The sequence below is a fragment of the Cannabis sativa genome, chromosome 8 (assembly GCF_029168945.1).
Source record: "Cannabis sativa cultivar Pink pepper isolate KNU-18-1 chromosome 8, ASM2916894v1, whole genome shotgun sequence".
Taxonomy (NCBI): Eukaryota; Viridiplantae; Streptophyta; class Magnoliopsida; order Rosales; family Cannabaceae; genus Cannabis; species Cannabis sativa.
In genome coordinates this window covers 45327573-45467565 of record NC_083608.1, presented here as the reverse complement: position 1 = coordinate 45467565, position 139993 = coordinate 45327573, and the positions used below count along the sequence as shown (strand labels likewise).

General features: G+C 34.6%; 15 protein-coding genes, 1 long non-coding RNA gene and 2 other non-coding genes across 26 annotated transcripts; 12 read left to right on the top strand and 6 right to left on the bottom strand.

Moving 5' to 3' along the window:
• Window positions 1–3298: 3298 nt before the first annotated feature.
• LOC133030701 (small nucleolar RNA R71) lies at window positions 3299–3405 on the bottom strand. The gene has a single exon (XR_009684250.1). It is a non-coding gene; the product is annotated as a small nucleolar RNA R71 (small nucleolar RNA).
• Window positions 3406–21425: 18020 nt separating this feature from the next.
• On the top strand, window positions 21426–25634 carry LOC115700829 (aspartokinase 2, chloroplastic). 2 transcript variants are annotated; one of them, XM_030628494.2, is made up of 14 exons: window positions 21426–21661; window positions 21896–22387; window positions 22492–22574; window positions 22687–22727; window positions 22809–22963; window positions 23258–23407; window positions 23499–23594; window positions 23797–23913; window positions 24292–24411; window positions 24511–24603; window positions 24690–24812; window positions 24925–25041; window positions 25147–25209; window positions 25294–25634. In XM_030628494.2, exons 2-14 carry the CDS (start codon window positions 21974–21976, stop codon window positions 25399–25401), a joined length of 1680 nt encoding a protein of 559 aa, XP_030484354.1. In that variant the 5' UTR covers window positions 21426–21661; window positions 21896–21973; the 3' UTR covers window positions 25402–25634. The 2 variants fall into 2 exon arrangements, with proteins under 2 accessions (XP_030484354.1, XP_030484355.1); XM_030628495.2 differs by having other exon boundaries at window positions 21427–21661; window positions 24690–24806.
• Window positions 25635–26745: 1111 nt separating this feature from the next.
• On the top strand, window positions 26746–27547 carry LOC115700967 (protein PXR1). Its single transcript, XM_030628649.2, has one exon. It carries the CDS (start codon window positions 26809–26811, stop codon window positions 27388–27390), a length of 582 nt encoding a protein of 193 aa, XP_030484509.1. The 5' UTR covers window positions 26746–26808; the 3' UTR covers window positions 27391–27547.
• Window positions 27548–33011: 5464 nt separating this feature from the next.
• On the top strand, window positions 33012–36286 carry LOC115699727 (sialyltransferase-like protein 1). Its single transcript, XM_030627263.2, has 11 exons — window positions 33012–33412; window positions 33499–33605; window positions 33695–33781; window positions 33894–33971; window positions 34068–34159; window positions 34268–34469; window positions 34565–34655; window positions 34801–34859; window positions 35107–35255; window positions 35361–35442; window positions 35552–36286. The coding sequence occupies exons 1-11, from the start codon at window positions 33295–33297 to the stop codon at window positions 35918–35920; spliced, it is 1434 nt and encodes a 477-aa protein (XP_030483123.2). The 5' UTR covers window positions 33012–33294; the 3' UTR covers window positions 35921–36286.
• A 1980-nt stretch (window positions 36287–38266) lies between these two features.
• Window positions 38267–40488, top strand: LOC115701498 (light-regulated protein 1, chloroplastic). The gene is made up of 3 exons (XM_030629311.2): window positions 38267–38542; window positions 38856–39020; window positions 39115–40488. The coding sequence occupies exons 1-3, from the start codon at window positions 38358–38360 to the stop codon at window positions 39188–39190; spliced, it is 426 nt and encodes a 141-aa protein (XP_030485171.2). The 5' UTR covers window positions 38267–38357; the 3' UTR covers window positions 39191–40488.
• A 301-nt stretch (window positions 40489–40789) lies between these two features.
• Window positions 40790–46429, bottom strand: LOC115701497 (uncharacterized). Its single transcript, XM_030629310.2, has 9 exons — window positions 46071–46429; window positions 45457–45503; window positions 43988–45271; window positions 43486–43574; window positions 43059–43161; window positions 42830–42934; window positions 42207–42324; window positions 41700–41873; window positions 40790–41340 (listed from the first exon to the last, which is right to left on the bottom strand). The coding sequence occupies exons 1-9, from the start codon at window positions 46300–46302 to the stop codon at window positions 41186–41188; spliced, it is 2307 nt and encodes a 768-aa protein (XP_030485170.2). The 5' UTR covers window positions 46303–46429; the 3' UTR covers window positions 40790–41185.
• A 3827-nt stretch (window positions 46430–50256) lies between these two features.
• On the top strand, window positions 50257–56115 carry LOC115700605 (uncharacterized). Its single transcript, XM_030628207.2, has 8 exons — window positions 50257–50589; window positions 50731–53392; window positions 53481–53639; window positions 53755–53934; window positions 54124–54318; window positions 54474–54572; window positions 54680–55306; window positions 55405–56115. Exons 2-8 carry the CDS (start codon window positions 50753–50755, stop codon window positions 55768–55770), a joined length of 4266 nt encoding a protein of 1421 aa, XP_030484067.2. The 5' UTR covers window positions 50257–50589; window positions 50731–50752; the 3' UTR covers window positions 55771–56115.
• Window positions 56116–56219: 104 nt separating this feature from the next.
• LOC115700606 (probable alpha-mannosidase At5g13980) lies at window positions 56220–64504 on the bottom strand. Its single transcript, XM_030628208.2, has 29 exons — window positions 63978–64504; window positions 63770–63853; window positions 63566–63654; window positions 62924–63098; window positions 62711–62830; window positions 62493–62576; window positions 62311–62382; window positions 62073–62186; window positions 61834–61934; window positions 61655–61748; window positions 61391–61555; window positions 61231–61314; window positions 61052–61117; window positions 60863–60919; window positions 60135–60354; window positions 59905–60044; window positions 59758–59829; window positions 59604–59660; window positions 59452–59523; window positions 58827–58874; window positions 58620–58739; window positions 58471–58536; window positions 57950–58062; window positions 57715–57799; window positions 57310–57420; window positions 57073–57168; window positions 56886–56933; window positions 56687–56755; window positions 56220–56583 (listed from the first exon to the last, which is right to left on the bottom strand). The coding sequence occupies exons 1-29, from the start codon at window positions 64182–64184 to the stop codon at window positions 56356–56358; spliced, it is 3057 nt and encodes a 1018-aa protein (XP_030484068.2). The 5' UTR covers window positions 64185–64504; the 3' UTR covers window positions 56220–56355.
• Window positions 64505–65143: 639 nt separating this feature from the next.
• LOC115700601 (alpha-mannosidase At3g26720) lies at window positions 65144–73239 on the bottom strand. The gene is made up of 29 exons (XM_030628202.2): window positions 72969–73239; window positions 72799–72882; window positions 72601–72689; window positions 72327–72501; window positions 72122–72241; window positions 71934–72017; window positions 71779–71850; window positions 71417–71530; window positions 71155–71255; window positions 70984–71077; window positions 70710–70877; window positions 70546–70623; window positions 70095–70160; window positions 69942–69998; window positions 69436–69655; window positions 69207–69346; window positions 68870–68938; window positions 68698–68757; window positions 68527–68598; window positions 68308–68355; window positions 68086–68205; window positions 67748–67813; window positions 67238–67350; window positions 67035–67119; window positions 66484–66594; window positions 66310–66405; window positions 66164–66211; window positions 65752–65820; window positions 65144–65672 (listed from the first exon to the last, which is right to left on the bottom strand). The coding sequence occupies exons 1-29, from the start codon at window positions 73179–73181 to the stop codon at window positions 65451–65453; spliced, it is 3054 nt and encodes a 1017-aa protein (XP_030484062.2). The 5' UTR covers window positions 73182–73239; the 3' UTR covers window positions 65144–65450.
• Window positions 73240–75317: 2078 nt separating this feature from the next.
• LOC115700603 (midasin) lies at window positions 75318–77096 on the top strand. The gene is made up of 2 exons (XM_030628206.2): window positions 75318–75857; window positions 75945–77096. Exons 1-2 carry the CDS (start codon window positions 75459–75461, stop codon window positions 76770–76772), a joined length of 1227 nt encoding a protein of 408 aa, XP_030484066.2. The 5' UTR covers window positions 75318–75458; the 3' UTR covers window positions 76773–77096.
• On the bottom strand, window positions 77087–83314 carry LOC115700602 (histone-lysine N-methyltransferase, H3 lysine-9 specific SUVH4). 2 transcript variants are annotated; one of them, XM_030628204.2, is made up of 16 exons: window positions 82572–83314; window positions 82396–82461; window positions 81845–81907; window positions 81640–81717; window positions 81461–81515; window positions 81143–81252; window positions 80830–81006; window positions 79968–80066; window positions 79521–79619; window positions 79248–79297; window positions 79067–79155; window positions 78497–78656; window positions 78308–78413; window positions 78032–78214; window positions 77663–77893; window positions 77087–77415 (listed from the first exon to the last, which is right to left on the bottom strand). In XM_030628204.2, the coding sequence occupies exons 1-16, from the start codon at window positions 83106–83108 to the stop codon at window positions 77302–77304; spliced, it is 2217 nt and encodes a 738-aa protein (XP_030484064.2). In that variant the 5' UTR covers window positions 83109–83314; the 3' UTR covers window positions 77087–77301. The 2 variants fall into 2 exon arrangements, with proteins under 2 accessions (XP_030484064.2, XP_030484065.2); XM_030628205.2 differs by having other exon boundaries at window positions 81845–81904; window positions 82572–83245.
• Window positions 83315–85070: 1756 nt separating this feature from the next.
• Window positions 85071–85537, top strand: LOC133029972 (uncharacterized). The gene is made up of 2 exons (XR_009683902.1): window positions 85071–85383; window positions 85414–85537. It is a non-coding gene; the product is annotated as an uncharacterized LOC133029972 (long non-coding RNA).
• Window positions 85538–87617: 2080 nt separating this feature from the next.
• On the top strand, window positions 87618–87690 carry TRNAK-UUU (transfer RNA lysine (anticodon UUU)). Its single transcript has one exon. It is a non-coding gene; the product is annotated as a tRNA-Lys (tRNA).
• Window positions 87691–98582: 10892 nt separating this feature from the next.
• LOC115698952 (uncharacterized) lies at window positions 98583–105853 on the top strand. 5 transcript variants are annotated; one of them, XM_030626166.2, is made up of 11 exons: window positions 98690–99085; window positions 99923–100301; window positions 100393–100529; window positions 101351–101464; window positions 101547–101660; window positions 102209–102385; window positions 103004–103154; window positions 103675–103835; window positions 103943–104069; window positions 104190–104988; window positions 105111–105853. In XM_030626166.2, exons 2-11 carry the CDS (start codon window positions 99984–99986, stop codon window positions 105125–105127), a joined length of 2115 nt encoding a protein of 704 aa, XP_030482026.2. In that variant the 5' UTR covers window positions 98690–99085; window positions 99923–99983; the 3' UTR covers window positions 105128–105853. The 5 variants fall into 5 exon arrangements, with proteins under 5 accessions (XP_030482023.2, XP_030482026.2, XP_030482021.2 ...); XM_030626163.2 differs by having other exon boundaries at window positions 98583–99085; window positions 101577–101660; window positions 104190–105853; XM_030626161.2 differs by having other exon boundaries at window positions 98694–99085; window positions 104190–105853.
• A 1437-nt stretch (window positions 105854–107290) lies between these two features.
• Window positions 107291–112078, top strand: LOC115700753 (uncharacterized). Its single transcript, XM_030628394.2, has 15 exons — window positions 107291–107668; window positions 107774–107868; window positions 108015–108128; window positions 108231–108335; window positions 108450–108521; window positions 108772–108884; window positions 109368–109502; window positions 109677–109745; window positions 109990–110077; window positions 110214–110285; window positions 110392–110492; window positions 111066–111183; window positions 111374–111433; window positions 111522–111632; window positions 111751–112078. Exons 1-15 carry the CDS (start codon window positions 107527–107529, stop codon window positions 111856–111858), a joined length of 1503 nt encoding a protein of 500 aa, XP_030484254.2. The 5' UTR covers window positions 107291–107526; the 3' UTR covers window positions 111859–112078.
• A 615-nt stretch (window positions 112079–112693) lies between these two features.
• Window positions 112694–117578, top strand: LOC115701429 (uncharacterized). The gene is made up of 15 exons (XM_030629231.2): window positions 112694–113117; window positions 113279–113373; window positions 114039–114152; window positions 114249–114353; window positions 114444–114515; window positions 114630–114742; window positions 115119–115253; window positions 115376–115444; window positions 115754–115841; window positions 115937–116008; window positions 116302–116402; window positions 116502–116619; window positions 116930–116989; window positions 117080–117190; window positions 117275–117578. Exons 1-15 carry the CDS (start codon window positions 113012–113014, stop codon window positions 117380–117382), a joined length of 1467 nt encoding a protein of 488 aa, XP_030485091.2. The 5' UTR covers window positions 112694–113011; the 3' UTR covers window positions 117383–117578.
• On the bottom strand, window positions 116166–121363 carry LOC115701428 (LRR receptor-like serine/threonine-protein kinase RPK2). Of its 3 annotated transcripts, XM_030629230.2 has the most exons (4): window positions 117807–121363; window positions 117700–117722; window positions 117502–117608; window positions 117298–117359 (listed from the first exon to the last, which is right to left on the bottom strand). In XM_030629230.2, the coding sequence occupies exon 1, from the start codon at window positions 121048–121050 to the stop codon at window positions 117907–117909; it is 3144 nt and encodes a 1047-aa protein (XP_030485090.2). In that variant the 5' UTR covers window positions 121051–121363; the 3' UTR covers window positions 117298–117359; window positions 117502–117608; window positions 117700–117722; window positions 117807–117906. The 3 variants fall into 3 exon arrangements, with proteins under 3 accessions (XP_030485089.2, XP_030485090.2, XP_060958045.1); XM_030629229.2 differs by having other exon boundaries at window positions 116166–117608; XM_061102062.1 differs by lacking the exons at window positions 117298–117359; window positions 117700–117722 and having other exon boundaries at window positions 117420–117608; window positions 117791–121363.
• A 5581-nt stretch (window positions 121364–126944) lies between these two features.
• Window positions 126945–127570, top strand: LOC133030646 (uncharacterized). The gene is made up of 2 exons (XM_061103451.1): window positions 126945–127154; window positions 127262–127570. Exons 1-2 carry the CDS (start codon window positions 126945–126947, stop codon window positions 127568–127570), a joined length of 519 nt encoding a protein of 172 aa, XP_060959434.1.
• Window positions 127571–139993: the final 12423 nt, after the last annotated feature.

Sequence of the window (139993 nt, the reverse complement as noted above, 5' to 3'; positions counted from 1 at the left end):
AGAATTCAAATTTATAATCTTTGAGAGTTGGGGTATGATGAAATTTTCTTTTACTCCATTTCTTGGTCTCTTTCTCCTCTTATTTTTGCCAAATGAAATATTTTAATTCTTCCTCTCTTTCCACACTCCTTCCTATATTCCTGTATGATTTTGTTTTACTTAACAATATAGAAAGGAAAAAGAAAAAAGAAAAGAAAATGCCACATTTCCCACTAATGAATTTTGGAAGTCTAAGTAACAAAAATTTAGTAATGTAAATCTACATTGCCCACAAATGTCTTTACATAGTCTTGTCCATTGTGAAGATACAACTAGATTGGCATCTTCCAAATAGTTTTATATTATTTATTTTGTCATCTTCAAGACCCTACCATATTAGAAAATCAAGAAAACTATATAATCTAAAACACAATAATAATTATTCAATAATTAAGTATACATATTTTATTGATTTATAGTAATTATATCAATTTGATAGTGTAATACTATCAACTAACTCTTCCTTCTTAGATCTCTAAATCAGAAATATTTTTATTTTATCTAATTATCAAAAAATATACAATTGTGATGAGATAATATGTATGTATGTATGTATGTATGGTTTTGAATGTTTCTCTCTAAAAAAAATCTTTTGAAGTTTTTCTGCGTACGATTGGTTGCGTCTGGGTAGTTTCTTGTTTCCGATTGGTGCGGCTTCATCGGTGGAGCACGGCGGCGTTCTCTCTTCGTCTTCCAGAAGGTTCACGTTTGAGTTTGGTGTTGTTTTATCTGGGGTTTTCTGCGTGTGCAACTGGGTTCGACTGGGGTGTTCTGGTCCGTTTTTTGTTTGCGTTTTCACTGGCAAAGATTGGCGTCGACTGGTGGGTGTTATTTTCGTATCTTTCGTCGGTTTCTAGAGTCTCACGGTTGCGGTTTGGGATTGAATTCTCTCGGGTTCTGGTTTAGTTTTCTGGTTCTCTCAAGGTTGGATCGTCTTCTACAATTTGGTTTGGTACGGCTGTGTTTTTTTCTTTCTCTGTTTGGTGCGATTTTTCTGGTGGATTTCTTCAAGGTTGATCGTTCTTTTGGTGTTGTGTCTGGCTTGTTTGCGACTGACTTATTCTTTCTCTCTGTTCGCTGCGATTTTACCGATGGAGCATGGCGTCAAGCAGTCATGCCATGGAGGACATGGAGCAGAGCTACGGGAATATTGAGTTGGAGGATGAGGAGAGTTTTGGGATTGAGATCGATGATGATGTTGAGGAGATGGCACTGGTGGATGATCGGTGGTGCCTCGTGGGTAGATTTTTGAATGCTCGATCGTTAGACTTTGAAGCTATGAAGCACACTTTGGCTGGGCTGTGGAAGCCGGGGAAGGGTCTTTTTGTCAAGGAGTTGGGTTGTTAGGCTATTTTTAGCCTATGTTATGGATCCGATTTATGTGCATTCTTAGCTGTGTTGGGACGGAATTACGCTTGTTTTCTATGTTTTCAGGTTCTTTGGAGTAAAAGAGGTCTCGGGTGCATAAATTCACTGAAAAACGTGCTGAGCCGAAGAAAAACTTCATTTTATGAGTTTTTTGCATATCTGGCCGCGGCGATGAAGAGTCTCGCCGCGGCGAGATACGAGAAACAGAAAGTGCCTAATTTTGGCACATTCTCGCCGCGGCGAGAGGAAGTGTCGCCGCGGCGAGATCCCGTACGGACCGGGGGTAATTTCGTCCATCGAACCCTAAATTTCAAGTATAAATAGAAAACTGCGATTGGAAGTCAAAAGAAAAGAGCGATTTGGAACCCTAAAACACAGCTGAGAGCGGCAGGAAGAGCGTAGAGATTCAAGTGAAGATCCAGAATTCACCCTTAACAGTTCTTTTCTTTATTCCTCTTTAATTTATTAATGTTGAATATTGCTATAGGAATGGTTATGGATTTGTTTCTGAACTAAATTTCCCATTTAGGGAGGATGATGATTGTTGTTTAATGTTTTCCTAGTTAATGTTTAATTACCATTCCTCAATTCTTGTGTGTGTGAAATTATCTTAATTTGTGTTTAATTTCATGTTTAAGATTGATCACCTTGTGCATGCTCTATGATCTCAATTCAAAATCTGAAAAGTGAGAATTGAGAATGCTAAAATTAAGATAATCGATGTTCTATGTGAAACGAAAGTATTTACATGACTTATGTGACGAGTAGATTATTGCTTAATGCTGATTTCATGTTAGTTTAATTAAGGAATTAATTAGATAACATGTGATTTAGAATCTAGAAGATCTGAAAGGAGCTAGGTATTTTATAATCTGTCATTCACCCCAAGAATAGGATAGTAATTAATCATTAACAATTTGGGTAAACAACAACGGGATTCTCCTCCCTATTGTCTCATCTTGCTCAACTTTAAAGCTCGTGTTATTAAGTTTTACGAATTTCTTTCAAATTTTCTTGTTTTTAAACCATAATTACTTTTGATTTACCGAATAGAATCATAAGTATAATTTAGTGGTACTTAATCCAATTCCCGTGGGATCGACCTCACTGTGTGAGATTTTACTACTTGATTGCGTATACTTGCGTAGCGTTTATAAAATATAGCAACAAGTTTTTGGCGCCGTTCTTAGGAATTGTTTAAAGATTAAGATTACATAAAATTATACTAACTTCTACTTTGGTATATTTTCTCTTGCTGATTTTTCTAACCTTTTTCTTGCAATATTTTCTTTATTTATCTCAGGAATCCTAAGTGCATGCGCCGTCAAGGACAATCAGTCATATTACCAGTTGATCCTGAAATTGAGAAAACCTGCAGGAAGAATCGAAAGAACAAGAGGCAAGAAAGAGTTTCAGCAACTGCTGAAACATCAGAAATCATGGCTGCCAATGTGAACAATAATGTTGGGAACAATGGGCGTAATAATGGTAATAATGGAGGCGCTGTGGAAGATCAAGCTAATGGCCGAAGCTTGAGAGATTACATTCTCCCTACTCTGACGGGAGTGCAGTCATGTATTAGGCCACCGGCGATGGATGCAAACAACTTCGAGATCAAACCCGCCATCCTTCAAATGGTGCAGTCTTCAGTTCAGTTTGGTGGTCTCCCTTCTGAAGATCCTAATTTGCATCTCTCTAACTTCATGGAACTTTGTGAAACTTTTAAAGTTAATGGAGTTAGCGACGATGCCATTAGATTGAGGTTGTTTCCATTCTCTCTCAGAGAACGAGCCAAGAGTTGGTTGAATTCTTTGCCACCGAATTCTATTGCTACATGGAATGATCGGCAACAAAATTCTTGTCAAAGTTCTTTCCTCCGGCGAAGTACGCAAAGCCGAGAGGAGAAATTAATAATTTACGCCAACAAGATAATGAATCTCTCCATGAGGCACAGGAGAGGTTTAAAGATACGATCGGGAAGTGTCCCCATCATGGTATAGAGAAGTGGATCTTGGTTCACAACTTCTACAACGGGTTGGTTGGTAATACTAGAACTCTAATAGATGCGGCGGTGGCGGAGCTTTTATGAGAAAGAGTGCTAATGAGGCATATGATCTATTGGAGGAGATGGCTCTAAACAACCAGCGGTGGCCAGGCGAAAGGAGTCAATCCAAGAAAGTAGGCGGTGTGTTAGAAGTCGATGCCATCACAAAGTTAACGGCTCGAGTTGAGGCATTGACTAAAATCATTGCAGGGCAAGCTAAGCAAGCCCAAATTGTTTGTGAGTTATGTGGAGGAAGTCATCACTTTTCGGAGTGCCAAGCAGATGTGGATGATTTGCCAATGGATGAAGCTAAGGCCATTGGAAATTTTTCACAGAACAACAACAACAACAATTATGGGTTCAACCAGAATAACAACCGAAGAAATAGTGGGTTCTATCAACAAAGAAATCAGAACCAACGGTTTAATCGGCAACAATCCTGCGGTGGAAGTTCTAGTTTGCGAACGATTCTTGCTCCAATTCATGATGAAACTAGATCTTCAATTAAAGACCTGCAAACTCAGATGGGCCAGCTAGCAACTCAGGTAGCAACCCGCCCTCAAGGAAATTTGCCTAGCACCACTGAAGTTAATCCTAAAGAAAACTGCAAGGCAATTACCCTGAGGAGCGGTAAGAAGTATAATGGGCACGAGTTACCACAACCGGTTGAGGTAGATGTAGAAATAAATGCTCAACCGGTGCCAACACCAACACCGACAAGCGAGAGAAGGCTACTGATAGCCCAGCACCACCACAACAATCTCCACCGGTTAGTATTGATCATCATGTAAAGATACCATATCCTCAGAGGCTGAGAAAGTCAAGCTTAGACAAGCAGTTCACCAAGTTTCTAGAAGTCTTCAAAAGACTTCACATTAACATTCCTTTTTCTTTGAAGCTCTGAGCGAGATGCCAAGTTATGTGAAGTTTATGAAGGAAATTTTGTCAAAGAAGAGGAAGATGGAAGACTATGAGACGGTGGCTCTAGCGAAGAGTGTAGCGCTATTCTACGAAGAAACTCCCTCCAAAACTCGGAGATCCGGGGAGTTTCACTATTCCTTGTACTATTGGTAAAATTGAAGGGATAAATGCACTATGTGATTTGGGAGCCGATATTAACTTAATGCCCTTGTCGGTGTTCAAAAGATTGCGGCTAGGTGAAGCAAAGCCAACTACCGTAACTCTTCAATTGGCGAGATCGATCGCTAGCTCACCCTAGAGGAGTCATTGAGGATGTGTTAGTAAAGGTGGACAAGTTCATCTTCCCGAGATTTCATTGTTCTGGATATGGAAGAAGACGGAATGTTCCTATCATTCCGGGAGACCTTTCTTGGCAACAGGGAAAGCACTAATTGATGTTCAGAAAGGAGAGTTAAAGCTAAGGGACAAGGAGATGAAGTTGTATTTAATGTACTCAAAGCAAATGACTATCCTACAGCTAGTGACAAACTGTTTTGCAATTGATGTGGTGGATCGGTTGGTGGAGACAAAGACACATGCTTTGAAGATCCTCTTAATCTGACTTTGGTACAAGAAGAGGTGGTAGAACAAGATGGTAAGGAAGCTTTTGAATATGCTATGTGGCTCGATTCTTATGGACCGTGAATAGAAAGTATTACGAAGAGTTAGGAGTCATACCAACAAAGCCTACCCCATCTGCGAAAAGCCTCCTCAACTAGAGTTAAAAGTCCTACCGAGCATCTCGGTATGAATATTTGGGTGAAAATAAGACACTTCCGTTATTGTGGCTTCTTCCCTATCTTCCGTAGAGACGGATAAGCTATTACGGGTTTTAAGGAAGCATTCAAAAGCCATTGGATGGACTCTAGCGGATATTAAAGGGATCGGCCCTTCAAGCGTAATGCATAGAATCTTAATGGAGGAAGGAGTGAAACCAACCATTGATGCACAACGTAGATTGAATCCACCAATGAAGGAGGTTGTCGAAGAAGTTTTGAAGTGGTTAGATGCCGGGGTAGCGTATCCTATTTCAGACAGTAAATGGGTGAGTCCAGTTCAAGTTGTTCCAAAGAAAGGAGGGATGACGGTGGTGAAGAATGAGAAGAATGAACTCATCCCAACTAGAACTGTCACGGGATGGAGAATTTGCATTGACTACCGAAAACTCAACAAGGCCACAAGAAAAGATCACTTTCCACTCCCATTCATTGATCAGATGTTAGACAAGTTGGCAGGACAAGAGTACTATTGTTTCCTTGATGGATACTCAGGGTATCACCAAATAGCTATAGCACCGGAGGATCAAGAGAAAACAACATTCACATGTCCATATGGTACTTTTGCTTTTCGACGAATGCCATTTGGGCTATGTAATGCTCCAGCAACATTTCAGAGGTGTATGATGGCTATATTTTCAGATTTAATAGAAAAGTGCATCGAGGTGTTCATGGATGATTTTTCAGTGTTTGGCTCATCGTTTGACCAATGTCTGAGTAACTTGGAGTTGGTTTTAGCAAGATGTGAAGACTCTAATTTGGTCTTTGAATAGGGAAAAGTGCCATTTCATGGTTACGAAGGAATAGTGCTTTGGGACATAAAATCTCAAAAGAAGGTATTGAGGTTGACAGAGCCAAAGTATCTACAATTGAGAACTTGCCTCCTCCAATTTCAGTGAAGGGAGTTCGAAGCTTTTTAGGTCATGCCGGGTTTTATAGAAGATTTATCAAAGATTTCTCCAAAGTGGCCAAACCGCTATCCAATCTTCTTGCTAGTGGAGTTCCTTTTGAATTTGGGAAAGATTGTCTTGAAGCATTCCAAATTCTCAAGGAGAAGTTAATCTCAGCACGATTGTGACTACACCAAACTGGAACTACCTTTTGAAATCATGTGCGATGCAAGTGATTATGCTATTGGAGCAGTCTTGGGACAACGGGTTGACAAGGTATTCAGAACCATTTATTATGCAAGCAAAACCTTGAATGATGCCCAACTAAACTACGCTACTACGTAAAAAGAGATGCTTGGCCATAGTATTTGCTTGTGACAAATTTCGACCCTACTTAATTTGTAATAAAGTGATAGTGTATACAGATCATTCAGCAATCAAATACTTGATGACTAAGAAGGATGCCAAACCACGGCGATTCGATGGGTTCTTCTTTTGCAAGAATTTGATCTAGATATAAAAGACAAGAAGAAGTGCGAGAACTTGGTGGCGGATCACTTGTCAAGACTAGAGTGGAAGAAAGTCGAATACAAAAGAGGTACAAATAAATGAACAATTTCTAGATGAACAACTCTTTAGTGTGAGGGAAAGTCCGATGGTACCATGGTATGCGATTATGTTAACTTCTTGGCTGCCAATATCACTCCTCACGAGCTATCTCGTCAACAACTAAAGAAGTTCTTTTACGAGGTGAAACATTATTATTGGGAAGAGCCAATCCTCTACAAGCACTTTGTGCGGATCGGATAATAAGAAGGTGTGTGCACGAAGAGGAGATGTATTCTATTCTTAATCAACCGTCATGCTTTACCATGTGGGGGACACTTCGGTGGAACTAGAACAGTACCAAGGTGTTGCAAAGTGGATTCTTTTGGCCAACACTTTTCAAGGACGCTAGTACTTTTGTGAAGGCATGTGATCGTTGTCAGCGTACAGGAAACATCTCAAGGAGAAACGAAATGCCTTTGACAGGAATCTTGGAAGTTGAATTGTTTGATGTATGGGGGATAGATTTTATGGGTCCTTTTCCTTCATCGTTTAGCAATTTATACATCCTATTAGTGTGGATTATGTGTCAAAATGGGTGGAAGGCTGCGGCCACACCGGCTAATGATGGTAAAACGGTCCTTGTTCCTTCAAAAGAACATATTCACTCGGTTTGGAACTCCCCGAGCAATCATAAGCGATGAAGGGAGTCACTTTTGCAACAAACACTTCGAAGCACTCCTTTCGAGATAGGGTGTTCGTCATAGAACGACTCTACCTTATCATCCGCAAAGTAATGGCCAAGCCGAGATTTCTAACCGGAAATAAAGATGATTCGGAGAAAACGGTGCGAGAGATCAAGGAAAGATTGGTCAAGAAAGTTGGATGACGCATTGTGGGCTTATAGAACAGCGTTCAAGACACCAATCGGGATGTCACCATATCGGTTGGTGTTTGGAAAGGCTTGTCATCTACCGGTAGAGCTAGAACACAAAGCTTATTGGGCAATGAGAACTCTAAACATGGACTTAAAAGGCTGGCAGGCGAGAAAAGACTACTACGAGTTGGATGAGTTGGAAGAATTTCGAAATGAAGCATATGAGAACGCCAAGATTTACAAGGAAAGAACTAAGAGATGGCATGACGAAATCTAGTCGAAAAGAGTTTCAACACAGTCAACAAGTTCTACTCTTTAACTCGAGGCTAAAGTTGTTTCCTGGTAAATTAAAATCAAGGTGGTCAGGGCCATTTACGGTGATCAAAGTGTTTCCCTACGGAGCAGTGGAACTAAAAGGTGAAAGTCCTAATACTTTCAAAGTAAATGGACAACGATTAAAGCTCTACTTGGGAGGTCAATTTGATCAAACCAAGTCCGCCATGATTCTGGCGCCACTTTGAAGATCTCGATCAACGTCTAGCTGAGTGACGATAAAGTTAGCGCTAATTGGGAGGCAACCCAAGTTTTCTTTTGATTTAGTTGAACTCTCTTTTTAAGTTTACTGTTATTTTTCTTGATGTTCATTACATTTCGTTCTTGAAAAAAAAAAAAAAAAAAAAAAAAAAAAAAATTTTTTGGTTTTTGGTCGGTGGCGCGGCCATGAAATGTACGGCCGCGGCCGAATTGTTGGACGAAAGGAGCATATTTTCGACATTTCTCGCCGCGGCGAGGGTATAGGCCGCCGCGGCGAGAATGGACTTACAGAACCACCCAGTTTTTCACGAATTCTCGCCGCGGCGAGGGTATAGGCCGCCGCGGCGAGATTGCCAGATTTCCCTTTTTAAATCCCAAAAACCCTAACATTTCAAAATCACACCTCATTCAAACACTTTCTTCTCCCAGCCGAAAACCACCTCTTTTCACCCTAATTTCTTCATCTAATCCCATTCAAACCAATTTTCCTCAAAATCACCCATAAACTTTCATCCCAAATCATCATAATCTCTTATTTCTCTCATCTAACACTCTTTTCCTCTAAAAATCCATTCCAAAATCCCTAAACCTCACCCAAATTTCAGAAAAATCACTATTCATCTTCTTCTTCCCTAAAGCTTCAAGGTTCTCATCAATGGAGGTTGACTAAAGAGTGATTTTCATTGAGGTATTGATTCTAAGACTTCCATTCCAATTTTTATTGAAAAATTTCTGAATTTGTTGGATAGTTTTGAATTATTTGGTGGATATTTGGGATTTTTGCTATATACATTGTTGAAATTGATTGTGTGAATAGAATTGGGTTAAATTGAAAGGGATTTTAATCCCGGGAAGTCAATTTTTAAGGGGAAGTGCTGTCAAAATTTTGAAAAATCTTGAAAGTTAGAAAAAATTTGGGAGTTATGGGTCCAAAGAGGTCAAGGGTTAATGAAGAGGGAGCTTCATCATCCAACCCATCTAGGGGACGCCCTAACCTTGATAGAGTTAGGTTTGCCAACGTGGAGGCTCAAGAGAGGTTTTTAAAATTGAAAGATAGGGCGTTCATTGAAGATAGAGGGATAGACATAGTCAACCTAAGCCAAACTGCCAATATTCCCCCTGCTTTTGCATCTATTAGGGATCAAATCCTACAGAGGCAGTGGACTAAGTTCGTCGATGTCACTGAGCGTGGTAATCAAACTCTAGCTTTGGAGTTTTTAGCCAACTGGCCTGAAAGAGAAGAGGGCAAAGTTAGAGTTAGGGGGGTTAGAGTGCCTGCTACCGTAGAAGCTATTCATGCCCTTTATGATCTCCAAACTTTCACGTATGAAGAACAGCAATTGAAACAACAATTCTATAATAGAAGTACGAATTATGTGGATATGGCTGAGACTCTAGGGTATCCTGGCCTTAGGTTCCATGAGCTTAGTGGGGTACCATACCAATTGTACCGATGTGAACTCAATCCAGTGGCCAAGGCTTGGCTATACTTTGTTAGTGCACGGATGCTCCCCAACAAGCATTTTTCTGATGCTCAAATGGACAGACTTAAATGGGTTTACGGTATTATGAAAGGGTATAATCTGAATGTGGGGGATATTGTTCGAACAACCTTTGATATTATGGTTGAGGGATCTTCCGGTGGAGGACTGGGGTTGGCTGGAATAATCACTGACCTCTGTGAGAAACATGGAGTACCACAGTACTCATATGATACAAAGGTACCGCCCCAGCGTCCTATTACTTTGGCGACTGTTCTGCGCTTCAAACCTCCTCATCCTCATGGTCAACCGCCAGTTCAAGGAGGTCCTCCGGCAAGAGAAGAAGAGGAACGTGAGGAAATCGAACCACCACGTCTTGTCGGGCCTCTTGACCCTGCCATGCAATACACTCACAATCAATTTGAATTATCGATTCGGCGGAGAACATTCATATGCAAAATTACATGGCCCGAGAGGAGTATCTTCGATGAGCGACGGGTGGCTCAATTGAACACCCTTGTCACGAGGATGAACATCGGTGTGGATGATCCAAACTATTTTCCCATGCCACCCCGTTTCAACCCGTATGACCAGCCACCGCCGCCAAACCCCTTTTAAGGGGCTCAGGTAAGTTTCTCTCCTCCTGGTTTATTTTCACACATTGGGGACAATGTGCATTTTAGTTTGGGGGGGGAAACTTAATCTATTTTTTCGCGTTTATTTGTTTTAGTTTAGTTTGTTTTAGTTTTTTTTTAGTCTTGCGTGATAGCTAAATTGAAAAATGGATTGAATTGTTGTTATTCACTTGTGCAATGGATTGAAACATAACTGTGTGCTTGACTTGCAACTGTTTGAATTAAATTGGATGTGTGCTAGGAAGTGATTCATGTAGGTTTAAAACATTTGCTATTCTCACATATCACTTGTGTTCTATTTGGATTGTGGAATGATTGATTGAACATGGAATAGAATTTGTTTGACATACTCTCTTGAAGCGAAATCCTTGATGATTTTTGTTTGGAAAATGATTTAGGCAAATTTTCTTTGGATCGATTGAGCCTTTCAAGCCTACCTGAAAAAATTTTTCCTTAGTATACCCAAAGTTGAGCCTTAGCCTGTTTTAAAATTTTTCACCACTTCACGGAGCTGAATTCGTTATTCTAAACTCTTTTTCACCCTGAACATATTTTGTTATGCCATAAGCCTTGAAACAAGTTTGGGGGGGAATAAGTCTTGTAAGTGAAAAAAAAATATATAAAGTGTAGGAATGAGAGATTGAAAAAAAAATAATAAGAATATTGTGTGTTGTGCCTATGAAAAAAAAAAAGAAAAAAAAATGTGTCTTCTTGAAAAAAGTTAAGAAAATTATGAGGTGCACACACAAGAAAAAAATTGCAATCTCTTATTTCTGTTTTTGGGATATATGGAAAGAAAGCAAAATAAATGTCTAGGCTTGCTTGGTTAATAGTGCTTATGGTATAGTATAGTCTAAATGACTTCTCATCTACCCATGTACCTAAGCCATGTGATTTTAACCGAAAAAGACCTATTGATTCCGAATAGAAATTTGTCAACATTAGTGGAGAGAGGTATGTCATTCAAACTTATTGATCATGTGTTAGTGGGATGTTGGAAAGTTAGAACAGTTGTGATATTGATGGGAATTGCGATGCTTTATGTTTGTATGAATTACTTACTTGTAAACTGCACATTCAACTTAGTTCTTAGAGTTGGCAAGTTGAAATTCTGGTTATTGAAGGATTGAAGTTGTGCAGGTGGTGGTAACAATTTAATTGTTGGAAAGTTCAGCTATCATTTTTAGTTTTTTTTAGTTTAGTCTTAGTCTACTCGGGGACGAGTAAAGAGTCAGTTTGGGGGAGTTTGTTAGCTATTTTTTAGCTATGTTATGGATCCGATTTATGTGCATTCTTAGCTGTGTTTGGGACGAAATTACGCTTGTTTTCTATGTTTTCAGGTTCTTTGGAGTAAAAGAGGTCTCGGGTGCATAAATTCAACGAAAAACGTCTTTGGCCGAAGAAAAACTTCATTTTATGAGTTTTTTGCATATCTGGCCGCGGCGATGAAGAGTCTCGCCGCGGCGAGATACGAGAAACAGAAAGTGCCTAATTTTGGCACATTCTCGCCGCGGCGAGAGGAAGTGTCGCCGCGGCGAGATCCCGTACGGACCGGGGGTAATTTCGTCCATCGAACCCTAAATTTCAAGTATAAATAGAAAACTGCGATTGGAAGTCAAAAGAAAAGAGCGATTTGGAACCCTAAAACACAGCTGAGAGCGGCAGGAAGAGCGTAGAGATTCAAGTGAAGATCCAGAATTCACCCTTAACAGTTCTTTTCTTTATTCCTCTTTAATTTATTAATGTTGAATATTGCTATAGGAATGGTTATGGATTTGTTTCTGAACTAAATTTCCCATTTAGGGAGGATGATGATTGTTGTTTAATGTTTTCCTAGTTAATGTTTAATTACCATTCCTCAATTCTTGTGTGTGTGAAATTATCTTAATTTGTGTTTAATTTCATGTTTAAGATTGATCACCTTGTGCATGCTCTATGATCTCAATTCAAAATCTGAAAAGTGAGAATTGAGAATGCTAAAATTAAGATAATCGATGTTCTATGTGAAACGAAAGTATTTACATGACTTATGTGACGAGTAGATTATTGCTTAATGCTGATTTCATGTTAGTTTAATTAAGGAATTAATTAGATAACATGTGATTTAGAATCTAGAAGATCTGAAAGGAGCTAGGTTATTTTATAATTTGTCATTCACCCCAAGAATAGGATAGTAATTAATCATTAACAATTTGGGTAAACAACAACAGGATTCTCCTCCCTATTGTCTCATCTTGCTCAACTTTAAACTGTGTTATTAAGTTTTCTGAATTTCTTTCAAATTTTACTGTTTTTAAACCATAATTACTTTTGATTTACCGAATAGAATCATAAGTATAATTTAGTGGTACTTAATCCAATTCCCTGTGGGATCGACCTCACCTGTGTGAGATTTTACTACTTGATTGCGTATACTTGCGTAGCGTTTAAAAATATAGCAACATGGGTCCAAATTTATTTTTGTTTCAGTTTTACCATGAAATTGATATTAAGAGAGTCATCAATGGTAGTCCTTGGACTTTCAATAGGCTCCCTTTGATTTTCAGCAGAGTACCGAGGGGTGGTGATCCGAAAGCAGTCAGTCTAAATAAATTGGATATGTGGGTTCAGATTCATGGCCTTTCAACGGGATTTATGACAGAGAAAATTGTGTCTACAGCAGCAAATTACATTGGCATTCTAGTCGAATCGGATCCGAAAAATTATAATGGTCTTTGGAGGGAATATCTTCAAGTAAGGGTGACGGTGAACATAGATTTTCCTTTGAAAAGACGCGTGAAATTAAAGAAAACTGGTGGTGAGTGGTTCTATGCCAACTTTAAATATGAGTTTGTTCCAACATTTTGTTTTATCTGTGGTATTATTGGACACTCAGAAAATTTTTGCCATAAGCTTTTTGATACTCCTGAGGCGGAGCTTGTTAAACCGTATGGGAATTTTATGCGAGCGCCACCACGAAGAAAGAATTATTTGCTTGGTGCTCAATACCTGCGCTTGGGTACGGAGGCCGGTGAATAATTTGGCCATGAACAGTCACCGGTGCGGCAGCCAGAGGAGATGCCACAGATGCAATCACATCATTCAAACTTACCTCAGTTAGATTTTGGAGAAGATCAAGGGTCAAAGAATGGGAACAATATTCCTGTTTTACAGGATGAGGGGAATATTCCTAATAATGGACATAAAGCTACTACTGGGAAGCAAAATATTAGTGGTACCAAAGAAAGTGTTTCCAAGTTCAGTGCCAACGAAAGAGGGAAGTCTGTTGTGTTTGGAGATCATGTGCCAGGTCAACATTCCCTGTTTCTTCCTGGTCCATTAATGCCACGTGGTGGACAAGGGGGCCGTGGGTCTTCTCTAGAGACAAAGAGAAGGAGACAAAGTGAAGGGGTTGTTGGGATTGATTGTGTTGATATGGATGAGGATGATAGTGCTGATATGGTTGATAATGGACTCTCAAAAAATGAGTTCGAGGTGGGCTCTGGTCTCCAGGCCCACCGGGCATTATGAATACTCTAAGTTGGAATTGTCGTGGGATGGGCAACCCACGGGCAATACAATTCCTATATGACACTGTGGCCCAAAAGAAGCCTGATTTTATTTTCTTATGTGAAACTTTATGTCGTAAAGATGTGTTGGAACGGGTCCGACTGAAATTGAAATTTGATGGGGTGTTTGCGGTGGATGCTTGTGGTAGAAGTGGTGGGGTGGCTTTATTATGGCGGAATAAGGAGGATGTCAAGGTGCTGAATTTTGCTACAAACTTTGTTGATGTGGAAATTCTTTCTAGTGATATTGGGCCGTGGCGCCTAACTGGTTTCTATGGGGAATCAAAAAGAAGTCTTCGGTGGTCCTCTTGGGAACAACTTCGGACTTTAGCTAATGGTAATACTCTTCCTTGGTGTGTGATTGGTGATCTGAATAATGTTCTCTCTCAGGACGACAAACGAGGAGGACATCCTTATCCAAACTGGCTTCTTGATGGTTTTCGTGAGACTATCCGGGTGTGTGGGCTGATTGATTTAGATATTATTGGTCATCAGTTTACTTGGGAGAAGAGTCGTGGTACTGAAAATTGGATTGAGGTTCGGTTAGATCGTGCTCTAGTGACAGAAAGTTGGCTTCATCGTTTCCCTTCAGCTAAGCTTATTAATCTCGAGGTCTCTTCTTCTGATCATTGTCCTATTTTACTTGATATGGCTATTAAAAAGTTTGTTTCTCTCAACCGTAAATTTCGTTTTGAAAATTGTTGGCTCCGTGAACCACTTTGTTTTCAAGTTGTAAAGGAGTGTTGGGAGGAATATCCTTCGGTGGGAATTCAAGAGAAAATTCAGCGGTGTGGGGAGATTCTCTCGGAGTGGGGAAAATACTATTCCGGAAACTTTGCTTCTCGTATTAAACACTGGAAAAATGAGGTGAGACGTTGGAAGAATGGTCGTGACCCTGATGCCATTACTAAGTACAAAGAGGCCGAGACTGAGCTTTTTGAAGTTCTTACTCAAAAGGAGGTTTTTTGGCGCCAACGCTCAAAGCAACTATGGTTGCAAGAGGGAGATAAAAATAGCAAATTCTTTCATGCTACGGCCTCCTCTCGGTGGCGGTCGAATGCTATTGAGAAGCTTCAAAATGACGATGGAACTTGGGTCGACTGGGATTCGGGTTTATCTGAGGTTATGTGTTCTTATTTTCGAAACCTATTTACTAGCTCTACCTGTCATATGGATGATGTTCTTGATGGTATTTCACTCTCTATTTCTTCGGCTCAGAATGATTTTTTAATGCAACCTTTGACTGATGAAGAAGTGAAAGCAGCTCTTTTTCAGATGCACCCTGATAAGTCTCCGGGTCCTGACGGTATGACACCTGGGTTCTATCAAAAGTTTTGGGCTGTTGTGGGCGCTGATGTAATTAAACAGGTTCGTTCTTTTTTCTTAGTTGGTCATTTGCCAATTGGTCTTAATCATACTAATCTGGTGTTGATCCCTAAGAAGAAAAATGCCACTACTATGGGAGACCTGCGCCCTATTGCTCTCTGCAATGTTCTTTATAAGGTGTGTTCTAAAGTGCTTGCTAATCGGTTGAAGAGTGTTCTTCCCTCTGTGATTTCTGAAAACCAAAGTGCTTTTATCCCGGGGCGTCTTATCACTGATAATATTATGGTTTCGTTTGAGGTAATGCATTATCTTAAGCGGAAAAGGGTCGGAAAGGAAGGTTATATGGCTCTGAAGCTTGATATGAGCAAAGCGTATGATCGGGTTGAGTGGATTTTTCTTCGTCACATGATGCTTAAAATGGGCTTCCAAGTCCGAGTGGTGGATCTTATTATGCATTGTGTTTCTTCGGTTTCATACACAATTACTCATGGGGGTCGTGAGATGGGGCCGATTACACCGGGGAGGGGTCTTCGTCAAGGTGATCCCCTTTCTCCTTATTTGTTTCTGTTATGCGCCGAGGGTCTTTCTGCTCTTATAAAGAGATTTGAAGCCAGGGGTGTTCTTCATGGGTGTCGGGTGTGTAATGGTGCTCCTATTGTTTCTCATATGTTGTTTGCTGATGATTGCTACATTTATTGTAAAGCCATTAATAGGGAGGCTCATAGCGTTCTTCTTTTACTTCAACTTTTCGAACAAGCTTCAGGTCAGTGTGTTAACTATTAAAAATCAAATATCTTCTTTAGTTTAAACACTACCTCCACTGCTCGACAAGATATGTGTAATCTCCTCCGCATGCATGAAGCTCCTGACAATAGTATGTATCTCGGCCTCCCCTGTGTTATGGGTCGTAATAAGAATGCCATACTTGGTTTTTTGAAGGATAAGATGCAGAAAAGAATTTTGAGTTGGGAAGGTCGGTTGCTTTCTAAAGCAGGTAAAGAGGTGCTGATCAAAACTGTCGCCCAAGCTCTCCCTACTTATGCTATGTCTGTCTTCTTGTTGCCTGTGGAAACTTGTAATAAGTTAGAAGGAATGATGAGTAAATATTGGTGGAGTTCGGGCTCCCATCAAAAACGTGGGGTTAGTTGGTCTAGTTGGAAGCGTATGTGTCGGCATAAACATCATGGTGGGCTTGGTTTTCGTCACTTGCGGGATTTCAACTTAGCTATGCTCGGGAAACAAGCTTGGAGATTAGTCTCGAATGAGCATTCTTTGGTTAGTCGGGTCTACAAGGCTCGATATTACTCTCATGGTTCGTTTTTGACTGCTTCTCTTGGTCCGAATCCTAGTTTTATTTGGAAAAGCATTTTCGAAACACAAGAGCTGATCAAGAAGGGCGTTCGACGGGTTGTTGGCCCTGGTACAAGTATTAGTGTTCAGTTTGATCCGTGGTTAGAAGATACTTCTCATCCGTGGGTCACTACTATCGCTAATGGTATGGAGCAGTGGAAGGTTAACAATCTCATGGTGCCAGGAGAAAGATGTTGGGATTTGGAAGTGATCTCCGATATTTTCAATGATCGGGATAAGGAGTTAATTTTGAAGACCAACATTGTTCAGGAGTCTACAATTGATACGTGGTATTGGTCTCTGGATCTGCATGGTGTTTACACTGTAAGGGAGGCCTATCGCTTGCTACATCAGGCTGATGTCACTAACATTAGTGACTTTGAGATGAAAATTTGGAAGATCGCTTGGAAGCTTCAAGTCCCCCCGAAAGTTCACCAACTTATGTGGCGTGCTTTGACAGGTTGTTTGGCTACTAAAGTTCAACTCAATACCAAGCACATTCCTCTGGATCAACTATGTCCCATGTGTCACCAATCGTCTGAGACGATCATCCACTTATTGGTTCTGTGTCCCTTTGCAAGATCATGTTGGCAGAGGTCGAGTTTAAATATGGTCTCAGTGTCTTGGGCATCATTTTGGGATTGGTTTAGTCAGATGATACTTCAGCATTCTACTATGGCACAGGAGGAATTATTGATGGTGATTTGGGCAATTTGGCATGCCCGAAATGAGCTAGTTTGGCGGGAGAAATCACTGTCAGCAGCGGAGGTTATTCTATTGGCAAGAGTAGTCCTTAATCAATGGAGAAATGCTCAACAAAGGAGAATGGGGTCTTTTTGTTCCTTCGGGTTCGAACATAGACTTGGAGCATTGGGTGAAACCGGTTATGGGAAAGATTAAGGTAAATGTTGATGGCGCAATCTTTGCAAATGACGGAAAATTTGGAGCGGCTGGCGTGGCTCGAGACCATGATGGGCGGTTCATTTAAGCCTTCACGGTCCTCTTGGAGGGGTGCGTGGACCCGGTCATAGCTGAAGTTGTGGGGGTTAAGGAGGCTCTGAGTTGGATAAAGAGACACCAATGGGGTCGGGTTGATGTTGAAACGGATTCTTTGGTTGTTGTTCAAGCAGTTCGAGGTTCGGTATTCATTCCATCTCCTTTTGGTCAACATGTGTCTGTTTGTCGTACATTGTTGGCTTCCTTACCTTTAGTCACTATTAATTTTGTTAAACGTTCTGTAAACAAAGCTGCACACTGTCTTGCTCGTAGCTCTTGTTTGTATTCAGATCGTATTTTCAGTGAGAGTACTGCTCCTACTGATCTTTTATCTATTGTAATGGTTGAACGTTCATTCTAATAAAGTTTACCATTTTCTTTCAAAAAAAAAAAAAAACTAAAAAAATCCACACTTCTACTTTAACCAGACTTTACACACATAGATTTTAAGCTCATTAACTATTTCTCACTAAAAATATAGGCTAACACATTAGAGAACTATCCAATCAACCTATATTTCATTAAAACCTATAAAAATTAATGTAAGCTTAAACAAAAGGTCTAACATACGACTCTTTGTACAATATCTAATTCAATCTAATTCATACAATTAAATCTAATCAAATCTACAAACTGTGAATCCTCACTTGTACTGGTTGAATTAAATTGAAAAATATAAAATATACACTTGTGCAGTTGTGTTATATTATTTATAAATTAAATAAATAATATAATATTAAAATTAAATTGTGATATATAAATATATTATTAAGTAAAAAATATATATGATGTAAATTACACATTGATATAAAAAATGTTACATTATATATTATATATAGTGTAATAAATCACAAAAAGTTGTAACATAGAGGAGTTACATTCTGAAATAGACTTGTAACATGTGAATTAAATTTTGAAAGGGTTAATTGCGGCAAAACTCTCAATAGTTTCATTTTACTTGCAATTAAATCCCAAAATTTAAATTTTGGCGGTAAAACCCCCAAAACCAGCATTCTGTTAGCAAAAACACATTTTCGTTCCCTTGACTCCGTTATTTGCCAACGTGGCTCAGTTCAGTTCAGCCAACGTGGACTTAGTGTATACGTGATACAATATAACTGGTTCACGTAAATATTTTTTTTAAAAAAAAAAAAATTAAAAACCTAGCTGAGCACTCTAAGTTTTTACAAAAGAAACCCTTTCCTCACAAAGATGAAAATATGAAAAATAAACTAGAATAGGCGAGAAGCGTTTGGGTGCTCTTTAGGTAACATAAAAATCCTAGAGATAGCCACAAACACGCGTTCAAAGCTGTACAAGACTTTTTTAAAAAAATGTTTGATTTGCAGCATTAAGTTCAGATTATGCTGCAACAGATCGAGAAACTTTCCAAAAAGGACCAAGATCACAATTTAGTCTTCAATACTTGCCAAATAAAGATTATTTGATTTGCTAGATACATAGCAAAATCGAAATTAACATTTTTACTGTATGGGTTGCTCTGGTGTTTCTATGTGAGTTGCTATATGAATTTGAGTTGCGATTTAGGTTGCTCCGTTGGCTGTTATATGTGAACTTCCGTAAAAATGTAAAAAAAGACTGCACTTAGCGCGAATCATATACACTATAAAGTAAAATCAGGGCCGACCTTGAGTTGAAATAAGTCATAGGCAAAACAATTTTTTTGGGTCCTTACTATAAAGATAAATGATATTTTTAAAAATGATTAAATTAAAAATGATATTTTTAAAGATAAATAATTCTTTTTTGGGTCTAGCCCGCCTATGCCTAGGGTCGGCCTTAATCAGTAAAATAGTGTGAATTTGACTGGACGAATAACTTTTAAATATATATATCTAAATAGGGGCAATTTGTCTCATGTTGCTCGCTTACTTTAGCAGTTCATGGTTTGACAAGCACGTCCTTCGGTTAGACGATGAGCTGTCCTAGTTTGAGGAGGTTCCTGGGCAGTTTGCGGATATCTGCATCGAAAATTCATGAGTGATTCTAACCACTACGTAAAAAGAAAATATATATTTGTAATTTCTTGCAATTAAAAATAAAGTAAATATATATAACCAAATATCTTAGAATGGAAAAAATCATGCAATTTATGAGTTCACAAACTAGTTGGGATCTCTTTTTCAACAAAGGGTAAAAAAAATGTGGTACAAAAATTGTTGTGTTGTAATTGATGTAACATGAGTTCAATTTGGGATTAAGCAAATAATAATAATAATAATAATAATAATAATTAATATAAATAATAATAAATATTATTTTAGGATGGTTTGTAGAAATTACTAATTACATTTTTTATTTTGTTAAATAATAATTCAAATCACAAATTTTTCAAAATAAATTCTGAACTAAATTTTGTTATTTTTACTTAATATAACTAACATGAAACTAACTTCTAGCACGAATAAACGCAATAACTAGTATTGTCATGACACTTTTGGATTAGTTTATTGTTAAATTTTAATTTGACAAAAAATTAAATTTAAAATCTATTTTATACTATTTTAAAAAATATAAAATTTAAAATATTATTTAACAAAATAAAAAAAATTATTTAATAATTTTTACAAAATATAAAATTTAAAATAATATTTACTCTAAAAAAAAACAATCACAATTTAATGAAAGCAAAATCTTTGAGAACAACTTACTACAATATTTCATAAATGGATAAGTATATTCGAGTCAAGTGGAGACCACAAATTTTAAAGTGGGGATGGGTCCACTCGATTACTACTCTTCTTAACTAACAACGAACACACACTTGAAATGAGAAAAAACAAATGCGTATCTGTGGCTCTTCAGACCAAAAATTCCACGTCAGATTCAACCTTCCGAAAATAATAATCATAATAATTGAGCTAAGAAAAGCTAGAGTCACCGAGACCAAGTTCCGAAGTTGCTCACAGCACTCTTTGATTAATCTCCACCGTTAATTTACCTATAGGTCCTTTGAGACGTGGTTTGACCGAAATCCACCTGCACTTTGAACGTATGATTGAATCTCAGCCGTTGATTTGGCGCTAATATCGGGAGGGTTTACGAAAATTATAAAAAATAAGAAAAATCTATAAGATAGTGGAAGTATTTCGATAGACCCTTATTTTTTGGCACTCAAAAAGAAATTTTTTAAAAAAATTACTGTAAATTTTAAAAAAAAATCGAGTAGTTTATAATATTAAAAATAAAAATTTACATACTTTTTATACGGGTATATAAATTTTATTTTTAATATTGTAAATTATTTAAATTTTTTAAATATTTATAACTAATCCTTAATAATTACAATATTCACCATCATAAAAAATAAATTAAATTAAAAAAAAAAAATTGAATGTCAAAAAAATACAAAATCTGACCCTTTAAGTGATCTATTACATAATCTTCCAAATCTATACTAAAGATTATTTAAGTACACATATTTCTTTTTTCATAATCCTGTAATTCTAATTATTTTAAACCACTTATAAATTATACCATATATTTGTAATAGAGTGCTAAATAAATGGTATAATGCTATATTTTGATATTTTTATAAAATTTTCTTCTTCAATAATGTGCTAAAACTTATACTAAATTTAGCACATACTTAAATTATTAGATTAAATTTAACTCAAAGTATAGCTTTACGTAAAACACACACACAATTAATGCATATTTTTTATCTATATTATTACCATTTAACATTAATAAGTTACTCCGATATAATTTTTTAATCATAAAATTACTATTATTTTCAAAAAAATAAATTTAATTTATTAATTATCATTAATATGTTAATATTGCTAAATTTAACACATTTTTTAATCTATACATTGAAATTGTTACAACAAATATTTAAAATTTTAAATCTTATTTTCCTCATTATAAACCATTATAATTTTTCTTAGGACGCACACAATTATTATTTATTTTTTTTTAAAATACCAAAAACAACACTTGATGCACTACAAAACAAAATTCCCCAAACGAATATTATAAGATTAAGATGCACGTTGTTTCTATTTATTTTATTTTATTTTATTTTTTGAAAATTACATATATGATATAATATGTAAGTGAGAGTTAAACGAGAGAAAGAAACCAAGGGAAGGGAAGGGAGGCGGCGACTGGTTTTTTTGTACCATTTTCGTCTTTTCAAACTTTTGGACCTCGCGGTCTCACCTACACGCCGCCGTAGCTCTCTCTCTCTTCCTCTCTCAAGAAACCCTACACAGAGCTCGAAGCTCCAACCTCAAAGCTCAAAGCTCTGCACATTCATTCTTTGAAGGTGTGTCTCTCTAATATCTCTCTTTTTTGAATTTGTGCTATTGTTAAAGTGAACTTTGCAATGAATGAGGAAATGCATTTAGAATCATGAATTCGTGTTTTTCTTTTTGGTTCTTGAATGAGGGGATGAGTGTTGCTCAGTAAATGCAAGTGTTTTCTGGTTAAAGTTATTGAAATTTGAGTTTTTTTTTTTGGTTAATCTGATTTCGGGATCTTTGAATTTTTTTGTCATCAGAGAAAATTGGCACTTGACTGAATTTGTCGAAATAACTAGGCTTTTTCAGATACTAGATCCATTGAGATTATTTTAACAATGGAGATAGCATTGCAATATTGTGGAGCTAAAACTCCATGCTCAGTATCTTCGAGGAGGCTATTCCAAAATCAGCCTTCCTTGTCTCAGCGGCTTCGTTTTGCATCTTCTGTGTCTTCCAGCTCTAAGGGGTTGTATTCAAGTGTGAAAGTGAAACAATTATCTTGTGGAAGTAAAATTTTGAGCGTTAGTTGTGAAAGAAGTGTAGTTGATGTGCTTGAAAAAACTCAGTTAGGGAATCAGAGTCTTGACGAGAATGAAAAGCAATTGTCTTGTGTCATGAAGTTTGGTGGCTCATCTGTTGCCTCTGCTGAGAGGATGAGAGAGGTTGCTGATCTTATTCTTAGTTTTCCAGAGGAGAGACCTGTGATTGTTCTCTCTGCAATGGGGAAAACCACTAACAGGCTTTTACTGGTATGTATCAAACATCTGTAGTTCTATTATTGAGATTCTGTTTATTTTCCTACTTCATTGTTTACATAGTGATTCTTAACTTAATATGGTTTTTCATTTATTAGGCTGGAGAAAAAGCTGTCAGTTGCGGTGTTACTAACGTTTCGAGTCTTGAAGAGTTGAGTTTCATCCAAGAATTGCATCACAGGCAAGACAAAAATTTTCTGATTTGTAATTGTTCAGGTCATTTGTAAATACAAAGAGAACCAAAATAGTACTTTTGATTTTTCTCTCACATCATCTTAGTCTGCTCTACACAGGACTGTGGATGAGCTTGGTATAGATAGGTCTATCATAGCAAGTGAGTGTTCTCCCCACTTGAAGTTTGCTTTGTCTTTGTCTATTTTAGCTTTTTTGCTTATTGTGAATCAATTTTTTGCAGGTTTCCTGGAAGAATTGGAACAGCTACTGAAGGGGATTGCCATGATGAAGGAGTTAACGTTGCGGACAAAAGATTATTTGGTCTCATTTGGGGAGTGCATGTCAACAAGGATATTTGCAGCTTACTTAAATAAGATTGGTGTTAAGGCCCGCCAAGTAAGTGGTTTCCCATTTTCTTGAAAGCCTACTGTGGCTTAGGTTATGTTGCTATTAATCTATGAGGTCTTTGATGTTAACTAATTAGAATCATGGTGTCATATTATTTGAACTACAACCAATACCTTTATACGCTCTCGAAACCACCACTCACCCACCTTTGTGATTGCATTTGAACTAGTTTAAAGTGGCCCGGCCTGTTTTAGTTGTCAATTTCATTTCTTCTAGAGAAGTTTCGATTGGTTGGTCTGTTATAAGTGGTGACAAACTTTAACATTTTGCTCTGTTTTGCAGTATGATGCTTTTGAAATTGGTTTTATAACTACAGATGATTTCACAAATGCGGATATTATGGAGGCCACATATCCAGCCCTTAAACAAAGGTTATATAATGATTGGATAAGTGACCCGGCAATCCCAATTGTTACTGGCTTCCTTGGGAAGGTGTTCTTGCTGGCTAGTTACTTCATATGGATTCTTTTACATCACTGTAAATTATTGCAAATGCTAATAGCTCCTCCTCTTTGCCTTGTAGGGATGGAGGTCTTGTGCAGTGACTACATTGGGTAGAGGTGGTAGCGATTTAACAGCCACAACCATTGGCAAAGCATTAGGGTTGCGAGAAATTCAGGTGTAGGCCTTGTTTCTACAAACAAAACATAGTTTAATCTATTTACTTCACTGACAGCTAATGCTAGTTTTGTTTCAAACTTACAATTTTTTTTTTGGGTGTGGAGTAGGATTCTAGCGTTGCACTTTTACACTAAGTTACTGTCTTTGCTTTGGTCAAATAAGTTAACTATAGGAAGCTTATTATTTTTAATCTATTTCAGGTGTGGAAGGATGTTGATGGTGTTTTAACCTGTGATCCTAATATATACCCGCATGCAGAACCTGTCCCCTATTTAACATTTGATGAGGCTGCTGAACTTGCATATTTTGGTGCTCAGGTATCATCATATTTTGCTGGTGGTACTCTAGTGCTGTTTTTATACTTCTCTAGAAATGCCTTGCAAACTAGCCCTTATCAATTTTTTTTTTTCTTTCTAAACATAAGCTGAATGTTGTTGCCAAGTATTCAATTATGGGTTTTAAGAATGCATTGCTTTATTAGTCCAATTTCGGTGTTTTCAACTGGCATTACATATTGATGATGAAATTATTTTATGATGCATCTTTTGTTACAAGTAATTTAACCACATTAGGTTTTTATTCATGTTTGTTAGATTCAACTACATGGTGTCAATCTTGAAACCGAACAAGATACTTTTAAGACTTTTAGGGAGGAAATGAAGTTGAGTTTTGAGAGAAATTTGTTCCTTTTGCAGGTCTTGCATCCACAGTCCATGAGACCAGCCAGAGAGGGCGATGTTCCTGTTAGAGTTAAAAATTCTTATAACCCTAAAGCACCAGGCACTCTCATCACCCGGAATAGAGATATGACTAAGGTATAGTCAGAAGAATTGAATGCCCAAAACTCAACTGGCGCTGAAATCAGTATTTCACCATATATCTATGTTTTATTCTCGTATCCTTATGATTTGCAGGCTGTACTTACTAGCATTGTCTTGAAGCGGAACGTTACCATGTTGGATATTGCCAGCACTCGCATGCTTGGTCAATTCGGTTTCCTTGCTAAAGTGAGCATAATTATTTGCCACTTTTTCTGTTTTGACTCATTCATCTTGCTGTTATCTAATATCAAGAACTCTTTCTTCCATGCTAGGTGTTTTCGATATTTGAAGATATGGGCATATCTGTAGATGTTGTAGCTACTAGTGAAGTCAGTATATCTTTGACATTGGATCCTTCTAAGCTTTGGAGCAGAGAGCTAATTCAACAGGCATGCGTACGACACAACATCATCCTCATTACATGATTTTGTTACTAAATTCTGCTCTATGCTGAACACTAGAGTTCTTTTGTTCTGTTTGCAACTCATCTAATCTAATGTTCGGCAGGAACTTGACCACGTTGTAGAAGAGTTGGAGAAGATTGCTGTCGTCAAACTTCTTCAGCACAGATCAATCATATCACTCATCGGAAATGTCCAGAAATCATCGTTAATACTAGAAAAGGTACTGGATTATAAAAGCTAAAGCTACTTATAGCAATTACGAATTATCCAAAGCATATTTTTGTTCGCGAATCATAAAGAGTTTACTCGTTTTACTTTGTTACAGGCATTTCGTGTCCTTCGAACTAACGGGGTCAATGTTCAGATGATCTCTCAGGGTGCATCTAAGGTAACTATATTTCGACGAGTTGTAAAGAGTAGAACAAACATAGTTTCGGTTCACTGATTTCTTTCGGTTTTCGTATTGACATAGGTTAATATCTCATTGATCGTAAATGACGATGAAGCAGAGCAGTGTGTTAGAGCTCTTCACCAGGCATTCTTTGAGAGCAATTGCTCTGAAATGTCTGTTAAATCATAAAATTGTCACAAGTTGGCATTAAGCTATTTATTCACCCCATAAAACAATAATATATGTTGTCTTGAAACTAAATTGCTTCAAGATGCATAATTGTTGTTCATTATTATTGCTCCTTAGGTGTTGCAATGTTAGAACTTAGAATATTGTTTTTGATGATTAGAGACTAATATTTTTGTCTTCTATAACTAGGATTGTATGCTGTTGTACAATGTAATTTTTATTAGGTTCCCATATGCTTTATGCTTATTTATTTATGTTGGGAGTTGGGGGTGCTATAAAAAGGTGAGTAATAGATCAGTAGCTAGCAATGCTACAATATATTTTGGCAATTTCAGCACAAATTATATTTGAAATGGAGGCTTATTTGTTCACTTTTATTCCTACAATACATTTTAAATGTTAAAACCAAAATTTAATGTATAATACTATAATATTGAATTTTTGTGGTTGATAACAATTATAAATACGTTATAAATTATCTAATATAACATTGTGGAAGTAAATACTTGAATTTGGTATCAAGTCAACTATTTAATCTACCAACAATTATTAGAGCACTATGGACAAGTTAATTATTTTGAAGAATTTTTCAAATTTTAAACAATCAACCCTATAGTATTTATGATGTTACGAATCATCACATTATATAGTATACTAATCTTAATCGTACTTCTATTTAATTTAGACTAATTAGAATTTTTGCTTCTTAAATTTTGGCATGTATTAAATTATGCCCCTGAACTTTTTAGGTCGTTAAAAATGCCTCATGAATTATTGAGATTGTTAGATTTAAGGATTTTTTTTTTCAATTTTAATAAAAAAGTCTAATATAGATGAAAGTTCAAGGAACATGATTTAGTACATGTCAAAATTTGAGGGGTATAATTTGGTAGATATCAAAGTATAGGAAGCATAGTTTAGTACATAAACAATCACTTAAATAGTAAAATTGAATGAAATTAGACTAAAGTTCTTAAATCCAACAATCTCAATAGTTTAAGGGGTATTTTTAACGATTTTAAAAGTTCAAACATAATATGGTACATGTCAAATTTCAGGACAAAAATTCTATTTAGCCTTTAATTTAATGCATGTCAACTAGTAGGAGAACATATAACACCCAAATTAATAAAATTATAGTTATAAAATGTTATTCATGATATATATTAATTTCTTTTAATTCTTTTTTGTGAAAATGACCATAAGTAGAAGAAACGACAATATTCTTGGATAGTCTCAAGGAGCGACATCTTTTATTAAAAACGAAGCGAAACTATTGGGCCTGGACGCAGCCCATTGATGAAACGTAATTGAGGCCCAATTCAGCCCATGCTAGCACGAAGAGTATATATTGGCAGCTCTCCATTGAGCTAAGCCCTAGGGTTAGAGAAAATAACAGTCTCAGTCATGGCATGTACAATCGATTTCCGTTGCTTAGATGAAGGGTTTGGCGGCAAAACCTACAAACGTAAAAGACAAGAAGCCGAAAACAACATCGGCAACGGCGAAGATGTCGATGCAGCCATGGATGTCGATGACTCAGCTCCTCCCTCAGCAAAGAGATCAGCTATAGCTTCGTCGGAGAATCCTGACAAACCGATCTTCGGAAACGCGACTTACGACGGCGTCATAGCCGGAAGAGTCTCCGGTCGTAAGTGGAAGCAGCCGAGGAAGCATAGGGCTTCGGCGACTATGGTTAGAAAGGGAACGAACTTCGAAGAGAGAGCGAAGGAGAAGGAGATAAAAAAAGCTTACAGAGAGAGGAAAGAAGAGCTTAAGGAAGAGATTAGGAAGAATAAAGTTGATAAGAGGAAGCAAAGAGAAGAGAGGGAGAAGAGGAAGAAGGAGAACATATTGAGATCTGGTACTAAGCTTCAGAAGATTACTAATCCCAAAACGCTTAAGAAACTTGCTAAGTCTAAACAGAGGAAGTTACTCAAGGTTGTTCCTGATGATTTGCTAGCCAATAAGAACAAGAACAAGAACTAGTAATTTTCTTCATTCCTTACCTATTTTTCTTTTGTTTAGATTATGTAATTTTCAATTTTGTTTTCTCCATTTCTAGCTAGAGAAGCTTCTGTTTTTTGTTCCTTTAATGAATTTGCATTAACAAAAAAATTATATATACATAATGAAAGTTTTCATATGTGATGTCTATGAAATTATCCATTTGAACTCGTTTGATTGATATTTTCAGTTACTAAAATGAAAGTAGATAACTTGTTGAGTTGTTATATTTAATGGGAGCTTTAGAATGAGTTCTTCAAGCTTTCAATTGGTTTTTTTTAGCTTTTCAACATTGTTTTGTACAGAACATCAATCACTGGTTTTTACAAGATTTTCCCGTAGAGATTTCTGGGGGGTTCTTAGGGCACACGCCAAGATTCAATCTTTGCTGGAAGAACTGCATCTTATATATCTATAATAGTTATATATATACATTCAATGGACTCTGATTAGTGAACCAAATTTGCCTGTGTTTCATTGTTCTTATATTGCATTGTTGGGTTTTTAAATTTCTGGCTAGTAGAGAGCTTTTGCTTTCATATGATATCAGAAGTAAGCATTTGGTTAGAGAAATGACCAAAAGGGATCGTAAGGTTTATTTTCTTTATGCTAGTTTGTGAAGATTTAGCTCAATAAAAAAATGACAGAACTCAAGACTTGTGATTACACAAGGTTACATTACAATGGTAGAGTAGAGATTAGAGAAGATTTGGCATGTTCCCATTTTTAGACTATTTTTCCCTCAATCGTTCTAGGATGGAAAATTTGGTAACTAGGTACATTTATCAAAGCACATTTATATTTTGCTATTTGAATTTTGTAGCTATGCATATATACCTTCATGTTATTGGCTGACCATTTTTTAGTTATAAGCAACATAAGAATCATTTGACTAACAAAAATCGTTGAAACCGTGTGTCAAGGGCCTACAAATTCAATCGAGAATCAAGGTACTTAATTTTGGGTTATCATATTTCAATCACAAAATAGTTGTGTAAAAATATTATATTATACAAAGTACATAGCAAAACTAAATAAATTTAAGACTTTCACACTGAAATTTTTAATTTTTTTCTTTTTTTACTGTGAGGTGGATGTTTTTTAAAAAATTCTGTGTAAATTTTATAGTGTTTTGTTTTTGAAAAAAAATTATATTGTATACTAATTTTATTTTATTTTTAATTTTTATCTTTATTTTTATATTTTTTAAGATATACCCACTTTTATAGATGATATTCTTATTTTACCTTTTAGGTTGACATAAATTATGTGTTAGACTTAAGTGGAGAGTGAAGGTTGGGCAATCTACTAATAAAAGTGGGTACTTTTTAATGAAATATAATATAAAGGTATTTTTGATTAATATATAAAGAAGAGGTATTCTCAATTTATCCCGTTATTATTTCTTCTTTGAATGAAAATAATCTTTATTAAACAGAAACATCCGCTAAAACAATGAACTGAAGAGCAAGGGGAACATTGCTCTCAGTAAAACGACAACCTGACCAATAACAAGCACCACATGCCATACAGTGCGCGGTTTTGTTAGCAGACCGTTTAATATGACCAATAAAAGCATTACTTAAAGAAGATAAAATAAATTGACAATTTTGAACAAATAAACCAAAAATAGAAGGCATAGAGACCGAACTAAGAATAGTCTGAACAACTAAAATGCAATCCATCTCTAAAATGACATTTGACTTGTTATTCCTCTTTATCCAACTAATTGCCTCTTTGATATTTAGAATTTCTGCAATCTCGGGTTGGCAACTGACCGAAGAAATAGTTAAAAACGTCTCAATTATTCGACCATCACAACCACGTGCTACAAAACCAGAATCGATCTTATTGGTGTCTTCAAAAATCGTCCCATCAACATTAATTTTTAATTATCCAGCAGCCGGTTTGGACCAGTGTTTTCTTGTGTCAGTGCGATTGGAAGCTAAGGAAACCAAGTCGAGCCGCTTAGACTGAGCACACGTCCATTGTAAATTGTTGTGTTATATTATTTTACGGTTGTTTTATAAAAAAAAAAAAAAAAAAAACAATATTTTTGTAAAAAATTCTGCGACAGTAAAATTGTAAATTTATGTTCAAAATTTAGTATTTTAGTAAAAACCTAATAAAATTTAATAACACCAAATATGTACTTTTATAATTTTTATGAGCTGTCCTTTGAACAATTTTGGCAAGCTCTTACAATTTTTTCGATAAAGACTTGACCAATCACAAGTCCAAAAACGTTGGGTATAGATTTTGTGTGGTTGATAATCTTCTCTTTAAACACTTTGTGAAATCTCATCTATGATGGTAGAGACAACAATAACATGAATTTCATCTTTCATTAATCAATGGAAATTTTCTCAAATAAAGCATAATCTTCAACATGAGGACACATTTCAAATGAAGCAACAATTGCAAATGGTAGGTTCTTAATAGACTTGGTTTGAAAATAGTACTTCTCAAGAAGAAGCTTGGAACATAATAAGCCTCCTTAAATAGAAAGACACCATCGAAGCCAAGTCTAGTGATGGCCAAAGTACTCCATATTTTTAGAATGTAGTTCATGCTCTATTAAAAAGAGGTCCACCATTCAAATTGTTCCAAATAAATTTTGCAGGATTTTAGCTCGAAATTGAAAGAAGGAATTTAAGGGAATGAGTAATAAGGTGTATGGACAATATCATTTTAGTTCATTGTTTGTAGGATTTTGTACCATATATCTCACGTCTCATTTATTTAATTTTTCAAATTAAGGGAATGGGATCTATCAAAATAATTATTCTGTAATTGCTGCAACCATTTTTTTTTTTAATTGTAAGGACTATTCTACATGGGAAATTTGAATTTATATGCTTAAATAATTAAAAAATTTTATTATTATACCAAAAATTTACACTATAAAAAAACTATACTTTTTTTTTCAAAACCCCAAAAATACCCCCTCACAATTCTCTCTCTCTCTCTGCATCATCTCTCTCTCTCTTTATCTCTCTCAGCCAACTCTCTCTCTCTCTCTCTCAACTCACAGTCGACCCCAACGCCACCCGAACCCAAACCCCATCCCCATCGGACCCAAACGCCACCCACTCTCGGACCCAAACGCCACCCACGACACCCACTCTTTCTTCCTCTCTCTCTCTCAAATCGCAGAAAAAAAAAAAAAAAAGTTTCGGGCGATGGTCGGACCTTGGGGTCAGATGGGGTCCGACCAATCGGACCCATCGGACCCCAAGTCGGACCTTTCTCTTCCTCTCTCTCTCAAATCGCAGAAAGTAAAAAAAAAAAAAATTCACAGCCTGGTCGGACCTTTCTCTTCCTCTCTCTCTCAAATCGCGTAAAGAAAAAAAAAAAAAAAGTTTCACGGCTGGTCGGACCTTGGGGTCCGATGGGGTCCGACCAATCGGACCCATCGGACCCCGAGGTCCGACCATCGGACCTCTTTCTTCCTCTCTCTGAAATGCGAAGAAAAAAAAAAAAAAAAAAAAAAGAAAAGTCCCACAGCCGAAGGTTTCGTGGGTGGCGTTTGGGTCCGAGAGTGGGTGGCGTTTGGATCCGAGAGTGGGTGGCGTTTGGGTCCGATGGGGATGGGGTTTGGGTTCGGGTGGCGTTGGGGTCGACTGTGAGTTGAGAGAGAGAGAGAGTTGGCTGAGAGAGATAGAGAGAGAGAGAGAGATGATGTTTGTGAGGGGGGTATTTTTGGGGTTTTGAAAAAAAAAAGTATAGTTTTTTTATAGTGTAAATTTTTGGTATAATAATAAAATTTTTTAATTATTTAAGCATATAAATTCAAATTTCCCTTCTACATTTCCATCCAAAATGGAAAGAATTTGTGAAAACTATTCACCTTAAGGAGATCAATTACCTCAAAAAGTGATATTTGACTTTATTTTGGAAATTTTGATTAACTTAAAATAGAATTATATTGTGTTAGATTAGTAAATATTGTAAATATTAAAAGGATTGGAAATTTTATTGATAGTTAGAAAAAATATTTGAAAGAGATATTTGTGATATAAGTTGTAAGTAGGGAATGAATTTTTTAATCTAACTAATTTTTTGAATAGTTTATCGTGTTTAAAATAGGTTTAAAGTTTTTTAAATACGCGTAGTAAACTGAAATATCAAAAACTCTATTTTTGTATGGTAAATTTTTTAGAATTTTTCAAATATTTACAGATATGATATTGTAACTATAAAAAATACTACCACTATGAAAAAAATGGAGAAGTTGAAGAATACCCCTATTTTATACATTGACTACATTTACCTTCAAATAAAATTTAACTTATAAATACCTCTTTTTATGAGTATTATACCTAAATTATTCTCACGCACTCACATAATTAAGACATAATTTCAAACATAATAGATTTGTAAAATTTGTGGAAAAGTTGTGGTAAAATTTTGATTCGAGAAGAATAAAAAGTATCGTGAATTGATAGGGGTAAAATTAGTAAAATAATTGAAAAACGAAGCAAACATAATAAATTTTAAAAGAGAGGGTAAAAATTAAAGACATCAAGTTAAAAGAGGCATGTAATGTAATTTCCTGATATTATTGTAACTATTAAAAATACTACTAGTATGAAAAAAAAAATTGAAAGAAATATACCAACATATAATTTTAGGGGTGAAGGTTGAATAATAGGAGATTGTAATTAACACTTCTTTCTTAGAGGTATTTATTAGACCACATTTAATACTTTTAGGCATATCCAAATTATATATTAGATGTTAAATTTTAACATCGGATTCGATCCTATTAGTATTAGCCATCCAATCGAATTGAATCGATTCTATCCATTAAATATATAATCATGCATATAAGATTTATTTAAATTTATCCAATATTTTAGTTAGATCCAATATTCATTAATTACTCATCTAAACTAAATAAAAATACTAACAATTTTAATTAGATATTAAGTGTATTAAATTTTTAAACAACACATACAAATTCAAATCAATTTAATTGGATATTAAAAAATAAGATCTAATCAAATCACAATTAATTTACATAGGAGTTAACTAAAATATTTAAAAAAAAATCGGTCAAGGTGAATGTCGATGGTGCGACTTTTGAAGCTCATCATAAATTTGGTTTTGGTTGTGTTGCTCGTGATAGTCATGGTAAGCTTATTGAAGCTATCTCTGCGAGTAGATGGGATTGTGTGTCTGCAGAGATAGCCGAGGTGATTGGTATCAAGGAGGCACTTAGTTGGATAAAGCGCAAAGGGTGGGATGAGGTGGTTCTTGAGTCTAATGCTTTGGTTGTGGTTCAAGCGATTAACAGCTCAGTTCATATGCCATCCCAATTTGGTTTGTTAGTTGAGGACTGTCGTACTATTTTATCAAGTTTAAATAATGTCCTTGTCTCTTTTGTTAATCGATCTGCAAATAATGCTGCCCATTGTGTTGCTAGGGCCTCTTATTTATCGTCAGATGGTATGTTTAATGAGCTGAATGCTCCATCTTTCTTGTGTGACATTGTTCAGGCTGAGGCCTGATTTTGATGAAACCTTTGATTCAAAAAAAAAAAAAAATATTACTAAAATATTTTACATAGGAGTTAACTAACTAAAAAGTTTGGACATGATTATTGTTTTTGTTATTATTTTAATTTCTCCCTTTTCTTATTCTTTCCGTAAAATGGGCTTAATAGATATTCTTAACTCAGAAATTTGTGGGTTAGGAACCAAACCAGTGCGAACTCAGCTACATCGCCGGAGACCTACCAGACCAGAGCTCCGGTCAGGGATCGACGACGGGGTTCATCTACTCTAAGGCGAGATCTAGTTGGCCAGGGACGGTTGAAGACCGACCTTAAAGGTTTCGCAGATCTCCATTTCTGTATATGATTGCTTAGGCTATGAGCTTACAATGAGGTCTCTTCAGAAAGCTCATAGCCATGGAAAGCGCCCTACGGTTATATATTTGGTGTTTGCTGCTGCATTTTTCGCTCTTCTCGTTTTCGGAATCCAATTCTCTTTGTTCACAGGTTCTTACAGTTCCTACTACTACTCTGACTTGATTTTTCTCTAGGTGATCTCGATTCGATTTTAATGTTCATGTTTGCTATTACAGGTGCTCCTTCCAATTCAAATCAAAACAAATTTGAGAAGTTAGATCTGAAGACTCTTCAACATGTCCGAATTCTTGAGGAGTTTCAGTCCAATGTTCAACAATGCGTGGTTTGCCTCTTCTTTGTTCAATTCCAATGTTCATCAATTATATCAAAATTAGATCTTTTTTCACTTTATAACTTGGAATTTAATTGTAGGCAAACAGAGGCCTTGGACTCACTGCTCATATAACTGATCATTGTAACTTGGTCCTTAAGTTTCCACAAGGCACTAACAGCACCTGGGTTTGTTCTCTTTATTCCTTTTTTTCTCACACATTTACTTCATTAAGAAAGAAAAGTCAATTACTTTAAATTTAAACCACCCCTTCTTAGTGTTTTAAGTTTTTAATGGCAGTACAATGAGCAATTCAAAGTTTTTGAACCATTGGAGTACAAGTACAACATTTGTGAGACACTTCTACTTTGGGAACAGGTTACTAAACTGATTATCTTATAATCATTAGTTATTGTAGTTAGCTTATTATGAGGCCAATTACATTTGCTTACTTACATTTTTTTGATGGTGTAGTATCGTAACATGACTACTGTGCTCACTAGAGAGTATCTAGATGTTCGGCCGGATGGGTGGGAAGACTATGCAGCAAAAAGGATAGCACAGTTGTATGATTATGAAAGCCTTAGTTTCCTCATGAACCTCTTGTGATTAATGTAGATGAATGATTTAATTAGTTGTAAGTGAATCTGATTATTTCATTGTCTTGGTTATAGGGGAGCTGATAAATGCTACAACCGGACACTATGTGAGGAACATCTCAATTTGATTTTACCAGCAAAACCCCCTTTCCATCCTAGACAGTTCCGCACCTGTGCAGTTGTTGGAAATTCAGGAGATCTTTTAAAGACTGAGTTTGGAGAAGAGATTGATGGTCATGATGTTGTAATACGTGACAATGAGGCTCCTGTTAATAAGGTAGAAAGCTTTAGAGATATTTCCTATCACTAACAAAGTCTTTGTCTACAAAAGTAGTTAATGAAATGTATTTTGCCTTTCCATGTCCTTTGTAGAAATATGCCAAGTATGTTGGGCTGAAGAGGGATTTTCGACTTGTGGTTAGGGGTGCTGCTCGTAACATGGTTGCCATTCTAAATGGGTCGGGTGAGTTATGAAACACATGTTATTTACCTCATTCTTGTTAATTGTTTACTAGTTTTATATTTTTGGGAAAATCATTGAAGAAAGTTATTGATGCATAATTTGACATTACCGTAGTAGGGTTTTTTACAATTTTCTTTTGTTGCAGATACTGAAGTACTCATAATCAAAAGTGTGATACATAGAGACTTCAATACAATGATCAAGGTGATGTTTCAATCTGAGTTTTTTCCTATCTATATTCATCATTGTAGATTACTGTGTTAGTGAGATTTTACATTTATTTATTGGATTGGTATTAGAAGTTACTGCTGCCAAGGATTTTTTTTTTCCTTTGGGTGTGGTCATGATCTCTTGATCAGGAGTTACTCTTGTTTAACTTAATTACTACACAACACTTTTCTATTCACTGATGTAATAGTCCATTAATATTTGAAATTATATCGTGTTGCAGAAAATTCCAAATCCAGTTTATCTTTTTCAAGGAATTGTGCTACGTCGTGGTGCGAAAGGAACTGGAATGAAATCCATAGAACTAGCACTCTCCATGTGTGACATTGTTGACATTTATGGTTTCACAGTTGACCCTGGCTATACTGAATGGTCAGTTAACTCCTGTTATACATATATAGTTTATTGTTGTGTGTTCGTTTTGGAAAGACATTCTTCAGCAACTTCCATTGCTAATAATTTAGTCTCACCTTGTAGGACAAGATACTTCTCTACACCCAGGAAAGGGCACAACCCCCTGCAAGGAAGAGCATATTACCAGCTCCTAGAATGCCTCGGTGTAAGAATACATATTTGAAAATTCTATGTTGTTGGAATCTATGGAAAAGTTGTCTTAACACAGATGCAATCTTGATGACATAATCTAATTCGAGGTTGTATTTTCCCAGGTTATTAGGATCCATTCACCCATGAGATCCAAGAGGAAACAGGATTGGGCAGATGTGCCGACTAGAGAAATGATACAACAAGCTCATGCAGCGGCCTTGTATTTGAAGAGGGGTGAAACTGGCGATTTGGGTCAGTTTGGTAGTTGTAAGGTGTGGGGGAATGTGAGCCCTGAAAGCGATGGACCTGTGTCGGGGTCTCCAGATATGAGCAGTGTAAGAAAGTCATCAAATTACAGTAAATGGGAAGTTATGCCTTTTGAGAGTTTGAGAGAAGCAGCACAGGAACACTATCATCAAATGGAGGGAGTGTCTCTATACAAAATGGATGGAAACAAATTGGATGATTTAGTATGCGTGAGACACTCGTAAAAAGATGGCATTCTAACCATGGCGGCCGCGCCTAACAAGGTACTCCCATTTTTGTTTTCTGGAATTTCAAGTGAAAGGGCATGTGAATTGAGCTTTTGTGCTGCTGCTACTCTGCATGTTCGGCTATTTTCGGATAAACTAGCACGAGTAGCAGCAGCAGTGGCGGTCATCGAAACCTATAATCATTTTAGTGAGGATTTCAGGGAAGGGATATAGTGTGTTACATGGAAAATACAATAAACTTTTGTCTGTAATTTTCTTCTTAGTTTTGGTGATGGGGTCATATCTAGGTTTGATATTGTACTAAGTAATGTAGCAATTGAATTCAATGAAAGTATATTAATTATATTACTATGATCTTAAAAATGGCTTACCGTGTACATATTATATCTTTTATCTTTTCTATATTATTATCTATACAACAGAATTGAATATCATAATCATATGCATGTAAATCCTTCATTTTCTTTTGATAATATTTAGGGTTTGTGCTTTAAATTCACCTGTTAAATTTTTTACCAAAATATCTACAATGCTGAAATAGTGTAATTTAAAATTTTATTTTCATATTAATGGTATTAATAAAAAATATTTTCGTTTTAAAATTTTAAATTTCATGTTGGAAAATTAACAGATGTCCTATATTTCTGTTTAGAAAAAAAAAATTAACACAATATAATTTGATAATGATAGTATTTTGGAGTAAATATTCTAAATAATCTAAAGAATAATGTTAAATACATACTCTAATTGCACAAAATAATATGCATTAAATAACTATTTATATTTTTAGGTAGGGATCAAGTTACTTTTAATTATATAGTCAAAAAAATTATTTATTTTATTTTATTTTATTTTTGTAAGAGTAACTTTTTTATTTGTTTTTTTTAGATAAGAGTAACATTTTTAGGTTGAATAAAAAATATCATGCAAAGGTGCAAAGGTTCTTCCATCTATTAAAGTTTATTGTCTGTTCTAAGTATGTTTAGCCAATTCATATGCTACAATATTAATTTTGCGACTTACATAAGAGAAAAAATACTCTCGAAAAGCTAAACAATAAGACTTCAATATCATAAAGGATACCCCATCTCAATCTAGCATACTGTGGACAACTCCAAAACCAATATTAAAGACAACGAATATGACACGATTCACGTGATAGGTAGTCCAACATCTTGGGCCCATCTCGATCCTACCTTTCTACTTGGAAGATTGTCAATAAACCTTTAACACAAAATCAACCATTATAAAACAATCATCAGTTCAGAATCCTTCTAATAAAGTTCATGATATAATAATTTTAAAAAAAAGTATTGTAATAGTAACATATCCCATTGAAGTTCTAGGATCCTTAAATAACTAAGTGAGTGAAGTAAAATACACCTGAAAAATAAATAGGTAAAATTCAATTAACACACTGATAAGTTAAAAGTAAGGATTTTAATTTTATTGTAGAAACACATTCATTAATCTCTTAATGAAGAAATAACTTATGATCTTGGAGCTGAGAGTATTACTGCTACCTTACACTATTTGTAGGATGAACCCACAAAAAGATTTAAACAAACAACCATACATATATGGCACCAAAACAAACCACACTAGGCACATAACAAATTACCATATATGGTAACAAAACAAGCCATGACGAACATAGAAACAAATACCATATCCACAAAATGAGAAATTGCACATTTATAAAATAAAATATTTTTTAAGTTAAATGTAATTAGTCCAAAAATTTAAACCTAAAAAATATGGTCTTAAAAACAGTTATCTTATAATTAGATATCTCTAAATGTAATTAAAAAAAATATATTAAAATAAGAGACAATTAAAAATTTTATAATGATAATCCAACTTAAAAGTATTATGACAAAATTAGTTAAACTTTTTGTATTTGTTCGTATCAGAAATTGTCTTTAAGTTAGTTATATTAAAAAAAAAAAAAATTGTCGAAAATTGAGCTCATGGTCCTATTTGTACAATTTTAAAAAATACAGGATTCATTTTGTTATTTAACGAAACAGAGAGTCTAATCTATAACTTTTACAAAATACAAGGTGTAAAATAATATTTACTTAATAAAAATTCCATAAAAATTAAAAAGTAAAATACTTACGTGGCAATTCATAATTAACTTAGTATTTATCAACTTTTTTTCCATCCTAGAATAATAATTGAGAGAAAACAGTCCAAATAAAATGCTTATAAATATCTCATCCATGATGATAGGAACATGCCAAAGCTTCTCTATCATTGTATTTGTAACCTTATCTAAATGCACAAATATCTTGCTTCTTCCATCACTAAATTTATCCTATAAATTTGAGCTTTACTTGATATGATCATTCACTCCAATTCCAAACCCCAAACACAAACTAAAAAGCTTCATCTTCACAAAATTACCATTTAAAAATTAAAAAAGAAAAAAATGCAGGCAAGTTTGAGTATTATTTCTCCTACTCTTATCCCTTTGAAACCCTCCAAAAAACCTTCTCAATTGACCCTTTTTCCTTCTAAATTAAGTACTTCTTTCACTTCCCGTAATTCTAGTGTCAAAGCAAATGTTGTGACAACCAATGATACGAATACAGTTAATTATAACTCTCAATTCTCGTAAGTATTTTAATTACTTCAAATATGAAATACTTTATTTAAAAAAATAAAAAAAAACTCCCGAAAATAATTATTACAGAGACAAAGTTAGAATTTTTATTCTAGAGATTCATGATAGAATTTTATTTTTTCTTCAATAAAATTAGAGTAACTTATCACAAAATAATATTCGTTTAATAATTTTTGTATCTAAATATATTTTGAATGTGCATATCATTACTAAAAACAACTGAGGAGAGCGTACTCTCCCCGAGCACAAGCTGTCTCCAAATGTGCCTTCATTTTGGCTTTTAATGGATTTTGTTTTGTTCAGTGTGTTCCCTGCAGAAGCCTGTGAAACAATAGGTGGAGAGGCATGTTGGGAAGGCATGTTTCCTGAAGCAAAGCTTCAACAAAAGCAGACTGACTCAACATCAACTTCAACATCATCTTCAGAGACCTTTGAAAGAGAATATTTTGAGTACAATGATCCAAAAACGTAAGCATGCATATATATACTTTAATCAATATATTTTCTTTGGCTAAATATTTTTAATAATAATAGTTAAAAATGTTGTATTGAATTGGTGCAGAGTTTTTCGAAGAGAGGCTTGTGATGATCTTGGTGGAGAGTTCTGTGAGCATGACTATCAGAAGAGTGTGTACTAGAGAGAACATGACTTGGTTTTTAGTGTACACAACACTCTTTTATTATGTTATTATTTAGTCTTGAATGTGTATAAATAATATGATGATCCGAATGAAAAAAAATATATATATTTAAGTAGAACATGATTGCTATATTTAACTTGGAAAGGATTTAAGGGTATTAACCAAAGGGAAATTTGATTTTCTATACTTAGAAAATCAAAAAAAAATTTCCCTAAACCAAAAATTTAAAACCTAAAAAAACTATTCCTTTTTTTTCAAAACCCCAAAAATACCCCCCTCACAATATTCTCTCTCTCTCTGCATCATCTCTCTCTCCCTCTATCTCACCCCAACCGCCCACCCTCACCCGAACCACCCTCACCCACCCACGTCAACCCCAACGCCGATCACCACCCTCACCCCCGTCGACCACGACCCCAACCCCTCCGACCCCAACCCCAACCCGAAAGAGCAACCCCAATCCGACCCCAACCCATCCGACCTCTATCTCTGAAACTTTTTTTTTTTCCTGCGATTTGAGAGAGGGAAGAAGACAGAGGTCCGATGGTCGGACCTTGGGGTCCGATGGGTCCGATTGGTCGGACCCCATCGGACCCCAAGGTCCGACCGTCTTTTAAATTTTATTTTTTTTTTCTGCGATTTGAGAGAGAGAGGAAGAAAGAGGTCCGACCGTCTTTTAAAATTTTTTTTTTCCTGCGATTTGAGAGAGAGAGGGGAAGAGAGAGGTCTGATGGTCGGACCTTGGGGTCCGATGGGTCCGATTGGTCGGACCCCATCGGACCCCATGGTCCGACCATCGGACCTGGGGTGTGGGATTCTTGGGACCGGCCGAAATAGAGAGAGAAAGAGAGATGCTGTGAGAGTTTGGGGGTATTTTTGGGGTTTTGAAAAAAAAGTATAGTTTTTTTAGGGTTTAAATTATTGGTTTAGAAATCAAATTTTTTGATTTTCTAAGTATAGAAAATCAAATTTCCCTAACCAAAAGGTCAAAATAATAATTGGTTGGGTATTCCTAATTACAACATGGTGAATTGGAGCCCAAGTGACCTTCTCCATCGTAGCAAATAAGGTCTTGGTGAACATTTCTTAGATGGGGTTGAAACTCTCTTGAACCACATAGGTAGCTCTTCTCCTTTTCAGGACCATAATAATCAGAGACATAATTAAAGAAAGTAATGATTATCCATCAGTTGGTTAAGTGAGCTCAGAGTAAAGGAAATAAAGGAGCTCCCATGTTTTTCCTCTAAAAGATATTATTTGCATTAATATTATTGTTATTGTGATTTTGATGTGTACTACTGATTGAGAAGTAGATAAAAAGCTTATCCATTCTCTATGTTCTTCACTCCAATCCACATTAAGGTAGGGCCAATATATACATTTATATCTTCAAGGAGACAAAACCATCACAATCAAGTGAAATATATCTGATCTTTATAGATTATTTCAGCCAAATTTCCAATCAGATATAAAAAAAAAATTACATGGTAGGTCATTCTTAGCTTAAGTAAAAACAAAATGTGCAATTCATTACTAATTCTTCAATGAGCTGAATTATCTACTTATTTTACTAATTAAAACAACTTGAATAAGGTATTTCAAGCAGGCAAACTTAGAATGCCACTGAAATTGGATTGTAATATTGCTCCAACCCAAGTACATGAACATGACTTTGCAATAGAAACATATTACTAAAATCCACAATAAAAATTTCTAATTTTTCTCATAAGAAGCTCGAAACATAAACACATTAATTAAATTTCTTACATATTTGTATTTATGATGAACCTTCGTTGGTAAGAACACAATGTGGAAAGTGTGGTAAAAACCCCACAATATTTGCAGGAAGAAAAAGAAGCCGCCAAGGCCAATACACGGACAGTCTCAGAAGTAGATGCACTTTGTACAGCTAAAAGAGGACAGGAACCCTAGAATTATTCTTTTATAATGAACTAGAGATGCCTTGTAATTTTGCCATTACTGTGATGAAAGTTAATAGCGCCGACCACCTGCTGTAGACAAAAGGACGCGGCTTGGTTTCTTGCCTTTCTTTCCCAATTCGTTCATCTTCGGTGCCTCTAAGCTTTTAACGGCTTTGTCTCTAGATATTACATTAGCGAATGACAGTACACCGGTGTTTCTTGAACCTGCAGATAGCAAAAAGGTTTACGAAAACAGCTTTACTACTTGAAACAATGTATTTCAATTGATTCATAATCCAAGAGCAAAACAGTTTAATATGGGACAGTGACAATGAAAGTTAATGGTACGTGCATATAATTTTAACCTTTTTGAAAAAGAGCATTAAGCTCCCAACCTAACCCTACAATATTTCGGAACTATAAAACTATAGCAGGTTGAGAGACTCGAACTGTTTGTGGGCAACCCTTAATGAGTCATGCACATAGTTGCAACTCAATGACAATCGTAAAGTATATATAGAATAGGCAGCCATGATTCAAAAGCCAAAAGTATTGTTCCATAGAAAAGTGGCTCTTAAACTAACCAGCAGAAGAAGACTCGGTTGTCGCAAGGTTTTCAAGCTGAGAACTAATTTCCTCAATTTTTAGAGATGGAGAATCATGCCCAGCAGCAAAACCAAGCTTCGTAACATTTGAAAAGAGCCTCCGTTCCCCAACAACTGAAGTGCTTGATGATGCCACAGGTGAAGTTCCTAGAGCTGATCGTAACCATGGCAAAACATATAAAGCTCAGATGAGATTAATAGAAAAAAGAACCGAAAATGAACATGCAAATCAAAATGAAAGGGAAAAATTAACTGTACATTAGGACAGTCAAGAACATTTTAAAAGTCTCACACATCTCATAAACCGTAGCAGACAACATAATAATGTACAAGGCAAACTAATACTGATCTTTCTCTGGCTCTTTTGAGCCTCCTCTTATCAAAAAATACTGATCTTTCTCTTTCGCAATAATATTTTCTTAAGACATCAAGAAATCCTATAATTCCTACATCTCTGGGTAGACCGAATAGTGATGATAAGATTACCTTCAAAGTCATCCATGGAGAAAATAGGGGATTCATCACGAGATGACTGCACAAAACTAGAATATATAGGCATTGGGCCCTCTACAGCAGCTTCAGCCTTGATTTTCTCTTTCCGCTCCTAGAAATAAACAATAGCATATTAGCAAATAATTCTAGAAGTACATCCAAACTCATGTTTGATGCATATATTAAGTACCAGAGAACAACTACAACACAGTTTTTTTTTTCTCTGTTAATAAAATGAACAATACAAGAATGTGGATGGGTACAAACCCAATAATATGTCACTACAAACCTACCATGTACTGTACATGATCAATCATGTCAACCGAAACAGTACAAAGAAATACATTTTAATGGTAAACCATAATAGAATATTCTAACGTGCTCAATGTGCTGGCCTCCCTAGAGGTTTTGAAAGTTTAACAGTATCCAGTGTATGTTTCAGTTATGCATGCAATTATGCTTTCTTCCAGAGAAAAAACATGCTGACGCACGCAATAAGAGGCGAAAATTGCTTCTATTGTCAACAGAAAGCAATATCAATTAGTTCAGCAAAGATGAAAACAAATCTTAGTTTAGACTACGTTTATAGAAAATATAGTACACAAGTGTAATGATACCTTGCGAGCAACTTGCTTCCTTTGCTTTGCACGTTTCTTAATTTCCTCAATAAAGGGAAGCAAGGAATCAGGGGGTAAAAGCTCGCTCAAATCGATTTCACATAGCTGAACAAAACTTAGTCATTAGAAACCTAATTTCAGATTATATATATATATATATATATATGAATAAGCATGAGAAACAATGAAAAATTAAAACTATATTATATAATAACTAGTGCCAAGGTACCTGAAAAGTTGTTGTTAAAGAAAAATGGCTCAAGAAGCGAAAGCGCCTCCTTATGGCTTCTGACTGAGTCACTGTCTCTAATTGCAAAATCTTCCCAGAAATTCTACAATGAAGGAAATTGAAGATCATAAAATTAACACAGAAATAACACCATCGCTAATTACAAAATCTTTCCAAAGATTCTGCAAAATAAAAAAAACATATATAGTTCATGATTAGGCATGTACTAACACATGTTAACAAAGGAAAAGCTACACTTTCAATTGATCATTTGAATTACACTACACAGTAGGCCCATTCTAGTAAAGCCTTTGGATAAGATGACAAGAACTATCAGTCATATTGCAAAAACAGAAATCAACGGGCACAATATGAATTTCAAGGGGCTATATTGCAGAAAACAAGAAAATTTGTAAAGCAACAAAACCTGTCAGGCAGCAAATCGGCGCTCCCAAAATGATGTAGAAGACACTTCATATTTATTGGGTGGAGAATGATGTGCTGACCATCAGCTGCCTAACACAGACAGCACCAGAGTATGAATATCAATATTACACTTAACAGTGACCAAAGAATATTGAAACCAATATATCTTGAAAAAGTAAAAAACAGCAATATTGAAGCTATCTGGGAATACTACATTAATAAATGGACTACTTCAAAATCTCTCTTTTTTCTTTCTTTCCTTTTTCTTTTCCTTTTTGAGAAATCAAAATCTAGTTAAAAGAAAATATGGAGGACGAACACTTGTTAGCCATTATTAAATGTTAAAAAAAAAAATACAAAATTGCACATTGTATAGCTAATATTACCATCTTATTAATCAGTCTAAGATTTAGAACCTTTATTTTCTATCATATTTTGCAAAATTCAAAATGTAGAGACACAAACATGATGAAAAATGAGAGAAACATCTATCATTCAGTCACCTGGTAAAAATTGTAAGAATCCTTCTCCTTCACATCTCCAAAGACTTTCGAGTTCCTGTCATTGCTTTCATCGTACGAAGAAGATAACACAACTTCTTGGGGCCCTAATGATTCAGAGGCATCAGCAGGGTGATCAGAACAGATCTGTGCATCTAAACAAACCTCTCCTATATTGTCAAAATTCTTATTTTTATCAGAGACCTCAGTAGACAAAGTATCAGAGACTACTAAATCACTGTTATTTTGAGTAGCATTTGCAACTGGCTGTGTAACATATGAACCAGTATTCCGACCGAATTCAGAAGATTTAACATTATCAGATGCTCGGTGCTCATCCCAATATTTCTTTCTCTGTTCTAAATGTTCCATTGCAGCACATACATATGGAAGCTTCTCTAGGTCATCAACAAGCCCTGCGTCTGCCCTTACTAACCAACCGTCTAGATCAGAAATTGCCTTTCTGACCGACAGATCTACATCTGATGTAAATGTAAATTTTGAAAATGGATCATAAGTTTCTTCAGGGCTACCTACGTTTATATCTTTCTCCTGTTTGTTTTTGTGGAACAGCATAGAGGAGTCCTTCTGTCTAGTTAAAAGCAGAAGCTCTACCTTATCACCAACCCTGTACTCATTAACATTCTCAATGACAAGAGTATACAAGTCCTTGGGTGATATCATAACAAAACATAAAGGACATCTTTTCCAGCAATCACCTTTCGCATCCTCCTTCCCCATTAACAAGTACTGAAGAATACATGGGAAACAAAATATATGTCCACATGAGGTTATCTGGGGACAAAGAGGAGATTCCAGACAAATTGGACATTGAACAGTAGACGAGGTAGAGTATCTCAAGCATATAATGTCCTCCCACCGTAACATTTTATCTGGATCCATTGATTCAGCAGTATAGTTTCCAGAATCTAGCACCACAAATTTATAGTTTGCCTGAAGAAATAGATCTTTATTGTACGGCTTTATCTTGTGATGCCTTCTTGGAGGAGGAGCTCTTGGTTGAGAACGAGAAATAGGGTCATAATGGAAATTTAACAAGTGATTGCCACTCGTTACTTGAGCTTTTCTTCCTCCCGAGGATGCAGAGCTTCCATGAGAATTAACATGTCCAGAAACTTGTTGGTTTCGAGGAGAAACTGTGGTTCCTGAGAACTTCCCTCTACCCTGGGCTGATCCAGCTCCTCGTCCTCCAGAGCGACTCTGGGAATGCACATTGGGCATTTGATGAGATAAATTATTGTCAACATTTCTCCCCAACTCAGTTACCTAGAAAAATCAGAATTATAGAATGAGAACATCTACCCACAACAAGAAGTAGACTCTGTAACAGCTAACAGACCCAACCTCAAATAAATAAAATGGGTTTTGCACCCAAAAAGATATTCTTCCAAAAGAAAACAGAATCACATTCATACACTTGACACCGATCATATATGTATATCTATTCTTACCTCTTTGGAAAGCCCACCAGAATCTTGAGTTCCAGAGACGAAGGGGCCTGCAAGTACATTGAACATATAATGGATAAGCATTTCACCATCGACAAATTCAGTAGCTAAACTAGGTGCCAACTTTCTATCTCCATTTCAGGACTTAAAATTTCAATCCTCCACAATTCAGCTGACTTCAATTTACATTGCCCAATACATACATAGCATGCTAATACGATATAACAGTCGATGAATACGAACTTGAAGAACGCCAAAAGCAGTTCCCAAAATTGAGCTCCCACACTCTAGGGCTCACACTCAATGTTCAAGACAGCAACAATTCCAAGTAAAGAAAAAGCAACGACATAACTAATTAAACTAAACAAAACAAATAAAACCTGAATTGTTTCCCACAAACATAATAAGCCAAATTTATATCTCCATTTCAAGACTTAAATTTCAATCTTCCACAATTCATCTGACTTCAATTTACATTTCCCAAATGCATAACATGCTAGCACGCGGTACAACAGTCGCAGAATAAGAAATTGAAATTGAGCTCCTCCGACATTCTAGGGTTTCAAAATTCCAAGTAAAGAAAAAGCAACGACATAACAAATTAAACAAAACAAAACCTGAACTTTCTGGCGACATATCGTTGGGAGGTGATTGAGAGTGAGAGTGAGAGTGGGCGATCTGAAGCGATCCAAATGCGTGGAATTGGCGGGAGGGAGATTGAGATTGAGATTGAGATTGAGGTGAGGATGAGAAGAAGGTTCCATGATTGGAAAGGGTAGGGTTTGCAGAAGAGGGAGATGAAGACGAAGACGAAGTGGATCCTTGGGCTTTGTCAGGCAAGATGGACATGAAATTGTTCGATGGTACTGCCACCCTTCTTTTTCGTTCTCTCTGGTTTCGTCTTTTTAATTTCTTTGCTTCGTCTCTTTCTCTCTTTTCTCCTTTTATTATTGCCTTTTCTTTCGCACGCTTTCCACCCTCGCACGTGTTAATAAAAATTTATTTATTTATTATTATTTTAAAGCATAATTAGAATATCTTCAATTATACTATCTATTTTTTTTTTTTAAAATAATTAAAGAGTTAAAATAGAGACTCATTTTTTAAAAAAATAATAACATTAAGTAAAATAATAATTTAATAGTTAAATTGATCTTTGTGAATCTTAACTATGAAAAATATCAAAATATTGGTTATATAGACTTTAATTTAATAATATTCGCTTTCTTAAGATGCTTGATATTATTGGTGAGTTCTTTTTTACATAATTATTTTTCGCTAGTTTTAAAAATAGTCGCATATAATATGATCAACTATAGAACTTCAATAAAAAAATAAAAAATAAAAATATATGTAGCCTTTAATTAATTTAATAGATATTTTATTTTACTCAATTATTTTAAGATTTTAAATTTTTACTCTAGTAGTTATGATATAATTCTTACAAATTATTTTATAAATTAGTTATTTTAGACTATTAATTTAAATAATATAAAATACGAGATTTTAAGTAAAATATATTTATTTAGTCTAATATTTTGTGAGATATTTATTCATCATTAGAGTTCGTAAAAGAAAAGAATAGTGTAAATTTTAAATTAAATTTGTATAACATTGTAGATGGTCTTAAAACATCGATATCCTTATTTATTTTCATTGACTTAAATCACTCTTTTAAAAAAATATATTTTTGTGAGATAAGATAATCTAATAAGAGTGTTATAAAAAATATTAAAGTTGGCATATGAAATGAATAATTGAAATGACAGCATATTATTTTGAGAGTAAATTAGATGATGAGGAGAGGTGGTGGAGGGAGAACCGACACGCCTCATTTGAGCTATTTATGGTATGGTTTGTTTGTTTAGAATATGCTATTCTTATTGTAGATTCACATGTATGCAAGTGCTGCCAAACTTAAATTATTATTATTATTTATAACTCATTTAAAAGTCAATTTTTAAAGTTAAAAAGGATACAAATTATTATTTATTTTTTATTGAAATATATTGAACTTAAAAGGACCTAAGAAGGTCATTACACAAGATGTAGGGGGGATGGAGTTCATACTCAAGTTCCCAAAAATGTTCTAGGCACTAGCCCATTTAACTAGATTGTGAGATATAAAATTATAATCTCTAGAAATAAAAAAAAAAAAATACAACAAATCACATTATTCTTAAGATCCTTCGTGAAGTTGCTCAATTCCCACAACTTGATCTCGCCATTGAAAGCTCTAATGAGAACTTGAGCATCTCCTTCCACTATCTCAAATACAAGAGCATTAGGGGCATTAAGAGAGGAAGTGGTAGCCCAAAGAATTTTTCCCAAATCAATCCTGGCAACCACCTGCAACTCAAGAATGCTTACATTGAGCTACATTAAAATTTACCTTCACCTAGTCCCGAGGGGGTACCACTTAGATAAAACGGTTGAGGAAAGACCTTGAATGAGCACAGAATGATCCAGCGCTGTGATCCAACCTGATCCAAATCACGTAAGGATCCGCCTCGCCCCACTAAATCAGATCTGACTCAACTTTTTATATATATATATATATATATATATATATATCTAAGCTTATCATTTTATAACTATTTTAATTTTGTATTAGTATTATTTAATACAATACTATGTTTGGTATTGACTTGTATTAATAGATTGTGTAAAGATAATATATTTTCAATAAACTCGACTCCAATACCAACTACGAGTCGGGTCCGAGTTTGGGTCTTGGGTCTCAGGTATGGGTCTGGATTTGGGTCACGGGTTCGGGTTTGGGTCCCGGGTCCATGTCAGGTCCCGGTGCCGATCCTGGGTCGTGTTCTCAATCCTAGTTTGGGTCCGGGTCCCAATCCTGGTCCTAGACCTGTTCTCAGTCTGGGTTCGGGTCCAAGTCTGGGGTCTGGGGTCCCAGATCTCAGGTCTGGGTCCCAATCCTGGGTTCGGGTGCCTGTCTTGGGTCCAGGTCTTAGTCTTGGGTCCGGGTCCAGGGTCTAAGTCCGAGTTCGGGTCTCGTGTTCGAATCTGGATCCCGTGTCCAAGTCCGGGTTTGGGTCCCGAATCTTGTCTGAGTCCCGGGTTCGGGTTCGGGTCCCAAGTCTAGGTTCGGGTTTGGGTTCAGGGTTTGAGTCTGATTTTGGGTTCTAGTCCGGGTCTCGTTCTGGGTTTGGGTCCCGGGTCCGGGCTTGGGTCTCGATCTCGAGTCTGGATCCTGGTCCCGAGTTCGTGTCCTAAGTTCGAGTTCCGATCCTAAGTCTAGGTCGAAGTTCAGGTTCCGAGACTCGCTCCTTGTCCGAAGTCCTGGGTCCCAAGTCTCGGGTCTGAGTTTAGGTCTTAGGTCTCGAGTCTGGGTCGGGGTCTGGGTCTAGGTCCGAGTCCCGTGTCCGGGTCCGGGTCCAGGTCCATGTCCAGGTTCTGGGTCCCGTTCGAGTCCCGGGTCCAGGTTCAGGTATGGGTCTTGGGTCCGAGTCCTGGGTCCTAGGTCAGGTTCGTGTCCCGAGTTCGGGTTCGGGTCCCTAGTCCTGGTTTGTGTCCAAAGTCCCAGGTCTAGGTCCGAGTTCAGGGTCCGAGTCAGGTTCCGAGACTCGGTCCTTGTCCCAAGTCCTGGGTCCCAAGTCTCGGGTCTGAGTTTAGGTCTCAGGTCTTGGATCTGGGTAGGGGTCTGGGTCTAGGTTCGAGTCCCGTGTACGAATCCAAGTTCGGGTTCTGGGTCCCGTTCGAGTCCCGGGTCCAGGTTCAGTTATGGGTCTTGGGTCCGAGTCCTGGGTCCTAGGTCAGGTTCGTATCCCGGGTCCGGGTTCGGGTCCCTAGTCTTGGTTTGTGTCCCAAGTCTCGGTCTCGGTCTGGGTCCCTGGTCCTGGGTCCGAGTCCGGTCCTACATCTGGGTCCGGGTCTGGGTCTAGGCTCGGGTCGGGTCTGGGTTTGAGTCCTGGGTTTGGTACCCAAGTTTGGGTCCGCGTCCGGGTTTGAATCCTGGGCGGGTTCGATCGGGTTTAGGTTCGAGGTCCGAGTCTTGAATTAAGTTTTTTTTTAATATATTGAAATTAGATCGGATCAGATCCGAATCAGAAAAAAAATTAGGTGAGGCGGAATGGATCTGATCCGATATCTAATAATTATCCAAATGTTTTGGATTAAAAGTGATCCGTTAAATCGGAACTCCGATCCACTTTAACTAAATGGATATTTTTGACATCCCTAAGTGTGTATTTCAATATCATCTCACATATTTTAATTTAATAAGTAATATAAATAATTGCTGATCACTATCGATGCAGCTATATAAATGCGGTGTTGGGCAATTAAGGTTCCCAAAAACAATGCTGAAACTGAAATTGATATTTCATCTTTTAAATTGATAATATAAGTTTTTTTTTTTTTTTTGGAAAGATAAACATTTTTAATTTAAACTCCTCTCATTCAAAAAAATACTAATTTGCTTTCTAGAAGAAAACTCTACACTCAACAACTCAATTAAGGGCCAGGTGTCAAGTGTGCAATAGTAGTAAAAAGCAATGTTACTTTTGAAAATTTATTTATTTTAATTTTTATAAATGGATATATGTTAATGGTATATGAGTTGGATAATTAATAATTGTTTATTAATAGGAGGAGATGACGTACTATAATGGGCTCATTCCCAACAAAACTCCAAAATATAATTTTACCCGCATCCAAATTCTTTATTATTATTATTATTATTATTATTATTATTATTATTATTATTATTATTATTATTATTATTTTAAATTAAAATTAAAAATCCTTCAAAAAAAAAATTAAAATTAAAAATTAAATTAAATATTTACAGGAGTGAAAAAGAAAGAGATCGGGAGGTGTTTGATTTCAAACAGAAGAGAAGAACAGCAAGCCCCCATTAGGATATTCATATGCAAAATTATATCTATAAATATCTAAACATAGATAGATAGAGAAAGTTAGAGAGAGAGAGAGAAAGAAAGAAAGAGAAAGAAAGAAAGAAAGAAAGAAAAGAGAGTATTTTTGGTTCGTTTTTGTGTGAATCGTTTTTCTAATTTTCTCATCTTCTTTCATTGAATTTCTCCGCATTGATGCGTTTCGCTTCTTGATCTCGTTCTCGATCTGCCTCCGTCACTCCGATCTGAATTATCACCGGTATGTTTATCTCTTACGTCGTTAGATCTTTCTTGTTTTTTTCTTTGTGTTTTTTTGATCTTTATGTATCGAAATTCAGATTCATATATGCGAAAATTAAAAAGATTCGAAAACTAATTGGATAATGTAATAAATTGTTAGATCGTGTTTGATTCGGTGCACAATGACGGCTGATGTTCGTGAATCTGTGGTCGTTAATGGCGGTGAGGTGGTGATTCAGGAACAGTCTGATCGGGATCTTAGCCCTACTTGTACTGTTACTTCTATTACTCACGATCCTGTCAATGCTAAGGACGATTTCGACGGTTCGTACGTTTTTGTTTCAGATACGGACGACAGGGATAAGGATCTCGTTGACTCTGATCTCAATAATGGGGAAACTCTTCACTTGCCTGTTGAAAATAATGAGAGTGTTCAATTGGAAGAGGGCGAGGTTGTAGTAGTCATTGAACAATCAGATCACAATGGTGTCAATGATGATAAGGTCGAGGGAGAAGGAGAAAAACATGACAGTAATGGTGAATGTCAAACAGAGAAGGAGTCGATTGCCGTTGACCAATCTGAGCAACAAGCTGACAATGGCGTGGTGGAGGCTGTTGAATTCAGTAATGATTTATCGACCTCTGACCATAAAACTGAGGCCGAGACGATTTTAGTTGACCAATCTGAGCAACCATCTCATAATGGTGAGGTAGAGGCCACTACTGACCATGAAGCTGAGAAAGAGGCAGTTCACATTGATCAATCTGAGCAACCGGTTCACAGTGGCGATGTGGAAGCTGTTGAAATCAGTCGTGACTTGTCTACTCCTGACCATAAAACTGAGAATGAGACGGTCGCCATTGACCAATCTGAGCATCCGGCTCACAGTGGAGATGGGGAGGTTGTTGAAATCAGTGGTGACTTGTCGACTGCTGATCGTAAAATTGAGAACGAGATAGTCACAGATCAATCTGAACAATCAGCTCACAATGGCGATGCGGAGGCTGTTGAAATTAGTGGTCAATCGTCGACTCCTGACCATAAAATTGAGAACGACTCAATTGTCATTGATCAATCTGAACAACCTGCTCACAATGGCGATGTCGAGGATGTTCAAATCAGTTGTGATTTGCCTTCTGCTGACCATATAACCGAGAATGAGACAGTAGCCGTTGACCAATCTGAGCAACCAGCTCATAATGCCGAGGTGGAAGCTGTTGAAATCAGTAGTGATTTGTCTACTGCTGACCACAAAACTGATAATGGGACAGAAGTCATCGTCCAATCTGAGCCACCAGCTCACATTGTTGAGGTGGAGGTTGAGGAAGACGCAAGAGCTGAAGATGTTCGTGGTAGTTTGACTACTGAGAGTGAGATGGTAGCCGTTGACTTCCCTGAGCAATCAACTTACAACGGCGAGGTGGAGGCTGTTAATGATGACAAGGTTCAGGATAAACCAGATTTGGCTGGAGATGAAAAAGAAAATCTGGAGTCTGACACTGGAGTTACAGTTGCTCAAAGTCCTGCACATCAGGAAGAGGAGAAGGAACAAGTTGAGCCTTCCAATGAGATTCCTTCTGAAGATTCACCTGGGAGTTCAACAAATGATTTGGAGCAGGATCCCACAGCAACTCCATGTGTTGAAGCCGAAATCAAGGATTTGTCTATCTCCAATGAAAGCTGTGATGTTGTACCTGCTGCTGTTCATGAACAGAATTGCATTTCAGAAGATGTTGTCCATGAAAACCCAGCTGAAGAAAATGGGCCTTCAGCTCTCGATAATGAGAAACCATTGAGCGTCTCTGAAGAGGTTCCTGTGGAAGGCTCCCAAGCGGACAATGAAGTGCATTTAGATCGTACTTTGGAAACACCTTCATGTTCTGAGGCTGATCAAACGACAGAAACAGAACCTAATGAAGGTCCTTTATCTGAAAATAAAGGAGAGGGCTCGCCTGCTGGTCTTGAGGAGAGCATTTCAGAGACCGTTGTTATTACTGACTTGGTTGATGCTTGTCAAAATACACCTGTACAAACTGACGAGTCTGTTGAAAATGCTGAAAGCTTGACATCTTCTTATGATTGCTCCAATGCACTTGTAAGTGGTGAAATCGCTCCCGATGCCATAGCAGAGAATTCTGACGTTGACAATGAAGCTTCTTTGCCTGCTGGTGATCATTCAACTTGTGATGTTGAAGATGTGAGATCAGAGACTGATACTGGAAAGTCAAATCAGGAAAGCATTGAGATTAATCCAAGCTCTCCTGCTAATGAAGTGAGTTTCCAGCCTGAGAATTCTTCCAATATTGAAGAGATTGTAGAATCTGAAAATTCAGACAGGATCCCTGAACGTGCTGGCAGCCAGTCTATTTCTTGGGCCGAATCAGTTGATGATGATAGCAGTTTGCCAGTGGTTGTTGCTGTTGATGTGAAGCCAGAGTCTGAAGTTGAGAATGCATCTGCTGTAAGCGAGAGAGATATGCCCGGTGTTGATGTTGCTGTTTTAGAAGGCAAGGATAGTGAAAGTGGAGTAGATAGTAATCATATTCCGGAGCATGTAGGCAACGATGTGGAATCAACATGTGAAGAAGTTGCAAGTATTGATAGAACTCAGAAGGATGAAGCCTCTACATCATTGCCAGAAGATTCTTCAGAAGGACAAAATGTTGAAGTTGAGGTGGTGAAAAAACCATTCTATTACATGATAAGAGTTCCCAGATTTGATGATGGAGACTTGAGAGAACAGATTAATGATGCTCAGTTACAAGTTGAAGAAAGGACTAAAAGTAGGGATTCATTTCGTGCTCATATTCAGACGAAAAGGGTGAGAATTTGTGCTAATTACCGCTATCATATTTGATTCTATGATTATTATCTCTCTTAATAATTGTTGTGATTCTTTTAATGGTCAGGCTGCTCTTAAGGATTTCTCTGATAAAGTTCAAGCTCTCTTAAAGGAGGAGAGAGCCGCAAGAGACTTGTTTAAGTCCAAACGACAGGAAATGGATTCTGCTGTCTCAGAGATTAACAAAGTGAAGAATGCATTATCTGTTGGGGATATTGATGGCAGGGTACACATTTTCATCTCTGTTTCTATCATAGATATTGCTTGATGTTCTTATTTGATTTCAATTTTGTGAAGTTTACACTCGTTCATATCTTCAATAAATTGTTGCTCATTAACAGATACGCAGTATGGAACACATGATTGAACATGAAACCCTGCCTTTGAAAGAAGAGAAACAGTACATTCGAGAAATTAAGCAATTAAAGCAACATCGTGAACAGCTCTCTTCCAGCATGGGTACACAGGATGAAATTAAACAGACTTTAGACCAGAAAGACAAAATTGAAGAGCGCTTGAAGGTACTGTTTCCCACTAAATCTTGATTTTCTGTACATAATTAGCTAGTGAGAAGTACTGAGATGCCCACTTGATTTCTTAGGTAATGTTTAAGGCTACAGCGGCAAGTCACATGTCTTTAGGGCATATTTGAATCAAAGTTATTGTCTTAGGTGAAATGTTTAATTTATATAAGCTTTTGGTAATTGTAGGTTTTGAGGAAAGAGTTGGATTTACTCAGAGACAAGCTTAATAAAGCTGAGGAAGCCACTCAAATTGCTAAGAAGAGTTTTAAGGATGAAAATGAGAAGTTGAACAGCATTCTATCCCAATACAGAGCTGCCGATGATGTTCGTCAAGATGCTTATGCGCATTTACAGAGTTTGAGGAAACAGCAATATGAAAAGGTACTTTTATTTATTTTGAGTCAGTTCTTTTCTCTTTCTATCTTTTTTTTCACTAGCTGAATCTTTATGAAATTATGTGCACACAATTATTTTCATTAATCTAATGGAGGTAAGAGCAATGTGGTTGATACTTTTTATTTTGATTTGATTTGCAGAACAAGAATTTTTGGAGGTACAAGGATGATGCAAAGGTGGCTCTAAATTTATCATTAAATGGAGATAAGGAGCAATTGCAGCGTCTTTGCCTTGATCAGGTGATTTCATCGAATCATTTCAAACTTTTCGTTATTTTCTCTTAACAAAAACTGAAGATCTGATTATCTCATTAGCCAACCCAATTATTTGTCTGTGATTTATACAGGTCGAGAGAACTATGGAACTCTGGAACAACAACGATGCTTTCAGGAGAGAATACATTAAATGGAATACCAGGAGTACAATCAGGCGGCTGAGAACATTAGATGGTCGCGCGCTCGGCCCTGATGAGGAACCACCCGTAATGCCTGAAATTGTAAACAACAGAGTGAACAAGGATAACCATGTGAAAGTGGCTTCCGTTCCAGACGTAAAACAAGATTTTCCTGTAAAAGTTGAGAAACCAGATCATAAATCAGTTGCAAAGGTTGTGGAAAGAGAGGATCGAACAGCTAAAACCAAGGCTGCTGCGAAATCTGCTATTTCTTCAGGGATTAGTCCTGTTACCATTTCAGATGAAACAAAAGAGAAAGAGAAAGAGAAAGAGAAGGTGAAAGAAGAAGAGCTTCGACGAAGCAAAGAGGAAGAGGAGCTGGCTAGAAAGGCTGATGAGTTGGCCAGAAAGGCAGAGGAATTGAGAAAAGAAGAAGCAGCAGCCAAGTTAAAGCAGCTGCGTAAGTTGGAAGAGAAGGCCAAAGCTAAGGAAGCAATGGACAGGAAAAAGAAAATGGCTGAGAAAGCTCGAGTTCGGGCTGAAATTAGAGCACAGAAGGAAGCTGAAGAAAAAGAGAAGGTACATACATTGTAATACAATTTTCATTTATAAGGGAATAAATATCTGTTCCATTTACACGCGGAGTTAATTCTGGTTATTTGTATGATTCTTTGCAGGAAAGAGAAAGGAGGGCAAAGAAGAAGGAAAGAAAGAAGGCAACAAATGAAACAGATGTTACGAACGAGGAAGAAGTGGACTCTGCTCCAACTTCAAGCTCGGAAGTTGCTGCTGCTACTCCTATCGAGTCTGAAACTAAGGAGAGATCTACGACAACAGCTGTGAAGAGGCCTCAGAAGGGGTCTCAATTCGTAAAGCAAAGCAGGGCCAAGTCTATGCCTCTGCCTCTTCGAAACAGAGGTAAGAGAAAAATGCAGCCATGGATGTGGGGAGCTCTTACACTCGTCGTTGTTGTTTTGGCCCTTTTTTTGGTGGGCGTTGGGGGCTTCTCCTATAAATCTTGCCTGCAATGGTTGGGTTTGTGAATGAGTGAATGAATACGAGGCTTACTTAATAGGCGAGAATAACACAGTTTCGGTGGGACATTCCCAAACATATAAAATATATTTTTATACTAATATTTATCTTTAAATATATAGGTTGATTCTTTGGTCATGTTTAGGGGGTTTGTGTTCCTCTAGTTTGCATTTGGTTTACAATATCATTTTTTTTTTTCTTTTCATTTCATTGAAACACACCGGGGTTGATTGGTTTGCTTATAAGTTTCACTTATTACTATTATTAAGTTTATAGTGAGAAGGAACAAGAAATTTAGAAGTGGTGTTGATCCTAATTATTAGTATTGATAATAAAAGGAATTGTTTTTGGTAGTTTGGATTTTAATGCTCTTCCTTTTGTATGTTCTCAATAGAGATATTACCAATATGGAAATATTATTTGGCCCCTACATTTGTTTCAAATTCAACTTAGAAAATTATCAAACCTAGAATTTCATTGCAAAAAGTCATAAAGACAGAATGAGTGAGGGAATGTTTTTGCATTGAATAGTTACTATACAAAAGTAGTAGAGGCTCAAAGAGAAAGTGTTTGGGAAAACATTCAAGAAACTCTCAAATGCTTGATACCATGTTTAGATCAAAGTTGACAATAAAGGTGCGAATTTCCATTGGGGCGAGTTCCACAACTAGTTTTGCAGGATCAACCGGTCGACCCCTTTTTAGCTTAGACTCGTCGCTGTTTTCAGAGGAATGGCCTTCGACTTTCCACACCAGTCTCTTCTTCTCCATATCTGTTCTCTCTTGGTTGGCAGATAAACTCATCTCCGTCACTTTGCTTATCTGAGAAACAAACACGAGGAACTTGAATAGTAAGAAACAAAATATCAAGAACAAAAAGGCTGGCTAATGCTGAGGAGTTTCAACTATGCTCTTCTCTACTAACCTTCTTTCCTGGAAATAGCTTCTTTAGTTCCACATTCGACTTCACAGATAGATCCGCATCTTCTCCAATCTTTGTACCGTATTACAATCGAAACAAGTAGCCATGTGAAACATCAGAAATCAAGATTAACAAGCTGAACATTCAAATATTATCAAAGAGTTTTTAAATAGAAGAACAATGAGAATGTAAAAATTATAACCTCATACAGATGCGCTAACCGAAGAAGTGCTTTCCCACTATCAAGTTCCTGTAAAATTTCGAGAAAGCCAGCAGTTTTTATAAAATAAAAAAGGAGATAACAGGGCTAATACAACTACTTTGTAATTGCTACATAAATTCATAATAAGCATCAAACAAGAAAAATGTTATCAAGGTAAAATCGGTACCTGAAGGGTAATTATAGCAACATTATCAGGTAAACTGTAGGAGGGATCAATCCCAGAAAAAGTTGCTCTATGAGAATTAATACTGCTATCACTATCCTGCAAAAAATAAAATAATAATAGAAAAAAGAAATGACCTATGAGTGACCATTTTAGCAATTAAGAATACTTGAAATATGAAGTGTACTCAAAATAATGTCCTTTGTATTTTTGATTTGTTTCAATTAATCATCACATCACCTGCTCTGAAAAGGCAAATAGAAGAGGAGAATATATCTCTTGCCCAAAAGAACGACGCCACTTAGCACCTTCTCCGACGGGGTCAATTCTGTAATAAAGTTTTCCTTGAATCTGAAGAAAGTAAATAAGAATGAATAAAAGGAGGGCTTTATGTTTTGAAAGTTTATGACAAAGAAAAGTGTAGCAAATTACTGAATCCTGAATTATTAAGAATGAGAAGACCATTTGTCAAGAAAGAAGAAGGATAAACTCAGAACGAATGCAGGCCCTCCAGAAGCTATAACAACTAACTAACTCCATTCAATTGAGAGAAAGGATAATAGATATACCACATAAACCTATTACCTATGGTTCAATGTTGGAAGAATAGAGAGTAGATGCTGATTAAAAATCATGAGTACTTACGATTAGTCCTTTGCAATCATCGAGGACACACACTGTCTCGTTTAGAGCCTCAGCAACACCTCTGGAGTCATCTAAAAGTAGTCTCCTGTATTACAAGAGAAACCAGAGGAATTTCAAGTATGACATTGAATTTCTATATTAAAAAGTCTGTAAGGAAAGAATTATTGGTTTCCTAAGTAATCACTTGTATGTTAAATGTTTTGTGATGGAGAAACTTTTTCGAATATCACCATACCTGTGGAGCATCAGTTCGATTTGTCCATCCAATAAACTGGATCCCCCAACGGAGCGATCTACCAAAACTGAAAATTCTTTCTTATCATCTTGCATGTAAATTCCAAGATTAATCTGAAATAATAACACAAAAAATATGTCACATTGTTTTGAACTGAACATTAAATGAAATTCAAATTCGTAGTGCTATAGTGTAATGTAATATGATCAGCAAAACAATGTTTAGAGATACAGATGATCATAATTACTATCCCAAACTTTTCATACATAAGAAAGTCCATCAAGGCATACTAAGTTTTAATAAAAAGGTGGTGCACTTTGTAACTACGGTTTTCCTTCGCCATAAGCGAGGGTTTTTATTTATCTCGAGGGTGGGGGCCAATCTTAATGATTGGTCCCTCCTCTCTTTTTTCAAAAAAAAGTTTTAATAAAAATTTAAAGGTTGAAGTTTCAAAAAGATTATCAATAAAAAAAGAGAAAAAACATGCAAAGTTGGTGGTTTTTCGGGAGGACTTAACATACTGGATAATAATTTCCAGCAACAGGTTGGTTCACTTTAAGGTCCCAATCTGCTCGGTAGTCACGAATCTGCAAAAAGAAATTCAAGGATCAATCGTATGGACATAAAAGAAGTAGATATTTCACTGAAGTAGAAGAATAAGCTAAAATACCCGTTTAATAAAATCGCGTCCATTAGAATCAGTGTAGAATGTTTTGTTGTTATCCACCGTCGATGTTAACTGAATTACAACTTCTTTGCCTGTTCCATCATTAATGGGTATTGGTCCAACCTGAAGATGCATTCAGCGTTGTTATCATGAGACTAAAGCATCGGGTCAGGGGAGAAAACATGTAGATAGGCAAAGAAGTATTCTTACAATGTATTCAACTTCAACATGTTCTCTTCCCTTGTGAAGCCTGGTGATCTGCATACATAATTGACACAACATTAATGACTCGAGGAAACTCGTAGCTCTATACCATAGTAACAATAGAAAGATATATGGAAAGTTTAAAAAATCGTCATATAATAATCTAGAAAATGGAAATAGAAAAGAACAAGGAGAGGTTCGGGGTGATTTTTCAAGCTTTTAAACTAGGTAATCTAGTGTCCTTATGCATGAAGATAACAAATTCCGTCAGACTCTACCATAGATTTCTGACCACATCCTTCATAGAGGGCCCTTTCTTTTGGTTTACCAGAGGCAGAAGAAGAATTAGTAGCAGGTTATCAAATCGAATACTCAGAGATTAAATTTGGTTTATTTATGTTGCTTCCTATCTCAACTTATTAGTTTTTTCATAACAGTTCTTTACTTGGGCAGTTGGAATATCTCGATTCCATACATATTTATTTTTGAGTTTTTTGAAATAAATAAAAAAATATGGTGTTTTTGAACCGACAATTGGTATTTTTATTATATTAGCTGATATAGGACAAATCCATTGAGATGAAAAACAATAACACTAGAGAAGATTCTCTGCAACAAACGAAAAAAGCACCTGATATATCCATGAATTGATCTTCTGATGCACTTCATCTATTATCGGCCCACGAACTACGGTTGAAGAGGCCTTGAACATGCATAGAGAAAATAAATTATTGGAACTTGTTAAGAATTTCATTCTATATATAATTGAGATTCTTTGAATACCTGTTCTGGTTTTATGAGAAATGTCCCATTTGGACGAAAGATATATGCCCCGGCATTCTAAGAAGAAATGATAAGATCACACTTTAGAATTCATGAACACAATAAGAATAAAATTAAACACAAATAAGTACAATAAAGCTATCAAATTGTATACCTGGGGAGCTTTATCCTTGCTCCCATCATACCCGGTGTAATATCCATAAGATTGCTTCACTGTCTCCTCAACCTTCAAAATGAACAAATCATTAGCTACAAATTGATAAGTAAAAATTAGCTAAATCCTCTTCCATTCATTACATACCGAGCTTCTGATGTTAACATAGTTAGTAAGTTTGTTTTGATCTTTCGAAAAAGTAAGCTTCAAATTTCCTTGGCCAACTTCAACAGTAGATTTCTCACTAGTGTGAAATGTGTGTACTGATGATCTAGTTGAACTAGAACCTGCAAGCACGAAAAACAACCTTATAACGAACTTGGAAAATAAAGTTTTACATCATGTTCCTTCAAGAAAAGATGATAAAGGAAGAGGACCTGGCTTTTTTGAAATTGAGATTGTGTAGCTTCTGAAACCAAGTGGCGGTATGGATACTGCAAATGCAAGCCAATACTTGGGTGTCTGAGTTAGATTGAGACCTAAATATGCCTTAACATGGTAGTTCCTTAAGCTCACGTGGGCATCAACGAGTGGAACAAGTTGCGATTCAATTTCTTTTCCTTCAGAATCATGAACTATGACATCTTCATTTATCACCTAAGAAAGACAATTAAATCTTATAAATAGAAATTTCGCTTCAATGTAATCCGTATAGAAAACATGTTTTCGCGTGAAACAACATGCAAATCTTATATTTTATCTTCATTCTAATTCATGAAAGGGATGAGACTAATTCAAAGATCACAATGAGGACCAAGCTAAATACATAATAACACATCTCAATCAATATAACCTGAGAGAGTTCTTTCATGAAAATCTTGTTCAATACAATTGTTGAAATTTTACATCATTGGACAATTTCATCATATTTTCTCATTTTATTTTCTGTTAGGGTACAAATCTAAACCACAGCGTTCATCTAAATATTCCGCCCTTTACATATTGTTATACGGCTACTATCATTTTCGAATGTAGACATGCAAAATGGAAATGCATAGAAACTATATTCAGTTCCATTAAAGCTAGAATCCTAATATGATATATTTTCTCCCTCTTAAGAAATAAGAGATACAAATCAAACAAAAAACATAAGGGAATCACTTACAGGAATTCGAATCACGTCTTCTCTTTTCCATCCAAGAGAGTTGTAGATCACAACAATCTATACAGATCAGAAAATACATTATATGAGAGTTACACCCATGTAAGATTCTAAGATTGAAAATTTCAAAGTGGGAAAGTTACACCCATTATATGAGCAAGAAATTTCAAAGTGGTAAATGATCTTTCTTACCAAACTTTTTCCTTGAGACAGATGAACTTCTGATGAAGGACAATAGCTAACATTTAAAAGTGGGCACTGAAAGGGAAGAAAAAGAAGAACAAAGAACAATCCATAAGGTATTAAAATTCGGGGTATGAAATCATTAAAGGAAAATATTTTGCAAAATTAAGAGGACAATAATTTTTTACTTGTTGAAACTTTGTAGTAGATTTTTCACATCCAGCTGCATGGTCAACAAAGCAAGCAAGTGAAGATGAAACCAACTGCTCAGCCTGCCGAACCATAATGTACAAGTGAGTAGTAATACTTTGATAAGAAATGAAAAGCGAAACGCAAGATAATCCACACCTTCTTGTAGCCTATAAAGAGCCGTTTCACATAATCATTAGCCACATGCTGTTTTTCTGTGCCAGTGACAGCATCGTGATGTTGAGCAATCGCCAAGGCATCTCCTAATGAATCTGTATTGATTAATTTACTTCTCCCTTTGAAAAACTCGAGTTGCCTAGCAGCCTGGTAATTAAATATATTGATATAAAAGTTCAGAACTAGTTTTGGACATATGATAGAGAGGTTAGGCTACTAAAGCATTCGAAAAAGAAAAATTAATACCAGATAATAGCCGCTCATTACTCTAACATAACGTTTCACGGATGGCCTGCTGGTAAAGTATCCTGTCCAGTAACCATTCTCACGATCAGCGTACCTGCAAAGATGAATCGTATAAAATCTAAGAAAAGATTTGACATGGAAGAAAAGATATTGTATCGACTGTTGAACATCAAACTCACGGAAAGAAGTCATCAATCTTGAGCGGCCAAGATTCATCAGCTGCGTATTTTGCATCCGTGTAAATGGATGGAGAAGAATATAATGCATTAACACGACCATCCTAGAAAATATGTAAGAAGAAACAAAAGCATTTAGAGTTTATGAAACTAGCTAGATTGACAGTAAATACTATGGAAGCTAATGAAGTATAAGTCAAAACAAGCTAAAGCCATTTACACAAGTCTTAAGGAGTAGTTACCAAGTTCACATAATGAATAAGCTTGTCCATCTGCTTGAACCATGTGTGAGAATACTGATACTTAAAATCCGTGCCCATAGTCCACATTATATGATTTGTCCGAGTTATGTTAGCCTGAGAATGAAATAATTACAACCGACAACTGAAACACCTTCAACTAGGAAAAGAAAAAGGGTTTCGAAACAGCTCATTCTACTAATGTCATCCTCGGATGCAGGTAAGAAAGAAATCATTTTACCTGTGTGACTGCAGCAGCGATAAAGTCATTCACTCGCTCTTGCACATTATAATCAAACAACTCAGGGTCATCCTTCAAGTAAGTGAAGTAAATAAATTTAGGAGTATAAACAAGTTGCACACAAGAAAATCTATAGAGATTTTGTAAGTTTTCTTGGTTTGGAATTGAACTAGAAAACAAACCTGAACTACTGGAGAAGCATCATTGACCTCAAAATAGAAACCAGATGGAGGTTCGTAGTTCTCAGGAAATGCACCAGCGAAAATCTTCAACCATAAAGACGAGACTAATTATGAGAAACCAAGAGAACGAAATTTCACTCACATTATTACCTTTTTTACTAACCATAATATATAGCATTACACAAAAATAGAACAGCATAAAGGGCTAGCATTTTCACCTGAGAGGAAGAACCAAGACTCTTGGAACCACGCCAGACAACTTCAAGACTCTTTTCACCTTTCCTTTTGGCTCTATCTTGATAATCTATTCGACCATAGAAAAATGAGTCGAATCCAACCTACAGCAAAAGGAAAATAGTCCACACCAAACATCATTAGCCATGACAAATGGGAAATTTTCTGATCAAATTAGGCACTAATTATATGCTTACTTCTGCTCCCAACAAGTAAGCCTGCACTGCAGAATGTCCGAAGGGGTCGATCTGCCAACCTATTCTGGGAGTCACATTAAACTCCCTCTTAAGGAATTGATGCCCAAGAGTTGTCTGATCAATCATATCAATATAATGAGTAGCTGCCTCATCATGCATACACATGGCCCCATTTCTGCAACAAAGAATTTAGATAAAAACATTCAAAACCCAATTGTTATTTTGCCTCCTTAACTTTGTTACTAGTAAGATCGTGTCCCCCAAACTTTTACCACTGCCAAGTCGTGCCCTCTGAACTTCTGTTAAATAAAAAGAGCTTAATTTGGCATTAGTAAAAATTTGGAGAGCAAGATATGATGGTAGTTATAGTTTGGGGGGTAAAATTGCTGATTATAAGTGCCTAATAATATTTCAGGAGGCAAAATACCTATTTATTCAAATATGTATTAGCAAACTAACTTTCTAAAAGAAATTACTTGCAAAATAAAATCTAGCTCCATCCCAATGATCCAAAAATTACACTAAGCGACCATAAAACAACTCTGAGGCGGTTCAAGCAACCGTTGATTTACACTAAGAAATCCAAATTAAGTTATTTTAACAACTTTCATGTTGTTAATTTAGCAAATTCCCAATACTTACATGAACTCAAGTTGCCCCGAGTTGACAAGGCGCTTAACCACAAGCTGCATTGCCTCACTCTGATCTCTCCACCATCTCTGAAAGAATGCCTGATTCAACCAAACAAAAAAATAACACAAAAGTCATACAAACATACATACACACATGTATATACATTATAGATACCAATTCATAAGTAATTCACTAAAAATCCCAAATACTCACCATCTCAACATATATAAATTTGCGATTCTTGTCAGCCAACAATGCAGGGATTAAAGAGTCCAACACATTTTGAACACAAGCCCCCTTTTGTTTTCCAATCACAAAAACAAAAAAGGAGGAAAATAGTCTCAGATTCCATAAGAGTTATCATACATTGAAAGAAGCCAAAATATACATATATCCACATATAATCAAAGAGAAAAAAAACCTGGATGGAATTGTTGGAACCAACATAGTATTGGTCAACGGTCTTCAACCAACCAACATCGTCATGTGTGTGAGGAACCAAATGGACATTAAGTTTGTTAGGAACAACAGAGTGAGAAGTGTTGTATACCATAAACTTGGATTGGGTCACTGTAACTCCGGCCAACATAACCATAGAGAAGAACACCGCCGCCGCCAGAGTCCCCATTTCAAAACCCAACTCAAATTTTTGGTGTTTGAGCTATTTGAGCTAATAAAGAGAGTTACTTTAAGTGGTGGGCAGTGGTGAGTTTGAGTGATACTGCATGAACTGGTGGTCTCACTGTGAAAGAGAGAGTGTGAAGCGTGATCATGTAGATACACATATACTGATATACATACAAGGCAAGGAAGCTACTGATAAAGTTTGAGACTTTTGAGGATTAAAGTACACTTTTTTATTTTTGTTTTGGTTTTGATATAATAAAGAAGAGTGAAGTGTAATGCAATGCAATGTGGAGTGGAGTGGGACACATTAGGTGGGTAGGTGGGCCAAGTGGTGTGGATGATGATGGTGATGATCCTTACTCCTTATCCATAAACAACTTGACTTTTTAAACAAAATTGTAAATGTTTTTGAAACTTAATACTACATTTTAATTTTCTTCAAAATGTAGATATATATAATTTATATAGAGAATCATACCATATTCTAAATGATTAGCATAAGCATTGTCGTTTTTTATTATTGTTATTTATTATGTCAAATTTTCATTATTTATTTAGTGTTGGTGCAAAAGTTACAAATAGTAACAACTATTTTTATTAGTAATAAATTCTACTTAGTTTATTTTGTCTCTTTATTTCTTGTGGGTATGTAAATCCGTTAGAACTTGAGAATGTGTGGACATATATTACTATTCTCAAATTACAAACAATTTTTTTTACTAATCTTTTTAGACCAATTTTTACTGGATACTCGTTAAAGTTTTAACTGACTCTAATATCATCTTAAAATTTGGAAATTTGTAGTTAAGATATATAGAGTTGCATTTCAAAATTAATTGACTGAGAAGAATAGTTCATAAATCTTATATATAGTGTTATTTTTTTACACATTAACAATATCTCTAACAAAATCATACTCTCAAAGTATATTATCTTTAACCCATAATAGACTTTTGGTAATTAGGAAAAAAACTATGTGATTCTTTAGAAGAAAAAAAAAAGTATACTCTGTTTTTTAGAGTTACAAATTCAAATGATCCATTTTACATATGTTAAACCAAGAACGATGTATGCTTTTATGGCTCTTAGTAAAATGTCCCTTGTTAATTTTTTGGCCATTTCACATCACTATTATTCTCAACATTACCATACAACACCCAAATCTACACAACTACAAATAAGGGTCATAAGCAATCTAACTCTATTTTTTCATTCTCAAGAAAAATTTTAAAAAGGCCGGTTATGCAATGCTCTTTACTTTTTTATTTCAGGAACCAAACACGCGAATATGAGCAAACTCGATAAGGAAAGTGCGGATTTCCATGGGGTAAAGTTCCACCACCAGTTTTGCAGGGTCAATAGGCCCTCCTCTCTTCACTTTCTTTGACTCTTCACCGAACCCTTCTTCTACTTTCCATACTAGCTTCTTCTTATCCATCTCGGTTCTTTCTTGATTCACAGACAAACTCGTCTCCGTCGCTTTGCTGATCTGAAAATAATGCATGGGAAAAATTATTACATGTATGGATGAAAAACAGCATTCATCTTCAACCGAGTCCTCGTCTTACCTCTTTCTTTGGAAATAACTTCTTTAGTTCCACACTGGCTAGTGTGGAGTAGTCTTTGTCCTCTCCAATCTTTGCATGCATCAAAACCAAGAAAAATATGAGGAAATTATAATATGCATGAATTATGATATAAACAACATAAAGATTGATACAACAAACTAAGAGAAGTCACTTTCATGGACTGACAAATAATTATCTAGGTTTGCCCTTGTAGATTGCATTTAAGTACCAATATCCTATTTGCTGTGTAAATTTATCAATCTAAATGTAAATGGAAATAAGTTTCCCATTAGAGAAGTTGTGAAATCACAATCACAACTAGAAGAAGAAATTCATGGCAAACTATATTGTACTATGGATATTGGTAATGTTTATTTACCAATTCAGCAAGTTAAAGAAAAGGAAACTAAACCTCGTAAAGATGTGCAAGTCGAATGAGTACTTTTCCATTTGCAAGCTCCTGCAGTTCAAAACATGATCACATTGGTAATCTTCCGAAAAAAGATAAAAAAGAGAAAAACCTAAAACTTATTGAAATTAATATCTGATCAGTAGTACCTGGAGCGTTATCAAAGCAATGTTGTTCGGTAAAGCATACGAAGAATCAAATCCAGAAAATGTTGATACATGAGAGTTTAAGTACTCATTTCCCTCCTGCAGAGAAAGAAAAAGATCACCTAAGCATTGTGGCCGGATATCACTAAATCTAACTATATAACATGTTTCCTTTACTTGTTCTGTAAATGCTAAGAGAAGTGGAGAGTATATCTCCTGGCCGGTCGTGCGGCGCCACTTGGCACCTTCCCCGAGAGGATCAATTTTGACATAAAATTTTCCTTGAATCTGAAACAAGGGAAAAGGAGGAATTAACCAGTAAAAAACAGGTAATTGAAACACCCTATGCTAAGGAAGCAATTCAAGATAGAACGGAGGTTTCTAAACCATTCCACCTATAAATGAAATTCAAAATCAGGCAGAATATGGGAATAATGTAAGAATTTTTTCTTATATAAAATTTTTGGCCTGGCAGTTTGACAGGGAGAGACCTCCTCCCAATGGCGCCAGGTTTTTGAGTCTAGCGGGATTCAAACCTTTCCAACATTCTTCCTTACCACTAGACCAACTTCGTCAATCCTTACTACTTAAAGGATGTTTAGAATCAGACCTTGCAAAATAGGCCTAATATACAAAACAATAAGAAAAGAACAAATGAAACTGAAAAGAAAAGCTTCTAAAATCAACTTTTCTTCTGTCAATAACGGTTGGAATAATAGTATACTTACAGTTAAACCTTCGCATTTATCAAGTACACAAACTGTTTCATTCAACACCTCACCAACTCCTCTTGAATCATCATGAAGTAATCTCCTACAAAATCAAAGCAGTTTGTTAGAAATCATAGGGAAGCAATCCTAGTTTATTATATCAAATGCATTACACCAGGGAATAATAATGTCTTGGGAAAACATCAAAAGACAATAGAAACCTGTGGAGCATCAGCTCTATCTGACCATCTACTAAACTGGATCCACCAACTGAACGGTCGACCAACACTGACAGTTCTGAGATACTGTCTTGCACGTAAATTCCAAGATTAATCTGAAAGATATTAAATTAATAATAGCAAAAGGCAATTAGGCAGTCAGAAGTAGAATACATGAAAAATGCTAGAGCATGAGAAACACAAAACAAAGCAGATGTTTTTGGATTCACTCTCAAAAACTAAATTGAGACATTTGAACTTAACACATGTTCAATAATTGATGCTTACCGTAAAAACTGTAAAATGGAATTGAGATAAGATAAATGCAGTTTGAGAACAAAGTGAATGAATATCATAACATACAGGATTATAATCTCATGTTTACTTCCATAAAATGGAATGGAGACCACATCCTTTGACACATTTTGTATGAAATGGATCAATATCGTAACATATTTTGTATGAAGCAAATGTTCAACGTGTCAACTGTCAAGAAAAGAAATGGAAGCATACAGGATAATAATTTCCAGCAACTGGTTGGTTATTTTGCAGCTCCCAGTCTGTTCTGAAGTCTCGAATCTGCAAATCATTTGAAAACATCACATTGGAAGTTACCCCTAAGAAAGAGAGAAAATTTCCTCGATATATCCCCCGCTCCTGATCTATCTATCAAAGTTTACATCAAGTAAGAACTAATTAAAGTAAAACAAGCAAAGAAAGTTGTGCTGGCTTGAAATAAACCAATAAAATCTTCATCTTTTTGTACATTTAACTGTACAAAGATATATAAAGTAGCACAGTGTAAATTCAAAAATCTCATATTAAATTCAATTAGTAGAGGTTTAAAATACCCTCTTAATGAAGTCACGTCCGTTAGAATCTGTGTAGAATGTTCCATTACTCTTAATGGCTGTTGTAATTTGAGTAGTGATTTCTTTTCCAATGCTATCATCCACAGGTATAGGTCCAACCTAGAATAGAATAACATATCCAGCAAACAGTAAATTCTCAATTACAAACAAATTTAACAGGATACTCTGTTCTTAGTAGATCAATTTCAGAAGTTAACTTACAGTAAACTCAACTTCAGCATGCTCTTTTTCCTTGAATACCCTTGTAATCTGTGCATACATATGGGTTTGTTACTGAAACTATATAAAAAAATGTCCATAGGTTGAGAACACAAATCCAAAACATACGTTATCTAATCCATACTACCATTACAATTTGATATACATAAATCAGGTCTAAAACAACTGTATGATCTTGTTATATTTGGAGCAGCAGACTACCTGCGATATCCATGGATTAACCCGTTGGTGTACTTCATCTAGTACTGGACCCCGAACCACGGTGAGAGAAGCCTAAAACATAGGAGTGTTACATTTCAGGTACTCAATTCTATAAATTGACAGCACCATGATCATTTAAAACTTTTACACGAGTTAAATGACTTTAGCTACCTGGCTATCAGATTTTATTGGGAATGTGCCATTTGGACGGAAGACATATGCTCCAGAAGCCTTCAACAGAAAAAACAAAACCATATCGATGCTTAAACTACTCTAAACAACAGAAGTAATTTAGGAATTGACAAAGCATAGTAAATTTTCAAGTGCTTAGATAATTCACTACCTGAGGATCTTTATCGGTACCATCGTTTCCACTGTAATAACTGTATGACTGTTCCGCAGATGCTGTAATCTTCATTAGGAACATTACACAGTAAACACATCACCATCTTTCATCATAGATATAAAAATTGACAAAATCATGAGCAATTGCATAACAAAGAACATACAAGGAGAATGGAAACCAAAAAAGAAAATTAGCATCGCTGTTCGTGAAATAATTTATCTATATGTGATAATTTTGATTTGAGAAACAAATAAACAAAACTTCGTACAAGAAACAAATCATATAAAACAAAGTGAAAAATGTAGCGGGAAAATAAATCCTCGATCTAGCATACCAAGTTTCTATTGTTAGCATAGTGTATAAGCTTTCCCTCATGAGCTGAATAAATTAGCTTTAAACTTCCTTGTCCGACTTCTATGGTATTGTCTATACTCTCTTCTGATCTGTACACAGAAGAAATGGCTACACTAGAACCTGTAAAGTAGAACAACCATTAGATTGTAAGGTCTAACTTGAAGAGCTCTTACATGTATCACCCTAAAAAACATTACAATATGGCCAACCTGTTTGTTTAGTGGTAGAAATTATGTAAGTACTGAAACCAATTGGTGGTACTGACACCGAAAATGCAAGCCAATATTTAATTGTTTCTCTCGGAGATCCACCCAAATATGCTCTCACATAATAATTTCTAACATTAAAAGTGGCATTCGATATAGGAAGAAGCTGGGCTTCAACATTCCTCCCATTAGAATCCTGAACACTTACTCTGTCAGTGGAAACCTACAAAATTTTGAGTTGCAATGAGCCATTAGTAAACGCGTATAAGTTACTACCTAAAAAGGCACACAGCCTTAAGTTTTTTTTTGTATATTTTCTGCAAATCGATGATGGTTGTTTCGTAATTTATTTTTAAGGAGGTTTAGAACACGGGGTAGACATAGTGCCCTGTCCTCATGTATCCAACATTGGAGCTCTTTTTGGTAGAAAAGTGTGTAATCGAAATCATCAGTACAAGGTAGGCCATTTCAAATCAACCTATAAAGAACAGTGCAGTGCAGCTACTTACAGGAATTCGTATTACTTCTTCTCTCTTCCACCCTAGGGAATTGTAGACGACAACGACCTGGAAAGGAAATACATAAATGATAAAATGACATAAAAAGCCAATTCACTGATCCTCATTTGAGTTGGATAATACAAGTTAAAACAATCTACTTACCAAGCTTTTCCCATCAGACAGGACAGCTTCTGATGGAGGACAATAACTTATGTTAAGAAGAGGACACTGCCATGAAAAGCCAAAACATAAAAGTGAATTGATGTACACTCTGTTACTGAGAAAAGTGTAATAATAATGGTGCTAAAGATTGAAGTTCAAGAAAGGTGCTTAAATAAATGCATCAAAATTATACAAGCCTAAACCAATCACTTTTGAAACGAAAGCTAATAAATAAGTTCAATTTCCTCCCTTTCAAGCCTCGATGGCATGTAGACTCCCAAGTTTCAATTGACTGAGATGCCTTATGCAACATGGGAAATAAAACCAAACCATTTACTCCGAAATTGTATAAGACCGAAAAATGGGATTCCAGCAGCAGGTTAAAGAAAAAAGAGTACACAGAGGTCAAAACTGAGAGAAGGAAATTATTTTAAACCTAATAACAACTTGCCTGTTGAAATTTTTCAACTCCAGAGCTTGAACCTGATTGTGTCAAGTATGCTAAAGAAGAGGCAACCACCTTCTCAGCCTACAGAATAAGTACATAGAAATGATTCATATGAATCTAATATGTAAAAAACCTATAAAGATCAATTAATTGTTCAAAGTATGCACCTCCTTGTATCCCAAAGAAAGTCGCAAAGCATAATCAGCAGCAACATGCTGTCTTTCTGTACCACTAACTGCATCATGATGCTGAGCAATCGCCAAAGCATCAGCAAGTACCTCGGTGTTTGGCCCAGAGTCAACCCTTCCTTTAAAAAACTCCAACTGCCTTGCTGTCTGCTCATTTATAATAAAAAACCAATAGATGTTTAAAAAGAGAAAGTAGAAGCCTACCAGAAACTTGAGAGAAACACTAACGATATAAAAGAGGCTCAGGATATACCAGATAGTAACCACTCAATGCTCTGACATAACCTTTAAGTCCCGGACGGCTTGTAAAGTATCCGGTCCAATATGCATTTGGATGATCTGCATACCTTCAGAAAAGGTATTACATTTAATCAAGCAATTCTTAGAAGCTAAAATGAACATGTGGACATCAAATTATACTCACGGGAAAAAGTCATCAGTTTTAAGAGGCCATTTCTCATCAGTTGCATGTTTCGCATCAGTGTAAACAGAAGGTGTTGAATATAGTGCATTCACACGCCCATCCTAAGACTCGACAAATTAATGCAATTTAGTAACTTCAAACTTCAACAAAGAGCTCCAAGATGGAATGACAATGAACATGTAATAAATGTTACTTCAGTATTCATAATTGAACAATATATTTTTCTTTAATTTATTCAATATGCAAGGCCCTAAAGGACTACCTGATTTACATAGTGAATAAACTTGTCCATCTGCCTGAACCATGAAATTGCATATTGATAACGAAAATCTGTCCCCATCATCCACATAATGTGATTGGTTCTTGTCACATTAGCCTAAAAGAAGAGATAATGTTTACTTTGAACATTCCAAAAGAATTCCACAATAATTAATCCCTAGGTAAATTTGAGGTTACCAAAATAAAAAACACACACAATATTTATCAGCTTAATCACGATCTACACAATGAAAATAAGGATATGGAGTTTAATGCATAGGCTCCTATTATTTTGAATATTGATCATTTGCATACGTAATCTAGGGAATGTGGAGTTCAACTGAATGATTCCCATCTAATTCTTACCTGTGCTAAAGCAGCAGCAACAAAGTCATTCACTCGTTCTTGAACATTATAGTCAAACATAAGAGTATCATCCTTCAACCAAAAAACATGTGTTAAAAGACGTTCATATCAAATTTTGCAGGCATTAATAAAATTATTGACCAAATCAGATTTACTTGAATAGGTGGCGAAACATCATTTATTTCAAACGTGAAACCATCAGGAGGATCATAATGCCGGGGTGATATGCCGGTGAAAATCTGAGGATAGGAATAGTTACTTGGATTTCAAACACAATTGGACTATTAGAAACAGAGATAGTGCATAAAATCAACTAGAAGTGCAAACTAAAGAAACTCCTAACCTGTGACGAAGAACCAAGGGACCTAGATCCTTGCCATACAACATCAAGAGTTCTCTCTTTGAGTCTCTTAGCTCTATCTTGGTAATCAATTCGAGAAAAAAAGAGGGAGTCAAAACCCAACTGCAATCAATATGGAACTGTATGATCAAATCTAATATTCCAATATGGCTTGGGAGGATTCACAAAAGGTACAATCTATAGATACCTCTGCACCAAGCAAATAAGCTTGAACTGCAGAATGGCCAAAAGGGTCAATCTGCCAACCAACTCGAGGAGTCTGACCAAATTCATCTTTAATAAATCTATGCCCCAAAGTTGTCTGATCAATCAAGTCTATGTAATGAGGAGTTGCCTCATCATGCATACACATACCCCCATTTCTAGAACAGCAACAGCAAAAATTGAAATAGAATCAAAAAGAACAAACTTTTAATCATACCCAGCTACTAAAAAAGTATTAGATACAAACAAGACAGTACATGAATTCCAGTTGACCAGAGTTGACAAGCTCCTTGACCTTAATCTTAGTAGACTTACTTTGCTGCCTCCACCATCTCTGAAAAAAAGCCTTTTTTTTTCCGAAATGAAAAACCAATAATAGTAAATAACTAAGTAATCAATCAACAGAAAAAGCAAACAAACGAGTGAAAAATTAGTGAATACTATAAGTACAATACCATCTCAACATAGATGAACTTGCGATTCTTCTCTTCCAACAAGGCTGAAATGACAGAATCCAATACATTCTGTACACATGCCCCCTGCCAAGCAAAAAAAAAAAAACTCAATCAAATCAAAATCAATGGCGATCATCATCAAAGTATGCTAAGAAGAAGCAAAAACTCACCCGAATTGAATTGTTGGCGCCAACGAAGTACTGATCAACAGTCTTGAGCCAACCAACATCGTCGTGAGAGTGAGGAACCAAATGAACATTGATTTTGTTTGGAACAATTCTGGCACTGGTATTGTACTCTATGTACTCAGACTTCGTAGTAATACCCAGTAGTAAGAGTAACAACGGGGTCGCCACCAAGAACAGCTTCGTCCCCATCGCCATTGATAAACAAAAAAAATGGAGTCTTTGTTTTTCTTTTGGAATAATTATATAGTAAGCTAAGTTACGTAATATTACATTACTGTTTATCTTTATTGGATAATTTTAATTAATTAATTTTTAATTTAATTATTATTATTATTTTCTTTTATTCTTTTGGATAAGTAATTATTATTATTATTGTTGTTATTATAAAAATGTAATAATTAAATATTTGTTGTGTCGTTGTCACTTAACTACAAAGCGACACATTTGGGTTTCTTATTTATGTGACCAAATTGAGGAGGCGTGCACACTCACTCACTCACTCACTGACTCACTTATTACTCATGAATATTCTAAGTTAAGACACAAAAAAAAAAAAAAAATTATTTATATTTTATATTTATTGAAAAGTGATGAATTTTTGTTTTTTTTTTAATGGAAATTTTTGTTTATTTAATTCGTATTGAAATTTGTATATTATTATGAGCAATTTGCGGCGAAACCCCCTTATGTTTTGATTTTTATATACTTAACCCCCTTATCTTTATTTTTGGTGGCAAAACCCCCTTATGTTTTAATTTTTATACACTTAACCCCCTTATCTTTTTTTTTGTGGCAAAACTCCTTTATGTTTTAATTTTTATACACTTAACCCCTTTATCTTTTTTTTGGTGGCAAAACCCTTCAGTTTACTTTTCTTTGCAAATTTGACACGCCAGTTAAATATTACCGTTAAATATCAACTGGATGACCACTGTATACACCTTTGTATATGTAACGGTAAAACCTCGAAGTCGATACAGTACTAATCCAGTTAGTATTTAACGGTAATATTTAACGAAAACTTCAAATTTGCAAAGAAAAGTAAACTGAAGGGTTTTGCCACCAAAACAAAAGATAGGGGGGTTAAGTGTATAAAAATTAAAACATAAGGGGGTTTTGCCACCAAAAAAAAAGATAAGGGGGTTAAGTGTATAAAAATTAAAACATAAGGGGGTTTTGCCACCAAAAATAAAAATAAGGGGGTTAAGTGTATAAAAATCAAAACATAAGGGGGTTTCGCCGCAAATTGCTCTATTATTATTAATATTAATGTTATCACTCATCTTATCCAAATGTTTGCTACAATAATTACTTCAATACTTAGTAAATGTTAAATTTTGATTAAGTGGTTGATGGTAGATTTAATCAAAAAAAATTACATTTAATTGTATTACAATAAGGTAATGTAGCTAGTACCATTTAAGGTGATACTTTATAATTAATTAATGATTTTTTATAATTTTTATTAAAGTAAAATATATAGAACTAGATATTAAATTACACCAATATTACAGTAATATTGTACATCACAAAATATTAGAGGCAAGATACCTATTAACATTTCTTTTTATTAAAAGCTATAAAATACCATAAGTGTTCATATTGTGGATCAATTAAAAGAATTAAAAGACACTCCATCGGCTCAAGGCCGAGTTGTCCGAAATTATTGGACTAAGTTTAACTAAACCCTTCCACATACACTTACCTTGTCATATTGCTATTCTAGACTTTTAGTTCTTGACCAAAACTATGCACACCTTTCTCCTTGCAAATACTTGTGCGAGCTAAACTTGTAAAGGAGAAAATAAAAATTTAAAAAGAAAAGTGAAAGGAAAAGTAAAACTTGTTGAAGAGAATATATTTACAAACTTAGTTTTTCACCCTTATTTTTAATTCAAAATAATTAATATAAATCATTAAATTATAATTTTACTTTCCTATACTTTCTTTCCTTTCTTCTACCAAACAACATAACAAAAATACATTTTTTTCTATCACTCCTAAGGATGTGCTAGAAGTCATATTTCAATATCACGTCACCCTGTTAATACTAAAGAGTGTTGAATTTGGACTTGATTTCAACATAAAAATACATGAAAAAAAATCATATTTTTTGTAAATAAAATCTTAACAGCGGTAAAAATATTCACAATTTCGTACAACCGTATTTTTATAATTTTTTTTATTATTTTTGTGTATTTATAAAATTATCCCATACAAAAATGGGCTCATTATTGGGTTTATTTTCTAGCCCAAAACTTAAAAAAAAAAAAAAAAAAAAAAAAAAAAACCGGATTATACAATGCAAAGGGTCCCGACCCGACCCGAGTTTCAAAGAAGAAAAAGAAAGTAGGAAGGTACAAAAACGTACCCGCCATGACCTGACCGACCCATCTTCCAAACCAATCTCAATCCATCTTCCCCACAAACCCTAAAATTAATTTCTGTTCTATTTCTCAATCCCCTATTCCCATGGAAGAAGAAGACTCCTTCAAACTCAGAGTCAACAAAATATTCGGCTCTCTCAACACCTCCTCCTCCTCCTCCTCTTCTTCCTCCACCGCTTTTTCAGCTACGACGCCTTCCTCGACTCTCAACTCGCTATGGTGTTTAACTGATGAAGAAATAGTCAGAAGGGAATGGAATCGCGATAAGGACACTCCCGAGCATCCTGAACCTGTATCCAACTCCATACCCAACCATGATCACAGAACCGAACTGGAGAATGACCTCGAAGACCTCGACGACGAAGAAGAAGAAGTTGAAGACAAATCGTTGAGTATTATTAACTCAACGAAGCCGGACGATTACAACGACGAGGAATGGGAGGTTAAATCTGGTATCGGTTTGGATTGTACTCTCGATTACGAGGTAGTAAAAATTATTCATCTTTATTTTTTATTGTTATTGTTGTTGTTTCTGAAATTGAAATTTTTGTTAATGATTATGATGATGAAGGAGGAAGAAGACGAGTATGATAAAGTGGCGGTCGGTGGTGATGAAAAGCCAGAAGATATCGATGATTACGGGATTGACATAGATTCCGGCAATGTGCTTCCGACTTCGATTAAACAAGTACCGAAAGATCCTCGGGCGAATCACTTGGCAGCTAAGTTAAGGATCAAGGAAGATGCTGAAGCAGCCAAGAACATCAACCAAGTGGACACTGAATCTAATGTTTCAAACCCTAAATCGATTCTGAAGAGGAAAGAAAACCAAGTGGATTCCAAGTCACATAAGCGTGTAAGGTTTGATCCTGAATGTAAAGACAATGGTAATGGTAATGGTGGTGATACTGACACTGTTCAAGGTGAAGATTTTGGTTTTGGTGTTCCTGATTTTCTGAGGAATCCTTCTAAATACACGCATTATACATTTGATGATTCTTCGAGCAATTTGAATGATGAAGAATCTAACAAGCAAGCTTATATGGATTTTTTTAATCTGGTGAAGAAGAAATCGAGTAGTGGTAGCGATGATCTTGACGAGAAAGCAGCTTTCGAAAGCTTTGGATCTGTTACTTTCATACCAAGAAAGAAAAGTGGGGACACTAATGCAATGGTAGATAGCTGTACAGAGTTAGTACAACAAGTTGGGATTGGTAAGGATGTTTCTTCTATGGCCGCTGTTCGGCCAATTGCAGCTGTAGAATTCGAAGAAAGTGATGTTTGTGCTATGGAAGAAGATGAACCTGATGAATCTATGGAAGATAGGAAGAAGAGCAACAATTCTCCAAAACCCAGTCGCCAGTATCGGATGAAGGCAAGGTCAGATTCAGATGATTGATTTGATAGGTTCGGTTCAGTTCAGCATTTGTAGTTTTACCTTTGATGTTAGAAAAACTGACTAATAACTTATCACCAACACCACCCTTTCTTGTGCTGCAAAGAAAGATTGGATTGGAGTTTGTATTGAATGAAAGATTTGATGTTTATTTTAACAAATTTAACTAGATGATGAAACTGCTTTGGGAAATATATCATAGGACCCTAAGATACATTATGTGTATATTTAGATTGTTATTTTATAATCTACTCAATTTCTTAAGGTTCGACTGTATCAATTGTTGTCAAATGCATAAAAAATCCAAGTGAAACAAATTCTTGAAAATATAATTTCTCTTCATTCATGTTAATAATCATTTTCATTATATATTATAGTTTGGACATGTGAGACCTTTTTAGTGTAATCATCCCAAAAAGAGAATAAATACAAAAAGGTTCAATTGTTGGTAATTAAGGTTGGTGCAGCAGCAGCAGCTGCAGACCAGAACAAAAAATGTTTGTTCGCAACAAACTTACAAGTCAGCTATAGCTTAATATAACCGTTTTTTACAGTCTGCCGCACCACAGTAACAGGGCACCTGTTTCACCTTTCCATCGGGGCCGAGCACACTATCTAGGGCATAGCCATAATCATAGGTGAGCTCCTGTCAAATTTAATCCAGTACAGTTTTCAGGTAATCAAAAAAGAGGATTGGGAATGGCATGACTTAAGTGAAAAAAAATCATGAAATGGCATTTCCTTGTAGGATCACTAATAATGTAGTGTTAGACACAGTGGTGTCCTTTAAGTATTTCTCAAACAGTTATTTCACCAGAATGGTTGGTTGAAAATATATTTATATTCCAACCAAAACATAAAATAGAGATAGCATTGGATTGAAGTGAGTTTACCTGCAAAGGTGGTATGTTGTCTGCTGCAAACAACATTACCCGAGCAAGTTTCATGTCATGGTGGGCGTGCAAAACACATTGAACAAACAGATTGGGTCCGCAACTATGATTAATAAATCTAGCAATGTTACCACTGAAACCAGCATCGATACAAAACTCTGGGGTACTTTCAGATACTTCATGTTTCTCTGATGAAGTGATCTCAGACTCAGATGCATCTCGTGACCGCCGCTGGTTTAAGATTAAACAAAAAACCGAAAATTTGTCTGAATTTAAAGTTGTCAATTACAATCCGTAAGGATTTTGAAAGAAAATGAGTAAATTAGTGAACACATTATTGAGAAAGCACTAGCGATGCAGAAGACATACCTCTCTTCCACCGAGACCCTTCATTGTTTGCAAGCAGTCTATGTCAAATATATAATCATTACCAGACACACTATCTACATCTTCTGTCCTCCTAAGTATTCCAGTATATTCACAAATCGGTGCGCCAGAAGGTATGAAATCCCACGATCTGACAGCCCAACCTTTCTTTGGTGTGCGGAAAACCTGCAAACAAACCGGGAATGCTTAGACATTAGCACCTTGGGCAATCAAAATATCTTCGATGACAGTTAAGCAATTAGCAGTATGAATAAATACCTCAAATCGATACTTGAGTCCTTTCTGAGAAGTTCGGTTGACACATTCAGGTCCACAACCACATCCAGGGCCACATTCGTAGACCACATCTTTGGCTTCAATTAGTCTGGTAAACATAGAAAAGTTAAAATTTGAAGGTAAGAGAAACAGAAAGCAGGATAAACCAAACAGTTCATATATAATCCCTACCTGCCGCCATCACGATGCACATATGGGAAGTCCGAGCCATTAAGCCTAGCACATGCACAAGTCTTTGGATCCACACATCTTCCTACACAATCGCATCCTCCAGCACTTGAAGGAAGCTTGACATTGTTTGCTGGTTGAATAGATTTCAAGTATTTGTAATCTGAAAGTTATAAAAATCCATACTCAACAAAGGAACTTGCACTTATGCATTGAAATAATTGATAATTTTGAAAAGTGTAACCGAGTTGGAAAGAAAATGATGAGTAAACTCAAGAACCAAAAACTGACACTAAAGCAAATCATTTGACCATTATGGCTATGCATGAATTAGTTGCGCACGCACTTAGGGTGGATGGTGAGCTAATTTTGATGAAGAATTTTCGATCTCTTCTTTATGATGTACTCAACGCAAATTTCTTTCTCAATGAAATTTTGTTCATTGTTCAAAAAAAAAAACTGTCACTACAGCAGAAATATATGTTGATTATTAACCTTTTAATAAAGATTATGGTAAGCAAACAATACATATTTTCATGTTCCACCACCTACTAGTTTAATAGTTAAACTTGCCTGTCGGTGCAACAGGTGGTTCATCAACTAAATTTGTAGCTGGAATGGGGATAGTCTCTTGGCCACCAGTGATGTCTTCGCACACCAACCTGAGACAACAAAAAAGTATAGAGATTATTACAACAGAACACTATGAAAGGTTTGTCATTCCTTGAAATATTCAATGTTATTTATAACACACCCTTGTATTTCTGCAAGTGACTGCGGAACACGCCCAAAGCTAAATTGAACCTGAAATAAGTAAACATTATCAACTGAAAAGTCTCAGAAAGAACTACTCACTGGCCCACCAATGCATGTTGTAATCTAAAAATGGATTGTGAAACAAGAACACATTCCACAAAATATGATATGATTTGCAAGGCAGATCATTCACACTTGAAAAGAAAAATCATGGCACATTTTAAGTTGATAAGACAGAATTCCAAACAGAAAAATATGATTGTATATAAACCTGCTTAGTGGTCAACAATGGTTGCCCTTCAAGCCGCTTTAGGCGAAACTTGAAAACAGTGAATCCAGATATACCCTTCTCTGCCCAATACTGAACGACCTGTAGACGAAAAGGCAAATGTACTTGACCAACAATAGGATCATATTTACAAGATCAAATAGACAAACAAACAACCAAAACAAAAATAATTACATTGACCCAAGCCTTGGTTGACTAGGCTTTTAAAAGCTATTTTTAGGCTTCTAAAGCTCCAAAAGCACTTTTGTTGCTGGCTAGGTAACCAATGAGTTTCAGCTTTTAGCTCTAAAAAGCTCTTTTAGCAGAAGCCAATTTTAGTAGCTTTCTCAGATAGAGCTTCTGAGAAGCTAAAAGCATGAAGTAGAAGCTCAGCCAACAGAGCCTAAAATACCAAAAGTATATAATAGACCTTGTGCTTAAGGTAATTACCTTATATAACCCATCATATGTGTACACTTTTCCACAATAGCTGCTCCTAGATTCATGGCCACGAACAACTCTGACAGGTACACCTTGATCAACACAATTCTGCATTGGAAGCAGAATACATAAGATCCTTGAAATCAATACTATTTACAACATCCATTCACACATTTCTATATTAATAAGCAAATCAAACACAGCAAAAAAAATTAAGCATGCATCATCACACATTATCTAGAAAGAAACCTCACCTAACCATCTACAATATTAAATGTTGAGATATTACAGCAATTACAATGGTACTCAAGAAGGACTCAAACCCCAGACCTTGTGGGAGCAAAACATCAGACTATTTGACTTACCCCTCTTAAGTAAGCATGTCTCAACATGTATTATCAACATTTATTTACAGTTTATTCACAATTGCAACCACCAACAGCTACAGGGCCATACTTACTGTGGATCGCATAACTGGAACCATGCTCAATACAAAATATACCGTATATGAATTCAAAATGTGTTGGTATAGTCATATTGTATCATGTACTTGAGGAGAAAAAAAACTACAATTTTCTGATGTTTCTTCTTCTGCAAAAAAGTTAAAAACTACATAAACAAGAACAGCAGACAAACAAATCACTTTTCTCTACAAAGTAGTTGAGAGAGTAATTTGCATTTATGTATTATCGAATAAATTGCACTAAAAAGTTATACAAGTTCGGGTGTCTGACATGATTAACTCCCAACACAAGCACGGAATGCCAAACAGATAGGTCGGCTAGATCAATGACTACCATGTCAATAAGTCAGTATCAAAGAGAAAAAAAATTGCCAAAGATAGGAAACCAAAAACTTTTCAAGCACACACCTTGAGTGCCAGATTTCCACGCTCAAGAACCTGATCTTTAATTTGACGTTTATCACCCGTCAAATTATGCCCGCCTTGGCCAGTATATATGACATCATCGGCATTGTCTAAGTCATCCTCATACATGCCAGATAGAACAATAGCCACAGCAATTGGGAATGTATAAGTGCTGTACTCCTACAATTTCACCAATAAAGGAAAAATAGAGTAAATTTTCCTTTTTATAATAACCACATAAATGATTTATGTACATTCCCTATATGTATTATATCTCAGATCCCTTAACAAAAGAGGGAGGGGAAAGATTCATTACCCCTTTACTGTACGCCTGCCCCATATAGTCAATTCCATTTAACCAGTGGCTATGGAAACCAACAACAACCATTTCAGCTCGAGAATAGAACTGATGTCCAACATCAATACCTGCCATCAATAGTTTTTTCAGCATTCAAAGAGTATCATAATCATAAGTTTTCAAAAGTGTAAGGTTACTAATGTATAAATCTCATCACCGATAGACAATAAGCTCAAAAGAGAATTGGACATGATAAAAACTTATCATTCTTCCTTTCAACCAGACCACATTAATAATATCATACTCTTGAAAACATTTAAAATGAAAGCCACAAACCTGGAATATTGCCTATTCTTTTATCAGGAAACAAAACCGTTTTAGTCTCTATCATCTGCTTAAAAGAAATACTTCATAAGTCCAATGGGTGACAAAAACATAAGACTAAATAAAATCTATGAACAAAACAAAACTGATAAAACACTTTGAAAATAGAAAATAGCCCATCAGACACTTGCCTTGGATATTGCCTTCAAATCAGGTCGCTTAGCTTTGATCTTCGTATCTTCTACTTCTACTTCTACTACAACTTTTTTCTGTAATATGTTGAATACTAATAATTATAAGAGCATTCTACAGTTTCAACTAAACTTACATGAACACCAAAAAAAAAAAAGCAGAAACCGTTCCTTTAAAGACCTATTACAACAGAACAGAAGTTACCTTTGATTTAGAAGCTTTAGATTTTTTCTTATTTTCAACAACTCTTGCACATTGCTTCTCCTTCTTTGCAAAACAGAAAAAAAAAATATAGTAAGAACCTAACCAAGCAAAACAAAACTATTCACACAAACTCAAGAAGACAATGGTATATCCTCTACCACAACTTTTTTCTGTAATATTTTGAATACTAATAATAAGTATAAGAGACAGAATTTTCCTAATAGGGTTAATGCTGTGTTTTGTGTGATTAAATCATCAAAAATAAATATACGACCATCCTACTAAACTTAATGAACCTCGTAATAGGACTCTGATAATTAAATAAATGCAGATGTGATTCAATCATCAAAAATGAATATAAGTGCATTCTACAAAACTTAATGAAACCCATAATAGGGTTTTGATAATTATGCAAATGTTGTGTTTGGTGCGATTAAATCTCAAAAATAAATATAAGAGCATTCTACTAAACTTGCATGAACCCAAAAAAAAAAAAAACAAAGCAGAAACCATTTCCTTTAAGGACCCATTACAACAGAACAGAAGTTTACCTTCGATTTAGAACCTTTAGATTTTTTCTTATCTTCAACAACTCTTGCACATCGCGTCTCCTCCTCCTATAAAACAGGGGAAAAAAACCAGTAGTAAGAACCAAGCCTAACCTAACAAAGCAAAACAAAACTACTTTCACAAAAACTCAACAACAACACAATGGTGGTAGGTTAACCTGAACCAAATGCAAATAATGTGAGTTGAACAGCCTGAGAGTTTCCCTAACTTTCGCATGGTCACTCTTTCCCTCCAAATTAACCGGAGTCGGAACAACAACAACACTCTCACTCAAGTTAAAGGTATTTTTTTCAGCCACAGATTTGGGCGTAGAAACTACAGCAACATTATCAGAAGGCAAAGAAAGAGAAGGTGAAGAAGAAGGAGAAACCCTTCTTCTTTTCTTCTTAGAAGCTCCATTAACTTCCGGACTATGATCAAGCAACTCGACCCTTTTACGAACAAGAACTTCCTTCTCAGCTATCTGTTTAAGCTTAATCCGAGCACTGTGTCTCTTAATAGTAGAAGGCGGTTCCTCTTCCTTAACAACAACAACAGTAGTACTAGTAGTTGTTGTAGTAGTTGTAGTTGTAGTAGTATTCATCATCATCGGAGCTTCACATTTAGTGATTTTGAGAGAAGAGGAATCGGAAGAAGCGGCATTAGGAATCGGAGTCTGAATCGAACCCTTGCATTTGAGAGATTTCTCTACCATTTCCAAAAACCCTTACTGAATTTTAGGGGAAAAACTGAGAAACCGAAGGGATTCTCTCTCCCCTCTTTCTCTCTCTATAAATATTTGTATGGGGAGAGGTGAAAACTGTACGGACATCGAATAGAATTTGAGCATTTTATTTAATTTAATTTAATTTTAATTTTTTGTTTTTATTATTTATTTTGGGTTCCCGCCTTCCTTCATTTCCTATGGAAAATTTGGGAAATTCTTCTGCTACTAATTTTTATTTATTGCATTGTTTGGTCACTATAATTTTACTTATTTCTTTTATAGTTTCATCCTCGATTATGTTGTGTTTTATATTTAGTCCCAGAGCCGGAGTCCTTTTTATTTTATTTACTTATTTTTTTTTTGCATTTTCGTCCCGTGTGGGATTTTTTTTTACTTTCAGCAAGTAGTAATTATTGTAACTAAAAATGTTAAGAAAAAAAACATTTAAGCAAAAAAAGTTATTGTAATTAAGATGATGTTTGGTTCATTGTAATGGTAATGAAAATGTTCATTTATATTATTTTCTTTTTTTTTTTAACTTTTGTAATCTATTACAATGTAATGCTTATTACATTGAATATTGTAATGATGATTACATACCAAAACCAATATAATCCTCATTACAATTACACTCCATTACAAAAAAAATAAAATATTATTTTAGTAAAAATATAATAAAAAGAGTCGGTCTATATTTTTTTTTTAATATTTTATAATAGAAGCAATAAGGTTATTTTAGTCAATACATATTTTATTCCATTACATTCTTACACCAAACCAAATTCTTATGTGAAAAATGATCATTTTGTACTATTATTAGTAGAGTTAAATTTTAGATTTTTATATATTTTAATTTAATAATTAATATAAAAAATTATTAATCACTCTTGATTTGACACCTCAGTATATTAAAATATAATGATATGCCTTTTTTCTAATTATATATATTTTCTAGAATTTCACATTTAAATTGAATTAAATTTGACCTAAAATATATCATAAAGTTATATTCGTCTAATTTTTTTATTTGTACTTTAATTCATATTAATACATCATTAATATTTAAAATACTATTATTAATATTTATTGAAAATATTTAAAATAATTAATTTTATTTATATTATTTTAATATCTTATAAATATAAAAAAAAATTATTAATAAGTAACAATGAGATAATTAAAAAATGTGGTATTTATTATGAGTTAAAATTTGGCTCATGTTATCTTTTGTGTTAAATTTGGTACATATTTTTACATTGGAGTTAAGTATTAGCAAAATGTCCTAAAACATAGCAGTACATTACATTTTAAGAAAATATAAAAAAATAAAAAGGATAGATTATCGATAGAAGCAAAATGCAAAAAAAAAAAAAAAAAAAAACACACAGCATAATCGAAGTCCTTTTTATTATAGTCAGAGTCGGAGTTCTTTTTATTTTATTAAATTTTGCTTTCCAATTATATTTCTCGATTGTAGATGCTCTAAGATTATTGATAGAAGCAAAATTTAAGATTGTTTGGTAGGATAGAGTAGAGAAGATAAAAAAAATATATATTAAATTTCCTAAGAATTTGTGAGTGAGTAAAGATGGAGACTCTAGTATACAAAAGGGTTCAATCTCGCAATTTATATCTAGGAATTTCCAGTTATTGTTACGCTACTTGAAGTCAAGCATTTCGCCCCCCATAGAACCAAGCCTTCTAACATTTATCTTCGAGAAAGCCCTAAGTAAAAACCCTGACATTTTGGTCTAACAAGGCACGCCCTCAAATTTTGCATCTTCCCATTGACTAGAGGGTCGGCCCAAGCATATGGCAGTTATGGCCATTACACAAGGCTTCCTATATTAAAAGACTTATTTCTTTTTATCATCCCTTTATATATAATATAATAAGGAGGAGGTTTAAATGGTTACATTAAATATGTAACCATCATGATTATCTTTTGGGAAATTTGATTTTCTATACTTAGAAAATCAAAAAATTTGATTTCTAAACCAATAATTTAAACCCTAAAAAAACTATACCTTTTTTTTTCAAAACCCCAAAAATACCCCCAAACTAAAACTATCTCTCTTTCTCTCTCTATCTAGCCGGTCCCAAGAATCCCACACCCCAGGTCCGATGGTCGGACCATGGGGTCCGATGGGGTCCGACCAATCGGACCCATCGGACCCCAAGGTCCGACCATCGGACCTCTCTCTTCCCTCTCTCTCAAATCGCGGGAAAAAAAAAAAAAATTAAAAGCCGGTCGGACCTTCGGGTCCGATGGTCGAACCCATCGGACCCGAAGGTCCGATGGGTCCGATGGTCGGACCCATCGGACCCGAAGGTCCGACCATCGGACCTCTTTCTTCCTCTCTCTCCAAAATCGCAAAAAAAAAAAAAAAAAAAAAAAAATTAAAAGACGGTCGGACCTTGGGGTCCGATGGGTCCGATGGTCGGACCCATCGGACCCCCAAGGTCCGACCATCAGAACCTCCGTCTTCTTCCCTCTCTCAAATCGCACGGAAAAAAAAAAAAAAAAAAGTTTCGTAGACCTGGGGTTGCTCTTTCGGGTTGGGGTTGGGGTCGGAGGGGTTGGGGTCGTGGTCGACGGGGGTGAGGGTGGTGATCGGCGTTGGGGTTGACGTGGGTGGGTGAGGGTGGTTCGGGTGAGGGTGGGCGGTTGGGGTGAGATAGAGGGAGAGAGAGATGATGCAGAGAGAGAGAATATTGTGAGGGGGGTATTTTTGGGGTTTTGAAAAAAAAGGAATAGTTTTTTTAGGTTTTAAATTTTTGGTTTAGGGAAAAAAAATTTTGATTTTCTAAGTATAGAAAATCAAATTTCCCTTATCTTTTTTTAGCTATTAAATTACTATTGAATTGTTGTGATTATTTTGGAGTTTTCTTTTTTTTTGAATAGGTGATTATTTTGGAATTAAATAAAAATAAATAATAAAGAACTTATAGACTAATAGTCACCTAATAATTTATTTCCTTATAAAACTTTAATGAATATTAATTATATTTTAAAATTAAATTAATTATAACTATTAATTAACTTTTCGTAATTTATTATGAAATAAGGATCTTTTAGCAATTTTTTTCGCCCTTAAATTATTAAAATTTTTATAGCAAAACTCTTTATAATTTAAAAATTATACACATATAATTTTATAATTAAAATTTTATTATACTTATAACTTTAATTTAAAATTATTACACTTAATTATTTAGTTTTTTTATTTAAATATTTAAAAAGTAAAAAAATGAAATAGGCTGAATGTATTTTAAAAAAAAAATGAGTAAACTCCTCCATCTTTTTCTATAAAAAGTCATTTACTCAAAAAAACCAAACCAGAGTCCAAAAGCAAAGTCAAGCTCCCTCGGAAAACGAAACAACCTCAAACTCGAATAGAAAAACTCATACTTAGTTCTTCTAGTTATAAAAAAATGATTTAATATCATTTAAAAATAATTAATTATATAAATATTAATTATATAAGAAGAGAATTTTAATTTGTGTAAAAAGAAGTCTAATTTTTGTAAAAATAAATAAAGTTTCATTGTAAATATTATAATTAAATGGCTTAACTATTAAAATAATTATAGTAGGGATTTATTAAGTGTTGATTTGATTAAATAAAATGCCACCTGTTAATATATAAGTGGTCTAACTCATTTTTACGTTTAAAAAATTATTAAATAATCTTTAAAATAAATAATAATAGAAGTTAAAATATTGAGAAAAAGAATAATATTTTTATTTATTTATTTACTTTTTATAATTAAATCATTAATTGTTAGTTTTTTCAGTTTTGAAATTATTTAATAATTTTTTTTATTGAAAGTGGACAATTAATCAATTGACACATGTTAATTTAGTCAGATTTAATAAGATTGAATGAAACCGAAAATAAAAGTTGCAACAGAAACGTAACATATAAGTAGCGTTTGGTAATACTTTGGTCTTTAAATTTTTTGATTACAAAAATAAAAGTAAAATTTTTATTTTTGAAAAACAAAAATGCATTCTATAACCACTTTTATTTTTTAATTTTAAAAATAAAAATAAAAAGTGTGTTTTGTAAATTTTATTTAAGTCGGGTCCAAAGCCGGTTGGGATTGAGGGTGGGTCCAAGTCTGGGTCGGTTCCTAGTTTGATTTCTTAAGTCTAAGTTGGGGTCGAAGTCCAAAATATTGATTAAAAAAAACTGTTTAAAAAAAAATTGAAAGTGTTTTTTTTTTACAAAAAAAAAAATAGATTTTTAATTAAAATATTAAAAAGTAAAACCAGTTTTATAGAACATGATTTTGAAAAATATTTTTATTTTTTTAATTTCAAAAACAAAAAATTTATTAAAAAAAGTATTACCAAATTCACCATAGTATTTAATCCATTTAGAAAAATGCAATTATCCTTTAATTATAAGATATTTTTTTATAAATTTCTTTGGTTTCCAAGAGATAATAATCAAGTTATATAAATTATTACAGAAATTAATGAACAAGCAAGCCGTCTTAGCTCAGCTGGTAGAGCGCATGGCTTTTAACCATGTGGTCGTGGGTTCGATTCCCACAGACGGCGTCCTGCTCTTGTCTTTTAATATTCACATTATTTTATATTTTCTTAAAGAAAATTTGAATTTATTCTCATACAATTTATACTCTTACAAAATCTATAAATAGAAAATAATTACATATTGTTATAGTTATGTAAAAATTTTCTATTTTAAACTAATTCATTTCTCTTATTATTTATTTTAATTCCAGTTACAGTTTAATAAATATTGGTGTATGTTAAATTTTTAAACACAAACTTACCAAAATTAAAAAAGTAGGCACACTTTATATTAATACTCCCATTCTCCCTTCTATTCTCTTCTAACTTCACCATCCATACTTCTCATTCTCATTTATATCAATAGGGATCTAATGGTGGCCTGATGCTACCCATTTTTTTTTTATTTTTATATTTTTGTACATAAAAAAATAGCATCAAGCCACTATTGGACCACTATCACACCACCATCGAACCATATTCTACATTTATAGATGTTAAGCTCCATTCATTAAGCTCGTTAGGAAGGCATCATACCACCATCGGACCACTATCGAACCTTTGTCTACAACCTTTACTCACTTACCAACATGAAGGCATCAGGCCACCATCGGACTACTATCGAACCACATCATCGGGGCACTATCGGACCACCATCGAGCCTAGCAAAAAAACTAGTTTTTCGTCAAAAACTCAAATCTAGCCGTTTTCGACCTTAAATTTAACATCTACTCACAGATAACAAATATTAATCATACTATTTATTCCTTTAACAACATTACCGACGGAGAAGTTGTTGGGCTCGCGAGTCGTGGTCGTGGAGAGAAGGGACTGAGGTTGTGGGTGGTGGGTTGTGGATCGAGTCTTTGGGGTGAGTTCAAAGAGCAAGAGAAAGATAAAGGAGGAAGAGAGAATGTTAGATGTTTGAAATGGAATGGGTGAAATTGTGTTTTATGAATTGTTAGCCTATTCTACCAATATAGGTTAACTTAAGTTTAGGAAAATAATTTTAACCCACTAAATGTATAGAAAGTCAAATTTACCTTCTTAAATCACATAAGTATGGTATTTAAGTAAAACAATGAAAAAAATATCAAATACATGTTTGGTAATAGAATGATGTGATATTAAAAAATGACAAAAAAAAATAGGGTGAAGCTGGGGAAAATATTCAAAGTAATGGAATGGATGGTGGCTCACTAAACGTGGCTTAATTGGGAAAGAATTCACTAATTTCTAGAGTATGATTTTTTAGGGCAGTCACTCGTCTCATGCACCTTGTTTGGATGGCCTCATTCGCAACTGCCTTTCCCTATAAGAATAGGAAGAAGTTGGTAAGTGTCCGATGGATGATGACATTCGCGAGACTCTATTTACGATGGGTAGCCACAAATCCCCTAGTCTGGATGGAATGTCTTAAGGGTGTTCGCGGTGCGAGTTGTAGCCTTTTTTCCAAACCAAACTGCATATGCAGTTTTTATAATTTCTTAAACTGCAACCGCACCGTGAGATCTTAAAACTACAAAAATTACACCATGAAAATACAGTGTGGTGCAGTGCGGTTTGAGCAATTTATACTATCATCATTACCGAATATTATAATAAAAATTTAAAAATCAATCTATGAAGTTTTAATAATACAAAAACAAAATTATTAAAGTTTTAACATTATAACATATATACTAATCATTAAGTCATTATATTGAATTGTCTCTAAAAAAAATAATGTAATATATTACATATATTTATTCTTATATGAAGAAAAAATAAAAATCATATTGTAAAATTTGGTAACTTTATAATGTATAGTGCGGTGCAATTTGAACCGCAATTATTAAATTCAAACCCACAAATCTCACCGCACGCGCAGTTTGGAAAAAATGCAAACCACGTTCGCATCGCAAAGGATTTCAAACCGTATTTCTTATGCGGTGTGGTACAGAGCGAGCGGTTTGTGCGATGTGAGCGGTTTGATGAACAGCCCTAGAATGTCTGTTCTCTTTTTCAAACACTATTGGGATTCAGTGGGGTAATTTTTGTGAAGTACTGTCGGATTTCTTCAGGACTGGTGTTATGCACAAGGGTGTTAATGCTATTAATTTGGTGCTTATCCCAAAAGTCATGAATCCCAGGAGGATTAGTCAGTTTAGGCTTATCTATCTGTGTGATGTTACGTATAAGGTTATTTCTAAAATCATTACAAATAGAATCAAACCAATTCACCCAGATTGATCTGGCTAACTAAAGCAGCTTTTGTCCCAGGAAGAAATATTCAAGATAATAATGTGATTGTACAAGAAATTATCCACTCGTTCAAAAAGAAGAAATGGAAGAAAAAAAAATTCGCCATTAATATTAATTTTGTTAAGACCTATGACAAGTTGAGTTGGAGCTTCATTGATGAGGTGTTGGATAGCTTGGGGTCCCCATTATCTTTTGCAACATGATCAATCAGTGTATCTCCATTGCTACTCTTAATGCGTGTCTCAATGGAGGCCAAGTTGGGAGAATTGTTTTTTCGTGTGGCATCCGTCAAGGTGATCATCTTTCTCTTTATCTCTTCATTTGGGTTGAAGAAATTCTTTCAAGATTCTTAGAGATTTCTCTTACAAAAGGAAAACATTAAAGGTGTCAAACTGAGCAGGAGAGGCCCTGCCCTCTCTCATATACTCTTTGCTGGTGATATTATCCTTGTTGGGTGATCCAATTTGGCAGAAGCTAAAGGTTATTGGAAATGTGTGGAGAACTTCTGTTTTTGGTCAGGACAACAAGTCAACAAGATTAAAACTTTCATTTTTTTCAATAACAATACTCTGAATGAGATGAAAAGAAGTAATAGAGAGCTCTTGGGCATTAATGAGTTGGATGGTAATATTAAATATTTGGGCTTGGCCTCTCTTTAGATCGAGACAAAAAGAGATCAATTTAAATATTATTATGGATAATATTACTTCAAAACTCCAAGGTTGATAGGTGAAAACTCACTCAAAGGTCGATCATGCTACTCTTATGAAGTCTGTGGGCCTTGCCATGCCTATGTATGCTATGCAAACCACCAAGCTTACCAATAGGCTGGTGACTAAAATTGATGGCATGGTTAGAGATTTTTGGTGGGGTTTTGAGAAAGAGAATCATGGGCTCCACTAAGGCTTGGGACAAGTTGTGTCTCCCGAATTCTCATGGTGGTTTGGGCTTTCGTAAAACTAGAGAAATGAATCAGGCCTTCTTAACTAAGCGGGGTTGGAATTTGTAATCTAGAGGCAACTCTCCTTGTTGCAAGATTTTGAAAGCCAAGTACTTTCGGGGAAAATTTTTCCTTCATTGTAGTTACAAGGACTCTTATTCATGGTTTTGAAAGATTGTGGTAAAAGCTAAATTGACGATTTGGAAAGGATCATGTAAATTGGTTGCTGATGGGAAGGATACTAAAATTTGTGAGGATCCTTCGATTACTCATGGTATCAATTTCTACCCTAAATCTTGCAAACCACTTAACAGAAAATGGGGATTGGGATCTCTAAAAACTTAACTACTTGTTTAATCATGATACCATTGTGACCATCTTGAAAGGGGGTAAACCTTCTAGTAGGGGAAGCGACTCTTGGGTTCGGACTAAGGAAAGTAGTGGTAGTTTCTCTTAGAAGTTCGCTTATTTAATCCAGGCCCTTAATCGAGCTCCTCATTGCGTGATATTGCCTTACCTCTAGAATAAGCTCAGGAACTAATAAAATTCTAGAGCGTCACAAGATCATGTGGTGGAGTATTCTCTCAAATGCACTTCCTGATCGCTCTATTCTGAGCGATAGATTTCATATTGATAACCCCCTTTGCCCTATTTGTGGGAACAAGAATGAAACCACGAAACACCTTTTCCTTCAGTGTAATTTGGCTTATCACTTATCGCGGTCTTTCCCGCGGGGCATTTTTGCTTTATCATATTATGGGATCCATATGTGGGTTGAGTTAAGTTTATCTGGAATCTAAAAGATAGGGACATTGATGTGAACGAGATGATCTGTATGCTTTTATTGTGGTGGACACTATCTGGCGGCCGCAAAATAATAAGGTACACAATGATAATCTAGGCAACATTAAACATTATATCAATTCTATTTCTTTTTGTTACACAAATTATAGAGCTACTATAGTATCATTCCCACTCATTATGTGACCCATTTGGATGTTTAGCATCCCCCTTCGCTTGACTGGATCAAACTGAATTGTGATATTAGAGTGAGGATGAAGTATATGTGCATTGCTGTTGTTGCTAGAGATCACCAGAGGATGGTTTGTTGGGTGGTTACATCAAGACTTGATTTTACAATTGCTATGTGTGGCGAGGTTGCTACTTGTTGTTTGGTTTTGGAAAAGGCAGCAGAGAATGGGTGCAATTTTGTTATTGTTAAAAGTGACACTCAAATGGTGATCAACTTTCTCAATGGAGTGGAGTCCATATGGGAAATTGAAAACCACTCAAGTCACCGTTTAAGCACTTCTTCTTTATTTGCGGGTTGTGTGTTTTCTAATGTAGTTCGGTCTCGTAATTTTTTGGCCCATAATGTGGTTAAGTGAGTTTTTACCCACAATCGATATAGTTGTTTGGATGTTAAAGACATACTTTTAGACTTTTTTTTGTAATGACCTCATGGTCTAACTTTCATTAATATTAATGCATTTTCTTAAAAAAAATCCGTTTAAAATAAATAAAATCTAATCTCAAAACCGGTTTAAATCTTTAAATGAAAAATCTTTCTGACTAACAAAAAAGAAACACAATTTTTTAATGTAGTTTATTAGAGCTGTGTTGAACATTGCAAACCACAAAATTTATGCCATGTGATTAATAAAGTTCTAATATAATTAAGGTGAAACCATATTTTAGTTATGTAAATTAAAAGACAAAAAAATTTAAAGTCACAATATTTTATTTGTAGTTATCACTATATAATATATTTAAAATTATTTTCATCACTGTATCTCACTTATAGTCGTCACTACATTTAAAATTATTACTATCACTGTATGCGTATCTTACTTCTATTGGTTATTACATTCAAAATCATACTTATCACCGTATCTAACTTGTATTAACACTAAGTTTAAAACTTTATTATTGAATTGAAGATTAAACATACAGTATCTAATTCAATAGAAGAAAAAAGTAATAAAATTGTTGAAACCATTTTTTTTTTTTTTAATTTTTATATTTTAAAGTAGTTTTTTTTTTTATATATTTTTACAGAAACAAAAAAAAAAGTTAAGAAATGATATATGAGGTGATTTTTTTTTATTATATATAATATTAATGAAATATTTAAAAAAACATTGACTATTTTAGCCACCATTTTACCTAAAATAAAATGATACATATCTTTAATTTTTAGTTTTTTATTTTTTTTTTTTGAATAAAAAGTTTCATTAAAAATCAGGCCTCAGCCTGAACAATGTCACACAAGAAAGAAGGAGCATTCAGCTCATTAAACATTCGATCTGACGATAAATAAGAGGCCCTAGCAACACAATGGGCAGCCTTATTTGCAGAACGATTAACAAAAGAGACAAGGACATTATTTAAAGTAGATAAAATAGTACGACAGTCCTCAACTAACAACCCAAATTGAGATGGCATATGAACTGAACTATTAATTGCTTGAACTACAACCAAAGCATCAGACTCAAGAACCACCGCATCCCACCCTTTGCGCTTTATCCAACTAAGCGCCTCCTTGATACCAATCACCTCAGCAATCTCTGCAGACACACAACCCCATCTACTCCCAGAGATAGCTTCAATAAGCCTACCATGACTATCACGAGCAACACAACCAAAACCAAATTTATGATGAGTTTCAAAAGTGGCACCATCAACATTTACCTTGACCGTAAAAACATCAGGTTTACGCCAATTATTACTGTTCGAAACACCCCCCGTAGCAAACATAGCAGTAGGAGCTTCAAACTTTGTAATTTTCCATTGGCCAAGGACATGTTTTGCTGATTTTACCACCTCCAAAGCAGTTCGGTTTTTACTTTGCCATTGCACTTCATTTCGAGTATTCCAAATACTCCAACACAACATGGCAGCTTCACAAGCTATAGTCTCACCGCCGGCAGCAAGAATGTCAAAAAACCAGTCACAAAACTCAGCATTTGTATCATTTGATGACTGGTTTATCGATGATAAAGCCCAGCATGACCGTGAGAAAGAACAGTCCACCAACACATGGACAATTGTCTCCACATGCATATTACACAAAGGACATAAAAGATCAACATTAACATGTTTTGAATGAAGTTGTACCTTTGTTGGGAGGCAACCAGAACAAGCTTTCCAAAGAAAGTGATGAACCTTTGAGGGCACGGGCAGCTTCCAAAGCTTCTTCCAAAAATTATCATCTTGCATGAATAACCAATTTCCTCTCGATGCTTGGAGAAACTTGTAGGCACTTTTAACTGAGTAGAAACCCGAAGATTCCATATTCCAATACCAACCATCAGCAGCCCGAGATTGACTAAGTTGAATACTTCTTATTAAATTAACATCCCGCTCTTCAAACATATCATTAAGAAGCTCAACATCCCAAGAACGCTCCCCCGTTATCATCAAACTAGCCACATATTGATCCACCAGGCCCGGATTAGAGGACAAAACAAAAGGATTAGAGTCATTGGGTAACCAAGGATCATGTAAAATGCTAACCGTGTTACCATTAGCAATAGCTCGTCGAGCTCCTTGTTTTACAAGATCTTGAGCTGCCCAAATACTTCGCCAAATAAAACTTGGGTTTTGTCCTAGTTCAGCATTCAGAAAAGAACCATGAGGAAAGTACCTTGCTTTGTAAATTCTCGCCACTAGAGAGTCTTCCATAGTAAGCAAGCGCCAACCTTGTTTGCCCAAGAAAGAAAGATTATAGTCACGGAGGTCGCGGAAGCCAAGACCACCAATATCCTTATGTTGACAAAGTTTCTTCCAACTTATCCAACTCACTCCCCTACTAGAAGAATTTGATTGGGACTTCCACCAAAACTTCGCCATCATTCCTTCAAGGCTCGAACAGATTTCTTGGGTTAAAAGAAAAACACTCATTGCATAGCTTGGTAAGGCTTGCGCTACTGACTTAATCAAGACTTCTTTGCCAGCTTTTGATAAAAACTTAGTCTCCCAGCTAAAAATCTTCTTCTTCATCTTATCCTTCAAAAACCCAGAATAGCATTCTTATTTTTCCCCATGATACAAGGAAGCCCCAGATAAAAACTATCATCAGAAGCCGCATTCAACTGCATGAGACCACAAAGCCGATCCCTCACAACCGATGGAACATTTTTGCTAAAGAAAACAGATGATTTAGCAAAATTTACCTGCTGCCCCGAAGCTGACTCATATTGTTGAAGAAGCCGAAGAACATTTTGGGCTTCATTGTCATTGGCCTTACAGAATACATAACTATCATCAGCAAAAAGCATATGAGACACCACAGGAGCACCCCTAGCCACACGACAGCCAGTCAACCAGTGTTGCCGCTCAAAATGTTTCAATAACAAAGAGAGACCCTCCGCACAAATCAAGAACAAGTAAGGCGACAGTGGATCTCCTTGTCGCAACCCTCTGGTAGGAAGAATAGGCCCCATAGAATGGCCTCCATGAGTAATATTGTATGAAACTGAGGTAACACAGGACATGATTAAGTGAACCCAGTGGTGATGAAAGCCCATTCGAAGCAACATATTCTCAATAAAGTTCCACTCAACTCTGTCATATGCTTTACTCATATCAAGCTTGAGAGCCATAAAACCATCCTTCCCAACTCGCTTCCTTTTCAAATAGTGCATAATCTCAAAAGCAACCATTATATTATCCGATATCAATCGGCCCGGGAGAAAAGCACTTTGATGATTAGAAATTACCACAGGCAAAACATCTTTAAATCTATTCGCTAAGACCTTCGAAATGATTTTATAAAGCACATTACATAGGGATATAGGCCTTAAATCAGACATAGACTCCGGATGTTTTTTCTTAGGAATAAGCACAATATTAGTATGATTTAACTCTCTTGGAAGAGAACCAATAACAAAGAAATTCTTAACAAGAGTGATAATATCATTACTTACAGTGCTCCAACATTTTTGATAGAACCCCGGGGTCATTCCATCAGGACCCGGAGACTTGTCGGGATGCATTTGAAAGAGAGCACGACGGACCTCCTCATCCGTAACCTTCCAAAGAACCGATTATTGTGCTCACTAGTGACAGCCGAAGGAACACACTGAAGAACAACATCATCATGTACGGCATTGGCAGTGAATAGCGAAGAAAAATAGTCCACCATAACCGAAGGAAGACTTCCATTCCAATCCACCCAAACGCCATTTGCATCTTTCAACCTTTGTATCGAGTTTCTGCGTCTTCTAGAAGAAGCCGAAGCATGAAAATATTTAGAATTACTATCCCCTTCACGCAACCAAAGTTGCTTGCTTCTTTGTTTCCAGAAAATCTCTCGTTGCAAAAGCACCTTATTCAGCTTAGCCGAAGCATTGTTAAAGTTCTCAAGAGACATAGCATCACGCCCCCGTTTCCAACGTTGCACTTCCAACTTACATTCTTTAATTCTCTTAGGAAAATTCCCTGAATAATCCTTTCCCCACCGCCCAAGAACCTCACCACAATTCTTAACCTTTGCCATAATTCCACTCGATGCCTCATTCCCCCAACAACTTTTGACAATCTCAAAAAACAATGGTTCTTTCAACCAAGCATTTTCAAAGCGAAACACATGATTTCTAGCAACCACCACTTCATTAACCAACACCAAATTTAAAGGAGTGTGATCCGAAGTAGATACTTCAAGATTAAAAAGTTTGGCTAAAGGAAAGAAATCTAACCAAGATTGGTTCACCAAAGCACGATCAATACGAACTTCCACCCATTCTGGCTTGCCACGGCTCCGTTCCCAAGTGTATGGGTATCCATACAACTCAAGATCATGTAGACCACAGTCCACCAAAGTGTCATTAAAACCCTCTACTAACCAACGGGGATAAGGGTTACCACCCTTTTTGTCCTCTTGGGAAGTAACATTATTAAGATCACCAATTATACACCAAGGCAAAGTAGACTTACTTTTCAGCTCCCGAATTAAATCCCAAGTTCGTTTCCGCAAGTTTCGATTTGGTTCACCATACATTCCCGTCATCCGCCAATGACCTTGATCAAAACCACATATGACCACATCAATGTAAGACACCCCATACTCTAGAACTTGGACATCCTCCTCATCCCGCCACAAAAGAGCAACCCCACCACTCTTCCCTTGACAATCTACGGCTAAAGCTCCCTCAAACCCAATCGCCACCCGAACCCTCTCCACCACCTCTTTCTTAGCAAGTGTTTCACATAAAAATAAAAACTTGGGCTTCTTTTGGACCACAAGATCCTTCAAGAATTGTTGAGCCCATGGGTTCCCAAGCCCATGGCAATTCCAAGAGATAATACTCATGATGATGGGTGGGCCTGCACACCAAGGCCCACCTGTGAATCGTTTTTTGTCCCAACAAGCCCATCATCTCCACTTACATTCCTAGCCGAAGCCACCTCTTCACCATGCAGTGCCACGTCACCATGCACTACACCCATCCTTGTACGTCGCCTCTTACTCTCCAACATAACTACCAAATCTTCATCATCATTACTCTCCTCATCAGAAGCCAAACTTTCCATACTTACTACTTTCTTCTTTTGCCCACTTTCCATACATATTTCTTTCTTCTTTTGTCTCCCTAGGATCATGGGATCATGATCACCACTATGGTCAACACAATCTACATCCATGATCTTAGGAGAAGCATTAACTTCAAGATTTTCACCATCCCGACGATCGGCACGGCCTCCAGCCACCACGCCACCATCAACCTCAGTCCGAAGCCATTGAGAACCCACCCGATAGTTTTTCTTCCTCATATCCGCCCGCATCGCTGCCCCATACGGCTTGACCATTTGCTCCACAGTTTGTTCGAATCTTTTCGGACATGAACGCTCCGAGTGGCCAATGATTCCACACACAAAGCAAAAAGTAGGGAGATGTTCATATTTAAAGTTTGCCCAAATCCATTCTCCATTCTCCTTACAAAGCTTCATTCTTCTCTTTAGAGGCTTAGCAATATCAATCGTTGTACGAACACGTAAGTATTCACGCCAAATGCCACTGAAATTCTTCGGATCGGATTTAATATATGTACCCACATAACCGCCAGCACTACGAACCACCTTCTCAAGCATGAAACCCGATTTCAAATCATGTATTTGAACCCAAAAATCAATCTTATGTAGCGGCACTACCTTCGGATCTTCACCTTTTTTCAGTCTATGAAACACAAGCGGACATCGATTAAATGTCCAAGGGCTGCCATCGATGACAGTTTGAACATCAATTTCATGAAAGAATTGAAATAGATATCTATTCGGGCCCAACTCTTTGATGAAAACGCCCTTACCCGGTTGCCAAAGTGAGGCCATCAAGTGCCTCATCGCATCAAAATCCACCGGCCTTCCCGTCAGAAACCTCCCAACCAAACACCACCGGTCATCAAATAGAACATCCTCAGCCTCATCCTCCCCCCCAATCAAGACTCCTTCCTCCTCATCATCCAAGCTTATCTGAGCGTATTGCTCGTTCAAATCGAAATCATGATGACTACTAGACGCCATGAGAATCAAGAGACAAAAGAAAAACCTTAAAAACTTGAGAGAACTTTTACCAACATGTCATACGACAAGACTTTATCCACTAGTTTTTTATTTTTTAAAAAGAAAAGAAAGAAAAAAGAAAATAAGAAGAGTATATCCTAATCCAATTAATTGCAATTAATTAAGATTCTTTACTTAAAATAAGAAACCTCAATTCAATAGTACGCCTTGCCCCCGTTTCAAAATTATTTCTTCTATCGTTAAATGAAACGTTTCTTGCTAGTTGAGGAGGCTAAAAATCGAAACGTTTTTTGTTGAGGTTAAGAACACGAGTGTGTGAAGAAGAGAGAGAGAGTCACATCTCACTATCACAATTCACAACAACCCATTGATTTTTTAGATAACGATACGAAACGAAACGAAACGAAACGAGAAACAGAGCCATGGCTGGTGGTGCAGCCAAGCCGAGCCCAAGCGCGCGCGAACGAACCATTCAATGCAAAAACTAACGGTTCTCAGAACGAGAAAAGAAAACCATTTTGGGATTTTACGAAGAAGAAACAAAACCCACTCTTCTCTCTCTCTATATCTCTTTCTAGGGCAAACTTTTCCCTCATAATCGTCGCCTTCTGCTTCTTCTTATTATTATTATATTCGCGTTTCTAATCTCAACCGACTGTTATTTTCCTTAATCTTCATCAGCTAGGGATTCCTTTATCCAGTTTTTCCTCAAGCAAGGTACATCAACGGATTTTTTTTTTTCTTTTATGTATATTGTAATCGTAATACATATTCGTCTCGTTTCGTTTACCTTATTTTCGAATTTGTTAATTTTAATTATATTTTATCTATTTCAATTTGAGGGGTTTGAGTCCTGTCGCATTCGTTCTTCGTTAATTGTTTCTTTAATTTCAATTCGGTTGTTTGTTTGTTTGTAAGTCTAAATTATTTACCTTTTTTCTTTTGTTTAATTGTTTTTAGCTTTAGCCATTTTTGGTTTATTTTTTAATGGTTTGAGACGTTTTTTCGTAGCATTAATTAGTTGAATTGATTATTTTACTTATCGAAATGTAATTCGATACTTTTGCAGACTTATGTGGTTTTAATTTCACGAAAATGCCACTTAATCTTCTTTGATAATGAATCTTATCCATAGATTTAGGATGAATGAATGGAATTTAACTCAAATTCTTTCCCAGTTTGTTGCATTGGGCTTGTTCAATGAGCAAATTTATGACATCTTTTAATGAAACGTGGATTGAAGAGATTATGTTGGAAAAAAAAAAGTGAACTGTTTGGCTCAGCCTGCTATTCTGTATTCAATTTCTAATGATTCAGTTTGTCTTATTTTGTATTTATGGCACCATATGCTTGATGGGTATTGCTGTTCATTTTTATTTTATTTATTTTTTTAAAAAAATTATTTTTTTATAATGGATTTGATCATTTCTACCTATGTTTTTTTTTCCTGTCTTTTGAAGGGTAGTAGTAGCATGCTTCATGAAGCTTTGGGCTTTATTATGTGTGTGTTATTGTAGATAATTAACTAATATATATTTTTAATGTTGTTGTCAGGCTGCTTATGAAGGACACTGCTAATTAAACTTGTGGGGGATTTTCTTTGAGACTTGTGACAATGGCAGCCGATCAGTGGAGAAAACGCTTGCATAGTACCAATATTGCGGGCTGCTATGGAAGGGAGCAGCATCGAGCAAAACGGAAGAATACAGGGTTGCCTCAGTATGATTCAAACATAAGATCTCATATTTCTCTTGAGTGGGATGGAAATCACAAAAGAGTCATTGCCAGAAAAGAACAAATTGGCATAAATTGGAGAGACTTGAAGCCATTTTTAGGTTCTTCTCCTCACGGCTCAAACATTGTTGCTGATGTTTGTGCTGTTCCTCCGGAAATTTATGAATTAGAAAACATTAAAGAGGTGCTCTCCTATGAGGTAGGATTTTTTTCATGGTTATGCATAGTTCATTTTGTATGGACTGTGTTGTCCACTTAACTCATTACTGGCTTTTTTCTGGACATTGTAGGCCTGGGAGACTTGTCTCTCGGAAAGTGAGAGAAATCATCTTATGCAGTTTCTTCCAAGAGATCAAGAGGCTGAGCAAGTTTTGAAAGCATTGCTAGCTGGGGATAACCTTCATTTTGGAAGCCCTTTTCTCAACTGGCAAGTATTGTTACATGTTAGTTATGCTATGGCTGTAAATATCTTTTGAAATCCCTTGTTATAGTAGTTTTCGGGTCTTGTGCATGCTCATGGCGTTGGCAGTGTACTCAAGTTAATGAACGATACATTTTAGTCTTGTCATTGACTCATTGACATGGTCCATTCTCTTTTCATGTTCATCTGCCGATTTTTGGCACTTTTGTCATGTGCCTTTACTATCTCTTTCTATATATTTTTTTAAGGAATTTTCTCTCGCGAGTCTTGTAAATTTTTTTAAACCTAATTCTAATGTAGCTTGCTAATTTTGAGATTTTAGCAAGTGTTTTCTTTTCTCCTCCAGAAGAGTACAAAGTTCAAAATTGTATAAGTGTTGATTTCTAATAAAGTTTAATAATCAAGCGAAATGACAATTTTTTATTGGGAAATTACTGCTACGTTCTCTGGTCAAGCTACAATACAGAGACTGGATCGATGGTAAATAGTTACTACTATTCTGAAGTCTATTGTGATTCCTATTGCTTTGAGTTTTATTGGAGCCATGAGTACTATTGGTAGTTGAAAAAGATTTCTTTCTTAGTTGACTCACGTCCATACTAACATGAGATAGAATTTCTTATGAGGGGGCTACATTGTAATTTTGAATTTTAGGAGGAGATTAGATGAATTTTTTCTTAATTTAAGGAAGTGTTTTTTTTTTTCATTTTTTTTTATTTTTATAAGAAATTTAACGAATAAGAAATATTGAGGGGGGAAAGGGGTGCTTGAGTCCTAGGTCTTTCCTGCGTTGTAAGATTCAATGAAACTGGATTGTTTGGTTGCAGGGGTGCTTCACTTTGCTCTGGTGATCTTCATCCTGATGCAATTCGTCAGCGAGATCAGCATTTGAGGAAAGAAAAGAAAGCATATTATGCTGAGCTGCATAAATATCACAATAAGTATGTACAATGTTGCCCTTTTCTTTTTTTTTTTTCGTTTCCAAAGTTTATGCTTTTTTAAATTGGATGTGATTCCTGACAGCCTTTTGAAATGTTTCGATGCATGTGGTAGTATGATTGAATCTCTGGTGAAGCTGAAGGAGAGGTTTCACAACTCTAAAGATCCAGAGAAGGAAATTGTGCAAAAGATACAAAGGTTAATTCATTATTTTTTTTACTTCTTTAAAAAAACTCATGATCTTTGAGATTGATTATTATCTTTGCATGTTCAGTTTTTAAACTTTTATTTTGCCTCTTTAGATAAATTTGCAGAATACTTCGAAGCTCTCCATTATCTTCGTATTTGTTGTAAACATAATAGAATAGTTGCATCTGTATTTTATTGAAATTATATCATGTTTTTTTTCCTGTTTTAATAAAGTAGCAAGTTATCCTGGAGTCTTCCATTATCTTCAAGTTTGCTGAAGAGCATTCTGCTCACATAATATACTTTTAGGTGGTCAAATTCTGATGAGAAACATTTTTGGCTGTCATTCTGTATAAATTAATTGTCTAAAATTCTGAGCAGTTATGGAGGAACACTCTGTATATTAAGCCTCTGTTTATTGCTTTGCTGTTGACTGTCTTTTGTTCTTTTTCAAGCTCTGTGCGTCTGGCTTGTCCAATGCCTTATTTCTCTAGTAGATCCATTTGCTTTTTTAATTTTTTTTCCAAACTTATTTCATGGTATCTAATTCTATGCAGATCAAAAAATCAAATGGACAGAAGAATTTCAGTATCTGCAAATGACTCTAGATTTCGTGTTCTTGAGGGAAATGTTGCTGCTTCATCTGATTCGTGTTCTTGGGCTGCGGATGAGAAAGCATGCAGCAGTGACAACCAGAATTCTTTCCTGGTTAAAGGTGCAGACCATAAGAACAGGTAGGAATTCAGTTATTTGTATTGACAATGTTAATTCAAGTATTTATGGTCACAAAAAGTACGAAACTTGGTAATTTGAACAGTTGTAATTCGGATGTGCATTACATAAATATATTTCCTGTTTGTAGTATTTTTGTTTCTCCCCTGTTTAAGCAAAATGATTCTCTATGAGCATTTTACCTTTTCATATGGGAACTAGAGAATAGGATCTCATCTGATTCAGAAAAGTGTTTAAAACTTTGTATATTAGTACGACATTCATGGTTGTTCATATGTCCAAATATTACAATGATATGTTTCTTCCTTTTATATTTGGGCAGAGGGGTTAAGTTTTCTTGATGATTTGATATCCTGATTTTGAATCTTTTCTCAACTCTAATTAACAATTACAATTTTTATCTTTCATTTTTTTTCCTGTCTACATTAAAAAAAGGGAAGGGGAGAGTAAAAAAAAGAAGGTATATGGCTAGTGACAGAAACCAGTTGTCGAAATTGTCATTTTATGGCTATGTTCATTTGTTGAAATATGGTCAGTTTACGGCTTCGTTCATATGGTCTCGAATATATTTTTGCAGTGCATAAATCTTATTAGTTTCTTCTACTTTCTACTGGTTTCAGGGTGCATAAGAAAGGCTCTCTTAATGGTCGAAGCCCATCGATTGTTTCAGATGATGTCCTTGATGTTGGAACAAAATTTAAAAAAGGAGACAAGCAGCAACATCAGAATGTCCTTTCAAATGACGGTGCTATGTATATGTCATATTTTAAGGTTAGAGTTTCTTGAATATATATATATATATATATACATTCATCTTTTAGAAATTGTATTCACATTTAGTAACAAAGTGTTTAGTTTCTGCCACCCCAATCAGCAACTTCGCAGGCTATACTGAGGATCATTCTTTTGTGTATTATCTTATCTGGATTATAACAGTTTATAAAGTGTAATTTTATTTCTATGGGTTTCCTCAAGAAATTACAATCATTGGATACCACCTGATTACTGGTTACTATTTAGATATGGTTACAGCAGAACTGGTTGATTCAATAGCTGAGTGTGTGCAGGAAACACTGAATTTGATGTGATGCTATGGAAAATTCTAATTGTTTCTAAGTTTCTAAATTTTAATTGTTTGGTTAGGTTTTCTTTTATTTTTTAGGTATTCTTAAGCTACTGTGAGTTTTAAGTGGATAAGAAAAATCATATGAAGTTTGAAGTGTTTTTTTTTTTTTTTTTTTTCCTGTAAGAGTTTTGCCTGCTATTAACTTTGTGGCTTCTTATATTTCAGATTAGCAAGAAGCAACATGACATTGTTAAGAACATGAAGCAGTCTGGCAAAAGCATCCAGTCTAGGTCTCTGAACCGAGTTCTAGGTAACCTTAATAGTTTTAATGTACAACCATACGAGGTGTTTATTCAAGAAGAACAGAAGAAGTTGCGTGAATATTGGTTAGTGCTTCGAAAGGACTTATAATACTCTGTCTTGTTCTAAAAAGAAAAAAAAATCATATATAGTTTAGCTTTTCTCTCCTCTAAGCTTAACATTATTCATACAGGATACAATTAGCAACTAAAGCTCTCCCAGCAGCATTTGCAAATTGGAAAGACTTACATACCCAGAGAAGCCAAATGAGGATGTCTTTGGAACAAGAACTGAATGAAAAATTGAAAATGGTGACAGAGGTTTGTGAATTAGGCTCTGTTTTGCTCAAATGTGTTCTTACCGGCCTTTTTGTTTTGCTTTAAATGTGTATTTAGCGGCACTGTTGTCTATAACATGTTAATCTGTAATGGGTATTTTAGGATGACGAGGATGGTGGGAGTCATGAGTCTGCTCTTCAGGATCATATAGAAACAGTCTGTATTGCAGAAGACCACGTCTCAACAGTGGAGCATGATGAAAAGTCTCTATCTGGCTCCCCAGAGAAACAGTCTCAAGAGAACTTTGTATCTGGTGACGTAAACTCCACTGATAGTGATTCTGAAGAACATACTGTCTCTAAATCGGATCCTGTTATTTTGGATCCGTCCGAGTACTCAGGAGCTGTGAACACTGCTGATGTTGCCGTCAGTGAGGGAGTACAGGTATCCTGTAATGATGATGTCTGGCCTGCAGGTAACATCTCGCATTCCTACTACGATTCTACAGCGAACCATGAGTACACATCCGATGAGGGATTGCCAATTGCACATCCCAAAACAAATGATGAGCAACAAACACACTTGATTGATCTGGAGTCCAACTTAGAAGTGGAAGAGACGGAAAAAGATATGGTGCATAGACAACCTGAGGCTGAGGGTATATCCTTTAGACAATCAGATGATGGTTCCTTTGGTTCTTACTCTAACCAACATCGGAATGAGTTGTTTCCATCTGTTTTTAAGGGTCAGGGGGTGTTATCCTACCATCATCAACAGAAACAATCGACGGGGTTGGATTTCCAGTCACCGAACAGTATGCTCGTGGAAGATGATCAGTTTGCGGGACATTTTCAGGAGCAGTCACATCCATCACTGCCAGTGGAACAGAGGCAAAAGAGAGAGAATGATGTTTACGAACAACAACAACGGAACCTATCTGCCAACATGTTTCCTGATGGAGGTAGATTCTTAATCCCAAGGCAAGAGCAGTTGGCACCGGTCCATATGCATGATTGGGCTGTCAATAGAGTCCCGATACCGCCACCGCCTATCCAGACTAATTTAAATGTTGGAGTTTTACAGAACTGGTTTCCTGGTGAGCATCGAGCTCGTGGTGGATGGACCATGTCAGGTGGTTCTAGTGTTCCCAGTCAGAGCATGGGGAGTGTGAGCGGAGGAGATCAGAGTCTATTCAGCGTCCTATCTCAGTGCAACCAAATCCGTTCAAGCAGCCCATATCATCATCATTCAATGCCCAACTCGAACCAATTCATCCCATCAAGAACCTACGAAATGATGGGAAGGGCAACTCCTGTTATAAACAATATCCCACCGCAATCAAGTCATTCACTCGACTATATGAGCGGGCGTGAAGCTGCCACTTCGTCCTTGATCCCCGATGATATGGGATGGATTGGCTTGCCACCACCACATCAGAGCTCAAGTTTACAAGATCCAATGGGAAAACCATACTTGAGATCATGGAACCAATAAAGATGACCCGGAGTTAGGGACAACGATAGGGAGAGGAGGAAGACAAAATCGAGCAAGATAGGTTTCTGTACATACCTAAACATTGAGCCAAAATCAAGAGAGGCAATGCAAAACGCCACTATGTATATATATCTTAGATGGTAACAGCACTTGCGGGTAGTCCCTTACTTTTTAGGGGTTAGGTTTAGATTTTTGCTCTGCTTTCTTTCATATATTTCAAAGTTTTGTTGAGAATTTTGTTTGTTCGTTTTTAGTCTTTTATTTTCAACTTTGGAGGTTATATATAAACTTCTATGCTAAACATAGTTTAGGGAGATATGCTTTATGGGCCATTTATCTCTTTTGCTGAGTTCTATTTCATTACTTATTTTTTTGCTGGAATAAAATGGGGATTAGGCGTCATTTTTCCTTCCCACCATAAAATTGTTTCTTCTTGTGATAGGGACGGACACCTATTCCATGTCCTCCTCGTGTTTTCATCCGCGCCCGAGTCATGATTCAACGCGGAAAGATAATTTTTGTGCTAAATTTAGTTCAAAATATGCACTAAAGTTATATTTAAATGCAAAAGGAGTAAAATAACTTTAAAAACAATAATAATATTTAGCATAGAAAAATAATATTTTAAATTTAAATTATAGTTGTAAATATGTGTGTGCCAGGCTAGTTCGAATCTCGATCCATATTTTGAAAAGTTTGTCAATACTTTAGAAGGTAAGCTTGATATGACCTGGAAACCAATATTTTTGTGTTATGCTCGGACTTGTGCAATACTTTATTTAGACCAAATATTTTTTTACAACTAGATAGATAATCACTAAAGTGACGTTTGATTGAGAGGAATGAAAATATAAAAATATGAATGAGAATGAGAATATGAATATAAATGAAATTAAATAAAATTTAAAATGTATAAAAAAAATTGATAAGAAAATCATTGAATTTTTTATCATATTACATTAGAATGGTCTTTTATTCTATATTAAAATCGAATAGTCATTTCACTAAAATACTAGAAAGAGCATTTTATTGGAATGATATTCCAATACTTTAATACAAGTAAACAAAATAATGTAATGAAAATTATTTCTTTTCTATTATATTTTATTACATTCAACTAAACGTCACCTAAATTATATGTATTTTTTTTTTTATATAATTTTAATTATTTTTATATAATTTTTCAATAATACTTTACACATAATCAAATAAAAAATTAATTAGATGGATTAGAATTTAAATATTTTTTTAATAAACACATATGAATTATTATTATTATTAAATTATAAAAAATTTTAACGTGTTGTGTTTTTTTTTTCTAGTTTATTCGTGTTTACCTGTTGTTCCTTCAAGTTTATCGTGTCGTGTTAAAACTTATTTTTTTGTATTTTATCATGTCAAAATTCATATTTTTTTCGTGCCGAGTTGTACTTTTTACCTTGTCAAAAAAACCCTACCCATATTTACAACACTAATTTAAGTGAACCATAAAAAATGAATTATTTTCTCTTGACATTTATTTATTTTTCTCTCCACACATTTACAAATATTATTATTCTACTTTCATTGTCATTATCAAATTCGAAACAAAATAAATAAATAAAATCAAAACTATTGCCGACATTAGAGCTCAGATGGTGGGGAACTCATCTGTCTTTTTGTTTTCATTTGTGTAATATAATAATATGCTTGTCCTTCCCTTTTTACAACGTTACAAAGCATTTAAAACTACTATAACTAGAAATTAAAATGTTTAACTTAAACGACTTTCAAATAAAACACTAATTAATCACCCATTAATCCAAATCTTTAATTGAGTTTAACTAAGTTAATTAATTAATTAATTAATTAATTAATTTTCATTTCTTTCTTTCGAAGAATGAATAATATTATGCTTAAACCAAATACAGAGATATTCATCTTTGTGTAGAATCTTCTTAAAGAGAAAGAGAGAGACTCACTCACTCACTCAATCAATCCCCAATTCGATTCGATTTTTCTGAAAATGGAGGAGGAGACATCGCCGTCGCGGTCGCCGTCGCAACTGCAACCGGAGCATCAAAAGAAAGAAGTGATTCGATTAGAGCGGGAGTCCGTTATACCGATTCTGAAGCCTAAATTGATCATGACCTTGGCTAACCTCATAGGTTTTATTTTTTATTTTCTCTCTGTTTTCTTTTGAATATTTGAATCGGTATGCATTGTGAATGGTTGGATTGATTGATTGAATTTTTGAATGTGGCATTGTGTAGAACATAGTAATGACCGGGCTGAGTTTTTGAAGCTGTCTAAGAGAATTGAGTACACCATTCGTGCCTGGTACCTTCTTCAATTCGAGGATTTGATGGTATATAATGCCCTTCTTCTTCTTTTTTTCTTTGATTCAGAAATAGTAATGAAAAATCGAACTCTGTGTGTGTTGCTTTTTAATTTTCAGTCTTTTTTTATTATTATTATTGCAATATTTTGAGGGGTTTTTGGTTTGCATTACAGCAATTGTATGCACTCTTTGATCCTGTACATGGAGCTCAGAAATTGCAGCAACAAAATCTCTCTGAAGATGAAATTGATCTTCTTGAACAAAATTTCCTTACATATCTATTTCAGGTTATTCCTCCATTTCATCATCATCATCATCATCATCATTGTTATCTACATTGTTATCTGATGCTTTGACAGAGTTGTTAAAACTTTAAACTTTGGATGTAGGTGATGGAGAAGAGTAATTTCAAGATTGCTACTGATGATGAGATTGAAGTGGCACTTTCTGGTCAATATCTTCTCAATCTTCCTATCACTGTTGACGATTCTAAAGTATGTTTTGTGGTTTTGCACGTTAATTCCTACTTTTAATTAAATAGAGTTGGGTGGTGGATTCAAATTCAGTTCATGATGTATTGCTGACTATATTGCTTTTTCTGAATTTAGCTTGACAAGAAGCTTCTAAAGAAATATTTTCAGGACCATCCTCAGGAAGACCTTCCTGATTTTTCTGATAAGGTACTATAACTTTGTAAGGAGTCATAGTTATCTTTTACTTGATTTGGATAGTGTATGTGTGTATGTGTGTGTGTGTGTGTCTCTGTGTGTTTTCCCTTCTTGGGTTCGGAAGGAGAAGGGGGATGAAGAAGATTTTGATAGCTATGTGCTGTCCACTTGAACAGGCATCTCTCTGGCTGTTCATTTTATCGTTAAACCAAACAAAGAAAGATTATATTGCAAAATCTTATATATTATGTTTTCATTTCAGTATGTAATCTTTAGACGTGGCATTGGAATTGATCAAACATCTGATTACTTTTTCATGGAGAAAGTGGATATGATTATTGGGAGATTTTGGTCATATCTTTTACGAATAACAAGGTAAATATTGTCTATATTTCCAAATTCATATAGTAACTGCATTAATTTCAATGTAGTCCAGTTCATCTGGTCATGACTTTGTGCAACTGACTTTGCATTGGATAGGATAAGTCGTAAACAATTTCCAGTATGTTTTAATTCTTGATAACGTTTTATACAGTATCTAGTACATATGAGAACATTAGTTGTATACAATGCCCTAGTACATTTGACTTCTTGATATAAGGGGTAAAAATGCTGTTGACATAATCGGAGGGATATAGCCACCTTTTTCTTTTATCGGGGGCTAAAATGCTAATTTATCATAAATTTGGACTATTAAAAAATAATATAACTGAATTTAAAAGTATATTTTAATAAGAGAAACAAGCTAAATTGGACTATTGGTCTGAATTTCAGAGTAAATGAGGTATACTTGGTTTTGTAACATACTTTTTTAAACCCCTCTTTTAATCTCCTCCTGGTTTATTCTTCTTCTTGCAGGCTAAATAAAATTTTCTCAAGAAAGCCAGGTGGGAAACATAAGAGGGATCCAAAGAAGGATGACGAGATAATCCCAGATGCAGATCAAGAAGACCTCTTTGTTGAAAGGAAGAGGCTTGAAAATATGGAATTAAGGTTTTACATTCTTATCTTATACCATAGTTATATTAATGGACGGTGTTAGTCTGTTGCTGTTCTAAGCAGTTGAATTATTCTTTCTTTACTCTTGATTCTTTGGATATGATATAAGTTGATTGTGTTGTACTTCTGATAACTGTGTTATGACTTTCTTTGTGCTGTATCCTCTAGTGTAGGCAAATTGCTGAGCAAGACAACAATCCAAGAACCAACCTTCGATAGGATAATTGTTGTTTACAGGTACTGCCTGCTTTGTGATTAAACCTATGCATGGTTGAGAACTGATATTAGATAATTTTTCTCGGGTTCCTAAAAAATGTGACTGTAAAACCAGTTGGAAAGTTAATGGATAATACCTTTGTGAGTGTTGGACTTTTATACCTTTGTTCTGGGTTTATTTATAGATTGCTGCATTTTACAGTCTGAAACTAGTTTACAAGAATTATACCATGATAGTTTTTTGATAAGAATGATGACTCTCTAGGCGATCAAGTCCCAAGGGAAAAACAGAACGAGGAATATTTGTTAAGCATTTTAAAAACATTCCAATGGCTGATTTGGAGATAGTTCTTGTGAGTCACCTCCCTCCTTTAATTAGCCTCTAATCAAAACCCATTAAGGGTCCCCAAATTCCTTTCTAGTTGTCTTTCTTTCTCAATCTTGTCTTAATCATATGAAATGGTGTTGGTACTTTTTTTCATTTTGCAGCCAGAGAAGAAAAATCCAGGCTTAACTCCGATGGACTGGGTCAAGTTCCTAATATCTGCTGTGGTTGGACTGGTCAGCTTTTATTTTAGATGGCACTGAAGTTTGTATCAAGCATTCCTCTTCTTCTTCTTGTTTCTTCTATTCATCTGACTTATTTAAACCATTTATTTCTTACCAGGTTGCCCTTGTTAGCTCAATCGAAACGCCTAATGCTGATCTCTTCGTCATGTTTGCTGTTATTTCTGGTGTGATTGGTTACATTGCTAAGACATACTTCACGTAAGTGTTCTCTTCAGAGTTTTTTTAGTAATTGGATGCGTCACGTTGGTACTACTTTAACCAATGTGTGTATTATGCATGATTATGGGTCATCATTTGGGCGGATCCCCTCAGAAAATGTTTCTTTGAACAGTTTAACTAATTAATTCTGCTGTGTATATGACTATTTAGAGTGTCAATTCGGCTTTTTTTGTTTTTGTTTAGCTGGGCATTGACATATTTGATTTTGTGTCCAAAAATGTATTTGTAATTGATTGAGCACTACAAAGAGTGGATTTTGTTTCAAAATTTTTATGATAATAAAATCAAAGTTGATCGAAAGCTTTTGGCACCAGATGTGCATTGGGTGGGAGATGGATTGTTGTGCTCTATGTTGCTCATTGATTTACTATTCAATTGAGATTCCCGAAGTATCTCTATTACGATATTCCTCTCAGTTGGATTCACTCGTGTGTTGATCACGAGGGACCCTTAAGCTGTGATTGCATGATGGATCTGTCTCTCTGATAATGTAATTCTTCAGTGAACCCATAGGTTACTGATTCAGCTATTTCTCTTAATCTTTTTCTGTAGTTTTCAGGCAAATATGGCTGCTTATCAGAACTTAATTACTCAGTCGATGTATGACAAACAACTAGATAGCGGGAAGGGTACACTTCTTCACCTATGCGATGATGTCATTCAACAGGAAGTAAGCTACAAGCTTTGCTATTAGCTTATGTTTAACTTCAACCCAATTGATCCTTTTGTTGGCGATCCTTGCTTATTCACGGCTTTGTTGTTTCAACTTTCTACCTCCTGATTGTTAATTTGATTACTTTTTTATTTAACTACACACTGTGAAATGCTGAGAGCAGCTTGTCTCAATCTTCAATTTACAGGTCAAGGAAGTAATTATTTCATTCTTCATATTGATGGAACAAGGAAAAGCAACCAGACAGGTAAAGAGCTCTTACTTTATTTGGAACTTTCGAGTATCTTGTCTTTCATCAAAGTGTTAAATTTTGAGCTCAATTTTTTTCTCAATAGGATCTGGATCGGTGGTGTGAGGAACTAATCAAAGAAGAGTTTGGTGAAAGCTGTAATTTTGATGTGGATGATGCTGTTCAAAAGTTAGAAAAGTTGGGAATTGTTGCTCGGGTGAGTCTACCCACATATCATATTGAGATAAAAGTACACCCTTTTATGGTAGAAATATTATCAATTTAGACTTGTATTTTCCTGAAATCTGATACGAGAAAGGTTTTGAGTTCTTCAGGATTCTGTTGGAAGATTTTACTGTGTTGGGTTGAAACGCGCTAACGAGATCATCGGAACCACCACCGAGGAGCTCGTCTTGAAGTTCAAACATGGCAGTGCTACATGAATTGGAGCTGCTTACGGAGTCACAAGAAAAATGACTAAAAATTAGTTGAGAGATGTTATGAAGAAACGAAATCATAATTGGTTCAATGTGGATTATTACTATTGTGTTATGTTGTGTGTGTTGTACATGTTTTTAGTTTTAGTAATTGTAATTTTAAACAATGAATTAAGTTTTTTTTTTCAATCTCTTCTATATGCATATATATTGTTTTTCAGTCAAATTAAGCTACCACTCCGTTTGTGTTTAATGGTAATGTTATAATATTGTATATACAGAGTTACAAATGTCTCACTAATGATTTTTTTTTTTTTTTTTTTTTTAACAAATTGATTAAAATTATTCATGAATTTGCGATGTTCACGTCTGCCACCGGCGTTGGAACTTCCTCGAACCAGGATAGCTCATCGTCTAACTGCAGAGTATGCTTTGTCAACCATGGGCCGCTAAAGTCTTAGAGCGAGTCTCACTAATGAATTTTAACTGTTAGAAATATTTATTTTTTATTATTTTTGGTAAAAGAAATGACATCAATAAAAAATTTAGAAACCATGGGAGTGTCAAATAGCATAAAATAATAATGTTTGGTTGAAGCCATAGCTCTCCTAGTTGGACCTAATTGGCCTCATTCATACAAGTGTTTTTTTTTTTTTTTCAGATTTGTTGTCATTGGTTTTTGGCAAGGTTAATAAGACATGTTTTATTTATTTATTTTATTTTTATTATAAATAAGTGTACACGACACAAGTTATCTTGTGTTGTTGTGTCAACATGTTTATAGGAATTGAATTTAATTTTCTTAACAAATTATTTAAGGGGTCTTATAATTTTGTTTAATGAATTGACACAGCAAAAGTCAAGGGATTAGTAATAATAATAATAAATTATTTGTTTAAGTAAATGGATTAGTATGTGCATGTTTTCTCTTCCTTTTTTTATTTCTAAAAATAAAAAAATGGAGAGAATGTTTCGTGCAAAGAAGTAAGTTGTGCCGAAGTGAGCGGTAATGCAGTAATGGTAGATAGAGAAGACACCATATTCATTCCTTAATTCATTCACCATTATTATTATTATTAACAAAACAAAACAAATACAAAGAAGAAGAAGAAGAAGAATAAGTTTAAGGTAATTGCAAAAAATAATAATAATAATAATAATGTATTGGAAGAAGAAGAAGAAGAAAGATATCATTCGATTGGAACGAGAGTCTGTGGTGCCTATCCTCAAGTCCAAGCTCCTCGAAACCTTGTCATACAATTTTGGTACGTATACAATCCACTACTAACTTATTACATCTATGGAAGTAGATACACCATTCTGGTTTTTATGAAAAGGGTACAAATCCATTATTCTCTACATGCACTATATATGTATGAATCTTATGATGAATGATGAATGATTATTGTGATGATGATGTTTGCAGAGGATGTTTCAGAGAGGGATGAGTTTGTTAAATTTTGCCAGAGAGTTGAATGCACAATTCGAGCTTGGTATCTTTTGCAATTTGAAGATCTCATGGTACTTAATATATTTACTTATATATTTATAACATTATTAAACTAGTGTAGAAATAACATTGCATTAATGATAATCTATATTGCTCCGTAATAGAATGGAACCTCTCAGGATCAGTCCGGTTTTATTGTAGAGTAATTTACCACATGATCTATATTACTCCATTATAGAACAGGACTGATCCTGATTAGTATCCTGGGACTTATCCATTCAGGATCAGTCCCATTCTATTATAGAGCAATTTGCAGCTCTATAATAAAACATGATTGATCTTGATGTAGTCTTGGGACTAATCTAGATGGAGTCAGTCTCATTCTATTTGTAGAGCAATTTGTAGCTCCATAATAGAACGAGACTGGTCGTGATGTAGTCATGATTCAAGATGAGTCCCGTTTTATTGTAGAGCAATTTGCAGCTTCATAATAAAACGAGACTGATCCTGGATTCTTGGTGTAGTCTCGAGACTAATCCAAATGTAGTCCCGTTCTAGAGCAATTTGCAGCATTGTATTGATCAATACAATGGTATTTCTAAATCACTTTAACAGTGCTATAAATTACTAGAGAATGTTACAAAATCACTAAATTAGTCAAGAATGAAATGTGTCTACATATATCAATAGTAAGATTATGAGTTTTTGTTTACATTTATATTTATGTGTTTGGCAGCAATTATATGCACTTTTTGATCCTGTATATGGGGCTAGGAAATTGGAGCAACACAACTTGACTCCAGAGCAAGTTGATTCTTTTGAGCTGAGTTTTCTAAACCATTTGTTTAAGGTAATAAAGAATTAATTAACATACATGAATTGTATTGCTGCAATTATTAATGTTTGAACTCAAATTTATTTGATTTTAATGATGATGATGATGAAGGTGATGGATAAGAGCAACTTCAAGATAACAACTGATGATGAAATAGAGGTTGCACTTTCTGCCCAATATCGTCTTAATCTTCCTATCATTGTTGATGAATCCAAGGTAAATATATATATATATATAACTATATATACCCACATACAAATATATACACATCAAACTCATCTCACTTTATTGGTATCATTTCTTTAGCTAGATAAGAGGCTTCTCACAAGGTATTTTACAAAGTATCCCAAAGACAATCTTCCACAGTTTGCTGATAAGGTATATATATATGAGATCATTCATTATTAATACACCTTTCTCTTATTTGATTATATGTTTGTATATATATATATTGTGTTATATAACAACTTCTTTCTTTCTGCTTATTTGTAGTACATAATCTTCAGACGTGGCATTGGGATTGATCACAACACTGCTTTCTTTTACCAAGCCAAACTCAATACCATCATTCTCAAAACATGGAGATTCTTCCTCAAAGTCACTGGGTACTTAAGTTGGTTGTTAATGATATACATAATACCAAACACAACAAAAAGTACATCAAATTTAAAACTAAGCTCGAAACACATAATTACATTTTTTCGGAGATATTAATTAGAGATATTTGCAGCATAATTACTTAAAGTTTAGTCTTTGTAACCGGCAAAGATTCAATAATTTTTTTTAGTGGCAAAACTACCTAATGTTACTAAAGCTGTAATTCTGTCACTCTGAACCGTTAACTTCCATTAAATGGTGATTAGGAAATCACGTGTCACCACCTAATTAGATCAAAACATAAAATTTTAGGTAGTTATACTGCGAACATCTTTATTAATTATTATGTTTAACACAATCTCTTTGTTTGTGTGTGTGTGATAGGCTAAAGAGACTTCTCTATGGAAAATCTAGGAAACACTGTCAAAATGATTCATCTCAACCAGTAGAGATTAGCATTGAAGATGAACAGGACAGTTTATATGTTGAGAGAATTCGAATTGAGAAAATAAATCTCAGGTTTAAGTAGCTTGATATAATAACACTTGTTTAGACTCTAATCACAATATGGTTTTTGTCAATGTTAATCACCTTCCCTATTCTATGTTAAATTCTTTTTTTTTTCTTTTTCAAATCTTCAGTATAGCTAAACTACTGGGCAAAGTCACTATCCAAGAGCCTACATTTGATAGAATAATTGTTGTGTACAGGTAATGATTGATTTTGGTGTTATTTGACACAAGTACCTTCTTTAAAAAATAAATATATATTTTGAGACGTTAAAATAAGTCAGACACTATAACATGATTCGAAATCTACCCAAAATAAACGGGTCTCGGTTTTCTTTAAATTAATTTGGGTCTTTTTTGAATTAACATGCCCAACTCGAAAATGACATACAAATTTATTTTTATTTTATAAACTATGTTAAGTTAGTTAAATAAGTCATAAATATATTAAATACATGTTAAATGGCTAATAAAAGAGTTAAACTTGTCTAATATAATATTATAATGCAGGAGAAAGAAAACCAGACATCAAAATGAAAGGGGTATACATGTGAAGCATTTCAAGAACATTCCAATGGCTGATTTGGAAATAGTACTTGTAAGTTTGTTTGTTAATTTCTCTCTATAAAACACCATGAAAAATGGCTTATCTTGTTTCAAATAATGGAATTTTTCCCTTTCCCTTTTTGACAGCCAGAAAAGAAAAATCCTAGTTTAACTCCAATGGACTGGGTCAAATTCCTTATTTCTGCTGCTATAGGATTGGTTAGTAATGTAGTTACTCTATCAATGTATTATTATACATATTTCTTTTGGTTTAACTTATTCATTGTCAATTCTCATGATTGGCAAAAGTAGTTCTTGAATATTTTTCTTTTTTTTTTTTTCAGCAATTAACACCATTGATAGCATGTATTAATAGCTAAGAGAAAAATTCAAGGATTACTTTACTAATTTTGATAAATTTACGGGGCAACAAGGCGAAAAAGCCGAATTCTTTTCTAGATTGAACATTTGAACACAATTATTAGTGTTTTCTTTTTTTTCTTTTGCACCAGGTAACTGTTGTTAGTTCTCTTAGCATGCCTACAGCTGATATCCGGGTTATCTATGCTGTTCTTTCTGCAGTGATTGGTTACTGCATCAAAACATATTTCTCGTAATGCGTAACCGTCTTCTTCTTCTTCTTCTTCTTTGATGGCATATGTATGATGACATTGTTGCTCCTGACATGACTAATGTTTTTTCAAGTTCATAGGTTTCAGAGTAACTTGGTTGCATATCAGAGCTTAATTACACAATCAGTCTATGAGAAACAATTGGATAGTGGAAGAGGCACTCTTCTTCACTTGTGTGATGAGGTCATTCAACAAGAAGTAAGTATTTACCACAAAAGTTTTAGCAGTTATTACAGTTAGTCATTTGAAATTGGCAAGCTTAAGCAATCAAGAAAGAAAAGAATATACCAAGTTTACACATGTAGTGACAAAAAAAAAGACCCCTCAAAAAGACTCAAACTTCATTTTTTGGAATAATCTATAGTACACCCTCTAAAAGGACCGCTTACACGATCATGAGAAAGAAAAAAAGACTAAGAAACTCTTTTGAATGTCGAAACAGATAAAGGGTGTACCATAACAACTCTTTTAGAATGTTCCCCTAACATTTTTTCATACTAATTGTCAGGTAAAGGAGGTGATCATTTCCTTCTTCATATTAAGGGAGTGCAAAAAATCTACTAGACAGGTATGCAAATGCAATTTCGGTGTTCGGAATACTTGTTTTTTTTTTCGTTTCTCTTCTTCTGCTGCTGAAGATGGTAATGGTATGAAATAGGATCTTGACTTGCGGTGTGAGCAACTTATCAAAGAAGAATTTGGTGAGAGCTGCAATTTCGATGTGGATGATGCGGTTCGTAAGTTAGAGAAGTTGAGAATTATTTCTAAGGTAAGATTTGATAATCTTTCTTTGAGTTTGAGGTTGTTTAAGCAAATGTATTATTCATTGACTCATATATGCCTTTGATCTCAGGATAGTACTGGAATGTATTCATGTGTTGATTTGAAACAAGCTAATGAGATAATTGGCATTACTACAGAGGAGTTTGTCCTTAAGGCTACAAAGGAAGACAGTTGTTGAGTTTAGTACAAGATTATATTCACACTAGTTGTTATGTCATATAATAATGATAAAATCTACTTGCTATATTATACATGTAAGGTGAGATTAAATACAAAGCAGATGAATATTTTTCTTACTCTGCTTACAGTGAGTGACTTTGTATGTTGTAAACTAAATTCAGTGCTGTTGGGGATTTTCCGATTTGTTTTCGAAATCTCAGCTTCATACAACTTGATAACAAATTCTGCAAATGAAAAGAAATATGTGAAAACATGAAAACAAGTATCAATGAATGGAAATCCTTACTAAAGAGACAAAAAAATTTGAAAGCAAACCTTAGTGGCTTGGAAGAGTTCACCTGAAAATCATCAAATGAGACATTATTATTATCATCATAAATTGTTTGATAATTCTATGCTAGTGTACTATTAATGAAACTCACCTTGCTTTCTTCATTTAGCCAGTACTGTACTGTAGTAGAGATGTGAGCAAATGAGTTTGTTGTGTAGTTTTCATTTGTGCAAGACCAGTCATTAGCTCTCTTAAGTTCTCAACTGTTTCAACTTGTCAAGAACTTGCTTCATCGATGGCCTAACAGAAAGCGATTCAACCGTGCAGATTGATGCAAGCCGTAGCAATTCTAACAACTTCTCCTTCTCTTCAGGCTCAGTGTCTACTTCCCACAACTGTGGACAGAAAAGCTCTGAGCAACGGCCTTCCTTTATTAGCAACTTGGCCCACGCAACGATATTGAAGCCATTTCCATAATCTGAAAAAGAAGGATCAAGTGATCTTTTTCCTGACATGAGTTCTAACAAAACTACACCAAAGCTGTAGACATCAGCCTTGTCTGATACCCTGCAAGTGGTAGCATACTCTGGGGCTACATACCCGAATGTTCCAGCCACATCAGTAGTGGCATGAGTTTCAGAAACTTCTAAAAGCCTAGCTAACCCGAAATCAGAGAGGTATCCATTGAGTTCATGGTCTAGTAAGATGTTGCTAGGCTTGATGTCCCTATGCACTATGCGAGGAACACACGAATAGTGCAGATAGGCTAGAGCCTGAGCAATGTCAATGGCTATTTTGTGAATGACTCCCCAGTTAACATTTTTGGTTGATCTTTCATGTATGAAGCTTTCAAGGTTCCCACCAGAGAGATAATTGTATATCAACAACATCTCAGCCTCACCAACATAGTATCCAATAAGTGTTACAAGGTTCTTGTGTCGAATTCGGCCTAATGTTCTTATCTCTGCTTCGAATTGTTGCACACCTTGGAATCTACCTATGGAAAGTCTCTTTACAGCTACCAGAAAACCAGGCACCAATTCAGCTTTGTATGTCGAACCAAAACCACCCGTTCCAATCAGATTCTGGATACTGAAATTCCCAGTTGCTCTAACCACATTGTCATAATTCAGCTCACTTGGAGAGTCAGCAAAAGTCACTACTACTTTCCTTCTCAGGCTGCTGAGTCTAGTCAACTTTTTTCTTCCAAAAGCAAAGAACAAAATTATCACTGCAAGCAAACACAGAACAACAGATGCACAAGTTACTGCAGCAATTATCAAAGTCTTTATCTTTTTTCGGCTGCGCCATTTGTGTACATCGAGTGGCACAGGAAGATTGGCTGGTGAAGCTGAGTGAGGATCAGGACAAGACTGGAGATATTTGTTTCCTTTGAAGGCATCACAACCGTTGATTCGTTGAAGATGAGGAATATTACCAGAAAGGTTGTTAAAGGACACATCAAGTTGAGTGAGACTAACAAGGGTTGAGAAAGATGATGGTATCTTCCCATAAAGCTTGTTGTGATCAAGCAAAACAGTTTCAAGACCAGAAGCTTTTGTCAAACTTGGAGGAATGAATCCTGTTAGAGCATTTTGTGAAAGATCTAAAACCACCAGAGAAGTCAAGTGACCAATTTGAGAAGGGATTTCTCCTGTCATGTTGTTCCTTCCCAAAAGCACCCATTTGAGGCTTTTCACGTTCACTAACTCATGAGGTAGAGGGCCAGATAGTGCATTGCCTCTTAAGTCAAGGCGTTGGAGCATAACCAAATGACTAATAGCAAGACCAGAAAATGACCCTCCAAGCTGATTGTAAGCTGCTTCAAAATCTGTTAGCCTTAGACAATCAACTGGCAATGCATGAGAAATTTCACCTGATATTTTGTTGGCATTTAAGTTGATGGAGAAGCCCTTAAAGCTATTACACTGAGGAACCATCCCAATAGGAAGTGACCCATTGAACCTGTTATTACTAAGCAACAATCTATATGAGAAGTTATGATCATTAGATGTTGCCAATAACTCATCTCCAACAAAGAACAAAGGTAATGGACCAACAAATCTATTCCAACTAAAATCATGGATAATCCAATCATTCCTATCCAACCCCAATCCAAAATAAGCCTTAAGAATATCCTGATTATTCACATTAGAACTGACTATGCTAGTATCACAACTGCCATGGTTACCAAACCTTGGAAGAAAACCAGATATTTGATTCCTGCTGATATTGAAGTGAAGCATACATGGAACTTGGAGTTGAAGAGGAAGATAGCCCTTTAACTTGTTAGAACTCAAGTCCAAAAAAGTCATGTTCTTACACATCTTGATGCCTTCAGGTAAAACACCGGTGATATAATTCTGCCCCAAATTCACAACTCTGAGTGAGCAAGACTCAGTCCAAGTGCTAGGTAATCTTCCGGCAAGATTAGCCCTTGGAGCCCACAAAATCTCCAAGGTGGGAAGTAATAGCAGCTCAAAAGGAATGGCTCCCACAAAAGCATTGAATTCTCCTCTAGCACTGTCTAGTGAACTGTCTTCATCAACTAAGTTAGTGAGCACAAGAACACATAGTTTCAAACAGTTGGCGAGCTCTTTAGGAATTTTCTCAGTCAAACTGTTCCTTGAAACATCAAGAACACGAAGCTCAGAAAGTTTTCCAATCTGGGCAGGAATCTTTCCTTCTAAAATATTCCCATCGAGCAAAAGGGTCTTCAGATTCCAACACTTTGAGATCTCAGTCGGAATGGGTTCAGTGAGAAAATTGTTAGAGAGCTTCAAATGTGTCAAAAACTCACATGATTTACTACCCACTTCAACTCTCCCGGAAAGTTGGTTATTAGACAAATCAATTTCAGTAAGCTTCCCGGAGCCAATCAACCTCGCCGGAATCGGACCCGTGAAGAGATTGGAAGACAGGTTAAGGAGACGAAGAGAGCGAAAACGGGTCACGTGGGTCGGAATGTAGCCGGTAAAGTTGTTACCTTGAAGCTCGAGAACCTCCAAAAGCAGAAGCTTGGAAATGGGTGTGGGGATCTCGCCGGAAAAGTTGTGATGAGGGATTGAGAGAACCCGAAGTTGAGTGAGGTTCGCAACCGAAGCCGATAAAGTCCCACCTAGGGCGGCAGAGGAGTCCACCGTGAGGTTGAGAGAAATGACTCTTTGAGAGAGTGGGTGGCAAGTAACGCCGTACCAGCTACAATGGTGGTCGGAGGAGGACTGGTTCCACTTCCAGGAGGCCAGAATGTTGAAAGGGTCGGCGGTTACAGACTCTTTAAAGCTAAGAAGAGACAATGCATCGTCGAGTAGTGGAGTTGAAGTAGCAAGAAGAGGTTCAAATAAGGAGAAAGGTAGAAGAGATAAGGAGAGAATCAAAAACTGAAAAAGACCCATGTTTTTACGTTTATGAAAGAACCACTTCACCGGAAAAAATGGCGGGTGGCGGCCGGAAAGTTGCGAACTTTAAGAGAGAGAGAGAGAGAGAGAGAGAGAGAGAGAGAGAGAGAGAGAGAGAGAGAGAGAGAGAGAGAGAGAGTGGGGAAAGAGTGAGTCCAAATTGGAAAGGGCGAAGTAGAAGAAAGACAAAAAGGAGCCGGCGTAAGCAACGGGATATTCATATTATACTTTTTGTCCCAACTCATGCTCACATGCATATGCATACATATAGTTTTTAGGTTACAGAGCATATATTTGTTTTTGGAAAATTTTAAAATCTTCTATATCAAAATTTAAACTTTAATTAATTTATATATAATTTTTTGTTTTCCTATTTTATCCTAGCTAATTAAAAAAGAAACTGAACTAATCAGTCTCTTCATCTAACATTTCTCTCTCTCTAACACTTATCTCAGATTCTCAAGCTAAATCTTTCTCAATCTCTCCGCTTTCTATCTATCGACCTATCTCGGTGAACGGCTAGACCTTATCATCGAAAAAATTCATACACATTCCCTTCAATAATAGGTAGGTGTTGTTTAATGAATTTCTTAAATATGTAGATTAGTATGTAGTTTATTTTCGATAGATCTGTGTGTTTGTTGTTTGCATTAGTGTTGTTTTGCTAGATTTTTTCATTGAAATGGCGAAATTTAGTTTTCTCGCCAAACTGAGTTTTTTTTTAACAAATTATTTATGTTTTTACAATTATATATCGATATCTTCTCGATAATTAGAGTAAAAAGGTAAGGGATGACAATTTTTAATAATTTTTCAATAGTATATCGATATTGTTTCGACCCAAGACAAAATATAGCAAAATTAATCACACAAAGCAAAATTATCGACAAACCATTGATCTATAGTATATCGATAAACCATCGATAATCTATGGGTTATCGATGGCAGGATAACATATTTTTTACTTGGTATTTTTATTAATTATTGATGGTTTATCGATAGTATATCGATGGTTTGTCGATGATGCTGCCTTGTGTGATTAATTTTGTTATATTTTATCTTGAGTCGAAATAGTAATGATATACCATCGAAAAAGTGTCAAAAATTGTCATCCCCTACATTCTTACCCTAATGATCGAGATGATATCGACATATAATCGAAAAAGCATCGATAATCAATTAAAAATTCTACTTTGGCGAGAAAATCAAAATAGTTAATTAAATTATACGGTCTCGTATACAAAAAATTAATGGCACATTTTAAAATTCACTATATAATTAAAATTGAGTATAATTCAAAATGATTAATTAAAAGGTTCCATGTATTTGTTCAGCATGGTAAGTACACAATAAACATGTTAACGAAGATAATTAAGAAGTTTTAATTATACATTTTAATTTTTATGGCCCTTATGAGAATTTAGGTGTATTTATAAATTATTATTATTTTTAAATAATTAATATTGTTAAATTATATAATTAGTAATTTAATTGTCAAATAAGAATTCATACCTAATTAATACTTGACATTTGAACATAGCTTATATTTTAAATAAAGTGTAATTACTTAGGGCTTCTCCAATGAGACACTAAAATCTCAAAAATAGTGAAGTTTAGACACAAAATTGCTTCAACGAATATCTAAATGTCATCCTATATATGTGAGAATCTATAGTGTCGCACTAAAAATAGTGAGACACTACAGACTACACTAAATTTTTTTCTTAGTTTTTAATATTAAAATAATGTATTTATGATTAAATTTTGGAGCTTTTTCATTTTTACACTTCAAAACAGTTTTTTTTTTTACGGAATTTTACATAGAAACCTCTATTGCAACTAGCGCTGCAACCTAAATTGAAATAAAAAATCGTATAAAAACCCTTATTGCAACTAGCACTGCAACCACTTTAAAAATCCAAACCGTAAATTTGAAAAAAAAAATTATAAAAAATAGTATATGGGGTAATTCCCCTTAAATTTTTATATTTATATAAATATTATACTGTGAGATAGTTTAATAAAATAAAATATAATAAAAAATATTTATTAATATAAATTTTAGTATTGTGATTGGAATAAAAAAAAAATTTAGTGTTAAAATTATACTTTTTTTTAAGTGTTATTTTGACACTATATTTAAATTTGTACATTGAAGATGCCTTACTAATTTCGTTACCCAATAATGAAACAATTAATTCTAAATATATCGAAAATATAAAAAGGTGCATTGGTGCAAAAATGAGTGCAACGTGGAATTTTGGTGTATTTTAGATATAAATAATTGGTTAAATGATAAATCATATCATATAATATACTTAATATTGGTTTGAGTTTCAAATGTGTTTGGTTTTGATTTGATATAGAAGAGTGGACTTGTGCTCAAGTGTAGTTGCATGTTTGTTTAGACCCAAAAATAAATAACACAATTTCCAACGGACAAGACAATTATATTATTAATATTCGTTTGTTTATTTTTTAAAGTTAGTTTAGTTTGACACTAAATAAATAGATTTAATATTAAACTCTACTATTCCCATCCAAAAAGCTCTTTTATTTCTTAATAATTTCTTGATTCTGATAAATGAATATTTTATATTCATTGAATCTGGACAGAATCAATTACGTAATATTCTATATATGGTCAGATTTCTATATTCATTACCTGATTTGATTTCCTGAATTAATTGTCAAAATATTCTGACAATTAATGTGGCACGTATATCGATGGAGTATCTCACCTATAAATATAGGGTCTCGGTCCCCGAGCTCCTCACTCATTCTGTTCATAACAGCAAAATCCATCTAAAGAGAGTTGAGAGAGCGAGGAAGCCCGATTACCCACATCAATCGGTTTCTTTTGCAGATCAAGCTTATGTGGGATTAATACTCAAAGAATCAATGGCTGGAGGTATTTCGATCCTTATATTCATATAGTGTATATGTTTATTTATTCCGTATGTTATATACACATACATATATATTATATTATACATATAAATTTCTTACAGTTGGTATCAGAGCGGTTTTTATCTCTGCCTTGATTTTAGTTTGAGTTTCATATATATATATATATACTCGTATATACAGTGTTTATATATATATATTTAATTCAGTGTTGATATATATATTTATTTTCGTTTGTGTATATATTTATATATTCATATTCATTCAATCCCAATTATATATATACATATATATTTTCATACATATATACTTGTTTATTCATTCAGTTCATATATATATATATATTCATATACATATATATATATATTTTTTCTTCATTTCATTACGTATATATGTTGTATATATATATATATTATTTATATATCTAAATGCTATATACAAATATATACATATATACATTTCATGTTTATATATACATACAGTATTTCTATTTTTCTGTATATATATATGTATATATATTTATATATATATTGTATATGTATTAATACATTCATATATTAATATAGATTGTTCTAAGCATGAAAATCCACTTTGAAAAAACAAAGAAATCTCAAAATTATTTTTAAGAAAATTTTGGTGATTTTTAAAGTCTTTGTTTTATGTATTTTATATTCATTGAATCTGGACAGAATCAATTACGTAATATTCTATATATGGTCAGATTTCTATATTCATTACCTGATTTGATTTCCTGAATTAATTGTCAAAATATTCTGACAATTAATGTGGCACGAATGCGATGGAGTATCTCACCTATAAATATAGGGTCTCGGTCCCCGAGCTCCTCACTCATTCTGTTCATAACAGCAAAATCCATCTAAAGAGAGTTGAGAGAGCGAGGAAGCCCGATTACCCACATCAATCGGTTTCTTTTGCAGATCAAGCTTATGTGGGATTAATACTCAAAGAATCAATGGCTGGAGGTATTTCGATCCTTATATTCATATAGTGTATATGTTTATTTATTCCGTATGTTATATACACATACATATATATTATATTATACATATAAATTTCTTACATCTATAGTGTCGCACTAAAAATAGTGGGACACTACAGACTACACTAAATTTTTTTCTTAGTTTTTAATATTAAAATAATGTATTTATGATTAAATTTTGGGGCTTTTTCATTTTTACACTTCAAAACAGTTTTTTTTTTACGGAATTTTACATAGAAACCTCTATTGCAACTAGCGCTGCAACCTAAATTGAAATAAAAAATCGTATAAAAACCCCTATTGCAACTAGCACTGCAACCACTTTAAAAATCCAAACCGTAAATTTGAAAAAAAAAATTATAAAAAATAGTATATGGGGTAATTCCCCTTAAATTTTTATATTTATATAAATATTATACTGTGAGATAGTTTAATAAAATAAAATATAATAAAAAATATTTATTAATATAAATTTTAGTATTGTGATTGGAATAAAAAAAAAATTTAGTGTTAAAATTATACTTTTTTTTAAGTGTTATTTTGACACTATATTTAAATTTGTACATTGAAGATGCCTTACTAATTTCGTTACCCAATAATGAAACAATTAATTCTAAATATATCGAAAATATAAAAAGGTGCATTGGTGCAAAAATGAGTGCAACGTGGAATTTTGGTGTATTTTAGATATAAATAATTGGTTAAATGATAAATCATATCATATAATATAATTAATATTGGTTTGAGTTTCAAATGTGTTTGGTTTTGATTTGATATAGAAGAGTGGACTTGTGCTCAAGTGTAGTTGCATGTTTGTTTAGACCCAAAAATAAATAACACAATTTCCAACGGACAAGACAATTATATTATTAATATTCGTTTGTTTATTTTTTAAAGTTAGTTTAGTTTGACACTAAATAAATAGATTTAATATTAAACTCTACTTCCCATCCGAAAAGGTCTTTTATTTCTTAATAATTTCTTTTTAGTGGGATGTGATTAAATGTGATACAATTTTACATTTCATACCTTTCACTGTCCTCCTTCTCTAACCTAATCACCATTATATATTTTTATATATATATTTAGACTTCTTTAATATGGGTGTAAGATCTTCACAATAATACAGTAGAACCTCTATTTAAGAATACTCTATTCAAGAATAACCTCTAATTTGTTATAAAAAAATCAAGTCTCGATTTGGGCCAGTTATAAATAAGAATAACCTCTAAATTGTAATTAGTTATACATTTTCTAAGTCCCATATTAACAAAGTATACCTCTATATAAGAATAATTACATCTTAATAAAATATATACATGTATTTTGTAAATTTATTTATGTAAAATTAATAATTTTATTTTAAATTATAATACATATATGAAATTATATTTACTCTAAAATATTTCTATTACGATATAGTATTAATGATTATTTATTGTTATTATTATTACATTGATATTTTTTGGTTTTTTAATTTTTTTTTTTCTAGTGTAACTCTATTTAGTCATAACCTCCCAATTAGAATATAATTTACTTGGTCCCAAGTGTATTCTTGGATAGAGGTTCTACTGTAGTAATTTTTTACATTTCATGTTTAGTATGAGGTGTTTTTTGTTTTGAATCCTGAAAAGTTATTTCATAAGACTATGTTTGGAAGTTAAACAATTTTTATAAGAAAGAAAAAAAAAAGTAAGAAAAATATAGGAGAAAAAATGTGGAGAACAAAAAAATAAATTAATTTTTTAAGTTTGAAATAAAAAAATTTGTTGAATCAAGTGTTATTCTATACAATTTTTCTTTCTATACAAAATATTATTATTATTATTATTATTATTATTTTATAATTTCTCTACTTTTTTTTTTCTTTTCTCATTAAAATTCAACTTTTAAACATAGCTTAGCACATGGCCTTGCTAACCAAATGGTTAGTTCTCTCTTTGAAACGCATTATAATGCCTGAGATATTTCTCTTGTTAAGCATATGTTCAACCAACGAGATGCAGAGTTGATCATTGGCATTCCCTTAAGCTCTTCATCTGTCGAAGACTACTGGTCTTGGATTGGCGAAAGATCTGGTGAGTTCTCTGTCAAAAGTGCTTATAATATGCTGCAGAATCAAAAACATGGTCGCCACGATGCAAATAATTCAGGGTTCTGGCATAAGCTATGTCATCTTAAAATACCACCCAAGGTAAAGAATTTCATGTGGAGAACTGTGACAAATACTCTACCTACTTGCCTCTAATTGTATGCCAAACATGTTGACATATCTCCCAAGTGCCTTGTTGGCCACCTCAGTGCAGGAACTGTCTCCCACATATTTTTGAGTTGCACGGCTGCTGGGACAAAGCCAAGTTGTTTGCTTTGTTTGACTCCACAACATCTATTGGCCACTGGCTTGACCATTTGTTCAAGAATTATGATGAAGACGTCTATTGTCGTGCTATAATGGTTTGTTGGGCTATATGGAAGGCACGTAACACACTGGTTTGGGACAACAAAATATCTTCTCCAACACAAGTTCTCACATCAGCATGGACCACACTTGACCATTGGCGCAAAGCTCAAGATAAAAACTGTTTATTATCCTTGTCTCTACAACATTAGGATAATAACATTGAGCGATGGATTAAACCTGATTTAAATACGGTCAAGATTAATGTCGATGAAGCTCTTTTTGAGAAAGAGAATGCATATGGATTTGGTGTTGTTGCGCGACTCAGTTGGGAATCTTATTGATTTAACTGCCAAATATCAAGGTGGCTCTTATGCAGCTGAAGTTATTGAGGCTGTTGGCATTAAGGAGACACTCAGTTGGATAAAAGGCAAAGGATGGAGTAAGGTAGAAGTGGAGACTGACAGCATGGTTACGATTCAAGCAATCTTTAGTAAACAACAAATGACTTATGTTTTTGGTTTGATTATTAATGATTGTAAAATTTTACTGTCAGCTTTACACAATGTTAGTCTTCGTTTTGTTAGACGATTAGCTAATCGAGTCGCTCACTTTGTGGCTAGGTGGTCTCGGTATTTCTCTGATTGTAGCATTCATCGGAATGTTGTCCCTGATGATCTTCAAACCCTCTTGTATAATGAATGCTAAATTTCAATGAAGTTGATATTTCATATTCAAAAAAAAAAAACATAGCTTAGTATGAAAAAATAATCTTAAATTATTCAAAAAAAAATATAGTATCTAAACATTCTTTTCAGTCTTAATATAATGGGCGTAACATATTAATAATTTTAATATAACTATTTGCACCAATTTATAAGATCTATGTACTCATCTAAATAATATAATTCAACAAATAGTAATATGATTAAATATATCTTATCAATACTCAAATACAGTAACAACTATTTAAATAATTTTAGATTTTACTTAATTAAGAGTGCGTTTGGTAAATTTTTTTAATAAGTTTTTTTTTTTTTAATTAGAAAAGTAAAAATATTTTTCAAAAACATATTCTATCTTTTCATTTTTCAAATTTTTAATTGAGAATCAAAAGTTTAAAATTCTAAAAATAAAAAAATCACTTTCAAAACTTTTTTAAACAGTTTTTTTTATCAATATTTTGAACTTCAACTCCAATTTTGACCTTGGGACCCGAACTCTAGTCCCGGCCGCAATTCCGAGCTCAGATCACGTCCCCAGCCCCAGACCTGGACCTAGACCCAACTTAAATAAAATTAAAAAATGAAAATAAAATAAAATTTATAGAACACGCTTTTATTTTTTATTTTTAACATATGTTTGTTTTTAAAAACACAAATTTTATATTTTATTTTTGTGATTAAAAAATTTAAAAAATAAAAATATTAACAAGCACCCCTAAATTATTTTGAATTAAATTTTCAATATTCTCATACCAAAACACCTTAGGAGTAATGAGTAACCTATAATTTTTTAACCAAATTATCTTGATGTCTTCATACTAAACCCCCTATAGAAATTAGAAATATCGAGTGACCTGTACTTTTTTTTATATATAAATATATACATATAATCAAATCATAGTTATTTGAAGAGATCTACTATTTTAAAAAACAGCTTCAATATATAATACACACTTGACAAAGCTAAAAAAGTATTAAAGAATTTTACAATGTACCCAAGGGTCTATATATTGATGCACCTTTATTTATTTCAGTATTTAAGAGAATTTTTAGTTATTTTTTTTCATAGTTGTCTACGTTGTATTATTTAAAACATTTTGGACTCATTTGGTACGCTGTATAAGGGCCGTATTCAGGGGCGGACCCACATTGTAGCGAGGGGGGGCGATGCCCCCCCTGAAAAAAAATCGAGAAAAAAATGTATATGTATTTTAATTAGTTACAACATATATTTGTATTAAAAGATAATATTTATAGACATAATAGTAACCTTGGTATAATGGTTAAAGTAGTTGCTAAATAGGTTAGAGGGTATAGGCTCAAATCCCACTAACTACACTTTATATTTTCTTTTTAAATTTATTTACGCCCCCCTCACTTTAAATTCTGGGTCCGCCACTGGCCGTATTGTATTAAATAATAAATAACACTATGTTTGGATAAATCAATGTATTGTATTAATTATTATGACCAAATTTTTTCATACAATGTATGTTGTATTATTTAATACATAATAAATGGGTTGTATTAGCTTGTATTATAATATTTATAAAGGATTTAGGGTCAACATCACTCTCCGACCCGGACCCAGAACCAGACCCGGACCTGGGACCCGGACCCTGAACCAGACACGAGACCCAAACCCGAACACAGAATCCGGACCCGTAGTTAATTAGTGTTGGAATCGAGTGTATTGAAAATATATTATAACTTTACACAATCAATTAATACAAGTCAATACCAAACATTGTATTGTATTAAATAATACTATACAATACAACACAATACAATACACTACGACGTACCAAACGAGCCCTTTAATACATTGAAATATGATTTAAAGATCTATTTCACACACTTATAAAATAAAAGAGTCTTGCGTGTAACAGTCTGTTTGAACTATATTTTCGGTCTGTTAATTTTTTTTAAATATCTTAAAATTTTACATAATGTCTTAAATAACTACAACGTAGACGATTATGAAAAAAATTCTAATAAAAAACTATCTAGATACCAAAACAAAAGAAAAATATATTAACGAACCACTTTCAAAAGTATATTGTAAAAGTATCCCAAAAAATATAAAAGGTGTTGTTAGTCCTAATAAACAAAGAGACGAATAGAAAGAGAAAGACCATTTTCTTTTCCTTATGAAAAGCCATATTTTTTCTATTTTTTTTTCCTCTTCGTACTTTAACGTATTTGATATTATTGAAACATTGTTGGCTTTGAAATGTGTGTTGGTAATAAGATCATAATAAGAGGCTTATATATTGTTATTGTTTAAATTATTCTAAACTACTAGAATAATTATTAACCATTTTAAGGTGTTCATGCCCATTGTGTTGTAAGTGATTAGTTGTCTTTCATATTATTAATCAAATAGAAATGTTATGTTATGTTACTTTTTGTGATGTTTATAACATTTTAAAGTATGCATGGTAAATACACTAATACAAACTCTTAATATTATTTAAAATAATAAATAAATGTGGAGATATTAATTATCACTAATTGTGAAGCAAATATCTTTCTCAAATTATTACTGTATTATTATAGATAGACTATTACACTTAAATATGTTTAATTTGTGTATTTAATTAAAATAAAATATTTTTTTAGGGTAAATATTATTTTGGATTTTGTACCAATCAGATCTTTTATTTTGTTAAATGATAAAATAAACTTTGTATTTTTTAAAATAGTACAAATAGGACCCTGAACTAATTTTTTGTCAAAATAAAATTTAATAATAATCCGATCTGAGGTGTTATGACAAAACTGTTTATATTTTTTATATTTGTTCGTGTTAGGAATTGTCTTCAAGTTGGTTATATTAAAAAAAAAAATTATCAAAAATTATGTTCAGGGTCCTATCCATTTTGTCATCTAACAAAACAGATAATTCAATTGGTAATTTTTACAAAACACAAAATTTAAAATGGTATTTATCCAAATTTTTTTTTTTGTATGTTGAAGAGATGTGATGGATGGTGAGTAGCACGAAATACCAAGTCCCATGAATCGAGCTGAATGTTTGTCAGGCTTTGCCTTTTTCCCTTTTTATTTATTTCATACACCAATTCCCAACCAACCAAAATTACTTTCCCCTTTTTTCAAATTCAAAATATATAATATTAAAAATAAGTTTTTTTTAAAAAAAAAACCAAACTTGGTTTCTTATTTTCAGACCACTTCCCATTCTTCATCTTTTTTTTTATACAAACATACAAAATTAGTTATGCTTATTGGTCATATATTTTGTAAGTTGAAAGAGTAATAAATTTTGTTGGTGATTTTTTTGTTTACCTTTTAAAAAACCATTTCATACAATTATATAATGATTGTAGTTGATTGATTTGATTGATTCTTGTAAATAAATCTAAAACATAAAATTCTGAACTCTTCTTCTAAAGACTTAGTCTTGTCAAAATAATAAAAAAAAGACATGATTAGATTCTATTCTGAACAATTTGATGAGTGACTATGTTATGTCTTTTCTCTTCTCTTGATTAATGACCTGAAATTTAAATTGTTATTCTTTGTCTCTTTTTCTTGTTTTTTGCTTTATATAAATTATTTTATTGTTGTGGGACTTTGTAATTGTATTTGTAATAAGATGAAACATTACAAGCATTACAACTAATAATAATTATGGTTTCTAGTCTTTAAATATAAAGTTTCTATGTCCATTATACTATGTCCCCCATTTCATTGTTTTTATTATTTATAGATATTTATGTTTCTCAAATTTAAATATAGGGAAGGAAAAAAAATACTGTGTATAAACATAAATTAAATATTAAATTGGGAATCTATAATGGCCAAATGAACAAAATGACTCACTATCTCTACTTGAAAATTAAATGCTATACTAAACATGGCTTATTATGAAATTACTTCACCACAATATTTAAAAAGTTGTGTGCTTTTTTTTTTTAAAAAAAAAATTATTTGAAAGAGAAGCTAAGGAAGATGAAAATAGGATTTTTTTTTTTTTTAAAAAAAAAAGTACAGCTAAAAAATGAGCCAAGATATATAGGCTTATGTGAAAAAAAATTACCTCATATATTATTTTTTATTTTTTATTTTTAAATTTACGGTTTGTGTTGCTCCAGTGATTTCTATGTCAGTTGCTATGTAGATTTTTGTTACGATTTAGATTAATCCATTAGTTGCTATGTGAATTGCTATGTAATTTTTTGTAAAAATACAAAAAAAAAAAAAAAAATTAAAATATAAAAATAAAAAAATCCTTCCACGTTTCATTATATAAACCTTTATTGGTTACCAACAAAATGCTAATTTTTCTTTTGGCCATTTTATAGTTTTAAGTTTAAGTTTTCGAAAAATAATTTAACGTATCACTTACCAAATTTACGTATGTTGTGATTTAGGGGCCTATAAATCGTTGATCAGTAATTTCCACTCAGAATTACCGACATACTAGCATTCAGAATCAAGGTAAGATTAAAATAGTAGTTGCATATATGTATACATGTGTTAGCGTGCATGTTAGTCGCCATCTGAAAAACATATCAGGGTATCAGTAAGGTGTACATAGAGTTGCACCGAGATGCCAACAAATATGTATTAGACAAATCAATAGCCATTAGATTAACATATCAAGATACTGATGAAGTGTACGTAGAGTTGCACTGAGATATCAACAGATATATGCTAGGCTTTCAGATAGTATGAACTAATTGCTACCACATCAGTACGACTAAAATACTGAGTATAGACTGGATTCGCGATTAGTCATACTTTTGCCGAGAATGTTCCTGACCCAGTTATCAGATCGTGATTAGGATTATGGGTGCCTGGTTACGGTCTGGATATATGTTTATTCTTTTCTTACTGAGTCTGTTGACTCTCAATTATTATGTGAATGTGCAGGTAAGAGCTAGAACCGAACCAAAGTGAGTCTAGAGCTGGATGAAGATTGTACACAGGGCCGACCCTGAGCATAGGCGGGCTAAGCCTGTGCGTAGGGCCCACCTGAGCAATGTCATTCAAGTAAAGTAATTGGTCCATAAATTTGATAATCATTCATTCCAAATGCAAAAAGCTTCAAATTTATAAAACCTACAAAAAATAAAGAAACATAGAGAGCACAATTAAGTACACGAAAGGTGAAACACATTGTCCAATAGAAAATGGTAAAAAAATTAGAGGAGAAAAAGTGATTTTTTTTTTTTTGGAAATTATTAAAGAAATCATAAACCCTAAAATTGTAAAAGAGAAAGTAAACAAATTAGAATCCCTAAGTGACTAAATGGTACATTGTAAAATAAAATAATCTCAAAATATTAAAATAATTTAGAGGAAAAATACCAATTTTTTGTAGAATTAACAGAAACCCTAAAAATAGTAGAACACAAAATGAACTACCTAATTTTAGAAGAAGAATTAGTAGAACCCTAAGATCTATTATATTTTCCAGCACTAAAACTAACTCATTTTAAGTGTTTCGAGAAGAACAAGAAGAACAAATCGTATTCATTTTAGCAAAAACAAATCATCTAACCGATTCACTAACATTTGCATAACCAGAAGTCCAAAGCCAATTAAAATGGAATACGAACTGAAAAAAAAAATCTAGGGAAAAAAAAATCAAACATTCAACACAATCAAAAAAAAAAAAGTGACACAAATGTGTTTTTATTTTGATGAAGAGAAAGGGTTACCAGTTCAAATGCAGAGAAATGAGAGTGAGAGAGGGTTAGGAGAAAGAGAAAGAGATTATAATATGTTGTTTGTCCTAATAACCGTCAAATTAAAGTGTCAATCATCATTACATATTAATCTCTTTTTTATTATTATTTAAATTTTTGGCGGCTAAATCCTCTTAATTATTGTTTAACTTGCACTAAATTTTCCAAGCTCAAATTTTGGTTGTAAAATCTTCCAAATTATTAAATTATTTGTAAATTTAAGGTGTCATCCGGTTAATTGCTACCATAGACTGTTTATTTGTACACTCTTATACACATGACACGTTTATATTGGTACACTTAATAATTTTTTTCATAAGTCATTTTAAAATTAAATAAAATTATAAAAAAAATAAAAATCAAATATTTAAAAAATAAAAATATTATAATTTTAAAATAATAATATTAGGTGTACCAATATAAACGTACCACGTGTATAAGAGTGTACACATAGGTAGTCCATGTTGGCAGTTAATTATAAAAAATAGATAACACCTTAAATTTACTAACAGTTCAGTAGTTTGGAGAGTTTTACTACCAAAATTTGAGCTTGAAGGGTTAAATGAAAGTGGTAGCATTCTTTAAAAGTGCTATAAATCTCCACATAATTCAAAGATATATTATTTTATTTTATCTTTTTTCCACATTATTTTTGGCACATACTTCTAAAAATACTCTAATTGTATAATATATTTTAAAAATACTATAATTATGATCCCGCACATTATTATATATATAATTTTATTCTTTATTAAGCTATTATCTATGTTTCATCTTTAATTTTTTATTATAAAAAAAAATATAGCATCAATGTTATTGTGTGACATCTAAGAATGCATATTTTTCCTATGGGGATGGGGGCCCGCAGGGACCCGCCCTATAATGTGGCGGGGATTCCCCGTCTAAATGGGAAACGAGGCGGAGACGGGGATCAAATTTTATCCCCGAATGGGGCGGGAACAGGGATGACACTCCCCGCACCGACGGGGACCCGTTTAATTTATTGATTATTTTTTTATTAATATTTAATATTTTCTATATGCATTTGTATTTTTTTAAGTATATTAATATCATTTTTACAATTTTTGAAGTTGTGTTTTTGTATAATAATTATTATATTAAAAAGTAAATAATATGTAATATTTTATCTTTTATGTAATTTAATAATTTTATACAATTAATTTTTTAAAAAAAACTTTATTTTTACAATAGGGGATTCCCTGCCCCGTCCCCGCCCCATTAGGGGATTCCCCGTCCCGTCCCCGATGGGGAATAAGCGGGGATGGGGCGGGGATGGGGATTAAAATCCTTAACGGGGATGGGGATGGGGACGGGGAGAGCACTCCCTGCTAATTCCCCGCCCCGTGTGCATCCCTAGTGACATCAATGTAAATTTTAAGAATAACATTTTTTAAGGCTAATTTGGATTTTTATCCTCTGAATTTTGACATGTACCAAATCACGCCGCCTGAACTTTTGAGGTCGTTAAAAATTTCCCCTGAACTATTGAGATTGTTGGATTTAAAGATTTTTTTTCTAAATTCATTCAATTTCGCTAATATGTAAATTGTTCATATACTAAATCGTGCCCCAAACTTTGATATTTACAAAATCATGCCTCCTAAACTTTAACATGTACAAAATTGTGCCCCCTAAATCTTCATCCACGTCAGACTTTCTTTAATAAAATTGGACAAAAGTCCTTAAATCCAACAATCTCAATAGTTCGAGGGAAATTTGTTACACCTGAAAATGTTCAGGGGGCGAAAATCTAAATTAACTTTTTTTTTAATCTTCAATGGTATAACATCCCTATATTTTGCAACCTATACTTTCCACCTCATTAAACATTCTTCAAAATATTACCATTGGAGATGCTCTTATACCCTACAGATCTCACCAAACTTAACTCCAATCCTTAGATTAGTTCAGTACTTCAATCCAATAGCTATAGTACAGCCATGGTAACAATCCGTGTTTTGCCATAAGAGCCTCTCGAATGGTAAAAATTTAGAGGATGCTTGCTGAGGTGGACATATGATGTGCCAAAATATTGAGATGCTATACTATTTGAGAGAAAATGATGCTATTCTAGAAATTTGTATGGATGTTATGCAGTAGCATTGATGCTACTCATTTTTTTAATAAAAAATTGAAGCTAAAAAGTTAATGTAGCTAAAAATTAGGATATATATTAAATAATAGACTAATTAGGATTTTTTCCCCTGAACTATGACATGTACCAAATCATGCCCCCTGAACTTTAAAGGTCGTTAAAAATGCCCCTGAACTATTGAGATTGTTGAATTTAAGGACTTGTGTCTAATTTCATTTAATTTTACTATTTCAGTAATTTTTTATGTACTAAACCATGCTCCCAGACTTTGATATCTACCAAATCATGCCCCTCGAACTTTGACATGTACTAAATCATGCCCCCTGAACTTTCATCCATGTTAGACTTTTTTATTAAAATTAGAAAAAAAAAATCCTTAAGTCTAGCAATCTCAATAGTTCAGGGGGTATTTTTAACCTCAAAAGTTCAGGGGGCATTATTTGGTACATGTCAAAGTTCAGGGAAAAAAAATAATTAGCCTAAATAATAATGTGTGATATCGTAATTATAGTATTTTTGAAGAGTGCTATGACACGTTTACTAAACTGTAATTGCAATCAGAATAATCAATGAGAGAAATTTATCGGTTTAAAATAGAAAATAATTGGAAACAATATTTTATTATGATGTTTACTAAACTGTCCGGAAAGAAAACCAGAATCATATTATTTTGTTTACATAACTAGGAAAGGTAATCGGAATGCTTTAATTTGACAAAATTGCCATTATTAGAACATGTAATTATTTTATGTTTATAGAAATTTAAGGGGTATATTTGTCTTTTTCATTTTTTTAAATAAAATTAAAATTAAAATAAACTAAGTAAGGAAAGGAAAAGGAGTTCCCTATAAAAATGGGGGGAGAACCTTTCCCTTTGTTTTCTCCCTAATTTTTGTGGGTCCCACTAGTTTCTCTCTTTCCAAAATTTTGTAAACAATTGTATGGGAATCAATACCATATCATTCATTCCCATTCCCTTTAAGTAAACATGCCATTAATGGAGAAATATAACGGAATAAATAAAAAATAATCGGAATCAATATTTGTAATATATTGTTTACTAAATTTTTTTTAGAAATGGAATAGTTGTGATTTATCTAATTTACTTTATTAAGAAACGTAAACGGAGTGCTTAAATTGACTAAATTGTCCTTTTGAGTTAAACTATAGTATATGGTAATTATTTTGTAAGATATATTTTTAAGGATAAAATTGTCATTATATACTTAATATTAAAAAATAAAATAAAAATAATTAAAATTCATTACCCTTAATAGCATTCCCTGGCCCATTCCCATTCCCATTCCCATTCCCATTCCCATTCTCATTCCCATTCCCATCCCCATTCCCATTCCCATTCCCATTCCTATTCCAATTTTCATTCCCCATCCATTCCCAATCCCATTGCTGTTCCCTGGCCCATTCCCATTTGCATTTGCAATCCTATTCCCATTCCCATTTCCGGGCCCATTCCCATTCCTATTCCCATTCCCATTCACTGGCCAATTCCCATTCGCTTTTGCATTCCCATTCCCATTCCCATTCCCTAGCCCATTTCAATTCCCATTCCCATTTGCATTCGCATTCCCATTCCCATTTCCCGACCCATTCCCATACCTATTCCCATTCCCATTTCTATTCCCATTCCCATTCCCATTCCCATTCCTTGGCCCATTCCCATTCCCATAAACCCTAATGGCACGTTTCATATATAGTATGTAAAATCGAAATAAATTAATGGAGAAATGCAACAGAATAAATGAAAAATAATCCAAATCAATATTTGTAATATGTTGTTTACCAATTTTTTTTGGAAATAGAATAGTTGTGATTTATCTTATTTACTTTGTTAGAAAACGTAATCGGAATGCTTAAATTGACCAAATAGTCCTTTTGAGTTAAACTATATTATATGATAGTTATTTTGTAAGATAAATTTTAAAGACAAAATTATCATTATATATTTAATATTAAAAAATAAAATAAAAATAATTAAAATCTATTACCTTTGGCATTCCTTACAAAATTATGGCATGTTTTTAATAAGTAATGGGAATCAATGGTAACGTAATCAATCATTTACATTTGTTTACTTACATTATTAAAATAAGAAAATGGATAACTTGATTAAACCCTGATCCCTGACCCCAAACCTGTACCCATACCCCTACCTTTTAACCGTAACATCTAAACCTTAATGGCATGTTTACTAATAAGTAATGAGAATCAATAGTAAGGTAATCATTCCCTTACATTTGTTTACTTGCATTATTAAAATTAGGAAAGGGAGAAGTTGATTAAATAAGGGAGAAAAGAAAGGGAGAACTTCTCCCACCAATTTTGTAAGGAATGTCATTAAGGGTAATGAATTTTTATTATTTTTATTTTATTTTTTAATATTAAATATATAATGACAATTTTGTCCTTTAAAATATGTCTTGCAAAATAACTACCATATAATATAGTTTAACTTAAAAGGACAATTTAGTCAATTTAAGCATTCCGATTACGTTTTCTAATAAAGTAAACAAGATAAATCACAACTATTCCATTTCTAAAAAAATTTAGTAAACAACATATTGCAAATATTGATTCCGATTATTTTTCATTTATTCCGTTACATTTCTCCATTAATTTATTTCGATTCTGATTACTGTATAGTAAACGTGTCATAAACTCCAAACCCCAAACCTTAAAACCCAAATCCCAGCCCATTCCAATTTCCATTCCCTTCTCCATTCTCATTCCCATTCCCCGGCCTATTCCCATTCCCATTTGCATTCACATTCCTATTCTCATTCCCATTCCCCAGCCCATAACCATTCCTATGCCCATTCCCATTCCCACTCCCAATCTCATTCCCATTCCCATTCCCATCCCCATTCCCATTCCTTGGCCCATTCCCATTCCCATTCCCATTTGCATTCCAATTCCCATTCCCTGAGCCATTCCCATTCCCATTGTCATTCCCATTCCCATTCTCATTCCCATTCCCATTCCCAATCTCATTCCCATTCCCCAGCCCATTCTCATTCCCATTCCCATTCCTATTCTCATTCCCATTCCCCGACTCATTCCCATTCCCATTCCACGGCCCATTCCCCTTCCCATTCTGAATCCCCATGCCCTTCATAGCATTCCCAGTCCCATTCCCATTCTCATTCTCATTCCCATTCCCATCCCCTTTCCCATTCCCATTCCTATTCCAATTTTCATTCCCCGCCCATTCCCAATCCCATTGCTGTTCCCTGGCCCATTCCCATTTGCATTTGCATTCCTATTCCCTTTCCCATTCCCGGGCCCATTCCCATTCCTATTCCCATTCCCATTCCCTGGCCAATTCCCATTCGCATTTGCATTTCCTAGCCCATTTCAATTCCCATTCCCATTCCCATTCGCATTCCCATTCCCATTCCCATTTCCCGACCCATTCCCATACCTATTCCCATTCCCATTCCCATTCCCATTCCTTGGCTCATTCCCATTCCCATAAACCCTAATGACACGTTTCCTATACAGTATGTAAAATCGAAATAAATTAATGGAGAAATGTAACAGAATAAATAAAAAATAATCCAAATCAATATTTGTAATATGTTGTTTACTAAAATCTTTTGGAAATGGAATAGTTGTGATTTAGCTTGTTTACTTTGTTAGAAAACGTAATCGGAATGCTTAAATTGACTAAATAGTCTTTTTGAGTTAAACTATATTATATGATAGTTATTTTGTAAGATAAATTTTAAAGACAAAATTATCATTATATATTTAATATTAAAAAATAAAATAAAACTAATAAAAATCTATTACCTTTAATGGCATTCCTTACAAAATTATGGCATGTTTACTAATAAGTAATGAGAATCAATGGTAAGGTAATCAACCATTTACATTTGTTTACTTACATTATTAAAATAAGGAAATGGATAACTTGATTAAACCCTGATCTCTGACCCCAAACCTGTACCCATACCCCTACCCTCTAACCGTAACATCTAAACCCTAAACCCCAAACCCCAAACCTCAAAACCCAAATCCCAGCCCATTCCCATTTCCATTTCCATTCCCTTCCCCATT

Excerpts from the sequence above, each read along its gene's own strand:
- LOC133030646 (XM_061103451.1), top strand. The coding sequence starts at position 126,945 with ATGTTCAACCAACGAGATGCAGAGTTGATCATTGGCATTCCCTTAAGC. Across the intron at positions 127,155-127,261 it reads ATCTTAAAATACCACCCAAG|TGCAGGAACTGTCTCCCACA; the intron begins GTAAAGAATTTC and ends TGGCCACCTCAG.
- LOC115701498 (XM_030629311.2), top strand. The coding sequence starts at position 38,358 with ATGCAGGCAAGTTTGAGTATTATTTCTCCTACTCTTATCCCTTTGAAA. Across the intron at positions 38,543-38,855 it reads AATTATAACTCTCAATTCTC|TGTGTTCCCTGCAGAAGCCT; the intron begins GTAAGTATTTTA and ends TGTTTTGTTCAG. Across the intron at positions 39,021-39,114 it reads GAGTACAATGATCCAAAAAC|AGTTTTTCGAAGAGAGGCTT; the intron begins GTAAGCATGCAT and ends GAATTGGTGCAG.
- LOC115700753 (XM_030628394.2), top strand. The coding sequence starts at position 107,527 with ATGGAGGAGGAGACATCGCCGTCGCGGTCGCCGTCGCAACTGCAACCG. Across the intron at positions 108,129-108,230 it reads TCCTTACATATCTATTTCAG|GTGATGGAGAAGAGTAATTT; the intron begins GTTATTCCTCCA and ends CTTTGGATGTAG. Across the intron at positions 110,286-110,391 it reads TATCTGCTGTGGTTGGACTG|GTTGCCCTTGTTAGCTCAAT; the intron begins GTCAGCTTTTAT and ends ATTTCTTACCAG.
- LOC115700967 (XM_030628649.2), top strand. The coding sequence starts at position 26,809 with ATGGCATGTACAATCGATTTCCGTTGCTTAGATGAAGGGTTTGGCGGC.
- LOC115701428 (XM_030629229.2), bottom strand. The coding sequence starts at position 121,050 with ATGGGTCTTTTTCAGTTTTTGATTCTCTCCTTATCTCTTCTACCTTTC.
- LOC115700603 (XM_030628206.2), top strand. The coding sequence starts at position 75,459 with ATGGAAGAAGAAGACTCCTTCAAACTCAGAGTCAACAAAATATTCGGC. Across the intron at positions 75,858-75,944 it reads ATTGTACTCTCGATTACGAG|GAGGAAGAAGACGAGTATGA; the intron begins GTAGTAAAAATT and ends ATGATGATGAAG.
- LOC115700605 (XM_030628207.2), top strand. The coding sequence starts at position 50,753 with ATGACGGCTGATGTTCGTGAATCTGTGGTCGTTAATGGCGGTGAGGTG. Across the intron at positions 53,935-54,123 it reads AAATTGAAGAGCGCTTGAAG|GTTTTGAGGAAAGAGTTGGA; the intron begins GTACTGTTTCCC and ends TGGTAATTGTAG. Across the intron at positions 54,319-54,473 it reads GGAAACAGCAATATGAAAAG|AACAAGAATTTTTGGAGGTA; the intron begins GTACTTTTATTT and ends TTTGATTTGCAG.
- LOC115700602 (XM_030628204.2), bottom strand. The coding sequence starts at position 83,108 with ATGGTAGAGAAATCTCTCAAATGCAAGGGTTCGATTCAGACTCCGATT. Across the intron at positions 81,908-82,395 it reads CTAAAGGTTCTAAATCGAAG|AAGGAGAAGCAATGTGCAAG; the intron begins GTAAACTTCTGT and ends TGTTTTGCAAAG. Across the intron at positions 81,516-81,639 it reads ATTTGAAGGCAATATCCAAG|ATGATAGAGACTAAAACGGT; the intron begins GCAAGTGTCTGA and ends TCTTTTAAGCAG.
- LOC115700829 (XM_030628494.2), top strand. The coding sequence starts at position 21,974 with ATGGAGATAGCATTGCAATATTGTGGAGCTAAAACTCCATGCTCAGTA. Across the intron at positions 22,388-22,491 it reads CCACTAACAGGCTTTTACTG|GCTGGAGAAAAAGCTGTCAG; the intron begins GTATGTATCAAA and ends TTCATTTATTAG. Across the intron at positions 22,964-23,257 it reads TTGGTGTTAAGGCCCGCCAA|TATGATGCTTTTGAAATTGG; the intron begins GTAAGTGGTTTC and ends TCTGTTTTGCAG.
- LOC115700606 (XM_030628208.2), bottom strand. The coding sequence starts at position 64,184 with ATGGGGACTCTGGCGGCGGCGGTGTTCTTCTCTATGGTTATGTTGGCC. Across the intron at positions 60,355-60,862 it reads AAGACGTGATTCGAATTCCT|GTGATAAATGAAGATGTCAT; the intron begins GTAAGTGATTCC and ends TGTCTTTCTTAG. Across the intron at positions 58,740-58,826 it reads ATGTTGAAGTTGAATACATT|GTTGGACCAATACCCATTAA; the intron begins GTAAGAATACTT and ends ATGCATCTTCAG.
- LOC115699727 (XM_030627263.2), top strand. The coding sequence starts at position 33,295 with ATGAGGTCTCTTCAGAAAGCTCATAGCCATGGAAAGCGCCCTACGGTT. Across the intron at positions 34,470-34,564 it reads ATGAGGCTCCTGTTAATAAG|AAATATGCCAAGTATGTTGG; the intron begins GTAGAAAGCTTT and ends TGTCCTTTGTAG. Across the intron at positions 34,860-35,106 it reads ACTTCAATACAATGATCAAG|AAAATTCCAAATCCAGTTTA; the intron begins GTGATGTTTCAA and ends ATCGTGTTGCAG.
- LOC115701497 (XM_030629310.2), bottom strand. The coding sequence starts at position 46,302 with ATGTCCATCTTGCCTGACAAAGCCCAAGGATCCACTTCGTCTTCGTCT. Across the intron at positions 43,575-43,987 it reads ATTCTTACAATTTTTACCAG|GCAGCTGATGGTCAGCACAT; the intron begins GTGACTGAATGA and ends TGTCTGTGTTAG. Across the intron at positions 41,874-42,206 it reads CTCCATGGATGACTTTGAAG|CTCTAGGAACTTCACCTGTG; the intron begins GTAATCTTATCA and ends GGTTACGATCAG.
- LOC115698952 (XM_030626161.2), top strand. The coding sequence starts at position 99,984 with ATGGCAGCCGATCAGTGGAGAAAACGCTTGCATAGTACCAATATTGCG. Across the intron at positions 102,386-103,003 it reads GGTGCAGACCATAAGAACAG|GGTGCATAAGAAAGGCTCTC; the intron begins GTAGGAATTCAG and ends TACTGGTTTCAG. Across the intron at positions 103,836-103,942 it reads AAGAAGTTGCGTGAATATTG|GATACAATTAGCAACTAAAG; the intron begins GTTAGTGCTTCG and ends TTATTCATACAG.
- LOC115701429 (XM_030629231.2), top strand. The coding sequence starts at position 113,012 with ATGTATTGGAAGAAGAAGAAGAAGAAAGATATCATTCGATTGGAACGA. Across the intron at positions 114,153-114,248 it reads TTCTAAACCATTTGTTTAAG|GTGATGGATAAGAGCAACTT; the intron begins GTAATAAAGAAT and ends ATGATGATGAAG. Across the intron at positions 117,191-117,274 it reads AGTTGAGAATTATTTCTAAG|GATAGTACTGGAATGTATTC; the intron begins GTAAGATTTGAT and ends CTTTGATCTCAG.
- LOC115700601 (XM_030628202.2), bottom strand. The coding sequence starts at position 73,181 with ATGGCGATGGGGACGAAGCTGTTCTTGGTGGCGACCCCGTTGTTACTC. Across the intron at positions 72,883-72,968 it reads GCGCCAACAATTCAATTCGG|GGGGCATGTGTACAGAATGT; the intron begins GTGAGTTTTTGC and ends TTTGCTTGGCAG. Across the intron at positions 71,078-71,154 it reads AAAACTGATGACTTTTTCCC|GTATGCAGATCATCCAAATG; the intron begins GTGAGTATAATT and ends CCTTTTCTGAAG.